This window comes from Magnolia sinica, chromosome 5, assembly GCF_029962835.1.
Source record: "Magnolia sinica isolate HGM2019 chromosome 5, MsV1, whole genome shotgun sequence".
Classification (NCBI taxonomy): Eukaryota; Viridiplantae; Streptophyta; class Magnoliopsida; order Magnoliales; family Magnoliaceae; genus Magnolia; species Magnolia sinica.
In genome coordinates, this window is record NC_080577.1 from 95,787,216 (window position 1) to 95,931,394 (window position 144,179).

The 144,179-nt window shown below is 41.0% G+C and overlaps 6 protein-coding genes and 1 long non-coding RNA gene across 23 annotated transcripts; 1 reads left to right on the top strand and 6 right to left on the bottom strand.

The window, feature by feature from the left end:
• Positions 1 to 235: 235 nt before the first annotated feature.
• Positions 236 to 21,730, bottom strand: LOC131246347 (uncharacterized). 13 transcript variants are annotated; one of them, XM_058246384.1, is made up of 7 exons: positions 21,063 to 21,730; positions 7,588 to 8,018; positions 6,986 to 7,105; positions 2,057 to 4,760; positions 1,374 to 1,478; positions 1,182 to 1,273; positions 236 to 562 (listed from the first exon to the last, which is right to left on the bottom strand). In XM_058246384.1, exons 1-2 carry the CDS (start codon positions 21,683 to 21,685, stop codon positions 7,754 to 7,756), a joined length of 888 nt encoding a protein of 295 aa, XP_058102367.1. In that variant the 5' UTR covers positions 21,686 to 21,730; the 3' UTR covers positions 236 to 562; positions 1,182 to 1,273; positions 1,374 to 1,478; positions 2,057 to 4,760; positions 6,986 to 7,105; positions 7,588 to 7,753. The 13 variants fall into 13 exon arrangements, with proteins under 13 accessions (XP_058102367.1, XP_058102363.1, XP_058102366.1 ...); XM_058246380.1 differs by having other exon boundaries at positions 1,374 to 1,722; XM_058246383.1 differs by having other exon boundaries at positions 1,182 to 1,722; positions 2,057 to 2,173.
• A 33,663-nt stretch (positions 21,731 to 55,393) lies between these two features.
• LOC131246348 (biotin synthase, mitochondrial) lies at positions 55,394 to 69,744 on the top strand. The gene is made up of 6 exons (XM_058246390.1): positions 55,394 to 55,739; positions 57,291 to 57,470; positions 59,817 to 59,923; positions 64,346 to 64,551; positions 64,837 to 64,976; positions 69,102 to 69,744. The coding sequence occupies exons 1-6, from the start codon at positions 55,551 to 55,553 to the stop codon at positions 69,402 to 69,404; spliced, it is 1,125 nt and encodes a 374-aa protein (XP_058102373.1). The 5' UTR covers positions 55,394 to 55,550; the 3' UTR covers positions 69,405 to 69,744.
• A 1,981-nt stretch (positions 69,745 to 71,725) lies between these two features.
• LOC131246349 (putative B3 domain-containing protein At3g49610) lies at positions 71,726 to 89,665 on the bottom strand. 2 transcript variants are annotated; one of them, XR_009171329.1, is made up of 2 exons: positions 89,452 to 89,665; positions 71,726 to 72,395 (listed from the first exon to the last, which is right to left on the bottom strand). XR_009171329.1 is itself a non-coding variant. In XM_058246391.1 (2 exons), exon 2 carries the CDS (start codon positions 80,528 to 80,530, stop codon positions 79,757 to 79,759), a length of 774 nt encoding a protein of 257 aa, XP_058102374.1. In that variant the 5' UTR covers positions 80,531 to 80,545; positions 89,452 to 89,665; the 3' UTR covers positions 78,681 to 79,756. The 2 variants fall into 2 exon arrangements, 1 of the variants encoding a protein (XP_058102374.1); XM_058246391.1 differs by lacking the exon at positions 71,726 to 72,395 and adding an exon at positions 78,681 to 80,545.
• Positions 89,666 to 95,492: 5,827 nt separating this feature from the next.
• LOC131246351 (serine/threonine-protein kinase Nek5-like) lies at positions 95,493 to 116,516 on the bottom strand. Of its 4 annotated transcripts, XM_058246394.1 has the most exons (15): positions 115,952 to 116,516; positions 115,478 to 115,784; positions 109,031 to 109,159; positions 108,818 to 108,884; positions 107,896 to 107,961; positions 107,623 to 107,669; positions 107,470 to 107,515; positions 106,441 to 106,521; positions 106,218 to 106,260; positions 100,305 to 100,354; positions 98,020 to 98,101; positions 97,704 to 97,753; positions 97,094 to 97,167; positions 96,539 to 96,590; positions 95,493 to 96,456 (listed from the first exon to the last, which is right to left on the bottom strand). In XM_058246394.1, exons 3-15 carry the CDS (start codon positions 109,105 to 109,107, stop codon positions 95,713 to 95,715), a joined length of 1,479 nt encoding a protein of 492 aa, XP_058102377.1. In that variant the 5' UTR covers positions 109,108 to 109,159; positions 115,478 to 115,784; positions 115,952 to 116,516; the 3' UTR covers positions 95,493 to 95,712. The 4 variants fall into 4 exon arrangements, with proteins under 4 accessions (XP_058102377.1, XP_058102378.1, XP_058102376.1 ...); XM_058246395.1 differs by lacking the exons at positions 115,478 to 115,784; positions 115,952 to 116,516 and adding an exon at positions 109,503 to 110,205; XM_058246393.1 differs by lacking the exons at positions 115,478 to 115,784; positions 115,952 to 116,516 and adding an exon at positions 109,474 to 110,205.
• Positions 98,588 to 100,298, bottom strand: LOC131246353 (uncharacterized). The gene is made up of 2 exons (XR_009171330.1): positions 99,739 to 100,298; positions 98,588 to 99,535 (listed from the first exon to the last, which is right to left on the bottom strand). It is a non-coding gene; the product is annotated as an uncharacterized LOC131246353 (long non-coding RNA).
• A 2,328-nt stretch (positions 116,517 to 118,844) lies between the features above and the next one.
• LOC131246350 (pentatricopeptide repeat-containing protein At5g65560-like) lies at positions 118,845 to 120,666 on the bottom strand. Its single transcript, XM_058246392.1, has one exon. The coding sequence runs from the start codon at positions 120,607 to 120,609 to the stop codon at positions 118,912 to 118,914; it is 1,698 nt and encodes a 565-aa protein (XP_058102375.1). The 5' UTR covers positions 120,610 to 120,666; the 3' UTR covers positions 118,845 to 118,911.
• A 17,572-nt stretch (positions 120,667 to 138,238) lies between these two features.
• On the bottom strand, positions 138,239 to 141,003 carry LOC131246354 (uncharacterized). Its single transcript, XM_058246397.1, has 2 exons — positions 140,444 to 141,003; positions 138,239 to 138,750 (listed from the first exon to the last, which is right to left on the bottom strand). Exons 1-2 carry the CDS (start codon positions 140,949 to 140,951, stop codon positions 138,671 to 138,673), a joined length of 588 nt encoding a protein of 195 aa, XP_058102380.1. The 5' UTR covers positions 140,952 to 141,003; the 3' UTR covers positions 138,239 to 138,670.
• Between the last annotated feature and the right edge of the window lie 3,176 nt (positions 141,004 to 144,179).

A 144,179-nucleotide genomic window follows, 5' to 3' on the forward strand; every position in this document is an offset into this window, starting at 1 on the left:
CCCCAAGCTTAATATGCTCATAAAAATAAAAAAAAATAAAAAAAAAATCATAGGCCTTCTGTATAACTCAAGATGTTTAAATGGCCATTGAGCTAGTTGAAACTGAATGGCCAGCCAGAACCATCAGGTTCCAGTTTTAGTATGTTAAACCTCACATTTTCAAGGAGGCTGAGGTAACTTTCTACACCCCAAGGCATCCGTAATGCACATCATCATGCATGTGCATCATCCCAACTGTCCAAATCATGGGCCCAATTGCATGAGCAGAGGAAGAGGTTACTTACATGGTAGGTTGGTGCCTGTGCTGTTTGGGGCTAGCAAGCCTCTGACTAATAAAACAATATGTAATCCTAGTACAGTGACTGATTCTATCATCATATACATGGTACCACTTAGTTTCTTGCAAAACAAGGACATGAAACCTAACACTAGACAATTCCGCTGAAGGGATTGTTCCATCATCATACCTCTGAAAGAGCATTCTATCACTGTCTGCCTATTGCTCTTATACATTTTGACTTAGATGCTCCCCACTGTGGAAGCTTGCTGATATTTGTACAATCTGTCCACAGAAAATCAAGCAAATACACAGATAAATATTTTTTTTAAGAGACAGACTTCATCAAAACACCTGAAATCACATTGAATGGAATAATCCCTGGTACAAAGAACTGTGAATCAGACCTACAAGACAAATAAAGCATCTCACTATACACTGGCCATAGAAAATGACCCATGTTTCTTTCTTTCTTTCTTTCTTTTTAAAGGAAGCTAATGTGAGGAAGTGCATTGAATTTCTCCGGGTAAAAACTAGCTTGATCTTCCATCCCTCTTCTAATATAATAAAGTTGCTATTTTCTTTTAAAAGGGGGAAAAAAGGATACTTGTATTCCATCCTCGAGTCATTTCCTCACCCAAAACTGTCCACGATGAATTGCCATCGCAGGCCGTACAATGTTCTCTTCATAACATGGACACCATAGTTCAAAAAAATTATGGTATCAGATACACGAGGAGAACAGCATCAACACTTCCATTCGGAAAGAACTATAGTTTATCTTTTTTATTTCATATAACTTGCGTACTAGAGTACTAAAGAATACCTTTGACATGTTTCTATTGATCTAGATATGTTTATGAACATCTTGTTCCCATATAACATACAGCAAATCATCACATACCTTTCACATGTTACCATATAAATTAAGCCAGCACATGATTTTTCCAGGGCTTGCTGTGTCTGACACAGCTTCCTTCACCCCAACCAACTCTCCTTATAAAGACATTAAAAAAATGTCAGAACTTATAAAGCTCAACCCAACCGAAGAGAGGCAGAAACCCTACTTTGTAATCCTGTTAAAATGGCCACGTACCAGAGAAGAGGCACATCGCGGTCTTTCAAATCCAGTGAGCATAGGACCACTTCAACGGGGGATCGCGCATGACAAAATTTCCAGACCTTAGCAGTCCTTGGTCAACTGAAAACAGTTGGAGGCCCATTCACTATGAGCACGGGTCATCAGCCGGCATTGACACCCACTTCTCCAAACCCCTTTGGTTCGACGCAACCCTTTGTGCAATCAGAAGGGCTTCACACTGCCTGACAAATAGCTATGTGCCATGTGTCCCATAACTGTTTTTGGCGGGAAATCATCCGCTTCATGACTACAACCCCCTAGGGTCCTTTCAGAGACACGTTGTTTTGTGTAAATATGATGTTTGCTATAAACAAAAGAAATAAACAAAACCTAACCAAAAAAATAAAATAAAATTGTTTAGAAACAAATCCACAATCATTTTTGCTTGCAAAGCACCACAAATGATCTTCTGAAACAATCAGTGCACACTGCCATATTTCTGGCATCAACAGTGAATCATGACATACGGAGTATCACAGTAACGACAAATAGGACACTAAATGGGATGGTGATATTTGGGTGGGCATGGGAAAGTCAAAATCACTAACATTTGTAATATTTGAAAAATTAAATTATTGATAGTAGGATATGCTGGTATTTATGCAGGTCAAGTGATACAAAGACCACCATATACTTACAAGGAGGTGATGAAGGAACCCTGCGGCCAGCTCACGTTGCTGGTGAGTCTCACCAAATCATCACAGCCACCATCATGATCGCCTCTCCGCGTTCCATGTTCATCAACGTTGGCCTCTCTGTGAGCATGAAAGTTGAAACAATCTGTAACATGAGTAAGAAAGCATCTTTAAAAGCCATGATTCTCCAAAAGAGGGAATTCTTCCTTGCATCCAACAAATGGGCATTGAGTTAGTCAGAATCAATCACTATATGACGTGGTTTTAAAAATCATCCAATATGACTTGGTATTGATTTTGGTATGGAGCTAAGTCAACACATCGTGGCCAAGTTGAGGTTAATCATACCAGTTTCAATCCCCAGGTGCGTCGCACTCCTAAACCACTACATAAATCTGTGTATACTAAGAGAAGGGTAAAGAACTAGAGTGCTGTTTCTGAGGCTAAAAAGGATCTCCACCTTAGTTACATCTCATCTAAAGACAGTTAGGAACCAGCATACAGAGGGAGTGCAGACATATTCGTGAAAACTCCAACACCAACATGGCATTGACTTTTTTTCTTTCCTTTATTCTTTTTTGGGGATAGATACGTATGGGATCAAGGCTCAAGGCTCAAGACCCCAAGGATGAAATGCATTCTCTCTACGACTGAGGCATGGCCTTGAGCCACGATGGCCTGGACTTGTTTACCGTTTGTTACCATCAACAACTAAGAGCAAAACAACCTCTGCCTAGAGGCAACAGGAAAGGAGGTGCAGCAAGCAGGCTGTAAAGTTGAGTAAATGCGATGTAGGACAAAATGAATTGAGGAAACACAATCTAATCTCAAACACCTAATTCGAAGATTCAGGTTTGAAGTAAAATCGAAACAGGAATTCCTAGTTGACACTTGACTCACACCATGGATCGGGTCATCCAACTCGAAAATTAATCCAAAAGTAGGATTAACAAGAAACCTTTTTACTGAATATTAATTACTAAGCCATAGGAGATCTACAAATCAGTCTATATAAATGCTCAAACCCCTAATTTGAAAGCTAACTCAATGAGCCATCAGATGTGACTGATTTCATATCATTCCACCTTCTTTGACATCCAAAAGGTGGACCACAAAATATGGAATGAAAATACTAACAGAAGCTTGCCTAACAAGTTGTTGAACAACCCTAACAATTAATTAAATAATAAACTTGCTAAAATGAGGACTCAAAAGGCAAACCCTATGGATTTGTGGACCCAGACTTTGACCACTCTGCGTGTGAGGTCCACCGACTATCATATAGACTACTGAAACACTTCACTGATTTGATAGATACTATAGCCCATCCCAATAATCCCTCCCGACAGGGAAGAACTGACCCCCTAATTTGAATCTTTGTACAGGTCCATCACCATGGCCTGCTTTTGTATCCTGTCATTGTTGGCTTTGGGAGCACTGGAAAATAAAGGCCCACCCGTCGATTCAACCCGACTGTAACTGGATGCCACAACATGGCATGCTATCACTTCTTCCGTCTAATCACCAACTGATGTGTGATGGTTTCATTCTCACGCTTCGATCTTGAACCATCCATTAAGATCTCATTTGTGTATGATACATGCCTTCTAGCCAGACAATTGATCTACCTGCCATTTCTGTTGCCAATCTAGTCGCCAATTCATTCATTAATCTTTCTCCTCATCCATCCATAGATCCCTCCATTGATCCTAATTTTATCCACCCCAAATGTTACCTAAATATACAACCCCCTCAATTTTTCTGTACCAATCTTTTATGATCCTGAATTCCTGATCACTATTTTTACCAACGTAAAATTCTGGTTTACACTCTGCTTTTTTAATTAAATTATAATTTATATTTATATTTAGAATGCAGAGATTTATACTTTTATATATGTAATATCAGGCATATACAATATAATACTACAAGACCAGATTTATAAGAATAACATTCATCAATTTATATATAAATTACAAAACCAGTGTTGGATAATAACAAATATTTTGCACACTTAAGTAGTACATATTGGAGTAATCCGCATGATCCTACCCCTAGCATACCATGTAAACGAGGAAGTAGCGTACCACATAACCCTTCCCATAACACAAACCAAAGAGACCTCAAATCCAGGTAACCTTAATCCATTCATCAACAGGATCCATTCAACAACTATCCAGTCAATCCAGCCATTGATCCAACTACGGATTCATATGTATCCTTCAGAACAAAAAAAACTACATATCAATCTGTTGCCACTTCAGTTTGCCAATCGATTTCCCTTGTACTTCTAGTAAATAGTTTCAAGATGAACTTCTTCATATCCATCTTGAACAATTCTTCTCTGCACTTGCGAAGGCATTGTGGTCCATAAGATTACAATGCATCACAGATCTTACAGATCTTAGGAATAGTTTTCTGAAAGAATATTGTGCAAGGTATCATTGACTTGGATGTTCTTTGCACTTTGGGAAAAATCACAAGTCCAACAATTTCATTAACATCTCGAAGAAGAAGCTTTCACAACTGTTTCCATTCATCACCATCTCAACAACCTTCCCATGCACCAGACATGCAGTTCTAAATAGATCACGCCAAGAATCCATGTTGTAAAAATCCACATCAAATCTATCCCATTGAATTGTATTTGCTCTGTTTTACCGAAATTAATGCAAAATAGATGAATTGAAGCAACACACTCCTACACCTGATTCAAAGTTTAGGGTTAGTCAAATCAAACTTTGAACTCCTAATTGCATAACATCACTTATGAGAGAATTACAAGACAAACGTAATCTATACACAAGGTTAACAATTAATTACTCTATACACGAGGTTAACGAATAAAACGCACGCACGCTCATGACTTGGAAAATACCATATTGCATGTTGCAGTTATTTTAATTATTTGACTATTGCTCTCGTCTCATCTTCTCTGTCACGTGTACAATGGGACCCAACATGTATTGGTCATATGTACATGGGCCTTCTTGCAGTGTGCCCCACATGAATAGTGGGTCATACATGCACGATCAACCCATGTATACAGTCAACCAGATCAGGACCGTTAATTCTCTAACCATAGATGGATAGAGGGTTACAGTGTGCCCCACATATACTAGCCACATATACAGTGGGCCATTCATGCAAGATCACCTTACTTGTACAGTGGGCCAGATCGAGAGAGTTAATTCCCTGAACATATATGGATGATGCACAAGGGTTATAGTGCACCTTGCATGTACAGTGGGTGCAGCAGTACAGTGGACTATAAATGCACAATGGTCTAGATCACTTAACCATGGGTCCAAACAAATTGACAGAAGATGCCCGATTTATGATCCACGCCATTAATTTCATCGGTCCCAACAACGGCTGGATGAAAAATCCAATTTTCTGCCCAATTTAAGCCATCCATTGCATTAATTTGATGGGCCTTGACAGTATATGGAAGATGCCCCAACAAATTCACCCGACTTTAGATCCAGATTGTTAATTTCATTCGTCCAAAGACTTGAGAGTTTGTCATTAAAATAAATGCAACATGCAATATGGTATTTTCCAAGTCCTGCGAAATAACTCATGTCTCCTTGATATTTATTACCATTAATTAATCAACAATATCTAAGCTGGGTGGGCTTGAGAGTTTCCCACACATACATACATATATACATGTAAAGACTCAATTATCTAATCCAAAACTAGCCATTTTCATTAAATTTTATCCTAACATCTATTTTAATAACATTAATAATTACTAAAATATCCTGTCATAACCATACGGCCCTTTCCATAGATAGCCATAATGCACTCAACTCATGTCAAAATCACATGATGTTGGACTCATCTGAAAGCCAACTTCACAGCTTTCAAATTAGCAATTTTGTGTCCTCACAACATTTGTCGACGCCCAAAAAGTGGCTTGAAACTAATCAACAGGAATACTGAAGGGAAATCCATCCAGCAAGTCACTAATAACAATTCATTAAATAATAACATTGCTAAAATAAGACTCGAAGGGTTTTGGACTTGTGGACCGGCGGTTTGACTGCACCACACATGTGGGGTCCACTAACTGATCAGATAGACTGTGAAGCATACTTCAGTGATTGGACGGAACGTGGGATCCACTCCCAGACTGCATCAAAATGGTGTGCCGATGTGAAAGGAAGTGAAGAAAGCATGATCCCCTCAAATCATTATAGTCTACCCTTTCTGAAACATCGAACTAAATATATTTAATAATCATTTTAGCATCTCCAAAAAGCTGTATCATATCCATAAAATTAGAGAAAAGTGAATTAGCTGTGGAACCTTAGAACAGTTTGTGAGATGAAGTTGGCACTAGAGAAGGCTGTAACTGTCCAGGCCAAGCTTCAACAAAAGGCTATTACTTTTCTATATCTTCTATGTTAAAATTTAAATTTTAAATAAATAAATTTATTTTTATTTTTTTTTAAATAAATAAATTTATTTTTATTTTTTTAAAAAAAAAAAAAAGAAGAAGAAGAAGAAAAAAAAAAACAGTGACACAGTATTACATTTTCCCTGTAGATGAGTCATAATCCATGTCAAACACTCAAAATAGAGAAGAAAGCTTAAAAACACAATCATGGAGAACTGCAATTTAACAAAAGACTGATGAATACAATAATATGGCCATGGAAATTATCCAGCACAAGGTAAATCCTTTTATCATGCAATTCATACAGAACTTCTACAGTTTCCAAAATCATTTTATATGCTCCCTTGGAATATTTCACAGCAATCAACCTAATGACGAATCTACTACAGAGTGAAATTCCCATCTCCACAATCACAATAGGCCTGTACACCAGTGTCTTTAAGTCTTATCCTGTATTTCTTGCTTGCATCAGCATTGGTCAGCTTAAGATTTATCATTGCTGCGTATCGAATGGCAATTGAACGTACCAAACTGAGCCTGAATGAAATATCACCATTCACACCAACCACCCAGCAACATATATTAATACACCAGTAACAAGTCATGCAGATATTCCTGCCATTGAGCCTGCCCTTATACACAGCCACCTGCAGCAATGAAACTGAAAATCAAACAAATTGGGAAATAACTAGCAGATGATCCAAAACATTTGGATAGCATAACACAAATGTTCCATTTTTATTTTTTGATCAGCAACAAATGTTCCATTTTGGCAGGTCAAAACATAGAATGGATGTTGGAAAAAGAAAATAGAGATAAGAATGCTGGTAAACAAACATCCTGAAGACAAACATATAGAGGAGGAAGGGAGGGAGGAAAGGATGTTCCATTTTGGAAGGTCAAAAACATAGAATGAATGTTGGAAAAGGAAAATGGAGATAAGAATGCTGGTAAACAAACATTCTGAAGACAAACATATAGAGGAAGGAGTGAAGGAGGGAGGGAGGGAGGGTAGCATCCCTAAATTGTGGAATAAGAGTAACTTTTAATCAGACATGTAGAATTGAACATCACAAAATTTAAGAACATTGAACTCATGACAGGAGATTGATGGAAAACATTGAGGTACCTTGGATAGGTGCAAAATCTTCTCCCAGGGAATGAGACCTCCGTCCCGTTCAAGTTTCTTTGAACTTCGTTTGATTAGAAAGAGATATCATCCGAGTATTTGGACATGAAATTCCCAATTGATCACATCGGATGCATTTTAAATGTGTCAGCATACCAGAAATAGCTCAAGCAACTTTTTCTTCCTTAACTACTACATTGTCAATAATATGTCTCCGTTCTTCCCTTCTTTTTGCTTGGATTTGGCGCACGTATTCCGCAATTATAACATGAAACTTCGGAGCAAGCTTGCTAGATGAGGAGGTATTGAGACCAGCCTTCTTCAGAGCCCGTGATACATGCTTCTGAGCCATTTGGAAGTGAACAGTACAAAGAGAAGGCACGGCAGCTCTCAGCACTGGCTTCCCGCAGATAATTGGTCCAGTTGGTGCACTGAAAAACATACACGAAACCATTTAACTGATAGATAATATGCCGTCATTTTTTTCCTGATCAGTTAGATGGTATACTGTAATTTTGAAGCAAACAACTTCTACACGTCAAAACATGAACAATTTTGACTAAAGGATCTCTGACAATTTCTTCCAACCTGGCTGAAAGAAACGTGTGAAGAGTACAATGACATCAAAGTAGTAATCAAGCAATGCAACTCCACTTGAGTGGAAATCAGATGTGATCTGTTGCTCGTATTCTCAAAGAAAAAGAGAGAGAGAGAGAGATAATTTTCTTTTAAGCAGTCAAGTTTGAAGCATCCTGCTTAGAATGCACTCATGTCACGTAATGGAAAACAAATGCAATTTCTTATTTGTAATCCCCATGAACACCCAAAAAGTCCCATTATCTCAGTTCTCAAAATGGCCAGAGCCTGTGCAATGACCCATATATAATACAAGTTTACAATGAAATTGAAATTTTGATGCAATTTATGTTTGTAATTCTCATTCATTACAAAAAGAAACCATCAGAATGCAAACACTTTTTTCGTAAATAGAATGCAACCACATAAATGGAAATTAGATAAAATTATCTTTTTGTGTTTTCTCACGAAAAAGAAACCATCATTCTCTTGAAGTGGTGATTTTCAAAACTTCCCAAGGAATATAGATTCTACCTACAAGCAACCGTACTGTCTGTAGACATGCAGGATTTTGAACAAGTGGGTGCATGTTTCAATAAGCAATAGTTCCAAACTGTTTACATCATGTGCCCCACTCTAGATGGGGGGCTCCCAAAAAAGTTTCCACATTGGCATATTTCAACCCTTTGATCGTAGAAATATGTTCTTTGAAAATGGACCATCTCCTTAATCGTCTTTTTGTAGACCATTAGTCAAAAGGTTTTTTTTTTTTTGAAAGATAACCGAAATTTCATTGAACAGAGAGAAAACAAAGGGAACAAACAGAAAGGAGGAAAACGAAAACAACTAAGGGAAAGAAAAGGAAGAAAAAGGACAGACGGAAAAAAAAGGCAGTCCGCTGAGAAGGCAGACCTCACAAGGACCTAGAACAAAAAATATTTGAGTCCTTCATCTTCGAATCTACCGCAGCCCATTCAATTAGCAACCGCTTCCCGCTAGAGATGGTATTGCTCGCAGAATTGGAGACGTTGTGGAAACATCTATTGTTTCTCTCAGTCCAAACGGCCCACCATATAGCTAAGATCGGCATTCTCCACAACCTCTTCTGAGATTTGTCCAACGAGACCCCGAACCACGCTGACAGCAAACTATTCACCGACTCAGGACTGCACCATCTTAACTTGAAACAAAGCAGGAATTCCGACCAGATGGAGGAGATGAAAGGACAGTGAAGAAGAAGATGATCAATCAATTCCTCCATATTCATGCAGCAACAGCAGACATTAACCAGCGGCATTCCCCTTTTCTTAAGGTTATCGATCGTGAGAATTTTCTTCAGCCCCACAAGCCAGCCGAACACCCGGACTTTGGGATGGGCCCCACATTTCCAAATGAGAGGCGACACCGAAGCAGAATTAGCAGAATAGGCAGCCAGATTTGATAAAATGATCTAACCGAGAACACACCTGATTTGTCCCATTTCCATGAAATACGGTCGGCAGCAAAGGGGTCTAGCTTGAGCGTGTGGAGGGAGGAGAGAAGATTAACGAACTCAGCCGCCTCCCAGTCCTGAAGGTGACGTCTGCAGACCACGTTCCAAACTGCCTCCCCGCCAGAAACTGAGACGCACCTGTTTATCAGAATTTCTTTGCACTGAGCCAACCGGAATATGCTACGGAAAGCTTCTTTGAGGGGCAGATCACCTAGCCACGTATCTAACCAGAAACGAATTCGATTACCCTAGGCTGGGACAAACACTACCCCTTATAACACCTGCTTTTGCATAGCAAGAACACCTCTCCACAAGGCAGAAGCCTTATAGGAGGAGGATGGTTTAGACCACCAACCCCCTCTGGATGGTACCATATTTGTTCTTGATCGCCTAATTCCATAGGCTCCCATCTTCACACCCGAGCCTCCAAATCCATTTCCCCAAGAGAGTTGAGTTCATGATCTTGAGGTCCTTTATGCCAAACCCCCCCCCCCCCAAAAAGCGGCGACACACTTGCTTCCACTTGACTAGGTGAAACTTTGCTGTCTTTGACTTACCATTCCACAGAAACTCACATCTCAATTTATCGACCGCCTTCAATATACTGACTAGGCATCTAAAGATGGACATTAGGTGCACTGACAGATTTGAGAGGGTAGCCTTAATGAGAGTGAGCCGACCACCACAGGAAAAGAACCGACATTTCCATTTGGCAAGATAAGATTCAAAATTGCCAATCACTTTATCCCAAGAAGCTTTTGGGGGCACCCCGATACATAAAAGCAACCCCACAAAAGAAGAAGGGAGATTCGCCATCGCATAGCCCAGTTTGAAGGCATACTCTGCCAGTTCCTTAGCCTCCAAATTGACCCTGAACAACTTAGACTAGGCCATGTTCACTTTCAAACCCGAAACCACTTCAAAACACTGAATAGCCACATGCAAGTTATCCACAAAAGCCGGAACAGCCTCACAAAACACCAGCGTGTCATCCGCATATTGGATGTGTGATATTGATGCTTCCATACCTTTCATTGTAACTCCTTGAAAGAGACCTTCCGCTTCACCTTTAGACAATAATCTAGAAAGAGCCTCTCCAACAATAAGAAACAGAGTAGGCGATAGCGGATCCCCCTGGCGCAGCCCCCTAAAGCTCTTGAAGAAGCCTTTAGGAGATCCACTCAGGAAGATGGAGAAGTGAGCTGAACTAATACACTCTCCCATCCACTGGATCCATTTGTTGCCAAAGCCCATCCTCTTCAACATATAGAGCAGAAATTCCCAATCAACGTGATCATAGGCCTTTTCAATATCTAACTTCCAAATAAGAAACTTAGAGCCAGATTTGAGAGCTGAGTCAAGACACTCATTTGCGATGAGGGCTCCATCCACGATCTACCTGCTCGGAACAAAAGCACATTGATTGCCAGAGATAAGGTTCCCAATAATCGAATTCAATCTGGAGGCTAACACCTTAGCCAGGATTTTGTACGGGCCACCTAGGAGGCTGATGGGTCTGAAATCCTTCAGCGCGGCTGCGCCAGGAGCTTTAGGAATAAGAGTAATGAAAGAGGCCCCCAGACCCTTAGATAATTTGCCCCTACGATGGAATTCGTTAAAAAAAATCCCACAGATCTCCTTTGATCGAATTCCAGAAATTGTGGAAGAAGGAAATGGGGAAACCATCAGGGCCCGGGGCCCTATCCCCACCAAGAGAGACCACAGCCCGCCGGATTTCCTCCATAGTGAATGGATATTCTAGAGAACTGGACTCGGCGACAGAAATGGAGGGCAATTGGAGATTGTCCAATCTAGGCCTGTTGCATCCCTCTCCACGGAACTGAGATTTAAAGAAACTGACCGCCTCTTCTGCAATTTTGTCCCTATCCTCTATCTGATTCCCATCTACCACAATGCTATTGATTTTGTTCCTCCTAGCGTTCATACTTGCGACGGCATGAAAGAATTTTGAGTTATAGTCCCCTTCCTTTATCCATCTAACCCTGGATCTCTGTCTCCATTGCATTTCTTTTTCCAGAACTCTAGCAGAAATCGCTTGAATTAAATGAATACGTCTGTACAGGAAGTCTAAAGGCATAGAACCCGATTCAGCTTCAGCGTCAAGAGCTAGTAAATCTTTCAGAAGGGCATCCGACTCCAAATCCCTATTGCGAAGCTCAAACTGCTTCCATAGCTTGAGCTTCTCTTTCAGCATCTTCAGCTTGTAGTTTAACCTGTAACCAGCAAATCCTTCCACCTTAAAACCTTCCCACTAGTCAGACACCATCTGCGAGAAGCCATTAATTTTATACCAGGAATTTTCAAATCTAAACGGTTTCGGACCCCAATTTTGATCGTCCACCATGAGGAGCAACGGGCAGTGATTAGACGTGGTTCTAGGAAGAGCAACTTGACACACCGAAGGGAAAGAATCTAGCCAATTTGGGGATATCAGGATTCTATCCAATCTACAGAAGATATGATCAGCTCTACCATTAGTCCACGTATATCTAGCACCAATTAGAGGAAGATCCATCAGCTCAAGATTGTTAATCCATGCCGAAAAGGCCCGCATCAGGGGGGATATCTTGCGGCCATGGGATTTCTCCTCCACTGATCTGACAACATTGAAGTCACCAACAAAGCAGCACGGGCCCGAATACCTCTGCCTGGACCTACTGAGCTCTTCCCAAAATTCCTGTGTATGGGCGTCCATCGACGGGCCGTAAACCGAACAGACAAGGCAGCGGAACTGCGAAGATTTGTCTTGGAGGATAACCGAAACAGAATATTTTCCAGACCAACTATCCACTTGTTGCCATTGAGCGGATCTCCACGCCACCAAAATTCCCCCCGTTGCACCCACTGCATCTAGCAACACCCAACTAGCATCAGCAGCTTTCCACAACGATCGCATGAGCCGGCTATTGAATTGTTGAATCTTCGTTTCCTGGAAACAAATGACATCCGAATTTCTCCTCCCGCACACCTCCTTAATGAGTCTTCTCTTCTACTTAGACCCCACACCCCTCACATTCCACGAGAAGATCTTCATTGAGTCACTTCATTGCCCTGAGGAACCTGAAGAGCGACATCCAGCTCTCTGCTAACTTGGAAAGAAGGTCTATTGGCGAGGCAACGCAATTCCCTATTATTGCACGACTTATAAAGACGTCTTCTGGGGGACCTCTGAGCTATGACCGGTCTCCCGCGAGATTCCACACATTGAAACAAGGCGATGAAGTCTTCCGGACAGTCGCCGAAAGATAGACCCAGCACCCTTCCCACACGATTGATTGCATATCTCACCCATTTTTTCTTCTGGATAGAGTCTACGAGCTTCGCCCTTGCCCCCTCCTCGTTTAGCCTCTGATCCACGATACCCACTTTCACAGGCGACCAACCCGTACGAATCTATAAGGGTTCAGCTTCCAAAATATCATCCCTGATCCCTTCTTGAAACAGAGCAAGCAAATCTTGGTCGGATAGAGCATCCCTCTCTGAAAGCGACGAGGGAGGGATGGATGGAGGAGAATCGGGGCCATCCGAAGCCCACGAAGCATGATCAAACTCTCCAGCCAAGATCCGATCCCAATGTAACTTGTCCCGTAACATGTTTCAACGAGCTGGAGACTTCGAACTGATCACACATGGAAGCATCAAGGGAGACGACGTAACAGGGAAGGGAATAAGGCTCCGATCAACTATTACATCAGGTTGGGGGGAACGGTTAGATTGAGGGATATCTACCGAGAATATCCCGACGAACTGGATCCTTCCACTTGCCAGATGCTTCAGCACCCATCCGCTGGCAGTTAACAATTTTTTGAGGCAGCTTCCTTCCCACTTCCATATCTGGCCCCTGCCCATTAGAGATTGCAATGTACATCGCAGATTTAGCTACTAGCTGACAGATCAGCCCATCCAACGTCCACTTGGACGTCCCAGATGGTCTTGGGGCTCGGACGTATTCACGCGTCGCAATCGCAGAAGACGCACTGTCTCTCTCCGCACAAGGCGACAGAAGCTGTAATGAGAAATGCGATCACGTGCCTCGCACGCCGAAGAAAAACGTGGTTGGACGGGCGACGATACACGCATAGGCTCCACACGTGAGAGAAAACCATTCTCCAGGCCACTTGTCACTCGCTCCGGCTACACATGCTCCCACTGCACGACATGTGTCTCAGAAGAGAGGTTGACAGCTCGAGACTGACAATCCTGTACCATGCAGGGCGCGTGTCGCACGCAAAGCTGAGGCACGCGTACAGAGGAGCTCTGGATGTGCGCCAGCTGTAAGATCGCGATCTCGTGCTCCAGCGGAGTAGCAGGGCCTCCGCTGCACCTCCACGCCTCCTGCCATCGCCTACGGTGAAGGAGACGATCGCTCCTTCAACTTCCAAACGTCACCCCATCTCGGGTGAAGTTCCTCCCTCGTCTCCCTAAGCACCGGGAGTTCCACCACTCTCCCCTCCACAAGGACCTGTAAATGAACCGACAGCAACTCCCCCTTTCTCCTACTGATTCTGGCGTGAATGACTCCCAATTCCTCCCCCGTCTTCGTCTTCTAGTCCAGTTCTATCAGGATTCCGATCTTTGAGATGGCTTCAGTAAAAAATTCTTCATACCATAATTCAAGCAGGACCCCCCAAATAAGTACCCAGAACTCTTCCAAACCAAATGAGGAAAATGCATCCCACATTTGAACTTTAACAATCAATTCCTCTGGATGCAAAACATCGGCCATGGTGAGGAGCTCCAGATTAACACATGGGCTGACCTTAATCCATAAATCATTATAACCGATTGGCTTTATGGAGTATGTGTTCGGACTAAGGCCGCAACATTCCGCAATCCACATTTTAACCTGCGTTAATGAAGCTCCCTCTCTGGTGGTCACAACAATCGTATTCTGCAATGTCATTTTAGACTGAGCAAACCTGTCCTTGCTTATGCTTATCAACATCGGGTCGGATGACTCTGTGATAATAGGGGCTTCTGGTTTTGATTGTGAGCACCGGACTGGAGTTGGTTCATATGCACTGGATGAATGGTTGCTGGAGAATCCGTTGCCGCCAATTGCAGCAATGCCTCCTTGAAAGATTGGCCTGAGGGAGACGATAGAGTGAGGCCATTTTTCCGATGATTTGTGGACCTAGTCCCATCAGAGCCAATCTTCGATACCAAATGCAAACCCACTGGTTTCTTCTGTGTTTGCCTCTCCGGACCGAAACGAGCTCTTTGAACTAACATCGGTTTTCCGGCAAATTTTACACCGTGGAGTATCTGAACTGCTCTTCCCAGTTCCTCTTCGAAACTCATCCGAACGAGGGCAAAACCTCTATATGACCCGGATACCTTGCATCTAAGTAGGACGATATCCATCACCGGTCCCGCTCGACCGAATATTCTTTCGAAGTTGAGCAGCACCCACCCCCGTGGATATCCCTTGACGAAAAGCATTGGATATAACAAATATTCGTTGCTTTTACCGGCCAGTTCCTTCCCTTTCCTATTTTTCCGACTGATAGTCTGCCATTGCTTGTGGTGATCTTCGTTCTGTACTATCTCCCCTTCCTCTATATCGTGGTCTGATACATCTGCTTCCATAGTTTGCTTTCCTTTAGCTACCGCTGTCGCCACCGCCACCACCATCACCGACAGAGCATTCTGGTACTTTCAGTGCTTTTCAAGTTGTGGACTTACGAATTCTCTGGATAACGAAAATCCCAGATAAATATATACAATTGACGAGAAAGGGAACCTAAATCAGATGAAGAAAACCCACCAGAAAAGGAAGAAGATTGAAAATAGCTCGGAAATTTCACAACTTGGAGCTATAGAAATAAAAAATAAAACAAAAAGGAAAGAATGGAAAGGAGAGGAGAGGAAGGTTATGATCTTTTAATCTAGATATTACCAAGACAGCCCGATCAACTCTGTATCTCACCAAATCAATGGTTTGAATCACCAAACCATGGCCTTGCATGTGCAGAATCATGTGTCAGCAAACTATACGTTTGCTGAGGAGCAGGTCCCTATGATTCCTCCTCAACAACCAATCAAAAAGTTCCTCCTCACCTTCCTATTTACAGTTAGACCATATTACCCAAAAAAGGAAATTGAATATGGTTCATTCTTTGCATTCCTCAAGAATTAAAAATGGAAAAAACCACCATGTTTTTCTTGAAATGATCCAAGTCCATAGAATCACATTTAGCATACACACATATGAACAAGATAAAGTTGGCAGGCATATTCATTTTCCTGACACTTAAGCGCATTGATGGGAAAGATTGTCAATGTCCTACAACCTTGCTTCAACAAGGATTTTAATTTTCTTCTAAACATGATCATCCAACAAACTTTGAATAGGTCTCCCGGTGGTTAGATGAGTTGGTAGAGGCAATGTAGTGTGAGTGAGTGATCCAGGGTTCAATCCCTAGTAGTGTTACCTTCATAATATATATATAGGAAAATGGTACTATGAGGTCGACCTCATGGGAACTTCCAATGAGGTCGAGCTGTGTGGGCCCCACCGTGATGTATGTTGAACATCTAACCCATCAGTCAGATGCACCATTCCATGGTGGGCCACGGGATTAAAAATCAAGTCAATCCATGACTTGGGCGGGCCACACCATATACAACAGTCGAGAGGGATGACTCTCCCATTAAAACATTCATAATCATTTATTGGGCATAATGAGCTATGGTTCACAAATCCAGCCTATCCATTGTGTGTGTCCCACTTGGATGAGGGGTCAGACCAAGTTTCAGCTACATCCAAAACTAAGGTGGCCCCAACCAAATGCTTTTATATGTTTTAAGCATATCATGACATGGTTTTAGATGGTATGGCCCACCTGAGTTCTCTATATGGCTGATTTTTGGGATATCCCGTAACCTAAAGGGGACCCATCAAAAGCACGGTGATGATGTTCAACATACATCACTGTGGTGCCCACACAACTCTACCTCATGGGAAGTTCCCATGAGGTCGACCTCATAGTACCATTTCCCATATATATATAGTGTTCGAATTATCTCCGATATTATTGAAATATCTACGATATTATCTTTATCTCCAGCTCAGCGATATCGACAACACTGGTAGCGATACCGATAACGCTAGTAGTATCAGAAATTCTAGGTATTAGCAATGTCTTGCTAAGTATCGCCAACGTATCAATATCGCTAATGTAATCATCACTATTTTCAACTATGTAAATACTAGGTGTCACTTGTATTGCCAATGCATCAATATCACCAATGTATCGCTGATATTTTCGACTATGTAAATTTTAGGTAATGCTTGTATCATAAGTGTATCAACGATATTTCAATAACATCGCCAACGTATTGATATCATCAAAATTTTGTTTATAAAGAAATTTTTTATTTCAATTTTTTTTCATGGGCACATGATTGTATGTAGTGTTTAATCTGTCATTGATAATATTGATAGTATCTCGATATTATCAATATCGTAAGTTAACATGCGAGATATTGAGACTATAATCTTTCATTTTCTTTCCAATTATTGATGATTTCTTGATGAAATATCATGAGTTGTTGATATTTTGCAATATCGATGGATGCTTGGATAGAAGGTTGGATGGTTAAATAGGCCAGAGGGGATGGTTGGACTGATTTCTTATAATAGCACATGCTTTTAAGGACCCATTAAATGGGAACTTACTATCTATTCATTCTTTTTGTAATTTTTTATTTTTAAATATGCAAATATGTACATTTTAGCATCTCATGAAGTTTCATTGAAAATTCCACCATTTTTCCTATGTTTGCTTGTATTTCCAATTATCAGCGATATTATCAGTGATATCAATATTGTTTCCGTAAACCTAGCCAGCGAAACTTGTAGCGATACCGATACTTCGAACATATATATATATATATATAGAGAGAGAGAGAGAGAGAGAGAATAGCGTCCCTATAAGAAAAAAAAAATGAATAGTAACAAATATAGTATATGTGTGTTTTAAGTAGAGATAGTGTGTTGCATAGCGCTCAACCTCCTGTAGCGTAAGTAGCATAAGCTATACGATACTTCTATTTTTAATTTAAAAATAGAAAAATATGATAACTAGTAGGAATACACACACACACACACATGTGCCTAAAAGTTCATTTCTTCGAGTATAAGCACGTTCAAACAAGTTATTAATTATCATTTATCAAAAGCCAATCCACATATATAAACCAAATCAACTCATTATCACATAAACAAGTTTCTAAGCAAGCCACTTTAATTAATGATGTTTAATTGAAACCACAATTCACAAGTAGGAAAAGAAATTAAAATCCCACAGGTTAAGAGTATTAAAAAGAAATTAAAATCCCACTGGTTAAGAGTATTAAGTACAAAATACAATTATCATTTATAAAAATAAAAAATAAAAAATGTGCGTACATTACGACACTACATACGCTACAACCTCTATAAATTTACACTATTTGGTAACACTATTTAGCTTTGTAGCTATGCTATGGACGTTATTCAAAACACTGCATTATATACAATAAAATGACAAAATTATACAGCAAATTCATTTTTTGAGAGATTTATATGGCAAATTCATGTTTAGTGCACTGCTTAAAGGTGTTGGTGTTCAAAAAAATGTTGAGGGTTCAATTCTCAACCCCAGCCTTACAATTTCCTTTTGAAAGAAAGTTTGATGGCATGAGTGACTCGGCTTGAGCCGATCGAGTTAGTGAGTGGACTGAAGAGTCTTCCTAGAACTCAAGCCGAGTCACACTTACAAGTGAGTTTCTCACTAACTCAGCTTGAAATCTCGCCAGATCGAGTTGGCTTGGATCACAATCTTGCCAAGTCGAGTTGATTCAAGTGAGTTCCGAGTCAAGTCAGGGAGTTTTGGAACTATAATAGAAACATCTTTTTGGCTAAGTGCTATATAAGTGCATAATAATTGCTGCTAAACAAAGAACAGGACAACAGACTACCACACAGACAGCCGGAGGTAGGTAGATTTATTAGATGAAATCCTCATCTACCCATCAAAAACAAATTAAACAGAACTAACCAAATTAAAAAAATAAAGGCAACCATCAGAATAAAACCCATGGACACAGATTGCCCCCGGGCACAGGAAGTTCCTCTAGTCAGAAGCTGTGTGGGGCCCACAGAGATGCCCACAACAAATCCACTTCATCCATTAGTTTTGCAAGTCCACAATACAACAGGAATCTAAAAATCAGGCAGATCCAAAACTCATGTGGGCCACACTCCAGAAACAGTGGGAACGGAAACGTCCACCGTTGAAACCTTCTGGAGATGACCATGATGTTTATATGCTATCCATACCATTCATAGGATAAACAGTAGGCACAAGTATTATCCTGATACAAAACTTCTGTGAACCCCACAAAGTTTCCAATGGTCGGCATTCAATCACCACTTTTGTGTGGCGTGGCACACACGAATTTTGGATCTGCCTGATTTTTAGATTCCTGTCCTATTGTGGCCTTGCAAAACTGATGGACCAAGTGGATTTGTCCTGGCCATCTCTGTGGGCCCCACAAAGCTTCCAACTACAGGAACTTCCTATGCATCCGGACATAGGCAATCTGCATCCAAAACCATACCTCCCAGCTAGACAAGAATTAAATAAATAATAACCAGAAACCTCTAGAATACACAACCAGCCAACCGTACTCGTCAACAAGAAGAAAAAAAAAAGAAAAAAAGCATAAAGATCATTGAAAGAAAGAAAGAATTAGATAAAGACTAGAAATTCAACCCTCCCAACAAACACCACACATAGGTCCCACCTTTTAGGTCATCCGCATTACTTCTATAGGGGACAATGTCATGGATGAGATATACCCCAAATACCTCCTCCACCAGATGATCTGAACAGCATGATTTCGCTCCCACTAAATGTGGACCATTGGCTGTAAGTAACTATCCATTTGTAAATGACCAATCTGATGGTTAGGATTTAGAACCATCAGAAAGAGATGATACTAGGGCACATCATGGATGAAAGACACCCCTGATATCTCCCCCATCAGATGATCTCCACAATCTGATCAGGACCCCACAAAATGTAGATCATTTGCCGTAAACATCCATTTGCAAGGCAGCAATCAGATGGCTGGGTCTGACTTAATAGCAGAGACACAATGAGATGGCCCATCCGAAGAAGGAACCCCCACATAAACAGTTCAGAATACACCATACAGTGGGGCTCACGCCAATTTTGGGTTGAAACAAAAGACACCATTTGTTTAATGCCCATACAAGAATATTTAAGACCCATAAAAAAAATACTGAACATTTAGGAAAGCCACCATCCTATTCGGAATACAAACAAAAACAAAAACAAAACAAGAAATACCTCATTAGCCTCTACAAAACTAAAAATAAAATTTTGAAAAAAAGGAGACCCACATCTTTGTAAAGTCCCATGGTTTGGTAACCCGGTCTACTGGTCTATGTGTCTCACCATTGGTCGACTATGCCTAAAAAATTTCCTAGATAGGAGAATATAAACCATTTAATCTGTATCCTTAAGATAATTGTTTAAGAAAGAGCAAAACAACAATGGTCCACATCCAACGAAAAGTAATCCTAGATCCGGTCAATCTAGAGATTCTTGCGGCATGCACAATCCACAGTAGGACTCAATCAATCAAAAGACCAACAGTCTGGACTACCAAGACATGGGCCCCACATGTAATAAGAAATGAAAACATGTCTAAAAATGCAGCCCGCATATCATTTAATTCCTCAGACTGCAGTAGGCACTTGGAGCACCTATGTTGCACCAATTAAGCACTACATGGTACAAACATGCATCAGATCCACCCTGTCCATAAGGTGCACCGTCACACTTTCACCACGGACACGAAAAATAGTCCAATCCAAGACTTAGGTGGGCCCCACCATAGGGAACAGTGTAAAATCATGCTAAACTCATGTAAGGTGGCCCACATGACTCTTGGAATCTCCTTATTATCAAGGAATCAGTTCATCCCAGTGGGGGGCACCGGATGAGTAGATTGGATGGTAGATATAAACCACGGTGGACCACACAATTTGGATGATATCAATAGTGGGACTTCCCATCTACACTGTTTCCCATGGTGTAACCCACATGAGCGTGGAATCAGCCTCATTTTGAGGCCCCTTTCCAAAAACAGAGTGGCGCATCTGATGGACGGCTTGGATCTCATCACATGAAGTTGTTTCGTTCACGTCAGCGAAAGCCACACCACTTAATAAACAAATTCCTCCATACTAAATTCCTTCACCATCAACAAACAATAACCAAATACAAGAACATTACAACACAACAACGACAGACAACAGCAACAGCAGCAACAATAACAACAAGACTTGTAGAGGAATGGAGAATCAAACCTCTTGATAACATAGCTGCAAGCCTTGTACAATTTCTGCTTGCTGTCCGAGAGTATATGTTGATGGCAATAGCTCGTCAGTGCCATCGCCCTCGACTTACAGCCCGCAAAGGTGCAACGCCTCTCATTCTCCCCATTTCCCATTTTGCCCCAAAACCCTAACCCTAACCTGTGGCTGTTCTCTCCGCTCCCTTCGGCCCCGACCGTGCTCTCGCCTCGTCCCTCCCTCTCTCCCTCTCCTCCTCCTTCCTCCTCGTCAGCAAAGGGGCTTTTCCCGTACTGCCAGTAGTATTCCCTGTATCTGAACTTGATTTCCTCCATCAGAGCCCAGTACTGAGCTTTGTAGTACCTGGCGAGTTGCTTGACTCGGCGCGACCGGCGCCGGAGCAGCTCTGGCCGATTCAGCGACTTGGATCGGCGTTGGGCAGCGTCGTCTCCGGAGCCGTCGATGGAGAGAGGTGGTACGAACGGCTGGGATTGCTTGGGAGTGGGAGGAGGAGGGGTTTTGTCTTCGGTGTCGCTGCTTCTGGAGGGCATTTTGGGGATTTCGTGTTGAGGAGGAGGAGAGAGAAAGGGGGTTTTGGAGGGTTTTGAAGAGGGGAGGTGCTTGTTAGCAGAGCCCATGGCAAGACAGAGAGAGAGAGACAAGGGGCGCGGGTTAAGGGGGTTTATTTTATAGAAGTGGGGTATGGGGCCCACGGAGTCTAATGTGCGCTTGCATCAGCTAACATATACACATTTCCGGTTGTAGACGCGGAGGTATGTGAGCGGATCCAGTACGTTCGCCCAACCGTCTAGTACATGACACCTACGGATAAGATCAAAACCGTTCATTCGATATTTAAACTAGTGAATAATGGATTTATAAAGAATAACGCTCTTTTGAAGGTGTTACAACCATCATCCAGTATTTGTAATAAAAAAAATCAAGTATTCGACGGTTAAGATTTCTCCAATGTATGTATTTTCGGTTATTATTCGATCCATCACAGATCCTGTAAGATGCACGGTTACGATTGTAGCACACGTATGCCAAATCTACGATCCACATAACGAAAATTCCGTGCCTCCAGAGGCGTTGGATTCCTTACCATTGGAGATATATTATTCAAACGTGGGATATGACGGAGCCGGAAGAGCCCAGACACGGTTGAGCCGTCCACAGCAGGGCCATTAGATGAACCGTCACCATTGATGCATCGCACTGCCACGTGTACCGTGTGAGATGACTATCGTGCTCAGGTTCTACGGTTTCTACCTTATTTTTTCTTCCCGGAATCTACTGAGTGATTCTCGGGCTGAAATTTTCTAGTGTGTTTTTACGTGATCAAAGCCGTTCACGTCATGGGACCCACTGCTGATAGGCCACTCCCCAAGGTTTCTTTGATTTATCTTAACCCTCTAATAAATAAAGCTTTTATCACCGAATGAGAGTCTGCTTATTCTTGTATGCGACCAATTTAATCGGATACGATGTAAACATTGCAGTTTTTGGACCATGGCCCAGTCAAATAAACGGTTTGGATTTATTCCAGGTTTGCAGAAGTGACATGAACGTCGCTCCCTCTCAAAATCCTGCGGTTGATCAGCGACAGCTGGTACGGGCGCGGCTTGGGTGGATCCTGACTATGGCTCGTACCGTGATGTATGTGCTTCCTTAAATCCATACCATCCATCTGTTTTGACAGCTTGCGTGGTCTAAAAAATAAACAGCTAGGTCTTTGTGACCTTATTAATGAGCTGAATGGGAAATAAACATCCATTGGGCTGGGAGGAAGTATTCAATGGTGAGTGTTCAATCATTACCATCTCCTGTGGCGTGTGGTATACTTAAGATTTGGATATACTTTAATTTAGAATTATTATTTGAGAAATTTACTACTGTACAACCCATTGATGCCCCCATTTACCTCCTTAGGCCCACTTCTTTTTACCTCATGGTTAATTCTTGCGAATCTCCTTCACTTTACAATTAATTCAATGCATTCACGGTCAATTCCCTTCACTTTACAGTCAATTCTGTGCATTTCATGGTCAATTCCCTTCACTTTACGGTCAATTCCATGCATTTCACGGTCAATTCCATGCATTTCATGGTCAATCCCAACGATTCCCCTTCTCTTCACGGCCAATTCCATGCATTTCACGGTCAATTCCCTTCATTTCACAGTCAATTCCGTGCATTTCACGGTTAATCCCGACGATTCCTCTTCTCTTCACGGTCAATTCCATGCATTTCACGGTCAATTTCCTTCACTTCACGGTCAATTCCGTGCATTTCATGGTCAATTCCCTGCATTTCACGGTCAATTCCATGCATTTCACTATCAATCTCGATGATTCCCCTTCTCTTCACGGTCAATTCCATGCACTTCACGGTCAATTCCATGCATTTCACGGTCAATCCCAGTGATTCCCCTTCACTTCACAGTCAATTCAATGCATTTCACGATCAATTCCCTTCACTTCATGGTCAATTCCGTACATTTCATGGTCAATTCCCTTCATTTCATGGTCAATTTCATGTGTTTCACGGTCAATTCCAGCGATTCCCCTTTACTTCACAGTCAACTCAATGCATTTCATGGTCAATTCCCTTCACCTCACGATCATTACCATTCATTTCACAGTCAACTCCCTTCACTTCGCGGTCAATTGAATGCATTTCACAGTCAATTCCAGCGATTCCCTTTCACTTCACTGTCAATTCCATGCATTTCACGGTAAATTCCCTTCACTTCACGGTCAATTCCATCCATTTCACGGTCAATTCCGGCGATTCCCCTTCACTTCACGGTCAATTCCATGCATTTCACGGTCAATTTCGGCGATTCCCCTTCACTTCACGGTCAATTCAATTCATTTCACAGTCAATCCCCTTCACTTCATGGTCAATTCCATGCATTTCACGGTTAATTCCCTTCATTTCATGGTCATTTCCACTCATTTCACTGTCAATCCCCTTCACTTGTAGCAATACCGATACTTCCAGTTATCAGCGATATTATCAACAATATCGATATTGTTTCCGTATCCCTGGCCAGGGAAACTTGTAGCGATACCGATATTTCCGGTTATCAGCGATATTATCGACAATATCGATATTATTTCCATATCCTTGGCCAGCAAAACTTATAGCGATACCGATATTTCTGGTTATCAGCGATATTATCGATGATATCGATATTGTTTCCGTATCCCTGACCAATGAAACTTGTAGCAATACTGATATTTCTGGTTGTCAGTAGTATTATCGACGATATCGATATTATTTCCGTATGGAATTGACTGTGAAGTGAAGCGGAATCGTCGGAATTTGACCGTGAAATGCATGGAGATGACTGTGACGTGAAGGGAATTGACCGTGAAATGTATGGAATTGACCATGAAGTGAAGGGAATTGATCGTGAAATGTATTGAATTGACTGTGAAGTGAAAGGGAATCGCTGGAATTGACCGTGAAATGCATGGAATTGACCGTGAAGTGAAGGGGAATCGCCAGAATCTACCGTGAAATGCATGGAATTAACCGTGAAATGAATGGAATTGACCGTGAAATACATGGAATTGACCGTGAAGTGAAGCGGAATCGTCGTACTTGACCGTGAAATACATAGAATTGACCGTGAAATACATAAATTGACCGTGTGTAACATCTTGGATTTTCACTGTTTTGAAAAAATCCTTAATTTTTTTTAATGTAATTAAATTATACTATCACTTATTGACCATTGACACTCAATGATAGTTTTTACACCGGTGGAATCAGTAAAGAACCGTACAAGTCCGATTAATCAACCGTAGGAAGCCAACAAATCTGCCCGATCACTTGAACATCAACTTTAGCCCTATGATTTACTCACATATGGCCCAAATCTAACTAACTCATCGTTAACTAATGAAGACAATCATAACTAAATTAAAGATTTAACCGAAGCCGAGTTAGATAAGGCCCGGATCTTGACTAATAAATCAAATCAATCCCGTTACTCTCGTAGCCTAAAACCGACGGTTTAGAGTAATCATGACTAAACCTTCACTTTCACTAGTTATAAATAGGTCACACTATGAACACAGTTAGTCCAAACCCTAATCACTGCCCCGAGAAATCTTAATACTTAATTCATTACAGAAATGCTTCGATTTTCCGAACAAGCTTTAGACCGATTGTTGGTGGGCCACTAGTTCTAAAACTATAGAATAATGTCCGTCTTACTGGGCTCTACGTCTATCGCGGGAGCCGGACCTGAGTACTGTCCAGAACCGCTCAACTTGAGCCAAATGACAAGTGCATGAGAAGTGCAAATACTCTAAAGGAAGAAGCTGAAACTTAAGTGATTTGAGTCGTCCACTCTTATGCAAAGTTAAGAATTTCGAACTGTCGGTTTATGACCAAACTTCTCACGTAGAGTAAGGATATTTCTCTACTCATATCCCTATAGTCACGGCCCCAATCGACTATCGGTGACCGTTGAACAGACTTATAATCATATTTATCGATCGGCGCATCCAAATGGCGGGCCGATCATATCCATACGTAGATCATCATTATGGCCAACTATTCAATGGCGGGTGTCAACTCTTAGTCCCGTAGTGGCCCCCAAATGGTAGAAAAACACTCCCCTAGGGCTAGTATAGTAAAAACCCAACCCTTTGGGTTATTTACACCAAATCCAACACTATATAAAGGCCTTATTTGGGCACCCCCTCCTCCCATATGAATTTCATGCCCTGGAACAAGAGAAAAAAAATGAAAAAAGGGAGAAGAAAAAGAGGAGAAAGGAAAAGAGAGAGAGAAAGAGAAAGTGAAGAAGAGTGAAGGTGGACCATAGCTCAAATAGGGCCCAAAGGAGTCCGATTCTTGCAACTCCTCACCTCTTCCTCAACAAATCCTTCACCCACGACCGGAAGGACCCCATCTCCACCGATTGGGTAGGTAAATCCCTCATCTCTTATAAACCTATTGTGTTGAGAGGAGATTTGCATGGAATTCTAACATGCAAATGCTTTGTCTCAGTGATTTTGACCGATCGACACCGAGTTCAGTGCTTTTAGGTCGTTTCCCAATATCTCAATGAACCATAGGTGCAGATTATTATTCTTAGGTGGCCTAACACCAATTTTAATATGAATCTAATGATTTTGCTTGTTGGGTGATGTATTTGGGTAATCTAGAGAAACCTAGACAAGACATTATACTTTAGATCCTCCCTAAATCAATAAGGAATGATTATGGAATGTTTGATGTTTCTCAAAATGATTGGGTATGAATTTGATGATTGCTTGTACATTCCTTACTCAATTCTTGTATGATGTTTCCTCATAACATGTTTGATGCACTAACCCTTGTGTATTCTTTGTACTATGAGATATATAAAATACTTGGCTTTTTCTTTAACCCACACTACACACATACACATTTATTTCTTAATATTGTTAGTAGTTGTGATTATAGAGAAATCTGAAATTGTGTTAGAAGTGTGAATGCATGATGTCGCTTGTGTTAGTAGATTCACGCTAATTGTCGAAGCGTTATTCAATACCATCAAACCCCAGGGTTGGTTAGGAAACTGAGGTGAGAGACGGTGGTCCCGTTGGTAGGACTATCCTAAAGCTAGACCGACGGATTTGGGTGGGTGCGTATGGGCGACAGTAGTTGGACTACATGAGTCCCTTGTACCAGATGTCATCTGTTACGTACTCGCTTGAACTCGTGAAGTCTAGTCCACGTACTAACCAATCGTGTTTGTTAATCATGTTTGCCCACACCTGTATAGAACCTGGAACACCCTTCAACCATTGGAGCCTATTGACAACCATTTGAAATCGATCCACTGACTCGAGAGCCGAGCATGGTGGAATGAGACACTGTGTCTGAGCCGCCAGCCTACGTTGGGGTGAAGAGCCTCCCCGTAGTGACTGCGAGCAATCCCTCCGCTCAACATTCCCCATGTGCTTGAAGTCGGGGATGGGGAACCCGACGGGATCAATGATCGCGGGGTCTTGGCCTCACACGTTGGGGGCCTTGGCCCCTCAATCAGTTTAGGGCATTAACATCGCGGGGTGTACTAGTTTCTTGAATCTGCTGTTTGAATAAACCTAATTAAAAACCCGGCTAACACGATCATGACCGCATCGCAGTAGTTAGGTCGGCAACTCGGCAGTTGAGGTCGTAATGAGGGTGGTTGGTCATACGCGATCGTTAGATGGAGTCGCTCGAGGGAGTGTTGTTGTGAGGGCATGCATCATATCATAATACACGCACATGCATTAACAAGATTAGTTAAGATTTTATGAATGTATTGTCTTTCATTAAATTCATAATATAATTGATGTTTGTGTAACTTAAAACTAATAGCGCCCACTGAGTTGATCACTCACTCCCATTCTGGGACGGTGTTTTAAAACACCAACCAGACTTTTCAGTAGTTGCAGGTGATGCGGAGTACGAGGATCTTGGCGGTGCGAGCCTTAATGAGGAGGACGAGCTATCCTACTTCCAACTGATGGGCGATTCTCCATTAGCCTAGTAGATGGATTTGGATCGCTAAGTAGGGGACTTGGCAAAACATCCTTTTGGACATATTTTTTTGCACTTTTGTTAGGTAATGCTTTGTGCGACCCATTCATATATTTTTGGACATGTACATACATATATATATATATATATATATATATATATATATATATGTATGTATATAGCTCATTTTATTTCAGTAGACTAGTTGTGTTGTAATTCATGTTTCAAGTAATTCCATGCTGCTCATTAAACTAGATTAAACGCAAAACAGTAAAATTAATTATAAGTGATACCCGGGAACTTGGGAGTCGAGCGTATGTAGGACCCCCAATTTTCAGGGTGTTACACCGTGAAGTGAAGAGAAATCGTCGGAATCAACCATGAAATGTATGGAAATGACTGTGAAGTGAAGGGAATTGACCGTAAAATACATGGAATTGACCGTGAAGTTAAGCGGAATTGCCGAGATTGACCGTGAAATGCATGGAATTGATCGTGAAGTAAATGAAATGAATGAAATTGAAATGAACTAATTGAAATTGACCGCTAAGCGAATGAAATGAATTTTCGACCATCGACCCGATGGAATCTTGGAAAATAAACAGGTTGGTTGGCTAAAGTAGCTTCTCCTACCCCAAAATCATATCGGGTACATCAAGTAACTAATTTTGGTTTATAAGATATTCTTGTTAAATGAATAAAGAAAGAATTTTTTTTTTTATGCTTATATATGCATATTTATATAAATATGTATTAGAGAAAAATGCAGGTAGAATAAAAAAAAACGCACATGTGGATGTAAGGTCCACCAAAATCATGAACATTGAGTGTGGGCCCCATTCAAAATTATGTGGGGCCCATGATGGGACCCACCCAATAAAAAAAAAACCGCGTGGCACTATCGCCCGGACGTTTAGAGGTCAGCGGTATTACCATTGGATCGGCAGTACTACCGCCCGGATTAAACTTTTTTTCAATGGCTACGGCTATGGTTACAGTTATAATCCGTAGCCATAGGGAACCCAACCTTCAAGCACCAGCCGATCCGTTTGAAGGAAAAAGCAGGGCCATTTTCGACGTTTGGCCAGTCGTCTGTACCGCTGGGGCTTATTCTAGTGAGGTAGAAGGAAGTGGGTTTAAGGAGGTAAATGGGCCATAAATGGGTCATACAATGGTAAATGTCTCTTATTTCTTCAAATGAGGAGTGTAATGGGTGAGGATCGAGCCTGTATAATAGGCATGGGTCAACTGCTTAGTCTAAATCAACTTAAAATTTGAGGCGAGATTGAGACTGATGTGGGGCCTACCTGTTAGCAACCTTAAAAATGAGATGTCAAAATAGATGAACGACATGATATAAGGCAAACACATTAGGGTGGGCCCCATAGGTAGGGATTCATTCGCTTGGGGGATGCGGATTTCTATTGGCCCATCTATCTTTTGAGCTTATTTTAGGACATGATAAAAAAAATGAATTAAATTCAAAATTCAAGTGGACAATACAAGATGAAATGGTAGAGAACAGAATGACTACTGTTGAAACCTTCTTACACTCCACATTGATGTTTATATGCCATCCAAACCTTTTATAATATTATTTTTATTAGGATGACATCAAAACACTAAAAACTTAGAAGGATACAAAACTTCAGTGGCCATATCAATGTTTTATTGGTGATTATTAAATCCCCACTGTTTCCTCATTGTGTGCCCAATCAAATCTTAGATCCACCTTATTTTTTTATTGTATGTCTTAAAATGAGCAAAAAAAAAAAAAAGAACATGAAAAAGGATGAATTTCTCTTTCTCACAAACATTGCAATGGGCCTCACCCAAATTTGATGTATATTCAATCCCCACCATTGAAGACTTCATGGATTCACATGAACGTTATTTGCCATCCAACCCATTGATATGGTCAAAAATACCTAGACGAAGATACCTAACAAATATCATCTTGATCCAAAGTTCATGTGACCCACAAAAAGTTTTTAATGGTTAATGACCACCATTTCCCGTACCATGGTCCATTAGGATTCGGAATAGCCTCATTTTTTCAATCATGCCCTCAAATGAGCTTTCAATGCCGATGGACAACGAGGTTGATGTAGTCACATGCATCACAGCGGGTCTCACCCACCTTGGTGGATCCTGGGTCTCAGCTAATAGGCTCGAGCTAAGCATAGTGGAGGAGAATGACGGTGATTACCTCAGGAGAGTAGTTGAGAAACAGATATTTCATCAAACGAGCCATGTTGGTGGACTTTAAATGCAGGCTTTTTATTTCAACCCGTTATTCACGCTGAGTAAGGAGCAGTACGGTGTTCGGGTCAACTACTTTTTATGTACAAGCAATTCAACGACCCATAAATTTTGATAATTTTCTCAGAAATTCTAGCTTAAAAAAATATTTACAAATATTTATTATATATTAGTACATAAATTTAAATTATACATGTATTGATTTAACAATTTCTTTAAATTTTAAAAAATCATTTCCAGTTAATCAGGGTAATATATCGATAAAAACTGCTAAAGTATCCGTTGGCATCAAAGGTATTTATCACACTGTTCGGTACTCACTGCTCTACCGTTGCAGACGACATAAAGTGCATAAAATCCACTCCGTACATCTGGTACGCCCTCCCTTATTTTGAGGGGGATAGTGTCAAAAGGGCTCTGTGGGGCCCACTGTGATGTATTGTTTTATCCACGCCATTCATCGTTTTTCTCAGATCATTTTAATATATGAGGTAAAAAATGAGCCAGGTACAGGGCTTAAGTGGACCACAAAGTGGGGATTGAACTTCCACCATTAAAAACTTCTTAGAACTGTAGAAGTTTCGGATCAAGCTGATATTTGTTTTTTCACTTCATCCACGTCTACATGACCTTGTGAATAGGTTGGATGGTAAAAAAAACATCAAGTTGGCCCTTAGAAAGGTTTCAACTGTGGGTGTCATTATCACTGCAGCATCCCTTGATGTGGTCCACTGTAGTTGTGGACCTGCTTCATTTTTAGGACCAGACCTTAAAATGACATGAGAAAAGCGATGAACAGCATGGATAAAATACTTACATCACGATGGGCCCCACAGCCCTGCCCGGACTGATTACCTTCCCGCGAGGGAAGGACATAATCCGGGTCCCTCTTATTTTATCTTGATTATGAAAGCAAGCAAGTGGGCGACCCATACAACCATAATCCAAATGAAAGAATGTCGATTTCCTGGCCGGCTTCGATAGATCCCCATCGGAGGTGGGGTGGATTGTGAGGCTACCTTGATTTATATTTCTAGCATCAACATTGTCCATCCGTTTTGAAAGCTTATTTCAGGGTATGAACCCAAAAATAGAGTATATCCCAATCTCAAGTAGACCATATCATAGGCCACTCCCCAAGGTTTCTTTGATTTATCTTAACCTTGTAATAAATAAAACTTTTATCACCAATGAGAGACTGCTTATTCTTGTATGCCACCAATTTAATAGGATAGGATGTAAACAATGCAGTTTTTGGACCATGGCCCAGTCAAATAAACGGTTTGGATTTATTCCAAGTATGCCCTGTGCGCAGAAATGACATAGACGTAGCTCCTTCTCAAAATCCTGCCGTTGATCAGCTAGCATGGGCGTGGCTTGGGTGGATCCTCGGATCCAGTGGATCTGTGACTGTGGCTCCTACCATGATGTATGTGCTGCCTTAAATCCATGCCATCCATCCGTCTTCACAGCTTGCATGGTTTACAAAATGAAGTATATCTAAATCTCATGTAGATCACATGAAAGAAGAAAGTGGTAATTGTCCATTAAAAACTTTCTTGTGGGTCAATTTTAAGTTTTGGATTAAGATGATATTTACATGGTACCTTCAGCTAAGTCTTCGTGACTTTATTAATGAGCTGAAAGGAAAATAAACATTCATGTGGCTGGTAAGAAGTATTTAATGGTGAGTGTTCAATCATTACTATTTCTTGTGGTGTAGTACACCCAAGATGTAGATATGCTTCAATTTAGAATTATATTCCTAAAATGAGTAGGAGGGTCAGTGGGTGGGGATCGAGCTTGTATAGTAATGCTGGCTCAATTGCCCAGCTTAAAACAGTTTAAAATCTGAGCCAAGATTGATGTCAGGCCAGCCCTTTAGTAGCCTTAAAAACGAGCTGTTAAAATAGATGATCAACATGGTATTCTGCTCGGGGGATCCAGATTTCCTGCTAAAGCCTTTTAGTAGTAAGTTCCTATTCTAGGATGCAAGGTAAGGTCCACTGATGTTTATAAAAATTCAATCCTTTCATTCAATTTTTGAATTCATTTTAGAACACGTGATTAAAAAAAATAATAACAATAATAAGTTGAATCTAAAACTCAAGTGGTATATAGAAGATGTAACAGTAGGGGAAAGAATGTCTATTGTTAGAACCTTCTTAGACTCTACCTTGATGTTTAAATGCCACCCAAACTATTTATAAAGTTATTTTCATTAGAATGAAATGAAAACACTAAAAACTTAGATAGACACAAAACTTTCATGGCCATATAAATGTTTTAATGGTGATTACTAAATTCTCATTGTTTCCTCTCATGTATGGTCCATTTGAGTCTTGGATCCACCCTATTTTTTATTGTATGCCTTAAAATGAGTTTTTAAAAAAACAGATGAACAAGGATTTCTCTTTATAACAAACATTGCAATGGGACTCACCCAGGATACCTACACATGAACTTCATGGAAAGGCTTTCACAAGGAATCCGCGTCCTAAGTGGATCAATGAACCCAACTAGCATAAGCGGATAGGTGAGAACCCTGACCGTGGCGCTCGTGGTGATGTGTATTCCTTAAATCCATACCGTCCAATCATATTTAAAAATCGTTTTAATGCATAATCCAAATAATGAAGTTGACTCAAATCTTAGGTGTCACACCACAGGAAATAGACAAGATTTAATCCCCACCATTAAAAACTTCATGGATTCCACATGAATGTTTATTTGCCATCCAACCTATTGAAAAGGTGAAAAATACCTAGATGGAGATACCTCACAAATATCATCTTCATCCAAAGTTTATGTGACCCATGGAAAGTTTAATCACCACTGTTTCCTGTACCGTGGTCTATCTTGGATTCGGAATTGCCTCATTTTTTAAAGTATGTCCTAAAATGAGCTTTCAATGCCGAGTATGTAGTCACATACATCACAACGGTCCCCATAGTCCTCTCGAGCTAGCAAAGGGGAGGAGAAGGACGCTGATTACGTTAGGAGACCAGTTGAGAGGACGCGGATTGCGTCGCACCCTCGCTCGGACGATATTCCGTCCGGGCAGGGCTATGTGGGGCCCATTGTGATGTAAATGTTTTATCTACGCCATTAATCAATTTTATCAGATCGTTTTAAGTGTTAGTGAAAATATGAAGCAGGTGCACAGATCCGGTGGACCGCACCAAAGTAAGATGCAGTGATAATGACACCCACCGTTGAAACCTTTCTAAGGGTCACCGTGATGTTTTTCTTACCATCAAAACCATTCATAAGGTCATGCAGACGTGGATGAAGTGAAAACAAAAATATCATCGTGATCCAAAACTTCTCTAGCTCCCAAGAAGTTTTTAATGGTGGACGTTCAATATCGAACTTGTGGTCCACTTAATCCCTAGACCTGCCTCATTTTGTGTCTAATAGCTTAAAATGATCTGAGAAAAGCGATGAATGGCGTGGATAAAACACTTACATCACAGTGGGCCCCACAAAGCCCTATCCGGATGGGGGTAGTACGCAATCCGCGTCCCAGTTGAGAAATAGATATTTCATCACACGAGCCCCGTTAGTGGACTTTAAATGGACAGTTGAGCAGGCTTTTTACTTCAATTTACGCTGAGTAAGGAGCAGTACGGTGTGTGGGTCAACTACTTTTTTTGTACAAGCAATTCATCGGCCTAGAAATTTTGATAATTTTCTCAGAAATTCTCGCTTAAAGTAAATTATTTACAAATATTTATTATATATTAATAAATAAATTTAAATTATATATGTATTTATGTAACAATTTTTTTAATTAAAAAAAAATCTTTTCCAGTTAATATTAGTATAATGTAATGATAAAAACTGCTAAGATATTTGTTTGGTATCAAAGGTATTTATCATACTGTTTGGTACTCACGGCTCTACCGTTGCAAACGACATAAAGTGCATCAAATCCACCCCGTACATCTGGTATGCCATCTCTTACTTGGACGCAGATTGCGTCGGAAGGGCTCTTTGGGGCCCACCATGATGTTAGTGTTTTATCCAGGTGTTCATTGTTTTTCTCATATCATTTTAGTATGTGAACTAAAAAATGAGACAAGTATAGGGCTTAATGGACCACAAAGTGGGGATTAAACATCCACCGTTAAAAACCTCTTAGGACCTGGAGAAGTTTCGGATTAAGCTGATATTTGTTTTTTTTCTTCATCCACGTCTACATGACCTTAGGAATAGGTTGGATGGTAAAAAAAATCAGTGGCCCTTAGAAAAGTTTCAAGGATGAGCGTCGTTACCACTACAGCTTCCCTCGGTGTGGTCCAATGGAGCTATGGACCTGTTTATTTTTAGGATCATATCTTAAAATGATATGAGAAAAGTGATGAACAACATGGATAAAACACTTACATCATGGTGGGCGCCACAGAGCCCTGCCCCGGCGGATTACCATTCGGGCGGGGTAGGACACAATCCGTGTCCCCATTATTTTATCTTGATTACGAAATCAAGCAAGTGGGCCACCCCTACAACTATACTCCAACTTGAAGAATGCCAATTTCCTGGCCACGGCTTCAGTAGATCCCCATCGAAGGTGGGATGGATTGTGGGGCCCACCTTGATTTATGTTCCTAGCATCAACATTGTTCATCTATTTTGAAAGTTTATTTCAGGCTATGAACCCAAAAATGAAGTAGATCCCACTTTCAAGTGGACCATATCATAGAAAACAATGGTGATTGGCCATTAAAAAGCTATCGAGGGAAGTAAAAGTTTTGGATCCAATTGATACTTATGTGGTTCTTTCATATAGGTTTATGTGACGTCATTTATAGGTTGGATGGAAGCAAACAACCTGGTAGCCCTAGGTTGTTTTAAAAGTGGGTATTCAATCGCTCTCTACCCTGTGTTGAGGTCCACCTAAGATTTGGATTTGCTTCATTTTTTAGATCATGCCATGAAATGAGCTATTAAAATGAATGCAAGGCACATAAATCATGGTAAGCCACACGGTCAGGGATCGGTGGACCCAATAATCCACCAAAGTTATGCCCTGATTGTCTAAAGAACCGCAATAACTCAACATATTGGAGCCCATTGTGATGTATGAGATTTATGGACAATGTCTATTCAGTATGTTATTCAAAGCCATTTTAGGGCATCATCTCAAATCTGAGGCGGATCCAAAGTTGAAGTAGACTATACCAAAGAAAATAGTGGGTATTGACCACCTACCACTAGTTTACACCTCCATAACATGGGCCAATCAAAGGTTGCCACATGTTGATACCACATAACTGCAATCGACATAAAGCATACTCTCATCATTACTTATGTTTCCTTTGGTGATATGCATTCTGCCATAAATATAGAGGTATGAGCCCTTAGGCTTGCTTTTAAGGGAACAAATCATCACACATGCCCATTAATGAGGCAACGTGACCACCATGTTTATAAGAGACTCACTGAAAGAATAAATTTTATCACAAATTTGGCCATGATTCTTTGACAAGACAACTTCTCATAGTCTTTCCAAAATGGGAGATCTTTATGTTGATGTGGAAATCTGGTCATCCCGGTTAGATCTTCTTATACCTGCAAAATCAAACCGCAATGGAGTCAGCTGCTTCAGGGGACCCTCCGATGCCAAAGTTAGAATAGGCACTCTAGGTCTAGTAGAATTAGGATTTTTATGCATACTTTTTACTGAGTATACGGTTCGTATATATAGTCTCTTGATGCTTCGTACATGGTAATGAGTCCAACATTTGGTCGTGTATCATGCATGTGATCTTTCCCCGGGTATAAGGTGTTATCCTTGGCGTGATTCTCAGCGAAGATCTCGGGGAGGTAATCCTCTCCATATACGAGGGAGTTATCTCTCGGTGGTCTGCATTCGATGAGGTCATGGTCGATAGCCGATGCCAACCTCTAAGTCGTATTAGTCAAGGTCTTGTAGACTGAACTTAATTTTGATCGTGGTCAGGGCGTATCGTTAAGGTCGGGTCGGTACCTAAAGTCATCATCGGTCGCGATAACAAGACGTCGAGGCCGAGATCACTACTGGTGATCTTTGCTTAAGCTGTTCATGGAGGTTGTGTTAAGCAATCAGGGCGAGCTCATTTCCTTTTATTTGCTTTGTGTTCTCTTTCAATCGGGTTACTTAATTAGTCCGATTTCACCCATAATAGTAGCCCTTTGCTTCCGAGCACCTTTCAGAAGCTCGGGAAGTAAATAAATTTAGATTGATTCCTGAGTGCGAGGGTGAGGATTCATGTGTGGGAGGTTGGTAGGTCGGGAGCACTTGTCATTATGGTGGAAGAGTGAAAAGCGGCAAGTGTGGGAATTGAGGCGGATCCACTAATGATCATGATGAGTCGCACGAGGAGACGTACTCTGAAACGACACATCTTTGTCTTAATGATCGTGATGAGTCGCACGAGGAGACGTATGCTGAAATGACACCTCTTCGTCTTTCGGCATATGAGGCGAGGACACATGATCCTTCCTTGGCAATCGGGTCGATAAACAAACTAGCAGTAACCATGTGGAGGGAAGCGTGAGTTGTAGTGTCTCTTTAAGCTACGTCAATGAATGAGGACAATCAATGCCGCAGCCGGTGTGGTTATAAATAGGGGGATGCCCCCGAATCCATTTTATTTACTTTTTCTGCTTCTGTTACTTTTCTAGACCAACAAACTAGGCGTTTTTCGGTAAGTCGAAAATCTTTCCTCCGGTGAACTTCTTTCTTCCTCAATCTCCTATATTATGGCCCCTTTCTCTTCTATTCACTTTTTCCTTCTATATGACTTTCATTTTTCAGCTAGAATGTCGGATATCTCTAATCGAGGGTCAATGTCTAGGGCATTCCACGGGGAATCCATCCCGGAAAGTGTGGATTCTTAGCTGGGCTCCCCCTCTGGGCCACCATCTCCAGTGCCATTAGGCCAGGAAGAAGTACTGATGCCTGCCCCAGTAGTAAGGGCGGTAGCTCAACTTGTTGCGAAGCGGCCTTTGGACGTCGACCCTTTTGGGTTGAGGGTGCAGAACACTGACTTGGTTTGGATTAGGGTGGAGTACCATATTCAATAGTCGGTGTTACTCCAAGCTCCTAAAGTCAGTGAAGTCCCAAGCCACCCTCACGCGGGCGAGGTGGCTATATATCTGCTCACTCTTCAGTGTGGTGTCCGACTTCTCGTTCACCCTATTGTATGGGAGGTCGCTTACTACATGAGGTTGGCCATATGCCAGATCATCTTGAATGCCGAGAGGGCCTTGCTCAGGACATACATCTTGTGGCACCAGCTTTGGTTCATCGAGTTGTCTGCCGATGAGTTTTTGAATATGTATAGAGGCGAAGACCAGCCCTAGCCATTAAGGTTGGTATTATTTTTCTGCATGGGTGAACAGGGGCCAAGCTCTTATCACTGACAACCTGTCCTCCAACAAGGGTTGGAAGGACAAGTGGTTCTAGGCATCGGGAGAGTGGGAAGCCCTAACGATTGAGGTGGCCAGGTTGTTTTCTTGGGTCCCCACCAATTTTGCCAACCCAAGTTGGAAGTAGCCGAGCTGTAAACTTGTTATTTTTCTTGGCTTTGTAGCCTTTTTTGCTTATCACAGTTGTATTCTTTGCAATTCTTCCTCGGAGACAGTCTCAACATTCCGGCCTACAGCTTCACTAAGTTAATCACGCAAAGTTGTGGGACGTTGCTGAGAGGAATTGGAGAAAGTTGATCACTCCCCAGTCACTTTATCAGTCCATCTTGTCTCTAATAGAGCCGAGAGGTAAGTGGCAGTCGGTAAAAAAATTTCTGTTAAACTTTTATGCTTGGACCTTATCTATTCATGTCTGACCTGGATACTTTGTTGTGTAGATATGGCCGATCTCCCTTGTCATGAGAAGAGGATCAAGCTTCCCTTTATGACTGACTTGGGCCAACTGTAAAGGATGGTCAAGAGAGTCGATGTCCCTCTTGCAGTGTGTCGAGGAGGGTCCTCCGTTGCCGCCGTAACAAAGGATAGATTGGAACTTGTCGATAAAGGGCCAGTCGCTGAGTAGCCGGCTTTGGTCGCTACAAGTGGGGAGGCTCATGAGGCTTCCCGATGTAAGATTCCTCCTCCCTAGTTAACAACTCAGGATGTTGTAGATTTAGAGCATTCCCTAGCTCGGGAGGAGGCTCCTCTCATCAAAGGGCCCTTCATCGCCCAAGTCCAGCAGGTGGAGGAGAGTGGTACCTCGAGGCCTCAGGCTTCTGAGGTCAGCGGGCTGGCTCCCTTAACCCCGGGCTACCATATAGGTCTCCTCTCCCAGTGGGTGGCTCAGCATGCATAAGAGGAGGAGATTGTTGCCCTACTAGACATCCATCCAATGTCTTTTTTGGGTGACTTGGTGGCCATCTGTTATAAGGTAAACCTCTCCTCCTCTGCTTGTCGCTTTCAGATTGTCGCTTTCTTCGATTTTCTAACTAGTTGTCCTCTGTTTTTATTTTTTCTGTCAGGCCGTTCCTGCCCTTTTAGCTACTCGTCAATCGTACCGATGGGTGGAAGAGAACTTCAAGAAGATGGATGCGGACCTTCAAGTCATGGTCGTCGAGCTTAAAGTCATCACAGCTGCAAGGGATGTGGTTATGGCCCAAACAGAGACTCTCCAAGGGACTCTGCGGACGTCTGGATAGGAGTGATCAGCTCTGGTTATCCAGCTAGACGAAGCGTAGCAGAAGGAGGCTGCTTCATGGGTTAAGTCGGATGAGCTAAGGACATGTTTTTCTATCTCTGAGGGGGAACGGGCCGAGGCAAAAGCCAAGGCCATGATGTTGGATGCCAAATTGGTCGAGGCCATTGCCAAGCTGGCTGATGTTGGGGCCTCTATCCCACCAGTTCAGGTGGCTGCTGTGGAGGAGTACAGGACCTCTGTTGAATGGGCCAAGGAGGAAGAAGTATACTTTAGCTTCGGCTACGAGCGGTGTTAGGAGGACGCTAAACGAAAGTATCCAGAGCTCGATCTGACTGGCTTGGGTGAGGAATCTCCTAAAGATCTGGCCCCCGCTGAGGTCGAAGATGAACAACCCCCTCCCAAGTAGATTGTGCCTCGCTGACCCCTGTCATACTTGTAAAAATACTTTTAATTTCTTGCTGTAATGACTCTTCTTATCAATGAAAAGATAACTTTTTTCCATGAGTATTGTGTGTGATATTCTTAAGTAGTTTTAGTAGATCAGATGAAGTGGAACGAGTAAACCAAGCAATGTATGATCGGTAAGTTGATTGTATAATGGTAGATTGTGTATAGTAGATTTAATATGCCGACTACTTGGTTAGTGGATCGAGCATTCAATAGGAGGACTTTCTTCCCTTAAGATTAAATGAAGTCTCCGTAGTCAACCATGTAGCTCGAATAGTCAAGAATAATATTTAAAAGAAATTTCCTTCCCCTAACCTGAGAAAATTCTTTTATTGTAGAATTCACAATAGTAAAAAAAAAGTAGCAATGCAATGTCCCAAGCACTGTTTTCCTTTTAAAAATGAAGGTCGCTCTTGTCGAGCAGATCAATTAGTCGATGCGCTCTTGGTTGGCGGACTCTTCGAGTCCTCAGGGATACTAGATCTTCAGAAGCTTGGCATTCCATGGGCAAGGCAGGGGCTGTTCATTCATGTCTTTGAGTCGATACACTCTTCGTCGCGTCGTGCCCGTGATCTTGTAAGGTCCTTTCTAGCTTGGCCTCAATGTCCCCGAGTCGGACTCCTTGGTGTTTTGGAAGGTTTTGCGAATGACCAGATCTTATACTTGAAATCTTTGCACATTGACTTGGGAATTGTAGCACTGGGTGACCCTGTAATGCCCCAGTTTTTGGGACCCGAGTATAAAATTCATTTCTTGAAAACTCGGATGTTGGCAGGTAATCAAATGATAATCAAACGAGATCAAAGTGCGATTAATGGAAATCAAGCATAGATAAATGTAACCCAAATTATAATAAAATCCTGGGCCATTCAGATGTTGCTCAAATACAAAATTGAAGTTCTCAAATGTACTGAAATAGATATAAGCAAATAGACTATTAATTTAATCCAAAATAAGCAGCCACATCCTGGTATGGCTCATCTCGAATGACTCCTCCTCTGCTGCGATGGTAGCAGCCTCATGGTCGCTGCATAATCATCCACCCCTACTCTTGTGTTCTCTGTACGGTTGAACATTGATGAATGATTGGCTAGCTCAGTGTGATTTTCCTTCAAGATTTCACACCACCGCCCTAGACAAGAAATAACATAAAACATCTAGGCAACCAAAACATAGTAAATGCAGTCTTATTATATGCATGGATGCGTGAATACAATTATCGCCCCGGGGATGCCCATCCGTGCGGACATTGGACTCGTCACCCATGCAAAAGAGGCTGGCCATTAGTGAAGCACATCACGTGCGTACATCACGTATCACATAACAACTACTTTTCGTACATCACGTACATTAGTGATGGACGCTGGTCTGTGCCATGTATGCATGATTAGCCAAACCATTATTAGTCCAGTTACAATTAGCCAATTTGAATAAGCTCAAGGTCACTACGGGGGCTCATCACTAGCGTAGGCCGACGGCTCGGGCATAGTGTCTCATAACCACCATTCCCGGCCCATGAGTCTACCGCCTTAGGGTGTGCATAGAACCCATCAACAAGTAGCCAATTAATTTTCAATACAAGGGAACTACCACCTTATGCTGACTAGGGATGAAGTATAAAAATTATTAAATATAACGACTAAAGTGAGACGGTATATATGGTTCAAATACGAGTAAATAGCGGTGATAATAAATGTTGCACGATTCATTCAATAGCCAGGTAAGTGGAATCACTCCATAGATGGTAAGCCCCATAGGTTTATTTTCATCACAATTCGTCTCGTTACACCCTAAGCTTGGACTCTCTTTAAATAGGAGTTTCCATAGAGATGTTTCAAACAATATGTAACTTGCAACCAGCGCAATCATACGAGGGTGAGACATGAAGATACAAGCATGATTCAATTCTTAAAGTAAAACTTACGTATGCATATAATTCAAGAGTCATGTGCCAATAGCTTATCAGTTCTAAATATGTAGCTATATCAAACCGATCAAGTGTTTCTAAGACATGCTTTTAGATAGAACTAATCAAGTAATTTAACGAATGTCTAAAACATGTGATAAAGTAATCTAATCAAGTGGTCGATCTTATGACATATGATCAAGTAGATTAAAGATTCAATCACTTCTAAGATACATATACAATAGCTAACCAATGATTAAATAAGGTTATAAGGCATGTATTCAAGCAAGCAAGTCGAATGATCATCCACTCCTAAGATATCATTTGCAACTATTATAAAAGACTATCCCTAATCCAATTTAGAGATGGAAAGCTCAAGGGGAAGAAAATCATCACCTATGGGGGATTGTATTACCGCCCTGATCCTCGTTCCCGTGTGTACTTTGCGGCACCAAATTATGCAAGCAACCCCCTAAGGTTATAGTCTGTATGAGTCAAATACTTTCAGGGTCAATACATTAAAGTTACGTGGGTTGGAAGGTCCCATGAATAAGGCTATTTAGGCCTGCATTAGAGTGACCAGGCCTACCAGATCCTGGTTCAACAAGTGGCCCAAACTGGGCCTGGAATCCACCCACGATTAAGGCTTAAACTGGGCCTGACTGGGCCAACTGCCAAACCCGATAAATGTCCAGAATCTTATGCTAGGCTGGGTTGTCCTTGGCCCAATGACCAAATGCACCAGCCCATGAATTGGGATGTCTCGGCCCATCATCACCCTAAGGCAATGCATGCTGATAGCCAAAGCGGGCCAGACTGGGTCGTCCTGGCCCAGCTAACTGCCAGGAAAACTGGGTCGTTACTGGCCCAACTAATCTGTACGTGTGGCCTACTGAGATTCAATCTCATGTGCGGCCCACCCTATCTTTATGTAGTGCAGCCCACTTAGATTTCTGGTGAGGCCCACTATGTCTTTTGGTGAGGCCCACAAAGTCATAAACTAATGTGCGGCCCACCCTTTTAAGTGTGGTGTGGCCCACCTATTTTATAAGGTGCGGCCCACCAGATTTCGTTGCAAAGTGCAACCTAGATACAGCGTGCAGGGTCCGAACTTGGGCCGATTTCAGCCCATCCCTGGGATTGATTTTGGCCCCGTTTCAGGGTTGATTTCAGCCTAGCACATAGCTCATCTCCACGGCCCACTTGAGGGACATTTTCGGTGCACTGCATGGCCCAGATGGAGGCCCATATTCAGCTCTTTGCACGGCCTGTCTTCACCTCTTTCCTGGCCCACCAAAGGATTAGTTTTAGTCCAATTTTCACAGCCTGACAGAGGCTTTCTTCAGCCTAGATACATGACCTAATGGAGGCTAGATCTCAGTCTATTTTTTACGGTCTGATGAACACTCGTACCTCAGTCCTATGCTCAGCCCAGAATGTGGGCTGGCTTTGGGCCTACAACTTGCAGCAATTGAGGTTGTTTTCATGACCCACCTAAGTTTTGAAATCCCAACTCGAATCAAGGCCTGTTGAGGCCTGATTCCAGCTCCAACCGTGGCCCACCTTCAGGCCGTTTTCGGTTCTTCTCAGAGCCCAGCTAAGGGTCTGATTCCTGCCACAATTTCGGCCCAGAACTCAGCCATTATTTGGCTTGGTCTCGGCCCAAAACTTAGCTACTACTTGGCCTGGTTTGGGCCCTCAGCCATTATTTGGCCGGTTCTGGCCTGTTATAAGCAGCAGCTAAAACTCGTATTCATGGCCCATTTAAAGGCCACTTTCAGCTTAGATTGATGGTTTTATGAAGACGGAAAGGTAAGGAGTTACCTGATTGGGTTTGGGCGTGGCTTGACCCGGTCGAGTTTGACTTGGAATGGAGCAACACACACGCACCCAACCTCCTCTCTTTCTTTCTCTGATCGTGGTGCTACAGGCCCACATGATCTAACTCGGTCCGATTTTTGCATAGGCTAAGTCGGTGCAGTGCGTACTGAGTTCACCCGGCCAAACTCACTCCCTATCTTTCACTCCTCTCTCTCTCTCTCTCTCTCTCTCTTCTCCTTTCTTCTCTCTCAGGTGCAAATCTCGAGAGCAGCAGTGCCCATTTATAGGCTAGGAGGGAAACTACACTTCTGCAGGCCATTCTTGAAAAACGGCAATACATGGGGTCCATCTGATCCTAGGGATGGATTTTCACTACAATGGTCTACCAGGAAAGTATAATTGTAGCTCTGGTGGAGCCCATCTTGTGATCATGGGTCAAGTGGTTTAATGGGAAAGATGGAGTGGGCGTTAATGGCAAAACACTCCCTGGGGTACTTTGACATGATCTGATCCGTTTGAGCGGACTAGATGGAGCCTCTAATCGGCGTGGGGCCTACCTTTTGGACCGCAACCGCGAGTTTCAATCCCCGTTATGAGATTTTTTTATTTCTCACGAGATGGAGCACTTCTCTCCCTTAACTCGTACCGACTTAAAGCAAGGGCTTGGATGGCTCCACGTGGCCTAGGGGATGGCTAGGGGCGTGCCAGCGCCTATTTTTCGAAATGAAAATTCTAATTTTGCCTTTCCTTGCAATAGTTGGTTGCCCGGCCATTTTTGGCAGTGAGAGAGAGCTCTCTCGCAAGGGCAAGTGGACGGCTGCGATCTTCTATCCAAACCGACGTTGTCTTGCATGTCAAACCCCCTGATGACCCATTATCCACTGATCCTAGCCGCACGTGAACTATTGAACGGCTTTATCCCAAAATCGTCGTTCCTTTGCATGGGCCCGAAACCTTATACGATTTTGGTCGGAAGGGCCCCACGAGTATGATGGATGGTTTGGATCATTCAGATAGTGGTCAGGGTGGGCCAATTTAAGGGCCATCGTCCGTCAGATTTCAAACAGGCCATTGGTAGGAAAAATTCTCTTTTTGTGGTTTGGCTCGGTCAAAGTTGATTTGACCGACTTGGTTAGTCTAATGCACATCATGCATGGTGGTACAAGGTGCATACACAATTTGCGTGGGGTCCACCGCGGTGTTTGTGATGAATCCACTCTATCCATTCTTCTTAGGAATCCCACTTAAGGGCTCTAGCCTAGCTTGGGGTGGAACTGACGCCCAAGTGGGCCGCATTGTACATTTCAGGCCATATTTAGCCAGTGTACACTGATCCAATGGCTAGATTGGTTTAATAGTTGGTTTTGACGGTTGAAAGGGGGTCTAGGATATAAGGGTTGCTTGGTTGGCTACTTGTTATCCTTTAAAGGTCGATTACTGGGGCATTGTTTTGTTTCCCTATTATTAGTTGACTTAAAAAACAGTTTTAACTTGATGTGATTAATCAAGGTTACCTTCTTGACTGATGTGGGGTGCAATTCAGCTCCTAGGGCCTCTGATGAATGGCTTTAACGATGCCTGGGAGCCCCGTCTTGCATACGTTAAATTCAAATTATTTGGTTAATTGATCCGAGTTTCCATTGACGTAGGTTTAAGTGGTAACACACGTGTACTAGAGGTATGGGGTGTTACAGACCCACTGTTGGTAGGCGATAATCTTTAATCGTGCTCTTCTCCTTTTTTCCTCGAGTAGGTCTAGATTTAGGGCTATCTACTCGGCATTTTGGCTTTCGTTGAACAATTTGATACGCGCAGTCAGGAGTCTCACCTCGACTGGTACCATGACCTCTACGTCGAAGGCCAAGGAGAAGGGAATCTCCCCAATCGATGCCCGAGAAGTCGTTGATATGCCTAGAGGACATGTGGTAGCTCCTCAACCCAGGCCCCTTTGGACTTCTCAAGCTTGATCTTAAGGTGATTTTTGATGATCTTGTTAACTGCCTTTACCTGTCCGTTGGCCTAGGGATGTGATGTGACAAGTAGGCGTTTTGAATTCTGAATCCTCTACACATACTTTAGAATCTTGTGTTTTCGAACTGCATGTTGTTGTTTGAGACAATAGTGTGTGGGATCCCATACTTACATATGACGTTCTTCCAGACAAAGTCAATAATCTTCTGCTCGGTGATTTTGGCCAATAGTTTGGCCTCGGCCCATTTGGTGAAGTAATTGATTGCTACAATAGTAAACTTGCTCTGACCTTTACCCATTGGCAGTGGTCCTATGATGTCTCCTCATTGGGCAAATGGCCAATGGCTAGTTATAGGGGTCATCTGCTTAAGCGGCTGTTGGGGTATCGTAGCAAACTATTGGCATTTGTCACACTTCCTCGCATACTGCTTGGCGTCCTCATGGATAGTCGGATTACTTTTTGGGTGAGTGCTTTCCCACTTGAGTGATTACTGTAAACCCCTTCGTGAATTTCTCTCAGAACATACGCGACTTTGTCGGGTCAGAGACATCTTAGGTATGGTAAGGAGAATCCTCTTTTGTAAAGGACATCTCCTATCATAGTGTACTGAGTTGGTCTCCTTCAAACTCTTCATGCCTTGAGCTTATTGTCGGGTAGCTTATTCTGCTAGAGGTACTCTATGACTGGGTCCATTCAGCTCGGTGTCAAGTTAACAGGGAGTGCTTCCTCTAGTTTAGATCGTACGACGCTGGGCTTGGGTAGGAACTCAATTGGAATCAATTTGGTGATGTCATCGTCGACTGCCGGAGCTAGTCTCACTAGAGCATTTGCTTGTGAATTTTCTGCTTGGGGTACCAAGGTGACTTCACATTCGCTGAATCCGTTGGTAAGTTCCTTCACCTTCTGGAGGTAGGAGATCATTTACTCTCCCTTCGCCTGATACTCATTAACGACCTGATTGACGATAACCTATGAGTCACTGTGAATTACCAGGGCACGAGCTCTCGTAGCTTTCGTCAGCTTGAGCCTAATGAGGAGGGCTTCATACTTTGCCTCGTTATTGGATGCTGAGAACCCAAATCTCAAGGCATATTTATGTGGGTCTGGTTGGGTGCCACGAGGATTACTCCCGCCCCACTGCCTTTTGAACCCGTCGACATGAAGGGTCCACGCTTGTGGGTTTTTTTTTAAAAAAATCTCCAGTTGACTCATCTTTGGTTTCTTCAGGGAGCCCAATATTGGTGAACTCAGTAATGAAGTCGACCACTGCTCGACCATTGATAGTAGTTCAGGGTCGGTACTCAATGTCGAATTCGTCAAGCTCGATCACCCACTTTGTCAGTCTCCTTGATACTTCAAGTTTTTTGAGTACTTGACGGACAAGTTGATCGGTCGGGACCACAATGGTGTGGGCCTGGAAGTACGGGTGGAGTCACCGTGATGACATGATTAAGGCCAGCGTGAGCTTCTTAATATCGGGGTAGCTAGTCTCAGCTTTGACCAATGCCTTACTGACGCAGTAGACAAGTAGTTGTTTGCCTCCGACCTCTCGTATCAAGGCTGAGCTAACTGTTGTCGCTGAGACTGCTAAGTAGAGAAGTAGCTACTCTCCCTACTCGGGCTTGGAAAGTAGTGGAGGTGACACTAGATACTTATTGAGTTGCTGAAAAAACTTACTTGCAGTCGATGGTCCACGTCGGCTTCGCCTTGCCCTTCAGCTATTAAAAGAACGGGAGACACTTGTCATTTCCCACATACGACGACAAACTATTGATACAGAAATCCAGTCGTCCTAGTTAGATCTTTGTATACCTGCAAAACCAAACCACAATGGAGATGCTTGCTGCGGCATATGACCCTCCAATGCCAAAGTTAAGCACTCTAGGTCTAGTAGAACTAGGGTTTTTGTGCATACCTTTTACATGTATAGGGTTTGTATTTATAGTTTCTTGATGCTCCGTATATGGCAATGAGTCTGTCATTCGGTCGCATATCATGCATGGGATCTTTTGAAAGATATAAGGCATTTGGCGTGATTCTCGACGAAGATCTCAGGGAGGTAATCATATATGTATATGAGAGAGTTATCTCCCGGTGGTCGGCATCCGATGAAGTTATGGTCTATAGTTGATGTCGACCTCTAAGTCGTATTAGCCGAGGTCTTACAAACCGAGCTTAATGGTCGATCGTGGTCGGGGTGTATCATTGAGGTCGGGTTAGTACTTAAAGTCGTTCGTTGGTTGCGATAACAAGACGTCGAGGCCAAGATCACTGCTAGTGATCTGTGCTCGAGCTGGTCATGGAGGTCATGCTAGGTAATCGGGGTGAGCTCATCTCCTTTTCTCTGCTTTGCTTCTCTCTCAGTTGGGTTACTTGATCGGTCCGATTTTACCCATAACACTTCCTAAAGACGTTCGAAGAGGTTGTAACATTTTAAATGTTTTTAAAAATTTGAAAATCAGGCCGACGTCCAAGTGAACTCAACTATAGCTTGGACCCAAATTGGGAAAGAAAAACTTATTGATCTAATCAAATCATTCTCCTCATACCCCAATCAGAATTAAGAGAATGAGAGAACTAGAACCAATATCTAGTTCGACCAATCCATGATCAAAGGTATGTAGGAGATTTTGATGTGATGGATCATGCCTATCTATTCCCTCCAACACTCCAAACCATCAAGACGGTGGAATCCTACGAGAAAGCGACCTTGATTTCTTAGAGGAATCCCTTCTAAAACAGGTCGTGTGGTTCTTATAACCTAATCTGGTGACACAGATCCATAGGAACTTTGGTGATCCCGGGTTTAATCTTTAGTTGCCCACGAAGCTCTTTACGATGGATCAGCTACAAGAAGAAGATATGGGAAGCCAACATGTCTAGGTTCAGTTGAGACTTTTTCTTTCAAACACAGGCTAGTAGTTTTAAATTAATCAAGGATTTTCATATCCGAGATAGCGACGTGAACATGAAGAATAAACAAACAACATGGAAACCTTAACGAAGGTTTCACCACCTCGATGATATATAAAAAGAGCAACCAAAGAAGATCTTAAGGCCCAATGCTAAACACATCAGTCTATCTTTTATTAATCTTCCTTTTCTATTTCTTAACATAACTTAGCTTAGTTTAACTATTGCGTAGCATCTCCCACCACAATACCTTAAGAGTAGAGATAGTTTTTCAACAACCTTAAGTTAAAACAACCCTATACAGACATATAGAGTTGTACATGAACCGAGTTAGCTCAATTAGCTTGCTCGACTTGACTAAACAAAGCTCGATTCGACTCAGTTTGAAACCGAGTTCGAGTCGAGTCGAGCTGATTTTTTTAGCTTAAAAAAGTTTCAAGCTGAGTTCGAGCTTGCCCAAGCTTGAATCGACTTGGTATTGGCTCGAACCTGACTCGGTTCGGCTTGGATAAAAAACTGGGTATATTATATATAATATAATACATACACACACACACATATAAATACTCGGGTTGGGCGGGCATGCTTTAGTCATTTTTGAAAAACCCCAAATCCCTAAATCTCTAAATCTGTCCAGTCGTCCAACGTCCAAGTCTGACCCTCTCTTCTCCCCTCTCCCTCTCTCTCTAGTGTCCAGCGTCCAGCATCCGTCGGACCCCACCTGATCGACCATTGCCCTCTCAGCCACTCTCCTCTCTCTCTCTCTCTCTCTCTCTCTCTCTCTCCATTCTCCAGCGTTCGACCAGCCCCCCCCGACCAGGCGACTACCCTCTTTCCAGCCTATAAAGGCCGACCGCGTGGCCGACCACTTTCAGGTACTCTCCTCCACATCTCTCTCTCTCTCTCTCCCTTCTATTTCTTCTATTTATTTATTCATTTCCCTCCCCTTGCCCTGCTGGAGTTCGGACGACCGACCACTATGGCGAGCATGAGTAGCGTCTGTTCAAGTTTGTGGGCCAGTGGTCGCCTGGTCGGCTGGGGTCGATCGTCTAATGGCTGTCAATCCAGGCTTGAAAACTCGAACTCGAACTCGGCTTAAACTGGACCGAGTTCCCGATCGAGCTGCATGACTGTACTATTGCAGAATGATGCACCAACAGCCTTTGAACTACAGGTGGATGGACATTGACAAAGTTTCTTTGCTTGCAAATGTAGTGAGTAAATTACCACTGGTTGAAGTTCTTCAAGAGCTTTAGGAACAATTGATGAACCATCGTAGCCCTTTAACACTTCTACATATCAAAGAACCATCTAATACTCCTCTGATGGGGTTCAAATCCTCTAAGCAATAAAAAAGGGTTCAAGAACTACAACAGATGATCTAATTAATACTACCCCTCCCCAATGATGACATAAGGAACCGACAAAATCATCAATCCTTGAAGACTCCTTCAGAGGAAGAGGTTCTACAACAAAATGGCTCTAGAGGGAAAGTCAGCGCCATCGTGTTTTCTTTCCTAGTCATTATGTGAAGTGCCCTCTGGAGCATTAACTGCTCACAACGATCCAATAGAAGGAGGAGCATTCAGCTCAATCTATTGTCCCTTTAGTTAGAATTGAGGGATATCCCATTCCTTATTCGCCGTAGAAAACAACATTACTACAAGAAGCGGTATGACAAAAGTAGATATAAAAAGAACATCGGGGGTTAGCAATATCCTCTAGGAGAAGCATTGCTTATGAGACTTCCCGACTGGAATGCGTCCAAATCACTTTGATGAGCCATGGAAGCCCATCTAATTGAAACCCCAAGTGAAGGGCAGATGGTCGTTCTTGATTCCTTTCTCTTAAGGGATGATCCCAACGGCCACTTCCCTTTCGTATCGACATTTTTCACGCAAAGACTTTCCTCGCTTAATTAATTCAGTCATTATCTGTACGAACGGCACACATGGTCTGTCTACGCAAAGTTTGAGGAGCAGAAGCACAATAATTGAAGACAAGCGCATGATTAAAGATGCCTGACTTGTAGTAGCATCATGTGGAGTAGACTAAACTTTAATCACATGGCACGCGATCCTGTAACATTTGCAAGGCGATCTTGTAACATTTGTAAGGCCGGTCAAACCAATCGGCCCCACGGCCCAAGAAATTTCACCCTTGGTCAGAGAAAGATATGCTAGGTTAGTGACCTTGAGATACGAATACTTAAAGGCCCATCGATCATTTCTCGAATTCATCCCAAATTGAGATGAATTCATCTTAAGACTGAAAGTGTTTCCTTGAAAGTGGGCGAGCATTTCTTAAAGTGTAACGGGGAGGAAGTGGGATGCATTGAGCTAAGCCAAATTGACAAGCACATAAAGTAGACAAATAAAACTCAAAACCATTTTTGGGATTGAGATTATGAACGGGGAACACCCCACAATATGGGAGATCTCGCGAAATCAGAAAACTGGCCCAAGGTGGTGCACCATTTCCAAAGTTTCAGAGTTGAAAGGGACATGCTGAAAACATATGAACCAGTTTGGGCCATGACATCTTGGAGAAGGGGAAAGAAGTACTCGTATGGGAAGTTTGTTAGATCAATAAAAAAGAAATGTAAATAATCTTCAAACGATTGCTCTTTAACTCAGTAATATGTCAGTCAGTGAAAATATGTATAGGGTGCGGAGTATGAGCATTATTCAAAATAAGAAAGTTGAGCAAGGGAAAGTACTTGCAAAGCCATAATTGAAAAAGCCACAAGGGCCCTCCACCATGGTATGAAGAGAACAATAGAGGTGAGAAATGACAAAAGGAGAGAGGGCTAGATGTCGGCCATTGGCTAGAGACTCAGCTAGCTCACTTATTCTTTAGTCATCTGACCGGCCGAGACATAGAAAATGAATGACACAACCAAATCAATAAGAAAGCACAATGCTCTTGATGTGATACAAGACCTTTTTTTTTGTTAGCTTGTTAATACACCCACTGTCAATTCACACTTCACTGCTAGCCACCCCCACTAAGGAATCAATACCAAGACTTTCATTTCCTCCAGTATATAAGAGGAGTCTACAACATTCGCTTGTCGATTATCAAAAGTAAGAAATGATTACACTGTGGATGGTTCGATGTATTCACCCAGGGCAGGGAGACTAGTCGATGCACAAAGGTTAATGATTGTTGGGCTCATGAATTCTCGAGGGAAGTAAAAAAAAAAAGAAGAAGGTAAAATAACTTCAGAAACAGACAACCGCTGCCAACAATTGAGCATGCGTGGATATCTCAATTCGAGAAAAGTGGATGCAACTGAATATTCCAATGGCCCTCCATTGGTCACCTTATGCAGACTAGACATGATCCAATCGGGCAATCCAATTTAAAGTAAGGCACGACCATGATTGTCATGCCCCCAAATCCGAGTACAGATTGTGTACCCTCGTACCTGATTTTGATTCGTAACTTATACACAAAGTATACTAACTTCACTTGTTGATCGGTTTAATCAGATGTGGGAATTAAATTTATTTTAAGTTTCACCCAAGTCCGTCGAATTCCAATCACACATAATAACACTTAGCACAATCTACCAAGAAAATATAAATCTAAAATATCATTCATTTGTTATAACATCTTATCATAAATATTCTTATTCCATACTCATAATACCTCAATCAAATAAATCTAAACAATTACTTAAAATTCCATAATTAATGCCAATATGCAATGTACACCAATCAAACTATCTTAGTTAATAAATTAGATATTCATGAATGATCTAATCTTGTTAATTCATCTTCAGATAAGTATGGCCACATTTCATATGGGTCGTGTTCAAGTTTGATCACCACTTCTAGTTCCTGCACCATATAATCTGTTAATGACTTATCTGTATGGTTTTTCCATAGATAAAAAAGTAAGCTGAACAAGTTTAGTAAAATAACCCAATAAAGTTCATATACATAACAATTTAAAATAGTACAAAACACTGAATATAAAAATGTATGTACATGGTGTATGAATGCGCCAAATGAGAAGATCGTTCATCTGCTTGGGTTGGGAATTGTCAACCTGCATCCACCCCTTGGGTAGGCATAGTCTGCATCTGCTAACAATCTATCAAGATTAATGTTTCTTCCGGGGAGAGTCCCTAGGATCGACCATACGATATGCTGATGTAATTCATCATTTCAAAGTTGTATGAATTCATCATTTCAAAGTTGTTCATATACATTTGTTTAAATCCGAATGTAAGCATATTCTATCATATTTTTAGAAATTACATGTAAAAACATAATTTATTATGCGACATAGTCTTATATCATCATCAGTTAGATTATAACAATACTTTAGCCAACCTACATTACACGCTCACACACCCTCACACATGCCCATATACACACCACAATGGGCGTCGGATCATAGTGGTGATTGACTATTAATGGGTCGAAAGAATATTATAATAGTGGAGCATTCAATAGCCGAGATCTTCTTCAATTTTTGGTCCATGCCCTAAAAACAGTCTTAGAAAAACAGATGGACAACATTGATATAAAATACATAGATCAAAGTGGGCCCCCATGTAAGGGCTGCATTGTGTTGAGCGAGGCCTGGGCTGCACCTAATCCGCATGGTAAGCACTCTTGCAAAATTCTTTCCAGTAAACCACTCAGGTGAGCCATGGATGTGCATTGTAGATGGCCCCAAAGAATGAACAACGTGATTATTTGTGGCAATGCACTTTCATTACATGTCCCACTGGATTAAGAATATAGATACTCAGACTGTCACAAATACAAATATTTTATATCCTGATTGATCCATGTTGTCATTTATACAGTCAGCACCACCGCATTAATTGTTGTGTGATGATGTGGCGTAAGGGCCTGTTTGGGCAAAAACGAGGCCTAGCCAACAATCCCCGATGATGATATTGAGTATTGACTGTGGACCGTTGATGAAGCTCATTTTAGTTTTTACCATATATTGTATTCCATGGGCAATCCAAACAGTCCCATCGTGATATCTTATGGGATGAAAGGAATCTCATGAATTCCAAACATAATGTTAGATTCATATTGGGATAGAGGTGCATACTTATATCCCCGGACAATTCACTATCTATCATAAATGCTATTGTCAGTGCAATTCCATCCCATTTAATCCACTCTAACGCAAATGCCCAAACAACCCTAATTAAATTACAACAAGGAAGATTTCTCTACTAGGAAAGCATTGTATCGCGTCACATATGATGACACAAAGATCCATTGCTCAAGTGGTAGATTGAGTGAAAGACACCTCGTTTTAACACTGAGGTCTTGTTATCGATTCCTAGTGGCGGTGGCTAACACTTGAAGTGTGAATTGACAGTCGGCGTACTAACAACCTTTAAAAAAAAAACATGTCACGTACGACGAACCTATTCTTTTTATACTTATGTTAATCTATCTTTGTTCGTGCAGTCTTATAATAACTAGTGAATCTAGAGCTCTCGATTGAAACTGATTCTTTCAATCATTTTTTCTTATCCTGTATCTTGCAAAAATTGAAACTTTGATAAACAGATGAAATCATGCACACGTGTGCCGCTCTTGAACGGGAGGTGCGCTTTCTGATACTGACGTCTGCGACTTTTTTCTTTAAGTACATTTCACACATACGCGACTGACTGTCAACGCCCATATTGGCGCCCACTTCCTGAGATGATCTGATGATCAGAACCGTCCATATTTTGGAATCTCTACTTCTCAAGAAACCATCATAAACTTACTCTTAATGAACGACTCTGTCCATCACCATGAGTAGACGAAGTTTAAAAATGGAAAAGGAAAGTAGGAAATTCAATGGCTTATATTAAGGTTCAAAATCAAAGGTCAGGATCAACTTTGAAGTGTGATTATTACATCATAACTCATCTATTGTAATTTCTACAATATGTACGTTTCCAATCACCGGATCATGTCTTCATGTGGGACCCACCGGGCGACACATGCTAGCCATCCTTAGTCGCCTCACAGATAAAACAAGCCTTCTGCCATCGGGAGGGCTTAGTCGGGTTCTTGTTTCTATCGATGACGACGAATGCCAATTTCATATCCGTAATTTACAAGCGCCGAATATAAACGCATCACACGTTATAACTAAAGTAAACGTGTTTGTAATCTGGAACGTCCATCAAAGGTTCCTCTCAGTTCACTTTGTTTTATTCTCAAACGAGAGCCAAATTCAGTTCAAATTTTAACCATCAGCTATCGTTTTTATAACCGTTCATTTTTGTCTAAAGCGAGCGGCCCATTAGATGAATGTAGGAAATTAAAATTTTCTATTAAGGAAAAAATTTAATGTAGAAAAAATACTAATGAACGTCTGGGATCCAACAATGTTCCACGTCCATGATGGATTCGTTTTCGGCGCTTGAATATGGGACGTCTGGAATTAGCATTCCTGTCCGCTTGCATAACATAAGCAGGCCGCACTCGATGCAAGATGTTACGAGGGTTGGACGCGGATTTCCAGCCATAGCCTTTTGCATGAAGTTATTGCGCTGTAAGCATAGGTGGGGCCCACCGTGATGTTTTTAAGAAATCCACTCCGTCCATCCGTTTTTTGACATTATTTTAGTGCTTGAAACCAAAATTGAGGAGTATCAAAGACTCAAGTGGGCCTCACTAAAGGAAAAGGTGGGTAGGGAAATTCCTACCGTTGAAACTTCACTGGAGTGAACAGTGATGTTTACATGCCATCCATACAATTTGTAACGTCATCCCCACTGGAATTAACTGAAACAAAGATATTAGCAATAGCATGACTCAAAAGTTCTGTGGCCTCACGAATATTTCAACCGTGGATGTTCAATCCTCACGTTTTTGGCCAACCTGAGTATTAGATCCTGCTTATTTTTGGTATGATGTCATAAAATGAGCTCAAAAAATGAATGGACGGAACAGATTTTTCACAAATATCAATGTGGGTCGACTAGCTTCCTGCTAATGGCTTTCACGGGAAATCCGCGTCGGTGGATGAAGCACACCTAATAAAAAGATCGCACCAATATACGAAAATATTCTGATTTCATCTGAATTTGGACCACACGATATTTTACTTTCAGCCGTCCATTTAGTATCATTAATCGGGCGGCTAGGATTTTTGATCATAGGTTTTTTACACGTGGGCTACATCAATGTTGAGATCCAAAATTGGACGGTGTGGATAGTTGTAAATCAGCTCCATATGCGAGAAGGACGCGGATTTACTAAAGAACGCCTTTGGCAAGAAGTTCCTTTGCTGAGAACCAGGTGGGGTCCACCGTCATATTTTTAGAAATCCACCCCGTCCATCTGTTTTCTGAGCTAGTTTTAGGACTTTAGAATAAAAATGAGTGAGATCCAAGACTCGATTGGGCCGCACTAAAGGAAAAGTTGGGTAGGGAAATTCCTACCGTTGAAAACTCCCTGGGGTTGACAGTGCTGTTTTCAGGCCATCCATACCGTTCATAACGTCATTCCTATTGGGATGAACTGAGAACACAAATATTAGACTGATTCATAACTTCTGTGGCCCACGAATATTCCAACTATGGAATTTCAATCCTCACGTTTTCGGCCCACTTGAATATTGGATCCAGATAATTTTTGGGCTCATGTCCTAAAATGATCTAAAAAAAATATGGACAGAGTGGATTTCTCAGAAACATGACTGTGGGTCCCACCTAGGTTCCTAGCGCAGCCTTTGGCAGGAAATCCGCGTCCGAACGTGAGAAGGATGAATCCTATTCCCCACCCTCTTTTAAGTTGTGCAAAACTAACACCGGAGTCATACAGCATGTAAGTGGTTGGGTAAGTAGTTGGGAGTAGGAGCAGCTGAATATCCCCCTCGCTCAGTCGGCCATTCTTCCCTCGCTTCGTTTCCGTTTTCGATTCTCATTCGCGATTTCAGAGTTTTCTAGGGTTTCTTATTTTCTGAGATTTTCTGAAGATTCTGCAGAGAATTCTCGGTGAGAAAGAGACAATGCTTGTGATTCGATCTCTTCGTTCTCGGCCACGGCTGCTGTGGATCTTGCATTCGTCTTCGTTTTCTTCTTCAGCTGCTGCCGTTGAAGCGGAGCGGACGATTCTGGAAGGTCCGAGGCACGATTGGAGCAGAAATGAGATTAAATCGATCTACGAATCTCCCGTTCTCGATCTCCTCTTTCATGGAGTGAGTTCTACTTCTCACATATATATATAATCTCTCCTTTTTTATTTGCTAATATTAGTTTTTTTAATAGGGCTAAATTGCAGTGTAGTTGACATATGGAAATCTGAGGTGTCTAAATCGTGGCCGCATTTTGGATGGAGCATAGCCTAAAATTCACACTTGTTGGACGATCCTAGGCAGCTTTTCCGCTGTTGAATTTGTGCTGCTGACCACTTCATTGCTACTCTCCATTTGATGATTGCCAATTTAGTAGTTAGGATTCTTGGATTAGTGTGACTTTGGGTCTATGCTCCATCTGCAGTGGGCCTCATGATTTGGACGGTTCGGATTGATGTAGGTGCATGCCACATGTATGGCGGATGAGGGACTCGGATCCGGTAGTGACCCTTCCAGTACCGAGCTTGGTACTGGAAAAGCTCTGTGGGCCCCACCATGATGTATGTGTTTTATCCACACAGTCCATTCAGTTTTCCAGATCATTTTAGGACAAGTCCAAAAATGAGGCGGATCCAAAGCTCAAGTGGACCACACTGCAGGAACTAGTGGGGATATTGACACCCACCGTTGAAAACTTCCTAGGGCTCACCACTATGTTTATTTTCCATCTAACCTGTTCATAAAGTCACATGAACCTGGATGAAGGGAAAACACGCTTTGACCAGCACCAAGCTCGGCATTGGAGGGGTCACTACTCACTACTGAATTCGAGTCCGTGGATGAGTTACTGCCATTCCGAGTCGGGTCGAGTTTGGGTCAGGTCTTTCAAAACCAGGTCGAGTCGGGTCTTACAAGGTTGGGCTCGGGTGATGTAGGAAAATTAACCACCTGCTATAAAAGCTCAAACTGATAGAGTATGGTGAATCAATCCCTTCATCTCATAGCCCAGGCCCCACATCCCATGGGTTAGGTCCTCGGCCGAACCCTCCCGTGGTCCCCACATCACATAGGTTCCACCTCACACAAGCCACCCGCCTCACATAGGTGGGGCCCACTTCACACGGGCCGCCCACCCCAAGCGTGCCCTTGCATCTCATAGGCCACTCCACTCGAGCCTGTTGTGAAAATGCCCCTGCATTATCGGGTTTGTTCATTTTTTGGTCAGTCATGGTCCCGGGCCATGCTTGGGCTTGGGCTTAACTCCTACTATATGGGCCAGGCTTGGACTGACCTTGGCATGGTCCGAACCAGGACAGTTGATGCTGTAGACCTATGTGGTAGTGTTAAACCCGATCTTAATGTAATAGAAGATGAACCTTACATGATACTTGCCTTTCCTATGTTGGTGCAATTTCCAACAAACTAAAGATCAGATGGGAAGTGTAGGTAAACATTTCAATGCAGTCTAGGTTCAACTATAGAGATTATTATTATTTTCCTGGATCAGGTTTCCTTTTTCTGAACAAAAGGTGCCCGTCTCATGATCTTGTTCCTTTCGATTAATGTCCATATAATCATCTGTCAACAGACTTTGCCATTTTTAGTTTGAAATGTTTCGCTTAAATGATTTTTATGGAGTGAGCTTACTTAAATTTTTCTTTGGCTTATTTGTAGGCTCAAGTCCATCGGCATGTTCATAAATTTAGGGAAGTACAGCAGTGTACACTTCTATCCATTAAGACAGGTGGATGTAGTGAAGATTGTTCATACTGCCCACAGTCCTCCAGGCATAACACTGGATTGAAAGCCCAAAAGCTCATGAACAAGGATGATGTTCTGCAGGCAGCATCGAAGGTAGAGATCTTTTTTTCTTACAATACTCTGCAAAGGCATTTCAATCTATTGCTGTTACTTTTGATTGTTTAGATTATAAATTAATTTCCTTTATTTTCTGTACATGAATTGATGGACATCTATTTTTCACAGTTCGGATGCTTGGCATCTTGAATCTTCATATGATCCATCAGCTACCTACATTTTTAAGAGCCAACCATATGGAGCTTTGGAAATTACTTTGCAGATATTTGATGAAACTCATCGTAGGGAAGTGAATAACAGTGAGAGTGGTGACATTCATTCTTCACATGGTGTAGATGTGGTTTAGCTCTAGAGTTTGATACATCATTGTTGCGGCCTCTTGTTTTTGTTTTTTTTTTTTTTTTAAAGTTTTTGAGAGATAACTGAAATTTATTAGAATGCCCGCCGAAAGGCAGGAAAAAAAAATACAAAAGAGCACTAAGATCCCAAGAAAGAGGAAGCATTAGCAGCTTTAGCTGCATTGAGCCTAACCCTTAACCTTTAACTGTACATATCACTCTGTCAACCGAGGGCGTTCCATTTCTAAAGCAACACTCGTTCCTCTCCCTCCAAATAGCCCAAAAAATAGCCAAAAAAATGAGAAGTCTCCAAATAGTTTTCCCATCTTTCCCAACTCTGCCCCCATGCTACACCCAGAAGAGGTCTTCCATAGATTTTGGCATGACCCAAACCACTTGAAACACAACCAGAAAATAATCCCACACTCCTCAAGCAAAAGGACAGTGAATGAATATATTTTACAATAATGACTTCAGTGAAAAGAGCTCAACTTTATTCAGGCAATCGAAGTTCTGAATATCATAGACTTTATAGACCGTATATTTCCCTTTTCAATGTTAGGCAGTTTCTAGAAGTCTGTGTCCCATTGTATTAGACTGCCCTTGAAAAAAAGTTATATATAGATTGTAAACTAGATGGTGGTTTTTCTTTTCATCTCATGATGCACTTCCAGGAAATTAGAGAAGTGGGAGGAGGGCAGTACATTTAGGTGTGCGTCAATGCACTTATGTTGCCTTAGTAAACACATCAATGCATGCTGACATGCTTCATGGAAGCCAGGTGCTTCCAGGATTGAGGTGTGATCAGGAATGGCGAGGGTGAAATCAGGATGGTCTTCTTGGGACCAACATGATAGAGGGATCCTGAAAGAAGCAGATGAGCCATAAGAGGACTAAGGCTTCTGAAAGTTTCTTTCTCTGAACTGGTCATAATGGAAAGAGACCCCCCAAAATGCAGTCAAGTGGAGCACCATGCAAAGTTCTCTCTTATGGAGATTAGCTTCATTGTAGTGAAATTAGAGACATGGCATCAAATTTGAATGTTTCCCTTCATATATTGAGAGCAAAGAATTAGTCATTTCCCACGGAGTGACAAGATCCCCTTTTGGTGTTGGTTCATCTCTCCCTCCCTCCCCCGCTTTCCTGCTCTCACAGAACTACTGGATTTTAAATCTTTCTTAACATGGATGGATGAGTCCATGTTCCCAGGGAATTATATTCTTTATCCCTCTGAACCACTTCCATTTTTTTAAAATTTTCCACTATTCCCTCATGGAGAATATGAAGGAGACTAAAAGACTTAAAAAAATAATAATTCTACTATCATATATTTTTTATTTCCTCGACACACACTCTTGCTTGCTTAGACTTTTGACTGTTTTGTCTTTGAAAATGATGATAATTGAAATTGTGTTTGTTCATACAATCAATCATTATTTGCAGTGCCATTTATTTTATGCATCTTTGGAGCCTTCTCTCCAAAGTATTTACTTGTTGTATTTATACATATGCATTCTGTATTTATGCATATTTAAATATGAGAAGGTTTCAAGTCCAACCGGTTGGACAATAACTTATGCTCCACCCAGCAAATTACTTCCAACCTTTCATTTTTTTGCGACATCCAACCTGTCCAATAGGTTGGGCCAATCATTGGGATTGCCTTGTGCAAAAGTCAGCTGCATCCACACACCAAGTGGACCACACTTATATTTTTGTTATTTATAAATGGCTAAGCATTGTTTTCTGTTGTGTAGCCCACCTAATGGGTGGATGGGGCTGATTGTTGCCCAATGTAATCCTCATGGTCGTGACAAGCTATTGGAAGGGTTGGATGTCGCACAAACATGATAGATTGGTAGTTATTCGCTAGGTGAACCTTAAATTTTAGTCCAACTGGTTGGACTTGAAACCTTCTCTTTAACCATACATATATGTGGACGTGTATGCATGAGTACACAACATGCATACATGTTTATATTATATATTGCCGGATCTTCTTCCATTCTGCTGTCATTTGGACTTATTTGTGTATGCTTGACAGGCAAAAGAGGCTGGTAGTACACGTTTTTGCATGGGTGCTGCATGGAGAGATACAGTGGGCAGGAAGACCAACTTCAACCAGATCCTTGAATATGTTAAGGAAATAAGGTATAGGAAACTCTGATACATTAGCTTACTTTTAAGTACTTAACCAGAAGAGTATAAGCAATTAAGGGCAAGTTTTGAAGCTCCGCTTTTGGCAGCAGATGGGATGAGCTCCACCCAAGTCATGATTGCGATAAGAATAGGAAGGTCGTATTTGTTCTTTTCCCACTGTGTTTTGGGGGGAAATAAGGAAGCCAAAATTCCACTTATTGTGGTTTCCATTTTCTGCTCCATTCCAAATGCAAGGGTGATAGATTTGGATCCAATCCCTTTTTCATGGTACTTGCAAACAGGCCCTTGGGCATAAGTTTTAGACTTATCAGCATCTAGGAGCTGGTTTTATGTTTTTCTTTTGTTAAAGAATTACAAATAAAAACTAGTGTTGATAACAAAGCACCTGTAATCCTAAGCTAATTATATATGTCAACGTGGGCCATGTGTCTGGTAGCCTATATATAGACTCTTCTGTTAATCACACGACCCACAGCTGGAGAACTAGACTATGCAGCAACAAAATTTATCCTGATTGGGTGTTTGATAGATTTGCAAAATTTCCACAAAAGATTCCAACCCCTAATATGGTCTCTATCATCAGGGATCAGGATACTCCAGTTGAATATATATATATATATATATATATATAAAAACCAAATAGGGTACAGCTGGATATGCATACTTGCATTAGACAAGAACTATTACCAGCATGATTATGCAACTGCCGAATGTATACTACTGCATCTTCTCATGGATGTTTAATCTGCTCATTGGTAAGTATTTTGGGGAAGGGACCCTCAGTTTGGTCGTTAGTTGGCTTTCTGGGGTGCTGCCTTCTTTTTTTTTTCCCTTCGTAACAATTGCATGCATGTACTACTGTAATAAAAGACACTGATCTTTATTGCACTCTTATGTAGAGTCATATCCCTGCAATCTTAGTATTGAGTTTTGTGAAGCCATATTCAAAGCAGACTCTACTCAATCGTTGTATAATGGTGGTATGATATGGCTGGTGCTTAGTGTGGAGCCAGAGACTCTTAGGGAGGACCTCATATTCGTTTCTAGCAGATCCTCTCACCCTTCCCTAACATAGTCAAATGGGCCAATGAAGTATGTTGCTTCTTTGCATGCTTGTTGTTTCCTTTATGGAAAAAGGACCTTTCAGTTGCATTTGAAGTCTTTCAAATTTCTACTAATACTCTCCCTTCCTTTTTGGGATCTTTGCACTTCGTGTCCACTCCTTGCACCTTCTCTTCAATAAGAATTTGTAATTAGTGAAAAAATATATTTTCTTGGTCTTGTATGATTTTCATGCTTTCTCTGTCATCAATGTAAGCAAGAAGTCTTGAGAAGCCTATTTTGGCAGAAGAGTTTATGGCGGCTATGATTCTTTAGGAGGGGATAAGGCTCCAGGTTGGGATGGTTTTCCAATGGCCTTCTTACAAAACTTTTGGGATTTAGTTAAGGAAGATCTCTTAGATTTTTTACAAAATTTTGGGGGAGGGGCCAGCTCACAAGGGAGCTTGGGGCTTAATTCATTGCGTTTATTCCTGAAAATAGAAAGAGAATGTCTATGCAACTTTCGCCCTATCAGCTTGATTGACAAGCTATATAAATTCTCGTAAAATTTCTAGCAACAAGGTCTCGAGCAGCCCTAGACAATGTTATTTCGGAGAACCAAGGAGCATTTGTGGTAGGAAGGCAAATGTTAGATAGTGCTTAGTGTTTGGATGTGAGGCATAAGGAGGGAAAGAAAAAGATGTGCAAGCCGAACATCCAAAAGGCATATGATCATGTCGATTGGGGCTTTCTTGATTATATGTTGGGGAGATTGGGTTCCTGTCAAAGATGAAGTTGGATGAAAGAGTGTGTTATGTTAGTAAGATTCTTGGTATTGGTGAATGGCTCTCCCAAAGGATATTTGCGAGTTTCAAGAGGTCTAAGGCAAAGGGACCCGCTCTCTCCCTTCCTATTTGTGGTGGTGGTTGAAGCTCTAAGCAAGATACTCGCCAAAGGGCAAACAAAGGGTTTGATTAGAGGTTTTGAGGTGGGAGGAGTTGTCCCCCGATTTCCCACCTTCAGTTTGCCGACGACACTACTCGTATGTGACGCAAAAGTTGAGATGAAAAACTTGAGAAATTTGGTGAGATGTTTTGAGGTGGTGTTGGGTTGAAGAGTCAACATTTCCAAGAATGATTGGGTATGCTCAACTAATGAAGAGGTGGCTACATTTGTGAAGGTTTTTTGGGTGCAAGGTTCTTAACATTACACCACTGAATCCCCAATCCTTTGCTTGTCATGCAGTGATAGTACTGATATCCACTAATCATTGTTTCCAGATATGGTTGCTAGTTGACATATCTTCAGTGTTGAAGACCAACGTCGGTAGAAACCAATATATAAATTCAAAGGTATTGATTTATAGTGAGGAACATACCATTCCCTCTGTAGCTGTCTTTTATCGATCATAAGGGCCCCTTCTAGCAATGTATTTAGGACTTCCTTTATGCATGGGAAAGTTGGCCAAATACTTGTGGGATAAAGTCATCGAGAGGATTGAAAGGAAGCTGCCCATGTGGAAAAGCAGACATCTATCATTTGGGGGTAGGTTGACATTGATCAAAGTGGCTATGTTTAATCTACCGATATACTTTATGTTTTTAAGAGTCCAACATTGAAAATGGATAGATTAGAGTGGTTGAGAAGGAATTTCGTTTTGCAAAGAGGGGAGGTGAAACACAAATTCGAGCTATTAAAGTGGGAGGAAATGGGGATGGTCTCGGGACAAAGGAATCAAGCTCTACTCAGCAAATGGTTATGGAGACTCAGGACGGAGGAAGGAAGATTATGGAGAGAAGTAATAGCAAACGTGGATGGTCTCTAGGAAGGGGGATGGTGTGTGAAGAACTTCGTCTTTTTGTAGGGCGTCGGGGTTGTGGAAGGGTATCACATCCATGATGAACAAGTTCAAGGAGGTGATTCACTTTTCTTAGGGTGATAGGAAGAGAATTCAGTTTTGGAAGGACTTGTGGATAGGTGAATGCATGCTTTTATACACATTTCTGAACCTAGCCGGAGGCCTAGACTAGTTGGATTTGGAGGTGATTGTAGATCGTTGTTTCTCGCTCATTGGCAATTTTGTGTTGTGGCCTCCTCCATGTAGTAAAAGTGTATTGGATGAAGAGGCGGAGGAGTTTGCTCGACTTTTTGAGTGGCTTCATCAACTCAAGTTCCATTTGGGTGAGGACTCTTTGGTGTGGCCATGGGAGAAATCGGTGAGATTTTCGGTTCGATCATTATATGGATGTTGGGGCAGCCTACCTTGGGTGAGGAATTTGGTGCATTGGCTTTCATTTGGTCTTGTGGGGTTTTCCCTAAAGTGGTGGCATTTACATGGTTGGTGGGTAGGAACAAGACCCTTCCTATTGATAATCTTTAGAAGAGGTTGCTAGCTATTCCTAATTGCCATGTTAGTGCATGAGGGGGATAAAAACAATATATTATTTATTTACTTGTTGCCCTTTTCTCCGGAGGGCGTGAGAAAGATTAATTGTCTGTTTTTTCTTTTTTTTTGAATGATGCCAGGATCAATTGTGGCCTTCTTATTATCTTGGCCTGGTGGGGGTACAAAGAAGAAAAAGGTCATGGTGTGGAAGTTAGTTATGATGGCTCTATTATGGGCTTTTTGGGGAGAGAGGAATGATCGGTGCTTTCAAGACAAGCGTGGGTCGGAGGTGGATGTATATAAAAGGGCTAAAATGAATGTAATAGGATGGGTTTCTTGTGTTAAGGAGCTTGACCAAAATGATTGGCTGTTCTTAGCTGGGATGTAATTTCTTATGTAAATTTGAGCTGTCATGTTATTTTAATGGAAATGTTGTTACCTTTCAAAAAAGATAATTTTCCTGCTTTCATTTTATCTTTTCTTTCTTTCTTCTTTCTTCATTCATTTTTTTTCTTCCTGTTTTTTTGCTATACCTACTATTAGTTATAATGAAGGCAGTCAGAACCAGCTGCCACTGGCTTCTACATGGCCAAAGCTTGGCCTATTAGTCATATGAGCGGTAATACTTTATTGAGTGGCTCTTGTCATTGTGGAGAGGGGATAAAGGTCCAAAAATGTTGTAATTACCATTTCAAAACTTTTGTTTTGTTATTTCTTCTTCTACTCTAAATAGTTGGGACAAAGTGGGTGGTGGTGAAGGTGACAATGATGGCAAGAATGACGATGATATGCGTATATATATATATATATTCTATTTTCTTTTATTCAGAATAGTACCTATCTTGTTTGAGTTGAAACCTGCTCAAGTTGTTTGTATTTTGTTGTTGTTGTTGTTGTTCATTTTGGTGATGACATACGCATACTTCAAATAACTGTAAAAGAAGTTTTCTGTTGCTGACATTACCTTCTCTGAATAATGCATACAGGGCTATGGGCATGGAGGTGTGCTGCACATTGGGTATGCTAGAGAAGCAACAAGCTGTGGAACTTAAAAAGGCGGGGCTGACAGCATACAATCATAATCTTGATACCTCAAGAGAATATTATCCAAATATCATAACCACGAGATCTTATGATGAACGGCTGGAAACTCTTCAATTTGTTCGTGAAGCAGGAATTAGCGTGTGCTCAGGTAAATCGGTACAGAATCAGCATCCTTTTACTGCATGGATTTACTGTACTTCAGAGATTTAAACCTGGTTTGGGCTTGGTTATCAGCCTTGGTTCAGAACCTAAGGAAAGAAAAAAGTACAATGGGGCTCTTATTTTACCATGAATCTCCTGGACACCTTTGATATCTTTCTACAAGTCTCATGGAATGTTTACAGCTTTCAGCTCCATGGAAGTTCCATTAGGTAAAATAAGGAGGAATAGTAGGGGCGGAGAATATGAATAACTCCTTGCTTTCTGTTGATAGGAGGAATTATTGGGCTTGGAGAAGCAGAAGAGGACCGCATCGGGTTGTTGCATACGTTGGCGACACTTCCAACACACCCAGAGAGTGTTCCTATCAATGCATTGGTTGCCGTCAAAGGGACGCCTCTTCAAGATCAAAAGGTGGTACTCTCATGTCTGTCTTCTTGATATTGTTTTTTGGTGTGGTTATGAGCACATTCACATCTTCTCACAGAACACGACTGGAAGTACTGCTGAATTTCCAGGGACTTAATTTTTCCAATAATTGTCCAAACATTGAGTGACCTGATATCCCAAAAATTTCCTATACAATCCCAGCTCGGGAGTCGAGTTGGGATGCATGCCCTCTCTCCGGGTATGAACCCGAACAAAGAAATTGCTTATACACGTATATGATTTAGCAACAACCTTTTGGATTTGCTAGTAGTACTGTTTCTCAAGAAATGCCAAAATGAGGAAAAAAGACTGAAAAATATTGAGGTCCTTGTAATGATCTGTGATGCGCTAGTTGGTCCCAAGCCTGTTTGAAGGATGGGGTTGATGTCAGGAAAGCAGCTGGTTATTGAACTTTTGCCAGCCAATCATGATGAAGCTGACCTCAAGTAGCTGGACAAGGCTATGATGATGGTGATGAAGAGGAGAATTGGGTGCAAATATGATTTACCTTGCTTCTCAAGGTTTCAGCTGGCCTTTTAGAAATATGACATTATGGAAATAGCTTTGTGATCAATCTGTAATTTTGTGAAAAGAACCATAGTGAAGAAACTGACTATTAAATTTGAATTTCTGGAGGTCCGCACCTCAATTTGTCACAGGATTTGCTGATGACACGACCTCTCCGTTGTTTGATCTCATACCTATGAAATGAGATCTACAGTTTCCTTCATCTCATGAAAGATGCCCACAACACTCCACAGAATAGCATTACAATTATTAGCTCCTTGCATGGCCCCAAGGTTGTGGCCCCTGAAACATAGAGCCTAGATGACCAATGACCTTACTCCACCCCTGATTTCTATTGAATTTTTCTGGAAAACTGGCTGGATATTGGATAAAAAAGACTTCACTGAAAAACCTTGGGAGATTTGCTTATCCAAATTGCTTCATCAACCACATTGCTTGCTGTAATCTAAGGGCCACACAAATACTATAAATTGGTGATTTGGGGAAGAGAAGTTTTAAGGAGAATGTCTGCGTGATTTATTGTGGCTGTATATTCTGAAGAGAATTATCACTTTGATTCCGAAAGTTGAAGCCGTGGCGGATATAAAGGATTTTCATCCAATTAGCCTGGTGGGGGGAAGTATATATGATTCTAGCAAAGGCCTTGTTGAACCGTCTAAGGGAGGTGCTTAGCTTGGTCGTATCTCCCTTTCAAGGAGCTTTCATTAAAGGAAGACAATTTCTTGATGGCATCCTCATCACTGATGAAGCTATTGACTTGAGGAAAACAAGTGGGGAGGAAAGTCTTCTCTGTGAGATTGATATGGACAAAGTGTACGATCATTTTGATCAGGATTCTCTTATATTCTGTCCAAAAAAATGGGGTTCGGTAGAAGATGGATAGAAGAATCATGTGTCTTCACCCTTTCCCATTTTGTTTAACGGATCCCCTTGGGTTTCTTCCCGAGCTCGAGAAGGCTGTGGCAAGGGGACCCGTATCTCCTCTTTTATTTACGATTGTGGCTGAAAGCCTAAGCTGGTTGATGTCCAAAGCTACAGAGCTGGGAATCCTTAGGGGATTAAGGTGGGAAGCTTGGAAATGCCGATTTCACACCTCTAGTTTGCAGATTACACGTTAATCTTGTGTGAAGCTTCTGATCATCAACTTTTAATTGATAAGAGTGTCCTAAGATGCTCCCATTTGAGTGTTAACTAGCGGACGAGTGCTATTGCCGGAGTTGGGATGAATGAGGAGGAAGTGAATGTTACTGGCTTCGGTGTTGTGGTGTAAATTGATGTTAGTTCCTATGAAGTATCTCGGGCCTTTGATAGGGGGAAATGTGAGTGTTAGGGGAAATGCGAATGTTAAATCTTTTTGGGACCAAGTTATAGAAAGACTTGAGAAAAGATAGCTAGTTAGAGAAAGTGTTACCTATCAATGGGTGGGAGACTCACTCTAACCATGCCCACCCTTATGAGCCTTATGCTTTATTACCAATCCCTGTTTAAAATGCCGGTGAACATAGCTAATAGAGTTGAGAAAATTCAGAGAGACTTTTTGTTAGAAGGAACAGAAGAGGGGCATAAATTCTACCTTGTAAGTTGGGAAAAGTCCACAAGCCGAAGAAGGAAGGTGGGTTGTGGTTAAGTAGAATGAGAGGAAATAAAAAAAATGCCATCTTCTAGGAAATGGTGGTGGAGGTTTGGGGAGGAGACAGAGGCCTTATGGTGTGAGGTGATTAGCTGCAAAAGAAGGGAGATGGTTTCCAGTGCATATAAGTAGAAACGAAGGCTCTATTGCGTGGAAAGCCATCAATTTGTTTGGAAGGGGATATAGGGAGAAAGGGCATTATATCCCTAGCAAAGGGGTCATTTTCTTGAGGAAGGTACAAGGTTTCTAGTGGGTAGGAGGTAATCGCACTAGGTTTTAGAAAGATGCATGGATTAGGGAGCGAAGTTTCGAGACAGCATTTCCCACCGTGTTTTCTCTAGCTGTGAACAAAGAGGCCTATATCAGCGAGATGTGTGAATTGGTTGGGGGGTTGGTGGTTTGGAATGTTAGTTTACGACGGAACTAGAGGGATGATGAGATAGGGGATTACAATACCCCTTTGGAGGTCCTATAAGAAGCTAAAATCGATCCTTCGAGCGAGGACCGGGAGGTTTGGAAATGGACTTCAGGGGGAATGTTCTCCTCCAAATCAGTTATGACCAAGCTTTGCGTATCTGGCGGAGGTGTTCATCCCTGTGCCTATATTTGGAAAGTCCCCATTCCTCCTAGAGTGCAGGCATTTTTGTGGAGAGCTTCATTGAGTAAAATCCTCACTGTTAACCATCTAAAAAGCAGCGCATTGCGATCCTGAATGTGTTTGATGTCTAGAAATTATGAGTTGGGTAATTGTCTGTTCTTGCATTGTGCGGTAGCACGTGCAATCTGGGAGTCCACTTGGCAACTCTTTGCTATGCAATGGGTGGTGAACAGATCGGTTTTTGAGATTTTTGCTGGATGGCCCGCTGGCCTTTTTTTAGATCATGGCAAAATCATTTGGAAGATGCTAACCTTAACAATGTTATGGGCTATTCGGAGAGAGAAACACTAGAATCTTTGAAAGAAAATCGATGCTGGTGGAATGCATCAAGCGGGCTGTTATGCCTTTGATTGTAGAGTGGCCGTTAGTTCTGCTGGTGTTCACTGGCTTATTGGCTGCTGCACGGATAAAAAGAGTTTGGGAATCAATTATCTTTTGATGATTCCTTGGGCTCATTCTGGGGAGCCAGGTTTTCTTTCTTCTGTTTATTGCCATATCCTTTTGCAGTTCTTTTGCTGTTTTTCTGAGTTGTATCTTGATCTTCATGAGGTGAGGCGAGGGTCACCCTTTGCTGTTAATCTTGTTTGGGCTTTGTTCTCTTCTTGAGGCTGAATGAAATCATCAAATTTAAAATAAAAAAATTTCTGCAGAGAAATGCTCCAGTGCTTTTAGAGCACTATAAGTTACAGTGCTTCTAGTTGCATTCGGACCCTTTGAACCATGAATCAATTGACCTAGACTGTTCATTAGGTCTACGCACAGTTCGTGGGTTACCGTGCAAATGTCACACCTATCTGACAACAGTAATCACCTGATCAATAGCCATTAATATGGACGGTCTAGATTGTTTACAAAAAAAGGTCCCATGGAAAATTTGATCTATTTATTTGTTAGGGTCCATCTCGGATTGCTTATGATCCTAAACAATAACTTCTGTTAGGCAATCCTAACCGTCCTATTTGTGTTTTGAAAGAGGATGGCTATAAAAAAAGGCCAAATCAAGATGGATTGGATCATCCAATCAGAGTGATTTTTTGCATGCTAGCACATGCAAAGTGTTGTAGATTTAATAGACGGTTTGGATTGATTGATTGGACTGTCCAAGTGACCCAATGCAATTAGGAGCACTGCGACCTATAGTGCTCACAACCTTTCTTGAGTCAATCAGGAAATTAAAAGAAGAAGAAGAAAAAATAAATATAAAAAACCAATCTGTGTTTTAGCAAAACTAGAAGGTTTTGAATGCTCTGGTATAGTAAGGCTAACATCTATCTACTGCTTCCTCTTTCTTCAGCCGGTTGAGATATGGGAAATGATTAGGATGATTGCAACTGCCCGTATTGTGATGCCGAAAGCGATGGTCAGGCTGTCTGCTGGGAGGGTTCGGTTTTCCATGCCTGAGCAGGCGATGTGCTTTTTGGCCGGCGCCAACTCCATCTTTACAGGAGAGAAGCTGTTGACGACCCCCAATAATGATTTCGATGTTGATCAACAGATGTTTAAGGTGCTTGGTCTGACTCCAAAAGCTCCAAGTTTTTCCTCTGAAGCAGTAGATTTGGAGATGGAAAGATGCGAAGCAGCCTCTAGTTCGGGTTGATTGATTCAACCAGTGTGTGTTTTAAGTAGGATGGCCCTTTTATTGTTGTTTTGGATGGTAAGTTATTTTTAGCTTATATTCTTTGGAGGATCCATGCATGTTAGTGTCCCACTTTTATTGCGGCCGAAAGTCTTAAGAAGAGAGATGGTCTTGACTGACGCTATCTTTGGCTCTTCGCTGCAACACCCATGGATATCTGTGCTGTCATCCATTGATTTGCATAGTTTGGTCCGCATGATGAGCGCAACGATTTGATTTTTGGCTAGGTCACTTTCTACTGTGGGTCCCACAAATTGGATGGATTAATTTCACTTGTATACCAAGTTTACAATTTGAAGCACATGCATATGAATCATCGTACTCTACCAAGACAATTAAGTCACTCAATCTTTATGCCTTGAGAGAATTTTGGTTTCCAAATGAAAATACCATATGTCAGTGATAGATGGGGAATGGCACATTCACCTGAGCTATTGATTAGGCCGTGGATAGAAGACATTGTTTCGATCACGTCCGTCCATTGAAGGCACTTCTCTGCTCGCAAGTGAGCGATATGAGCTATCAAAGTTGGCACGCCCAAGCTGCTTGCATTTACCACACGCACACGTGTATTTGTATTCATGTCCATTTGATGGGCAGCACTGCACATAATCGACCAGTTTTGCAAATGAGGATGCCTCAGGAGCTTTGGGCCAAAGGTCAGATGGCTATTTTTAATTGAGTGTTAGGTGCTTTAGTGAAATGTGAAATGGCCTACTGTTGGTTTTTGATGATTGATCTGGGTCTTTTTTTAGCATTATAAAAAAAATGGGTCGACTCGTGCAGTGCAAACCATGTCTTGCCTGGGGACATGCAAGGTGTTCATCACATGGATTTAAGACGGCAACTCCGACCAACTGGGGTTCACTAGTCCGGCTAACTCTTTCCGTTGAACTGGACCAATGGTCCAACCTCAGTCTGAGTCGACTCATGGGAATCGTCCTTTGAAAACATATTCATCGTTACACAGCCCCACCGTGATGTGTGTCGACCATCAACACCGTGCATTTGATGGGTCCCCTCTAAATTATGGGATATCCCAAAAATCAGCCGTATACGGAACTCAGGTGGGCCATACCATCTAAAATCATGTGAAGACATGCCAAAAACATATAAAAGCACTTGGTGGGGCCCACCTGAGTTTTGAATGCTGCTGAAACTTGGTCTGAACCCTCATCCAAGTGGGACACACATAATGGATGGGCTGGATTTGCAAACCACATCTCGGTGGACCCAAAAAATAATTATGAATGTTTTAATGCTGCACGGCCCCTCCCCACTTCTGTATGTGGTGTGGGCCACACAAGTCACGGATTGACTTGATTTTTGAGACCTAGGCCCACGATGGAATGGTGCATCTGACTGATGGGGTAGATGTTCGAAACTCATCACGGTGGGGCCTACACAACTTGACCTCATGGGACGGTCTTGTGAGGTCGAGCGCATAGTGTGTGTGTGTGTGTATATAGATATTGAAAAATGTGGATGGGAAGGACGGGGCGAGAAAAGCAGTGACAAAAGGGCTTAGAAGTCAGACTTGGACCAGAGGCAAGGATGGCTGGATGAGTGGATGAGAGAGAGAGGATTTGGGGGTGCTTGTTTGGATTGAGAGATGAAAATTATTCAAGGAGTATGGTTTTTTTTTTTTTTTTTTTTTTAAAGTTGATATCAAGTGATTGAGTGAGTTAAGTCGGATGTTTTTGAGCTAAAAAATTCGGCTCCAGTTTCGAGCTGAGTAAGCTTATTTGAGTTGATTCCAGTGAATGAACCGAGCAAACTCGGTTCGTGCACAGCTCAATTTCATATTGGTCCAAACGTATGCATCGGTCAAATTTTTTTTTTTGAAGACACAGGGTGTCCCCACCTCTTTTTTGAAGTGAGACTAATACACACAGATACATGCAATCACCCACGACCACGTGTATCAGGTAAAGCCAACCACGTGAATCGAACCCTCACCTATAGGGAGCAAACCTATGGTGAAGACCATTCAGCTCATGTGACTGCCACACATGTAAGAGAAAAAAAGGTTTAACAAAAAGTCTTTAAAAAGTCCACTTTCGGCAGTAGCATTAGACAGCAGGGCCCACATGATCCGGTGTTCCACACGTGTCCCATGTTCTACGTCATTAGCATACCTCACACATATATATAAATTATTCAGAACACACGGGAATAATTAAAAAAAAGAGGAAAAGAACTCAGCTTTTGAAAAAGGAGGTGCGCTCGTGTGGTACCGGGCTAGCTATTGTGCGCCCTACAATCAGCCCTGAACAGAAACTCAGGTGTACCACACAACAAAGAAGAGTTTGGAAGGCATGCACGACCAATAAAACACAATGAACGGTGTGGATCGATACGACAGTTTGCGTGAGCCCCACAGCAGCACGGTACCACCGCATATTGTGGTGGTTATACCATTACCAGAAGAGCATACCTTGTAAAGATGGTGTCCTTATAAAAGAAACATAAACAGAATTTCCTGTTTTGGTATTCATCATCAACCATGTCTATATGCAATATGATAATAATAATAATAAAAATAAATAAATAAATTTCTAAAAACCATCATTTATTAATTAATTAAAAAAATCCTATAAAAAATGAAAGATAAAAAAGAAATAATTATCTAGATCTTAAATCAAACTCCTTGTTCTTTCTCCTTGATGGAGGAAGAAGATGTTTTTGCCTCTAAAGTAATATGTGGACAAAAAATGATGAAACCCAACTCATTATTATTTCCATAGCAGAAGAACCATATCCTTACATTACTACCCACATTCAGTCCATTTTTCATCACTAACTTCTTCCAATCTTTGATGAATACATATTGGTTGACACTGGGCCAATAAGTGAATATTAGATTATACCATCGGCCCATTTGATCGATGCCTATGACTTTGATCCCGTAATTGCTATTCATCATCAATTCCTCTTCCTTTTTCGTCATTGCTGGGATAACAACAACAATATTATGAAATCCACATTGAGAGCTTGAATTATATCTAAAATCCTTCCAAGAGTTGTATGTGTAATATATGTATATCACCGGACTATTATTCTATTAGGCACGTGACCCACTAATGATGTCCCAAAACAATTAGATTATCAATTGCATCACAATAATTACTTTAATATGATGATCAACACCCTTCAATCATTTTCCATGTATATAAATGGTTAAAAATCATTGGTTAGTCACTCGGACATGATTTTGTACTTGTGGCCCATTCGAGACTTGAAATTTTATCATTTTCAGGCAAATCATATATTTCAGCAGGCTTATTACAACCATTGTGTCAAACATTACATCCGTTCAGTAATTAAATATATTAAAGTTGATACAGTAATTAAATTCAAGCCCATGTAAATATACCATGCATGGCTACTTTTGTATTTAAGTTGATTTCCAATCAAGGCTGCCAAACACAATAAGAGTATTTCAAATCTAGGGGTTTCAAAACCAAGCTCCTAAACAGGCTAATAATAACCAAAAAAAAAAACCATTCTCCATTCATTGATTAAAAGAATAAAAAATAAAATATCAAAGAATGTTGTAATAGAAAAAAAAAAAAGGAATAAAAAAGACTCGACTCTTTCAATGTGCTTCTTCCACCGTACTTGTAGAAACCGTTGATGTATGATAAGATGGTTGGAGTTGTTGAATAGAGTGCGAGGGAGTGACGATGAAACCCAATTCCTTAAGGCCCGTTTGGCCGGGCGGATTGGAAGGGATTGGAAGTTAAATCCCGGGATTGGCCGGATGTGCCAAACAGACGGGGTGATCTGATCCCCGGATATAGCAATCCCATGGATCTTAAGACAATCCATTGACAACACCATCATTGCCTTTAAATCCCATCCAATCCACCCTAATCCGTTCAAATATGCCTGGAACGTGTTTGGTTCGAGAGATTGGAAGGGATGGAAAGGTTTAATCCCGGGATTGGCCGGGCGTGCCAAACAGACTCCATATAGCAATCCCATGGGATCTAAAGACAATCCCCTGACAACACCATCATTACCTTGAAATCCATGCCATCCACCCTAATTCCATTCAATCCCTTCCAATCCACCCGGCCAAACGGGCCCTTATTCTTTCCATAGCGGAAGAACCAAATTCTTATATTAGTATCCGCCACAAATCCATTTACTATCACCAGCTTTTTCCATCCTTTTTGGAATACATATTGGTGGAGGCTAGACCAATGCTGGAGCTTTATATTATGCTGTCGGCCCATCTGATCAACGGCAATAACTCTAAACTTTTCTTTCGGATCCATCAGACGTTCTTCTTCAATTTTTGTCATTGCTGGGATGAGCACCTTCAATGACTCCTTTTTTAGGAACAAAGGGCAAAGGTTCGACATCACATCGCTGGTGGTGAGAGTCTTATTACATAGGTAGATAAGATCCCCACCGCCCATCTTGAGGTAGACCTGAATCCAAGACCCCTATTCTGGGAGTGGCAGACATGGCCTCTTCTCACAAGAGATTTGCATCTCTCTATTATTTGTCTTTTTGTTGAGGAGGATTTTGAGGGATTGGTGCTTTGCATTTTCCAGCGAAGCGATTCTGGTTAAAGCATCAAAATCCGGCTTTGGAGCTTTTGAGTTGCTGCCGCTGCAGCTTCCGCCTCTCAATTCTTCTTGAATCTCAGCTTTGCTCTTTTTCCTACATGGAATAAACATTTTCTCTTCTTTTTCTCCTTTTTCATTCTCTTTCCTTTTCATCGACGTTTGGCAAGAGAGAGATTTCATGGCCATTCTTGAAAACGGTTGGAAAGAAATGTAGAGAGAGAGAGAGAGGAAGCAATGTAAAGAAATAAATGGAGAGGCAGAGAGAAGAACGTTTGTGAAAACCGTTCCGCAGAGTTTCCTAATAGAAATAAGGGGAGAGAAGAAAATTAGAAATAAGGAGATACGGAGGGAGGGTGGATCTCTCTGCGTGGGAAGCCAAAGTTCTGTTCAAAACTGACAATACATAGGCATTTATCAGTGTAAAATTACGATTCACTACTATATTTCTCTGTGACTAAAAAGGATGGCCTAAGCTCTCAGACATGCATTGATGGTTAGGGCCTGTCATGGATTGTTTATGATTCTATAGAATCTTAGTTAAATTTTTTGTAAGATAGACTATAAAATGTTTTCTTGTTACAGTAAAATTTGGAATGCTTTTATGGATGGTTACGATCATATTGATTTATATGTATTGTAGAATGATGCTTAGAAATCAAATATCTTTTTTTGATGGTCTACATTATCAAATGCTGTTTTGGGAAGGTTATGTGTTGACTGGTAAATATAGACAATCATATATGTCATTGGGTTGTAAATATTCATATTTGATCATTGAACTTGCGTATGTGGGGGTGTCAATGGGCCACGCTCTATTAATGTTTTTGTCTTAAATTATTATTGTGATTAGTTAGTTTATGGTTGTGACTTATAATTGTGATTTGTAAGTTAGATAATTAGTTGCCCGTTTGAAGATTTCAATGGGGCCATACATAGATATGGTGTGTTTTTGGTGGCATAGAAATCACTCAAATTGTCTCATTTTGGACAGTTCAAGGTTAGATGGATAGTATGCTTTCATATAACTTATTTAAATGTTCATGCCTGATCTACGGTCCATCTCCTCGTTTCTCTCTAGATATGTTTTTTCCGTTCTGTATCCAATGCCAAATATCTTTACATTGTTTTAGATATTTGGCATCGGAATGTAACGTAAGATCAACTTATCTAGAGAGGCATGGGGAGATGCTGCCGGATTTTCGGCGTGGACGTTTAAATGAGAATATGAAAGTATTACAATCTATCCAACCTTGGATGGGTAACTAATTTAAGATTTAATTGTATTAGCTTAGAATTGATGGAGTAGACGCGGATGTGCGTTGGAGCTATTCGGATGTTGAGCGGGGGTCCCTGTAAGGTGAGAACTACTGTTATGACCATGATGAAGCTGTTCATTTCCTATGGACAACATTGGAGTGGACTAGCCATTTGGACGGGCCCGTGTTTATGTATTAGCTCATAATTGATGGAGTAGACCTGAATGTACGTCGGAGCTATTCGGATGTTGAGCGGGGGTCCCTGAAAGGTGCGAACTGCTGTTATGACCATGATGAAGTTGTTCATTTCTTATGGAAAGCATTGAAGTGGCCTGGCCATTTGGACAGACCCGTGTCTATGTATTAGCTCATAATTGATAGAGCAGACCCGGATGTACGTCGGAGCTATCCGGATGTTGAGCGGGGGTCCCTGGAAGTTGGGAACCGCTGTTATGACCATAATGAAGCTGTTCATTTCCTATGGACAGCATTGAAGTGGCCTGACCATTTGAACATGCCCGTGTTTATGTAGCTCGATTGAAAACCTTTGTGGCCCCAATTAGTTTTGAGGTCCACTTGAGCTTTGGATCTACCTCATTCTTTAGCTTATGTCCTAAACCTTAACCTAAACCTAAACCTATAACCTTAACCTAAACCTATAACCTATAGCATTAATCTTAACCTAAACCTAAACTTATAACCTATAACTTAAAACTATAACCTTAACCTAAACTTAAACCTATAACCTATAGCATTAACCTTAACTTAAACTTATAACCTATAACCTTAACCTAAACCTAAACCTATAAACTTATAACCTATAACCTAAACCTATAACCTATAACCTAAACCTAAACCTATGACCTATGACCTAAACTCAATTCTCTAAACCTTAACCTATAACCTAACCTAAACCTAAACCTATAACCTAAACCTAAACCTACACTTATAACCTAAACCTATAACCTTAACCTAAACCTAAACCTAAACCTATAAACTTATAACCTTAACCTCTAACCTATAACCTAAACTCAATTCCCTAAACCTAAACCTATAACCTACACTTATAACCTAAGCCTAAACCTAAACCTAAAACCTAAACCTAAACCTACACTTATAACCTAAACCTATAACCTAAACCTAAACCTAAACCCGATCCCGAACCCGATTTCCTAAACCTAAACTTATAGCCTTAACCTAAAACCTATTCTCAAATCCCAAAACCTATAACCTAAACTCAATTCTCTAAACCTTAACCTATAACCTAAACCTAAACCTATAACTTTAACCTAAACATAAAATCTAAACCTAAACCTATACTTATAACCTAAACCTATTCTTATAACCTAAACCTATACTTATAACCTAAACAGTGGTAGTAAAATAGCTACCGTTGAAACCTCCTTGGTCCACTGCGACAAAGCAAAATTTATGTGTTCCTATGAATGTTTCAATGGTGGATATCCAATCGTCCCTGTTTCCCTTGAGTTTTGGATTTGTTTCATTTTTGGTCTAACGTTCTAAAATAATCCGAAAAAAAAGGGCAGACGTGGTGGATTTCGCATCAACACCAAGTGGACCCCACCAAACGTCCGGTCGCACGAACTCACTGCTAAAGAAATCCGCGTCCAGCACGACTTGGCTGCCGCAGATTTTCTGCTAAAGCCTCTCGCAGTAATTCCCACGATGGTATGCTAGGTGGGCCCACCGTGATGTTTGTGAGAAATCCACACCGTTCATCCGTTTTGATAGCTCATTTTAGGACATGCTCTAAAAATGAGGTGGATCCAAAACTCAAGTATGCCACATGACAGGAAATGGTTGGGATTCATTGACCACCGTTTGAAACATTTATTTGGCCACCAAGTTTCAATAACTCTTTCTTAGTTTTTCCTCTCATAGGGCTTACACGAGTTTAATCCACCTCATTTTTAGTCTCATGTCCTAAAATGAGCTCTCCAAACAAAAGAACAGTATAGATTTCCCATGATGTGGGCAGGGCACTTATCTCAGGCCCACCTCTACTATGTATGCATTTTATATCCAGGTCGTCCATTCTTAATTTAAGCGCATGATTCAAAACTGAAGTAGATAAAAATTTCAGGTGGACCACACTACAAGAATAAGTGATAGTCGAACGCCACTATTAAAAAATAACTTAATTCAACAACAATTTTTATCGACTATCCAATCTGTTAATAAGGTCACATGGACATGAATGAAGATTGACCGAAAGCTTTTATAAGCTACAAAAGTTTTTAATTGTTAATAATAACTATTTTTTATGGCGTAGTCCACCTGAAATTTATTTTTATATGCTTTATTATGCACCCAATGCACTAAAATAAACTGAAAAAACAGAATGACAGTGTAACTATGGATACATTGAGAAGCATTAGGTAGACGGATTTCCAGCTAAAGCCTTTTACCGGAGGTTCCTAACATGGGATGCTAGGTGGAGCCAACATTTGTGTTTGTGAGAAATCCACTCTGTCCGTCCATCTTTCCAGATCATTTTAGAACATGAGACTAAAAGTAAGGTGGATCCAAAATTCAAGGGGCCATATGAGAGGAAAAACTCAAAAAAAGTTACCAACCGTTGAAACATTTTTGAGTTCTGACTTGACATTTATATACCATCCAAACCATTTATAAGGTCATTCCCACTGGGATGAATTGAAAACACAAAAACTTAAGACTCACATGGAACTTTTGTTGCCAACTGTTTCCTCTCTTATAGTCGCCTTGAGTTTCGAATCCATCTGATATTTAGTCTCTTGACCTAAAATGATCCAGAAAAATGGATGAATGGAGTGGATTTCTCACAAACATCACGGTTGGTCCCACATAACATCCTGGCACACGAACTTCACTTGAAGGGCTTTTACCGTAGCTTTTTCTATAATTGGCATATGCAAGCAAAGGCTCGGGTGGGCCCACGATAATTCTAAATTTCTAATTTGAATCCAATCCCTGTTAGTTAAAAGTACAAAAAAAATCCCTCCATCCATTATTCAGGTGGACCAGAAGATTGTAATTAAACAATATGAAGGGCAATGATGCTCCTATGAGAATTAAGGGGTGATGTCTCTCCCAACTATTTTCTTTAGTGCTGGCCACCTTAATCATAAATTACCATGATTATTTATACGTGGACCAAACATGAAATTTAATATATAACGGTTGGGATGGATTTCACATAAACATAACAATTAGCAATTATAAGGTGGGCCAATCTATAAAAATTAATGTACAACATTCAAAATATTCCAATTCATTTGTTGTTTATCTAATGCTGTAATTAACCTATTTATTTATTTATTTTTTTCATATTATTTCCATGATGTGATTCATACCTTTGACAGGTTGGATGTTATACACACACCATTTAGACCCCACAAATCTTGAAATTCACTACTTTCTAAAGAAAACAATTAAAGGAGAGCATGTTTGTAATTCCATCCCTCAAAATGCCCCCCTTCACATAAAATTTGTTTCAAGTAAAAGTACAGATTATTCACAAATTTCCAGGAAACGCCCACCCTTCAGTTTTGATGGGACCCACTGTTATGTGTATGCGAGATCATCTCTAATGATTAGATGTGTCATCTTAGGATAAGCAAAGAGACAAAAAATAGTCTGACCTCTACCTAAGGTGGGCCCTACCAAAAGAAACACTTTGTAGGATGTCCACCACTGGTTTTTACTGGGCCTACCGTGATGATTATAAGAAATCCACTCCAACCATTAGATGATACACCAAAATTTAGGTTCGGATCCAGAAATACAGGCCCATCTATGATTTATGCATGCCACAATAAGGGAAACAATTTGGAGGGTAAGCCTTTCCCTGATCACCATTCCTAGTGGATAGTAAACCTGAATCATGTATAGAGTTGAGTTTTGGGCCTTTACCATAATAAGTGGTGAAGCACTTGGTGGGCAGGGTAGATTTCATATAAACATCATAGTGGGGCTTACAATAGTCATGAAATCATGTAGATACAAGTTGTGGGAGTCACCACCAATATGCGTATCAAAGTAAGATAAGAACCGTTAATGTTCTGTGGCCCACGATTGATTTCAATCCTAATTCAACTCAAGACTGGAAGATTAAGGGAATTTCAGTTTATAAGTTGAGTATATTAGGACGGTTATGAGAATATAACATTGTATCTAAATTCAGTATGTACATGTGTGTCATTGATAAGTTGGCTCTTTTGTGAGTTGGGCACATCAAAGTGGCCCATCACTAATGAATGGATCATATTTATCATATTGAGTGTACTTGCATTCATTGATTAACAACAACAATTAAGTAAAACAATTAAGTTTCCTATTCTTAGAATAACAACAACAATAATACTAATAATAACTAAAAAAAATAAAAATCCTCTATTCATTGATTAAAAGAATAAAAAAAAATCAAAGAATGTTATAATAGAAAAAAATAAAATAAAAAAGACTTAAGAGTCTTTCAATGTGCTTCTTCCACTGTACTTGTAGAATCCGTTGATGTACGAGAAGATGGTTGGAGTTGTTGAATAGAGTATGAGGGAATGACGATGAAACCCAATTCCTTATTTTTTCCATAGCGGAAGAACCAAATTCTTATATTAGTATCGTTTCCAAATCCATTTTCCATCACTAGCTTTTTCCATCCTTTTTGGAATACATATTGGTGGACGCTAGACCAATACTGGAGCTCTATATTATACTGTCGGCCCATCTGATCAACGGCTATAACTATAAACTTTTCTTTCGGATCCATCAGACGTTTTTCTTCACATTTTGTCATTGCTGGGATGAGCACCTTCAACGCCTCCTTCGTTTTCAGGAACAAACGGCAAAGGTTCGGCATCACATCGCTGGCTGTGAGAGTCTTATTACATAGGTAGACAAGATCCCCACCGCCCATCTTGAGGTAGACCTGAATCCAAGACCCCCATTCTGGAAGTGGTAGGCATGGCTTCTTCCCACAAGAGATTTGTATCTCTCTATTATTTGTCTTGTTTTTGAGGAAGATTTTGAGGGATTGGTGCTTTGCATTTTCCAACGAAGCGATTCTGGTCAATGTATCAAAATCCAGCTTTGGATCTTTTGAGCTGCTGTCGCTGCAGCTTCCGCCTCTTAATTCTTCTTGAATCTCAGCTTTGCTCTTTTTCCAACATGGAATAAACATTTTCTCTTCTTCCTCTCCTTTTTCATTCTCTTTCCTTTTCATCGACCTATGGCAAGAGAGAGATTTCATGGCCAATCTTGAAAACTGTTGAAAAGAAATATAGAGAGAGAGGAATCAAAGTAAAGAAATAAAAGGAGAGAAGAAGAAGAACGTTTGTGGAAACCGTTCTACAGAGTTTCCTAATAGAAATAAGGAGATGGAATAAAATTAGAAATTAGGAGATGCGGAGGGTGTGTGTATCTCCCTGCGCGGGAAGCCGAGAACGCGGTTTTACTGCCAAAGCCTTACGCAGCAAGTAATTGCCAAGGGAAGATAAGTGGGGCCCACCGTGATGTTGGTTAGAAATCTACTCCGTTCATCCGTTTTTTCATATTATTTTAGAACTTTGGACAAAAAATAAGGCAGATACAAAACTCAAGTAGCCGCACGACAGGAAATAGTGATAGTAAAATGGCTATCGCTGAAACCTCCTTGGTCCATTGCGACAAAGCAAAACTTCTGTGGTACTAAGAATGTTTCAACGGTGGATATACAATCGTCACTGTTTCATGCGGTACAGCCCACTTGAGTTTTGGATCTATTTCATTTTTAGTCCAACGTTCTAAAATGATCTGGAAAAAATGAATGGACGTACGTGGATTTCTCGTAAACACTACGGTGGACCCCACCAAGCTTCCGTTCGCACAAATTACTTTGAAGGAAATCCACGTAAAGCCTTTCGCAAGAAGTTACTGCACTGGTATGGTGGGTGGGGCCACCGTGATGTTTGTGAGAAATCCATACTGTTCATCCGTTTTGAGAGCTCATTTTATGATATTATACAAAAAATGAGCTGGATTCAAAATTCAAGTAGTACACAAGAGATGAAACAGTTAGGGTCCAATGACCACCGTTTGAAACATTTGTATGGCTACAAAGTTACGCACCAGCCACATTTCATGTAAACATCCCGGTGGGCCCACAGAGTCCTGAAACCATGTGGCTACAAGTTGTTGGGGTCACCACCAATCTGCATCTTACTATGAAAAGTAAGATGAGAGCCGTTGATGATTTGTAGCCCATGATTTGGACGATTCAATCCTAGTTAAATTCACGACTAAAAGAAAAATAGAGTTTTACTTTATATATAAGTAGATTATATTAGTATGCTTATGAGAATATAACTCTGCAGTATCCAAATTCAGTATGTACACGTGTGGCATTGATAAGTTGGCTCTTTTCTTTTGTGACTCGGGCACATTACAGTGGCCCATCACTAATGAACAGTTCATATTTATCACGTGTGCTACTTCGATTCTGAGTTCTCGATTGGGCAACTGAAAGTATCTGATTTTCTAGTCTTTGTCCTATTTTACTTCAACATTGAATCGGAAATATCGGAAATACCATCTAGACAGCCTTTCGCAGCAATTTTCTACGATGGGATGTTAGTTGGGACCCACCGTGATGTTTGTGAGAACCCATCCCGTCCATCCTTTTTTATAGCTCTTATTTGTACGTAAGCCCAAAGATGAGGCAGATCCAATAGGCCTCACGGTGGGAAAAGTTGGGTAGGAAATCCCCATCGTTAAAACCTCGTGGGGTCCACCGTGATGGTTATATGCTATCCATACCCTTCATAAGGTCATTCTTTCTGGGATGAACTGAAAACATAAAAAATATTAGCTTGATTTAAAACTGATGTAGCCTCATTTATATTTTAACGGTGGATGTTGAATCCTCACGGTTTCCTGTCGTGCTACCCACTTAAGTTTTGGATCTTTCTCATTTTTGGGCCTATGTTTTAACATAATCTAGAAAAAGGGATGGACGGGGTCGATTTCTCACAAAGTGGGCCACTCCTAGCTTGCTGTCGCAGGAAGTTCACCATAGGCTTTCAGAGGCAATCTGCGTCCATCCAATCTTCATGCATTGGCTCCCTGCTGCCTGCAGATTTTTGATCGGTTTTGTGAAACATTTTGGTAGCCGTCCATTTTTGTTCCACTGATCGAGTGACTACTATATCGGATCACCTTGAATTTTGTTCAATCACCCATCAATGTGACGGCCCACCAATAAGTACCAGTGACACATACTGTCCCATGCAAAAGGCGGGCCCCACTGTGAAGATTGCTTCTTTTTTTTTCCTCTTCTCAAAATGATGGCTTTTTCTGACCGTTGATCATCTATGTTTGTTTTGACCCATGTGAGTGCATGAATGTGTGGGGTGTAAGTGCATGTGTAGTAAAAATTAAAAAAAAAACCATCTACCTAATTTTTATTTTTATTTTATTTTATTTTTTATTATTTTTTTGGGTTAGCTTGTTAGTACACACACCCATGTCAGGACACACACTCCATGTTAGCCACCCCTGCTAGGGATCAATACCAAGACCTCAAGTGTTGAAACGAGACCATCTACCTAAATTGACTTCACTTTTCTTATATTTTTCCCTTTCCTCTCTGTCTTGGGGTGAATGGGTCCCTACTTGTTTAGCCTCTCCTCCCTTTAATGGGACTCATTATAAGAATTCAAGGTATTCACATAAAAGTATTAGTATAGTGCTCCACACCTCTACAAATTTCAAGTGTACCTTACATCATCAAAAGTTTACAATCTTACCTATCTTGCACTTTGACCCAAATCTTTCTGCTAACCATAGTCTTTGCCCATGGACCAAAATCTCATTCGAGCACATGAGGTGGACTACTAAAAAGATTTTAATGTTGGGTGCATATTAAGCTCGATTAAACCATTTTAACAATGTGGCTGGAACATTTTGGCTGTTAGTTCAATGTCATCGAAGTGAATTTGATGTCATCGACGGTTTGTTGATGCCATTGAAGTCCCATCGAAGCTGTCATCAAATTATCAAGTAGAGTTACGCAGAGTTATGTATCTATGGTAAAGAGATGTTATAAATATGGGTGTAATTGGGATTAGGAGATATCTAAGAGCTTTCTAATTCATTCATAGGATTTTCAAAGGCTTGTAAGAGAAGATTCAAGGCTTGTTCGAATTGGTTAATCTCTTTATCTCTTGTAATTTCTACTTTCATAGTGATATTTGTCGCTTTGTGCGGTGGTCTTTTTCCACAAGGATTTTTCCATGTTAAATTTGGTTTGTTTGAGATTGGACTTGGTTGTTGTGATTAGAGTACTTTGCTTGATTCGTCTATGTATGCTTTCGTGTTCCCCCAACACCAGATAGAAAGAAGCTTCAACCAAAATGGAAGTTTCTTATAAATGTGATCATGTAGTGTAACTTCTAGAAATGATCAAGAACGTGCGGAAGCATTGGAGGTAATTGGTACTAGTGAAAATCATGGATGGTCTGATCTACTATCCATGATCTACTAGAGGAGTGATTGAATCTAGTGGTAATGTGTGATCAATTATGAGGAGTCATTATATGGACGATCATCTCTCAGATCTAACAATAGTGTAAGATCAACGGTTCGATCTAAAAATGACAAGTAATCAACAGTCCTATGTAGTGATAATGGATGATCAACAGTTGGGTCAATACAAACATAGATGATCAACAGTCAGAAAAAGCTATCATTTTGAGGAGAAGAAAAAAAAAACAATCTTCACAGTGGGGCCCGCCTTTTGCATGGGACAGTATGTGTCACTGGCACTTATTGGTGGGCCGTCACATTGATGGGTGACTGAACAAAATTCAAGGTGATCCGATATAGTAACCACTCAATCAGTGGAACAAAAATGGACGGCTACCAAAATGTTTCACAAAACCGATCAAAAATTTGCAGGTAGCAGGGAGCCAATGCATGAAGATTGGATGGACGCAGATTACCTCTGAAAGCCTATGGCAGGAACTTCCTGCGACAGCAAGCTAGGTGTGGCCTATTGTGATGTTTGTGAGAAATCCACCCCGTCCATCCCTTTTTCTAGATTATGTTAAACATAGGCCCAAAAATGAGAAAGATCCAAAACTTTAGTGGGTAGCACGACAGGAAACCATGAGGATTGAACGTCCACCGTTAAAATATAAATGAGGCTACATCAGTTTTAAATCAAGCTAATATTTTTTATGTTTTCAGTTCATCTCACAAAGAATGACCTTATGAAGGGTATGGATAGCATATAACCATCACGGTGGACCCAAGAGGCTTTAACGGTGGGGATTTCCTACCCAACTTTTCCCACCGTGAGGCCCATTGGATCTACCTCATCTTTGGGCTTACGTACAAATAAGAACTGTAAAAAAGGAAGGACGGGATGGATTTCTCACAAACATCACAGCGGGCCCCAACTAACATCCCATCGTAGAAAATTGCTGCGAAAGGCTTCACAGGCAATTCTAGTCTAGATGGTATTTCTGGTATTTCTGATTCAATGTCGAAGTAAAATAGGACAAAGACTAGAAAAATCAGATATTTTCAGTTGCCCAATCGAGAACTCAGAATCGAAGTAGCACACGTGATAAATATGAACTGTTCATTAGTGATGGGCCACTGTAATGTGCCCAAGTCACAAAGTCACAAAAGATAAGAACCAACTTATCAATGCCACACGTGTACATACTGAATTTGGATACTGCAGGGTTATATTCTCATAAGCATACTAATATAATCTACTTATATATAAAGTAAAACTCCTTTTTTCTGTTAGTCGTGAATTTAACTAGGATTGAATTGTCCAAATCGTGGGCTACAAATCATCCACGGCTCTCATCTTACTTTTCATAGTAAGAAGCAGATCGGGGGTGACCCCAACAACTTATAGCCACATGGTTTCAGGACTCTGTGAGCCCACCGGGATGTTGACATGAAATATGGCTGGTGCGTAACTTTGTAGCCATACAAATGTTTCAAATGGTGGTCACTAGACCCTAACTGTTTCATCTCTTGTGTACCACTTGAATTTTGAATCCAGCTCATTTTTTGTATAATATCATAAAATGAGCTCTCAAAACGAATGAACGGTGTGGATTTCTCACAAACATCACGGTGGCCCCACCTACCATACCAGCGTAGTAACTTCTTGCGAAAGGCTTTACGCGGATTTCCTTCGAAGGAATTTGTGCAAACGGAAGCTTGGTGGGTTCCACCGTAGTGTTTATGAGAAATCTACATACATCCATTCGTTTTTTCCAGATCATTTTAGAACGTTGGACTAAAAATGAAATAGATCCAAAACTCAAGCGGGCTGTACCGCATGAAACAGTGACGATTGTATATCCACCGTTGAAACATTCTTAGTACCACAGAAGTTTTGCTTTGTCACAATGGACCAAGGAGGTTTCAACGGTAGCCATTTTACTATCACTGTTTCCTGTCATGCGGCTACTTGGGTTTTGGATCTGCCTTATTTTTTGTCCAAAGTTCTAAAATAATATGAAAAAACGGATGAACGGAGTAGATTTCTAACCAACATCACGGTGGGCCTCACTTATCTTCCCTTGGCAATTACTTGCTGCGTAAGGCTTTGGCAGTAAAACCGCGTTCCTGGCTTCCCGCGCAGAGAGATACACCCACCCTCTGTATCTCCTAATTTCTAATTTTATTCCATCTCCTTATTTCTATTAGGAAACTCTGCGTAACGGTTTCCACAAACATTCTTCTTCTTCTTCTCTCCTTTTATTTCTTTACTTTGATTCCTCTCTCTCCATATTTCTTTTCAACAGTTTGCAAGAATGACTATGAAATCTCTCTCTTGCCATACGTCGATGAAAAGGAAAGAGAATGAAAAAAGAGAAGAAGAAGAGAAAATGTTTATTCCATGTTGGAAAAAGAGCAAAGCTGAGATTCAAAAAGAATTAAGAGGCGGAAGCTGCAGCGACAGCAGCTCAAAAGATCCAAAGCTGGATTTTGATACATTGACCAGAATCGCTTCGCTGGAAAATGCAAAGCACCAATCCCTCAAAATCTTCCTAAAAAACAAGACAAGTAATAGAGAGATACAAATCTCTTATGGGAAGAAGCCATGCCTACCACTTCCAGAATGGGGTCTTGGATTCAGGTCTACCTCAAGATGGGCGGTGGGGATCTTGTCTACCTATGTAATAAGACTCTCACAGCCAGCGATGTGATGCTGAACCTTTGCCATTTGTTCCTAAAAACGGAGGAGGCATTGAAGGTGCTCATCCCAGCAATGATAAAATGTAAAGAAAAACGTCTGATGGATCTAAAAGAAAAGTTTATAGTTATAGCCGTTGATCAGATGGGCCGACAGTATAATATAGAGCTCCAGCATTGGTCTAGCGTCCACCAATATGTATTGCAAAAAGGATGGAAAAAGCTAGTGATGGAAAATGGATTTGGGAACGATACTAATATAAGAATTTGGTTCTTCCGCTATGGAAAGAATAAGGAATTGGGTTTCATCGTTATTCCCTCATACTCTATTCAACAACTCCAACCATCTTCTCGTACATCAATGGATTCTACAAGTACAGTGGAAGAAGCACATTGAAAGACTCTTAAGTCCTTTTTATTCTTTTTTTTTTTTTCCTATTATAACATTCTTTGATTTTTTTATTTATTTATTTATTCTTTTAATCAATGAATAGAGGATTTCTTTTTTTTAGTTATTATTAGTATTATTGTTGTTGTTATTCTAAGAATAGGAAACTTAATTGTTTTACTTAATTGTTGTTGTTAATCAATGAATGCAAGTACACTCAATATGATAAATATGATCCATTCATTAGTGATGGGCCACTTTGATGTGCCCAACTCATAAAAGAGCCAACTTATCAATGACACACGTGGACATACTGAATTTAGATACAATGTTATATTCTCATAACCGTCCTAATATACTCAACTTATAAATTGAAAGTCCTTTAATCTTCCAGTCTTGAGTTGAATTAGGATTGAAATCGATCGTGGGCCACAGAACATCAACGGTTCCTATCTTACTTTGATACGCATATTGGTGGTGACTCCCACAACTTGTATCTACATGATTTCATGACTCTTGTAGGCCCCACTATGATGTTTATATGAAATCTACCCTGCCCACCAAGTGTTTCACCACATACTATGGTAAAGGCCTAAAACTCAACTCTATACATGATTCAGGTTTACCATACACTAGGAACGGTGATCAGGGAAAGGCTTACCCTTCAAATTGTTTCTCTTATTGTGGCATGCATAAATCATAGATGGGCCTGTATTTCTGAATCCGAACCTAAGTTTTGGTATATCATCTAATGGTTGGAATGGATTTCTTATAATCATCATGGTAGGCCCTGTAAAAACCAATGGTGGACATCCTACAAAGTGTTTCTTTTGGTAGGGCCCACCTTAGGTAGAGGTCAGACTATTTTTTGTCTCTTTGCTTATCCTAAGATAATACATCTAATCATTAGAGATGATCTCGCAAACACATAACGGTGGGTCCCATCAAAATTGAAGGGTGGGTGTTTCCTGGAAATTTATGGATAATCTGTATTTTTAATTGAAACAAATTTTATGTGAAGGGGGGCATTTTGAGGGATGGAATTACAAACATGCTCTCCTTTAATTGTTTTCTTTAGAAAGTAGTGAATTTCAAGATTTGTGGGGTCTAAATGGTGTGTGTATAACATCCAACCTGTCAAAGGTATGAATCACATCATGGAAATAACATGAAAAAAAAAAAAAAACATAGGTTAATTATAGCATCAGATAAACAACAAATGAATTGGAATATTTTGAATGTTGTACATTAATTTTTATAGATTGGCCCACCTTATAATTGGGTCCATCAGATTTTTAGTTTGTCTAATGATAATGTAGGTGTTAATATGATGGACGGTTTGGATATAAGACACATACAAAAAGTTAAGGGGTAGCAATGTAATTTTGAACCACCTAAAATTTTAGGGGCTAATTGTTATGTTTATGTGAAATCCATCCCAACCGTTATATATTAAATTTCATGTTTGGTCCACGGATAAATAATCATGGTAATTTATGATTAAGGTGGACAACAAAAAAGAAAATAGTTGGGAGAGACGTCACCCCTTAATTTTCACAGGAGCATCATTGCTCTTTATATTGTTTAATTACAATCTTCTGGTCCACCTAAATAATGGATGGAGGGGAATTTTTTTTGTACTTTTAACTAACATGGATTGGATTCAAATTAGAATTATAGTGGGCCCACCCGAGCCTTTGCTTGCATATGCCAATTATAGGCCCTTCAAGTGAAGTTCCTGTGCCAGGATGTTATGTGGGGCCAACTGTGATGTTTGTGAGAAATCCACTCCGTTCATCCATTTTTCTGGATCATTTTGGTGAATTTCGCAATGTAAGAGAAATGGAGACCTAGTTCATGCACATGTTGACACAGTAGAACATATGGCCCACTGCCAAACATGGAGTGGAAGGAAGCGGATTGCGTACTGAGTAACTCAGTACGATTAGCATACTGAGTAAACTTTGTGAGGTTCATCATGATTTATGTATTTTATCCACTCAGTTCATCCATTTTATGAGATAATTTTAGAGCTCTAGCCCAAAATTAAAGTATATCCAACACTCAAATGGGCCACACCACAGGAAACAGTGTGAATTGAAGATCTACCGTTGAAAAATTCTTGGGGGCCACAGAAGTTTGGATCAAGCTTATTTTTATGTTTTCCCTTCATCCATGTCTGTAAGAGTTTTTGAACAGTTTGGATGACAAACAAACATCACTGTGGGGCCTAACAAGGTTTCAACGGTGGATCATTATTCCCACTGTTTCCTGTAGTATGATATGCTTGATCTTTGGATATTCTTCAATTTTGGGATCAACGCCTTAAATTATATGGAAAAACGGATGGACGGCGTGGATAGACGACATACGTTCACGGTGGGGCCAACTGAGTTTACTCAGTACGATAAGAGCGTACTGAGTAACTCAGTACGCAATCCGATTTCGGAGTGGAATTGGCACAGGACCAGATGCAATTCCATCCCACCTAAGCCCTTCTAATCCCACTGCCCAAACACGCCCTAAATCCCCAAATCCCTAAATCGATATTGAGATTGAGAGAGATTGAGAGAGAGAGATACCTCACTGTCGTGAATGACCTTCAACCGAGCTTCAGAGAGAGAGAGAGGGCGTGCGTGGGTACGGCGTTCGGCAACGGACCGCAAGAGAGATCAGAGAGAGAGGAAGAGAGAGACAGAGAGAGAGAGGAGGGAGAGGATGCGAGAGAGACAGAGAGAGGACAGGGTGGAGAGATCAGAGAGAGAGGAAGAGAGAAAGAGAGCGAGAGGAGGGAGAGGGTGCGAACAGGGAAAAGGAGAGAGAGAGAGGGGGGGACGTGGATTTCGTGCGAAAGACTTTAGCAGGAAGTTCCTGCGCAAGATTCTGTGTGGTCCTACTTGGTTGTTTGTGTGAAATCTAACCCCTCTATCCGTTTTTTAAGCTAATTTTATGACGTGGGACCAAAATCGAGGAGAATCATAAACTCAAATGGGCCACACGAGAGGAAACAGTGGAGATTTAGTGACCACCGTTGAAATATTTATATGTCCATAAAAGTTTTTGACGATATAATTTTTTTGGTTTTTTCACTTTATCTAAGTGAAAATGACCTTAGAAACGGTTCAGATGCAATATAAACAGCAAGGTAGAGCCTTGGAAGGTTTCAACGGTAGGCATTCCTTTCCCCACTGTTTCATCTCCTATGTTCCACTTGAGTTTTGGATCCTGTTCATTTTTGGTAAAATGTCTTAAAATGAGGTAGAAAAACGGATGGACGGCTTTGATTTCTCACAAACATAGCAACGGTCCCGCCTAGAATCCTTGCGCAGGAACTTCCCGCGAAAGGCTTTCGCAGGAAATCCGCGTCCCACTCTCCCGGGGCGGCTTACATACGGGCTGAGTAGCGTGTTGGCTACTGAAGTGACGTCACCAAATTATGTGGGCTCCATATGATGTATGTGATGTATCCACACCGTCCATCCATTTTGAGATATTATTTTAGGGCATGAGCCAAAGAATGAGGCGGATACAAAGACGTAGTGGACCTCATCACAGAAAACAGTGGGGAGAGTGATTCCAACCATTGAAACTATCCTAAGGCCCACCATAATTTTTATTTGAAATCCAAACCTATTCAAAAGTTAAAAAAGACATGAAATAAGGTAAAACACAAATATCAACTTGATCTAAAACTTTCGTGGCCTTTAGAAATTTTTAATAGTGGGTGTCACTATCCCCATTGTTTTCTATGCCGGGTCTATTGGAGTTTTGGATTTATCTTTGGGTATTGCCTTAAAATGATCTCTCCAAATGGATGGAAGGTGTGGATATAAAACATACATCATGGTGGGGCCCAAAAATGAAAGGTATATAAATATAAGGTGGACCACACTACATAAAAACAACAGTGATTGGATATCCATCATTAAAATCCTTGTAAGGCCCACCGTACTTTATTTGGCATCCAATCTATTTATTAGGTCATACTGGCCTAGATGAATGGGAACAATAAAAAAATCATCTGGATCCAAACTTTTATGGCCCCCATAATGTTTTAAATGGTTAACGCTCATCCAACACTATTTCTTGTAATGTGGTCCGTTTCAAATTGGAATATGCCTCATTTTTGGTCTCATGCCATAAGATGATCTTTAAAAACAGATGGACAACATGGATTAAACACATACATCATGGTGGGGCCCACACAGCACCAACCACCAACCATTGGATGGTGTATGGGGAGGAGCTGTGGTCCATTTAATCTTTGAGTATGATTCATTTTTTTAATAATTCTATAAAATGATCTCGAAAAATGTATGAATGGTGTGGGTTGATCCCAAAATTTCGATAAATCTAAAATTCAAGTGGACCATGCCACACAAAACAGTGTAGAATAATGATTTCCACCATTGATACCTTCATTGGGCCCACAGTAATGTTTATTTGTCATCCAACATGTTCATAATATAAAAAAGATATGAATGAAGAGAAAACACAAACATTAGCCTAAATGTGGGCCACACCACATAATATAATGGAGAGGGGTTTCCTTCAAACATTCATAGTCATATATTGGGCCTGCCTAAATGTGATTCACATATCCAACCCACTCATTATGTGTGTCCCACTTGGATGAGGGGCCAGACCAAGTTTCAACTGCATCCAAAACTCATGTGGGCCCCACGAAGTGCTTTTATATTTTTTAGGATGTCTTCACATAATTTTAGGTGGTATGGCCCACTTGAGTTTCGTATGCAGATGATTTTTGACATATCTCATAACCTAAAGGGGACACATCAAATCCACGGTGTTGATGTTCGACACACATCATGATGGGGTTCACAAAACTTACTAACATCAATACTTAGGTTCTCACGAGGTCAGTAAGTTGGGTCACAATTTTGACCAGAATATTTGACCCATTTTACATGTCTAGTCCATTCACTCTATTTTACTAATCATTACCCTTAATTTGACTAGTTACTCACCCCGATCATGCTACATATGAGAAAGATATTGAGCAAACAAGATTGATCAACAATTTGAGTGAATTTTGATTTAAACATCTGAAGTTATTTACTCTTCAATCTAGATTGATGAGATTGTCCAAAAACGGTTAAAGGTTGTTCATAATATCAAAAATATATGAATGAATAGAAAACACAAACATCAGCTTGATCCAAAACTTTTATGGCCTCCAAGAAATTTTAAATGGTGGAGGTTCAATCACACTATTTCCTGTGGCGTGGTCCACTTGACCTTTGGATATACTTCCTTTTTGTTCTTTAGACCTCAAATTATCTGTTAACATGGATGAATGGAGTGGATAAAATAAATAAATAACGGTTGACCCCACAGAGTTTACTCTGGGAAGGGTAACGAGTAACTCACCTAACTGTAGTGGAGAAGGGTTTTCTTAAAACATTCATAATCATATATTGGGCCTGCCTAAATGTGATTCACATATCCAACCCACTCATCATGTGTATCCCACTTGAATGAGGGGCTAGACCAAGTTTCAACTGCATCCAAAACTCATGTCGGCCCCACCAAGTGCTTTTACATTTTTTAGGATGTCTTTACATAGTTTTAGATGGTATGGCCTACTTGAGTTTCGTATACAAATGATTTTTAAGATATCTCATAACCTAAAGGGGACACATCAAATCCACGGTGTTGATGTTCGACACACATCATGATGGGGCCCACAAAACTTACTAACATCAATTCTTAGGTTCTCACGAGGTCAGTAAGTTAGGTCATAATTTTGACCAGAATATTTAGCCCATTTTACATGTCTGGTCCACTCACTCTATTTTACTGATCAATACTCTCAATTTGACTAGTTACTTGCCTCAATCAGGCTATCTATGAGAAAGATATTGGGCATACAAGATTGATCAACAATTTCAGTGAAATTTGATTTAAATATCTGAAGTTATTTACTCTTCAATCTGAACTGAATAGATTGTCCAAAAACGATTAAAGGTTCAATTAGTGGATGTGCCTAATAATTTAGTAACTTTATTTTTCACAGATAAATTTCAATTTCCATTTAAAAATAACATATTCTTTTCAAAATGTATATTTTAAAAACATTTGAATGTCTTGTGTTTTCTATTGAAACGTGTATTGAATTAGGGTGTAGATACTTTAGGAGTAGATCAAGCCTCTGTCATAGTTTCGGATTCTCAGCTTGTTATGTGGGATTAGCTTGTATTGTCCAAGTTAAGCAAATCAATGAGTTCAATATATTAGTTTTATGAGTAGCTGTACATCAATGAGTTTAGTATATTAATTTTATGAGTAGCCTTATAAATTTAATTTATGTTAACATTTTTTAAATTATTTTCCATTTACTTACTAGGTTAGAATCTTCATATGCTCTTAGATATTATTAGGAAAACATTAGAAGCAGACTTTTAGACCAAGAGAGCATTTGTTAGATAAAGGAGCAACATTGTTTTAATCTAAATTAGCACTTATATTTTTTTTGGCAAAGATATGTGATAGCATTTATTTTATACAGATCTCTTTTTATGAATTCATGGATTTTTGAATTAATGAGCTTATTTTCCACATGGAGACCCCTTGATGCAAATTGATGGATTGTTGAATTAATTAGTTTGTTCTTATATAGACTACTTCTCTTTTCATATAGCCCCTATGTTTTTTATAGAGTTTTACCGGCGAAAATTTTCATCAGTAAAAGTGATTTTTTGCTTTTTACCAACAAAATTTTTCGTCGGTAAAAAAATTTTCGTCGGTAAAACTCTGCGCCAAAATTTTCTACCTTAAAAATATAACACTTTTACCGATGAACATATTCGTCGGCAAAAGTGGTTTTTTTGCAGGAAAAATGTTTTTACCGATGAAAATTTTCGTTGGTAAAACTTTTACCACGAAAGTTTTCAAAATAGCGCGCAAATTTTCTACCTTAAAAATATAACAATTTTACCGACGAAAATTTTCGTCGGTAAAAACATTATTCCTGATGGTTTTAGTTCGTCAGTAAATCTTAGCGCGAAAGAAAAATATAACAGTTTTACTAATGAAGAGTTTCGTCGGTAAAGTGGTTTTTTGCTTTTTACCGACAAAAATTTTTGTCGGTAAAACTCCGCACCAAAATTTTCTACCTTAAAATAATAACACTTTTACCGATGAAAATTTTTGTCGATAAAAACATTATTCCTGACGGTTTTAGTTCGCCGGTAAAATTCGGCGCGAAAGTTTTCTACGTTAAAAATATAATAGTTTTACCGATGAAAATTTGCGTTGGTAAAAGCGGTTTTTTGCTTTTTACCGACGAAAATGTTCGTCGGTAAAACTCCGCGCCAAAATTTTCTACCTTAATATAACACTTTTACCGATGAAAATTTTTGTCAGTAAAAACATTATTCCCGACGCTTTCGATTCGTTGGTAAAACTCAACGTGGAATATAACAGTTTTACCGACGAAAATTTTCGTCGGTAAAAGTGGTTTTTCGTGGGAAAAATGTTTTTACCGATGAAAAGTTTCATCGGTAAAACTCTTACCGCAAAAGTTTCAAGAGTAGCACGAAAATTTTCTATCTTAAAAATTATAATAGTTTTACTGACGAAAAAAAAATTCGTGCTATTTTACGGACGAAAAAAATTTTAGTTGGTAAAACACTACTTTTAGCGACGAATTTTTTTTCATCGGCAAAAATTTCGTCGGTAAAAGCGCTATTTCTTGTAGCGACCACAATAAGTACTCGAACCCATGACCTCATGTTAAAACTCTGGTGACTCCACCACCAAGGCATGAGTAAGGACACAGTAGCCATGATTGTAGACTTCAAATATAGTGCGGCATTGTAAAATCTGTAAGAGGCTCTCTATAAAACCTTAATTCCTCCTTACAAATCAAATCCTCCTCTAGAGGAAGAGCATAAGAGAGAGAGAGCCTTAGACGTCCATATGTCCACATGTGTACACATTTGCGGTCCACTGTGTATGCGTCTCTTGTGCACTAGCTTCCATATGTTATCCATCTTATGGATTGGGCCAAGTTGCTACTCATACCCATAGCCCTGTATGGTTGCTATATATGGAAAAGATTTCAAGGCATTCATTAACTGGAGATGGATTAGGTAGAGACTTTGAAGGATTGATAGAGGAACTAAGAATCCAATTGAAAGGTATGATGTTTATCCTTGGTTTGTACCTTTTGGAAATTTGATATGATCTATATAGGAAGTAGATCATAATCACATGATTAAAGTTACTTCTGGAAAAAAAAAAGTTTTATGCTTTCATCTTTCAAAAACTCCAACACCTTCCACTTTTTAAAAATTTTTTTTTTTTACACACGCACACACACACACCACCACACACACTCACGCCGTAGTGGGATTTCAGCACCTATGGGTACTCGAACCCTCAACCAGGTGTTGAAACTCCTGAGAGTCTACCACCGGAGTAAGAGCAAGGACCCCAACACCTTCCACTTGAATAGCTGTGTTAGGTAACGTATTGCAGTTAATCATAGATAATATGAATGATTTCTCAATCAATGATTCCGCTCGAAAATAGAGGATCATTTTACAAACTGCTTTGTTTTTTTTTATTTTTGTTTTTTATTTTTATTTTTTATATAATAACTTAAGGCTGCGTTTGGCTGCACCAAATATCATAGACATTTGATGATCTATGAAATTTCATGATATTTGGTGCAACCAGAGCCAAATACACCCCAATCACATGCTTTCTTAAACCACTTTTGAGTAAGAAAAACCACAACAACCATACAATGTGACAATTTCATATTTCAAATCTTTGAACTTTTGAGGGGTCAGTCTAGCCCGTATTTCCATCCAACTCTATTGCTTCAACAATCCATCTCTGTTACTGCATTGTTCTTCGCCAACCACTTTCATACTCTTTGTCAACCAGATAGCAGTCTCCCTCGGGGAAGCTCCGTCCTTCCCGAATGGCTTCAACACACCTGCTAGTTCATTGAGCTTCCGCTGCTGAAGCAGCAGCGCACACAGCTCCAAGAGAGACTCCAATGCTTCTGCACGTTCTTGATAATTTGTAGAAGTTGATACTACATGATCGCATTTATAAGAAACTTCCATATTAGTTGAAGCATCTCTGCATCTAGTGAGTTTTGATTCATCGGATACTGAAGGTGGGAGCTGAGGAAATTGGTAAGTATTATTGGATCTGGGTAAAGATTCTAACAAGGTGCCTTTTGCAGAATTGGTAGAGGCTGAACTAATTGGTGTGTTGTTTTCTTGGTCTTTCCAAGTATCAGATTCAACATGATTTGGAGCAGTGGGAATGTTTTTGTCGCCTGAACTATTGATTGGTTGTGGGTGGAGGGCATGGTTGGCGCATTCAATCACGTCCGTCGAATGCAGTTCCCTGCTCAGAACTGAGCAGAGTGAGCTCTCCCTGTCTGAGCTCAAGCTATTACTGTAGGGGTTGATTGTCAGAGTGTCTCTTTGCCGATGTGCACTGATAGTTTTTCTCATTGGAGAAGGACATGAGATGAAGGATGGTGGTGAGATACATTCGGCAATGTACTTCTGCAAATGAGGATGCTTCAAGAGCTCTGCAGCCTGAGAGATTGATAAAAAAAGATCGGTTGGGTTCTTTCAAATGATTGTTATAGATTCTTCAGTGAAACATGAAATGGCTTACTGTTGGTCTTTGATCTGGGTTTTTCCTTAGCATGCTCTTTATCAGACTCTTCCTGCAACCAAGGTGTGGAAATGAGCTGATGTGGACTATCAGGGAAAATGACCAAAAATAAGGTCCTGCCATGTAATCCATGGCACATGTGGGACATACAAGCCATTCATCAGATGGTTCCCAGCATGTAGATTGGTCAATTCATCAAGTGAGCCACACATGTACAGAAAAAAAAGAAAAAGAAAAAGAGGATGCATGTTTAGAAAGAGTGTCCAAAGAGGTGCATCTACAAAGCAGGATCCACCTGAAATGCAGCTTGGATGCTCCACACATGTCAAAGTTGATATGTGAGGCCCTTTGTTGAATTAGCATTGCTCGCAAATAATGTGCGTGTGCGTGTGTGTGTGTGTGTGTGTGTGTGTGTGTATAAAACAGGAAAATTTGGGGAAGAAAAACTCAGATTTTGAAAATGGTAGTCATTATTTGGAACAAGACACATAAATGAATGAATGCTCAAGCAATACTAAAGGAATGAAACACTTAAAGAGTGAATTAGAAACTCACATAGATGGAGAATATACACTGGGAAGTGCACTAATGGATGAACGACGTATCTTACTTATAAGGCCAGGCATGTCCTGTTCCATTTTTGTTAGTGGTCAGTAAAATGGGTTGAAGATGGGTTTTAAAATAGCAACATGGTGATTGTAGCCACACATGGAAATCTGCCAATTTACAATGCTTGTGAAGCTATATCATATGAACAATGACCAAGAAGATTGATTCTAAGATAATAAAGGATTTTTATGGCACACATATGAGGTCCAGGATATTTATCAAATGGGTCCCACTGTGAACATGCCCTGGCCTGAGAATGATCAGGATGGTCCACTTTTCAGGTGCGCCACACGTGTATGCTGAACATGAACTGTTGGTCACTTTCTCTAACTGTCCATCTTTCTAATACATATGTAGCTGATCCAATGCATGGACTGGTCTGATGTTTGGTCCAAGGGTGTCTACAGTAGGGTTCACCTGATAACTGGACCAGGTCTTGTACATGTGCCACAAAGGAAACCCTCAACTGTCTTCATACCAATCTCAGCATTTCTCATTTGCGTATTGCTTGCTTCTCCTGTCAGTAAAACAGCAGAAAGATGAACCTGTAACTTACAGATGACCTGAAAGCAGGTTGATGTGCTGTAATTTCAAACATACAGCATCCTGAAAGCACCCAAAAGGACAAAGTTGAAAAAACCGTTAAATGGATTGAAAATGCAAAAGAATCAGTCCATATGTTCTCTGTATGGTATCATTCCTTGCATACATCTAGGAGAGAATGCAGTGGTGAGAGAGGTGATGCAGGCAAACAAGTGCATGGTGACTGAATGCATGTGTAGGTGTCTAGATACATCGTGCACATGCATGGATGAAATGCGAGCACATTGAAACATACATGACAAGAAATCAAAGGTTAACAAGCGACTCACCTAGAGACCAGATATCAGACTTGAAGCTGTATGGAATATCCGCAAGGAGTTCAGGGCACATGGAGTTGGGAGTTCCTAACACCTGCACCCCTATCAATGCTGGATTTGGATCCAATTTATGCAATAACCATACTCAAAGAGTGTGTTTGGATGCACTATCAAATTGAATTGTAACTCTTAGTCTAATAAAGTGGAAACTTGTCTAATAAAGTGGAAATAACCAAATTGCAATTACCTTCCCTAGCATTAATATAGAGAAATCAGGCTCCAAAATGTTATTGACTTACTTCCAATTTGGACTTGCAAGAAATGCAACTGCAATTTGAGGGCCACCTTGTCATTGTTAATACTATGTGGTATCATTACAATTTGGTCCTTCCCTCTTCTTTTAAACTGACCATTCACAATTCAGTTAACTTGTACATCCAAACGCAGCTCAAGTGTTGTCACCCACATCTTTGCTACCGGTATGTTATAACATTTATATGTACAACATTAAAATTCCAAGCAAGCAAGGTCATAAACACAGGAAACAAGATTTTTTTAAAAAGAAAAGAAAAGAAGAAGATAAAATCCCAGAATTTTATGGGTTTATTTGCATCTCGCTTGGCATATTGAAGGAAGTTATATTGACATATGCACAATGCTGATGTGAAGCTGAACAATGGCCCACTCTCACTGAGAGATACCACTAGCATTTTTATAAATAGGGGAATGCTAGGCCTAGTTTCACAAATAGGAGTATATGACATTGCGGAATGGTGATTGGCAAAAGTGACCTCAGTAGGCCTCTCTCAGGGGAGGATATGGGAATGTTAGGAGAGGTGCTCTTGACCAATCATCACGCTACTAGGTCTTTTTTTAACTTGTCTCATGATCGGACATGGGATTTCTCTTATAAATAATATAGCAAGAAGATTATGTAGTAAAGAAAGAAACAAAAACGGAAGTTCGAGGATCAGTCTTCCACAAGGATGCACCCAAATCTCTAAGTCAACCAATCACTTGATTTGCATTGAGTGTGCATAGGACTTGAACAATTCTCTGATCAAGAAGAAAACACAAGATTTCATTGAAGATATAACTTCTATGGAGCCTACATCTGCTGCTTGGTAGGTTGGAGAAAGATAAGCCAAAGCATTCCTCAATGCCATTGCTCCTACACTCATTGAATCTAGGAACTAACCATTGTCCAGTCAAACATCATATAGTTGTGTTTGACATAGGAAGAGATAGACACATCTAAGGTTATGTTTGGTTGCGGAAAATTTCATCAAATATCATGAAATTTCAAACAAACACAGCCTAAGTTATATAGAGGAAAATTGGTAAATGTCAAGTCTGCTGCATGGCTTTGCAATACGCTAGTACCCAAAAACACAAGATTCCTTTCACATAGTTGCTCATTACGTGAAAATCCTATCATGAGAAGTCTACCTTACAAATAAACAATGGCATCGGCATTCACGCACTCTCCACAGTCTTATAAATGTTTCTAAATGCTTCACCAATAACCCTAGATCCATAGCTCAAGTGGTAGACTGAGTGAAAGATACCTTGTTTCAACATTGAGGTCTTGGTATCGATTCCCTGGAGGGGGTGGCTAACAGTGAAGTGTGAACTGACAGTGGGTGTACTAACAAGCTAACAATATATATATATATATATATATATATATATATATATATATATATATATATATATATATATATATAAAACCCAAGTTAAAAATAGAGTTGAGAACCAATCAGAGCTTTTGGGTCCAAAGTGGCAGAGGCCTTCACCACTTGTTTCTAAATATATATCTACTCCATAGTTCTCCAAAACTGAGGGAGTAAACAAATAAATCCTCAAGAGTTCTTAGTCTTCTCCGCCACCTGCATGTTAGGGATAGTTCTATCTTATTGTTTTGGAGAGAAGGCCTTGAAAGTCCTTGAAAACACCTAGGTGTCCTTCAAAAGCACAGAGCATGGTTTTGTAAGTGTTCCATACGTTTTTGGTTGAAACGGTTTCAAAGCCACTTCTAAAACAGTTATTGACCAAAATACATTGGCCTGCAGGATATATGATTTTTTATTTTTATTTTTATAGAATGAACTGGAAGTTCTACTATATCCTGCTATCAAAAGCAAGGAAAGATCCTAGTGAGAATGCCAAATGTAGGATTCAAATAGTGAAAAACACCTAAGCCATTGCTAAAACATGACGATCTGCGTCAAACTACTACCAAGTCTGTTGTATTACAAATAGAAACAGGAGCCAGAAGAAAAGAGTATAGCACTTACATTAGAAGAGGAATCAGCATCATTCAGTAACTTTGCAAATCCATAATCACCTACACACATACAGAGTTGTCAATTCAAGTCCCATTAGTATCAAAGAAGTGGAAAGGCCACAAACAGGAAAACAACTTGAAAGAGTGGCCTAGACATTGATGTGCTTTTGTTGCACCTTATCAAATTGCATCAACCCATCCAACATTTACATGGCATGCATATATGTCACTCCAGGCCATCCAAGTTGTCAGCTCTATTTGTGGGCAGAGCATGGCCTGAAAAACAGATTGATTGGATGATCTTGGCCATATAACTTTTCCCGTTGAGTTTGGAGCGTTGACCATTTTAGTTTTAATGTCCGTTTGAGGGCCACCAATTGGGATTACAATCACTTGATCAATGTAGTTTCTGGGCTGTGCTCCATTGGCAATGGCCAGATATTCTTATATACCACATGTGCAGTCAATGAATCTCCATCATTGGGTTCTTACTCATGCCCCGGTGGTAGACTCACGAGAGTTTCAACATGAGGTCATGGATTTGAGTACCCATTGTGGTGACATCCCACCATGGTGTGTGCGTGAGTGTGTGTGGTGTGTGAGTGCGTGTTAAAAAAATGAATCTCCATCATTTAATAGAGTGGCAAATGCACACCAGAAGAGAAGAAGAGGAGGTAATTACAGTGGCATAGAAAGTACCATCCAATGGTTGAGGTTCATTGACACAATCTAGTTTTAGCTCCATTAACAAATAGAGGTCACAATGGGTTGGCTCAGGTCTGGTTAGGTTCGGTACATAACGAGTATGGATCCAACCCAAACCTAACACATTTTTTAAACTGGTTGATATTCCCCAACCCAACCCATATATAAATGGGTCAACCCAAACCCAACCCGCTTAGCCCATTTAATTAAAACTATAGAAAATAAATTAAAAATAAAAGCTATTGTCATTTTGTAGGAAAAATCTATAAATATCAACCACATATTTAGAACTCTTAATTAATATAAGAGCCAGTACGTTTCACCAATTACCACAGTAATGCAAAGGAATGTGCAATGACTACAAATTAGTTTACCGGTTGATGGGGACATCACGCGCACACGCGCACTCACGCCGCCCCCCCTACGCACGTACGTACGTAGGAGGACCCCACCATCGATCTGGCTCGATGACGACGTCCAGAGAGGGCCTCCTAGCTAGAAGACAAGTTTTGGTTCAGAAAAGTGGCCCGATAGTCAAGAAAAGCCCACCATGGGATCTCATGATAGTGGCCCACTCATCGGATTAGTTTTATATTTTAGGTTTTGCTTATTGTTATTATTTAGAACATCGTGAACGCTTTAGATTTCCTTATTTGGTTTTTATTTTAGTTTACTTCATCGCCAAGTAATAGGTGTCGCACATGGTGCGAGTTTTGGGTATAGGGTTCTCCCTATAAATAGGCACCCCTTGTAGTTCTTTTCATTGATTGAAGTTAATAAAAAAATTCCTGCTTTATTTTTCTGCTCTCTTCGTGAGTTGTGGAAGAATTCAAAAGTGGGTGTGAAGCCCTCCCTTTTCGAAGGGCTAACTACCGTGGTGCGAAGCCACATCGATCCCAATTCACCCCCATCTTCCATCATTTTTTTTTTTCATCTTCCCCCATCATCCATACTTCGAATTTGTCCTTTTGTTGCATCAGATTTCTTCATTGAAGCAGGTTTCCAGATTTCGGCCCGCAGGCGAGCTGAAACTTCGGCGGAGCACCACGCACAAACCGTACATCGGATCGAGCTGAAATTTGGAGGTTTTGGAGTCCATCCCTGGCCGACCAGGGCCAAGGTAGCATTTTTCTGAATAGTGGGCCCCACACACGTGCGGCCGGGATCACACGCACGTCCATCTGGACCATTGTTGCTGTCCACACGCGGGATCATCTTTTGGTTCAGGTTTTTATCTTCTTTTATCCTCTCATAGCCATTTTTTTCATGAATCCTAACCCTATATTACATGATCCCTAATTGATTTGCCCATTTTTATCACCTTAGGGTTCCTTGAATTGAAATTAGAGAATCCCTTGAATTAGGGACTGATTTTTATGCATGAGTAGTTGATTTTATTTCCCTTTGACATTGTTTGGTTTATAATTTTATTGGTCCAGTCCTAGCCTGTGTCGGCTTGGACCCGCATATATTCCCCTTTAATTGAATGTTTGGATTTTCATGTGGGATGTGGAATTTGTGTGATTGTTTCTGAATTGGTGTGATCTAAGCCTGCAATCTTGCATATCATATTTAATTTTCCATGTCCTGCATCAAATTTGGTATCAAAGCCTAGGGTTCTTATAGGGGAATTCACCACATATTTAGGGTTTAGTTTGTTTGAGTCCTTCATGCATTCAGTCCATCATATATAGCTGAATTTTAGTAACAGTGTGTAGTCTCCTTCATATAGAGTCTCGTAGGGTCATTTAGTTTTTAGACGCATATAGTTGTCATAACAAGTCCTTAGGTTGAGCAAGTCAGTGTATGCCCACACGTACGGGTTGCGGTTTCGGTTTGCACCCTACACTAAACATGGAACAATTGCAAGAGTCACTAAACAAGATATCTCAGACGTTGGAGTCTATGATTAAGCGCTTGGAAATGGACCAATGCTGTGAACAGCTTGATGTACGCATTACCCGACTAAAGACCGTCGCTAGGACAAACCCCACCATTGGGGTAGATGTCCAATCTCAAGCAGGTGGCCTGGAGGATACACCAATGAATGGAGTTGGTCAAGGAATCAATTATGGGTGTGCACCCAGACACCCAACCCATGAGAGATATAAAGACCACTATTTTGAGGGGTACAACATGTGTGGCCTTGTGGCTGGAGAGAGTGCACCAGCGGCTAGTGTAGAGTTACCCACTGAGGCCATTCCGGTAATGGATGAGTTACGTGATATCTTTCCTGATGATCTACCGGATGAGTCCCCTAGGAAGGATATAGAGCACACCAAAATATGGGACATCATAATACCTACAACCGAGTTCACGTTGAATAAGTTTGTCGATAGGTCCACAGGTCTAAGTCCTTGTGAAGTCGTTACTGATTATAAACCTAGGAAACTTATTGATCTTGTCCCTATGTCACTGTCCCATAGGCCGTCAGAGTCTGCAGAGTCTTTTGCGCATCACATTCATTCATGGCATCAAGAAATCAGGCAGAAGATCATGACTAATAATGAACATTGCACATTTTATACAGACCAGTATAAATGTTTCAAAGGATTCAATATTAGGGACTCTGTGATGGTCTGCATCAGGCCCGAGCGGTATCCTTCGAGGGCCGTTCGTAAGTTACACGCGTGTAGCGCTGGACCCGTCAAAATTATAAAACGAAACGGTCTCAATGTGTATGAGATAGATCTTCCACCTTCCATGGGAATTAGTTTCACATCCGATGTGGAGGATTTAGTTACTTTTCAGAGAACCACTGATACTTTGTCCGGCCCTTCGCCCACCCATCCTGATTCCTCATATTTATCCCTTAAACCATGGCCCATTCCCAACCCATTTTCCCAACCTCTACCTCCCATATCTACTTTTCCTAACCTTTCTTCCCAGCCTCTACCTCCCATACCTACCATTCTCGACCCATTTTTTCAGCCTCTACGTCCCATACCTACCCGTCCCAACCCATTTTCTCAGCCTCTACCTCCCATATCTATCCTTCCCAACCCATTTTTCCAGCCTCTACGTCCCATACCTACCCGTCCCAACCTATGTTCCCAGCCTCTACCTCCCATACTTACCCATCCCGACCCATCTTCTCAGCCTCTACCTCTCATACCTATCATTCTCGACTCATTTTCCCAGCCTCTATCTCTCATACCTAACCTTCACACACCCAAAAAGAAAATAGAGGATATCCAGGACCATCAGATAGTTTCAACGTCGGACGGCGGATTTCAGAAGTACGTGGTTAAATGGAAGTCACGCCTAGCTTCAGGCAGCATGTGGCTCACTGAGGAGGAGCTTCAGAGACTTGATCCTGACATCCTGAAGCGGTTCAGGAGTTTTATTTCTCCAGTGGCGAAATCTTTGCAGCCGGGGAGAATTGATGGGGACATCACGCGCACACGCGCACTCACGCCGCCCCCCCTACGCACGTACGTACGTAGGAGGACCCCACCATCGATCTGGCTCGATGACGACGTCCAGAGAGGGCCTCCTAGCTAGAAGACAAGTTTTGGTTCAGAAAAGTGGCCCGATAGTCAAGAAAAGCCCACCATGGGATCTCATGATAGTGGCCCACTCATCGGATTAGTTTTATATTTTAGGTTTTGCTTATTGTTATTATTTAGAACATCGTGAACGCTTTAGATTTCCTTATTTGGTTTTTATTTTAGTTTACTTCATCGCCAAGTAATAGGTGTCGCACATGGTGCGAGTTTTGGGTATAGAGTTCTCCCTATAAATAGGCACCCCTTGTAGTTCTTTTCATTGATTGAAGTTAATAAAAAAATTCCTGCTTTATTTTTCTGCTCTCTTCGTGAGTTGTGGAAGAATTCAAAAGTGGGTGTGAAGCCCTCCCTTTTCGAAGGGCTAACTACCGTGGTGCGAAGCCACATCGATCCCAATTCACCCCCATCTTCCATCATTTTTTTTTTTCATCTTCCCCCACCATCCATACTTCGAATTTGTCCTTTTGTTGCATCAGATTTCTTCATTGAAGCAGGTTTCCAGATTTCGGCCCGCAGGCGAGCTGAAACTTCGGCGGAGCACCACGCACAAACCGTACATCGGATCGAGCTGAAATTTGGAGGTTTTGGAGTCCATCCCTGGCCGACCAGGGCCAAGGTAGCCTTTTTCTGAATAGTGGGCCCCACACACGTGCGGCCGGGATCACACGCACGTCCATCTGGACCATTGTTGCTGTCCACACGCGGGATCATCTTTTGGTTCAGGTTTTTATCTTCTTTTATCCTCTCATAGCCATTTTTTTCATGAATCCTAACCCTATATTACATGATCCCTAATTGATTTGCCCATTTTTATCACCTTAGGGTTCCTTGAATTGAAATTAGAGAATCCCTTGGATGAGGGACTGATTTTTATGCATGAGTAGTTGATTTTATTTCCCTTTGACATTGTTTGGTTTATAATTTTATTGGTCCAGTCCTAGCCTGTGTCGGCTTGGACCCGCATATATTCCCCTTTAATTGAATGTTTGGATTTTCATGTGGGATGTGGAATTTGTGTGATTGTTTCTGAATTGGTGTGATCTAAGCCTGCAATCTTGCATATCATATTTAATTTTCCATGTCCTGCATCACCGGTCTCCTGACAACATCTCCATTTGACCACGGATTCCCATGTTTGGTTTATCAGCGGTAAAATCATAATGATGGCATTTTTACATTGATGTCAAATCATCACTAAAATACACTGATGTCGTTGTTTGCATTTGAGATTTTCATGATAATGCAATGAAAAAGTGCAATGATTACAAATTCCTTTACATGTTCCATGAATGAATCAACATTTGACTGACAATTCAGGTGTTTGGTTTGACAATGATAAAATTATAATGATTACACACTTCCTTTATATTATTGTGGAAATTGGCAAAACAAACATGCCCTAAAATCGAATCCATGCTATAACCAAATTACAAGCATCACAATTGAGTTTAGATTTTTTAAACTAATATCACATTATCACACACACACATATGTATGTATGTATGTGTGTGTAGTTAGAATTTAGCGAGGAGGCAAAGGGTGGACCATATTTCATGACCAGCCAAGTTTGACCTAGTAAAGCCAAACAACCCATTTAATTTTAGGTTGACAAAACACAACATGAACAAACTCAAACCCCAACCCGAGAGAGAGAGAGAGAGAGAGAGAGAGAGAGACCCACGAAAGATGATATGTAGAAAACAACTTACCAAGCCGAACTTCCAGATCCTTTGTTAGGACTATGTTGGAGCACTGCAATGATCAAGATGAAATGTTATTCAGAAATAGGACACAAGAATAAAGTTCAAAGCATATGAATTGAAGATTCCTCTTGGATTTATTATTTTTATTATTATTTTATTATCATTATTATTATTATTAATTTTTTAAAGCAGGAATAATTCATTGAGTGTAGGCAGAACTGAGATTTACCTTCAAATTTCCGTGAAGGACATGGTTTGAGTGCAGGCAATCCACAGCCAGAAGCAACTGCACAAACCATTTACAGAGCTTCTGGAAAGCAAAAACAGTGCAACGTTGGCAACAAGACCAAAAGGATATGGAAGAGGAAGAAGAAAACCATGAGAAATTCTAATGTCAGGTATGCTTCATAAAAGTTCTATGAACTAATATGCATTTGTGATCAAGGCTGTTCATCCGCTGGGTGACCATGTGATGGGCCATAGGCCAATAGTTACTTAATGATTCTGATCATCCAATTGTTGAATGTCGACCATTGAATACAAACTCTTGCTCAATTCATGAGTTAACCACCCCCTTTTCAGGCCCATCTGCATGGTGGCCAACCAAATCAACTGTCCCAATTAGAGCTGTACACGAGTTGAACCGAGTTGAAATTGGCCCAGCTCAGCTCGATCCTCGAGCCTGACTTGGCAGCTCGGGCCAGCTCGAGCCAAGTTCGAGCCGAGCGTGAGCTCGATATTTCGAGTCGAGTTTGAGGTCGAGCCTACGAGCTGAGTTCGAGTTTAGGTTTTATAGTTTTTAATATATATAATATATATTATAATATAAATAATATATAATATATATAAATATATACAAAATATTTATACTAAGTGAACCCGATCTGAGTCGAATCGATTTGAACTGAGACAAGTTCCGAGCCGAGCCGAGTTGAGTTGAGTTCAGCCTAGCTCGGACTCGGCTCGAAATTTTTTCGAGCTAAAAAAATCAGCTCGAACCCAGTTTCGAGCCGAGTCAAGTCAAACGAGTTAATCGAGCTAACTCGGTTCGTGTACAGCTCTAGTCCCGATCACCATATGCAAGTGACATGTGTACCGTCAAGTGATGCACACTTCACGAAACTCTATAAAGTCCGTTCATCAAAGTAACATCATGGTACTGACAAAAAAAAGTTCATTGCCACCTTTCACCATGAAATGGACTTTGCTTCTTGATTCTATTCCCATACAAGAGAAATAACACTGTATAAAGCAATACCGATTCAGGAAACAACGATCCTTTGGCCTTCTTAATGATGTCAGCCCTAATCATCCAAACAGATAAAGAACACCCTCATTTCTTCAAAGTACTCAAATGGAAACTTTCTTTCAAATTCAAACAGAATATCTGTCAAACACTACTAAATCTTACATGTCACCACCTTCACAGTAGTCCATTACAATGCATAGATAGCAACCCTGTAATTATAGAACAACACACATACAAGAAAAGACTTTATAATTCTCATCAAGAATATTATAATAGGGAAACTATTTTCGAAAGTAGACAGTTTTGGACAAAAAGAGTTAGGTTTTGATATTCAACAGGCCTGGATTTTCCTGAAGTGAACAAATAAGAAGTTGAAGGATGAGAATAAGGTATGAATACAAAAATTCTCCCTACCGATTTTGAAATCCAGATTACCTTTCCTATCCATACTTCCTTGTACTCCACAAGAAATGGGTTTTGAATCCTTGCAATTAAAGCCATCTGCATTGCAAATATTCAACTTCCATGTCAATCTGTGATTTGGAATCTTGATTGAGAACTTGAAAAACTTGCTGATTTAGTCTTAAGTCAGTAATCTAGTCTTCGTAAAACATTAAAAAGAAAAAAAGACCCAGTATTTGGAAAAGAAAATCAATTTAGTAGTTTTGAAGCTCGAAAAACTCAATAAAAACTTAAGGTATGTGGATGCACTATTGAATTAAATTGCAATCCAATAAAGTGGAAATGACCAACTTGCAAATTACAATTATACTACTTAAAATGTGGACTTGAAAGGAATGTAAACGCAATTCAAATGTAAATGTAATGCAATTTGACACAATTACATTACTTGAAACATCATTAATTTTTATCATTCCCCTCTTCATTACTCTGCTCACTTGCAATTCAATGAACTTTCTATTATATCAGAGTAATGCAATCTCTTTACACCTGATTGGGTACTCAACCATCTTTCAAATTGAAATTTCCGTCTTTTGCTCTTGATGTGAATGCATATACCAAATACAAAGCACCAAATTGCAGTTCCTTTGTTTATATTCAGGCTGTGTTTGGATGCACCGGTGAATTGAAGTGCAAAAAATCAGTTTAAAGAAAAACCAAATAACCAAATTGTAATGACACCACGTACTACTCATCATCTGGAAGTAGCCCTCGAATTGCAGTGAAATTCCATTCAAGCGTAACTTAGAAATAAGATAGTTGCAATTTGGAGCACAATCCCTTCATATCAATTCTAGTGAAGGTAATAACAATTTGACCATTTCCATCTTATCAGACTAATAATAGCAATTCAATTTGATATTGCATCCAAAGGAAAAAGAACACAAAGAAAAACCTCTCTGTAAGCAGATAATTTGCATTTTTCCGTCCGCCCACCTAGCCGAATCCTCTTCAAAACATACCTTCACAAAAAAAAAAATAATAATAATAAAAATAAAATAAAAATCAAATCCCAACTCAATGAGTCCCACTCCAACAAGAAACAACCACAAACGAATCCCAACCCTCCAAACAAACAAAACAAAAAAAAAATAAAAATCTATCTTACTTCTTTTTATCTGTTTCATGACGCACCAACATCAATCTGCTCTCTCCAATTTCTTCAACCACTTCATACTTATCCATCCTCGAAAACAGAAACGAAGGATTCGACTCTTACTACCGACCCAAGAAATTTCTAATGAAATCAAAGCATGGAAAATCTATGAAACGGGTTCGAGCGAATCGATGGATTCATAAAACTCTCATTCTTAATAGAATTTCAACTAAAAATGAAAGAAAAGAGAGACCCATGATGATGATGATGATGATTATACACACATGAACATGAATTTAAAAAACAGAAGAAATAGAGACATATTGAAGGCGTCATGTGCTTTGATTCTTTAAAAAGAGTGTGAGAGATATCAGTCATGATTAGTGGAGTAAATTATGGAAAAGCTAATTAGATTTTCTGATTATCTCACATCAATGTCAAACTTTAACACTTACTCTCTTTCCACCGTCCATTTCTGGGTCACCATTCTCAATGAAACTTTAACCATCGACCATAATACATGGTGGGCCCCACCAGGCGTGCCGTCCTGATCCACCGTTCACCGTGCCACGTAGACGTTGGAAGGAGACAGAGAGAGAGAGAGAGAGAGAGAGAGAGAGAGAGAGAGTAGTTCAGGTTGGTAATCCACCGCGCCCAGGACGGCGGCTTCCCATTGGTGGAAAATGAGTGGGCCCCACAGTATTCAGTTGGGAATACGGCAGGAGGCAAAAATGGAAAGGGATCAAGCCAAGGCGCGAGAAGAGACTGAAAGGGTGAGTCGCGGCACACGTGCCACGTGATACACGTCCACAACATCTGGGCCAAACGCCGGGGTATACACGTGTGCAATGTAAGCGATCATGCCGTATCGATAAGTCAGGCTGAAACTGTTTCAACTGGCGATCCATACGTTCGCATTCAAAATTAATCGTTGGATGTTTTTCCAAACCGTCCATTTTCTTTATATAAAATCTGGCACACGTGATAATTGGGTTGGTCTGATCTTTAGGGAAATGAATGATCATGCTCAATCATACATAATAAGGGGCCCAGATCTTCTACACGTGTGCCAAGTAGAGGCTCTGCTGAGATTCGCTTCTTCAATGTCTTCTCCTGCTCGCATCTACAGAGTCCTCGGGTGTTCAGTTTTGTTAAGTGGGGCCCACTTTTAGGTAATCCATACCGTTGGTCTGTTTCTTCCAACTCTGGATTGAACATGGTGTAAAAAAAATATTTCTATTAGAATATTCCAGGTACAAAAATCTTGAGAATCTTTTTAGTTGAATATGGACCATTGTATTTTTATTGATCGTTTATTTGTACGTTGAAAATTAAAAAGCCAAGATCGTCCACTCAAAATAAATCCTTTTTTAGGAAATAGTCCATCCATGGTGGATGCAACATATTAATGGTCTGGATTAGCGAACCGTGGGTCCCACTTGTGGGAACTGAAAACGCATGTTTGCTGTGCAAAGCCTCCGACCGAGAGCTTATGTGGAGAGACTGCTGTGATAGTTCACCACCATTTAAGAAGGAGATGTCTCATCCACCATGTATTAAGGAAAATCTGAACCGTCCAAATCTGGACCCCAATTTTTGTTGTATCATAACTAGAACCTAACACTTTAAAATATCCTAAAATATAATTTAGCTATAACTGAATTTGGGGCTCTCCTCCATTTCACGGTAGCCGTCCTTTTGATACACTGATTAGATGGTGATGATTGATTGAACGGCGATTTTAGAGCTATTTTTGTCCATCAATAAATGGCCATGTTATCTGGATGGCCTGGATTAGATATACATCTATCTCGATGTATGTTGCTAATGAGACGTTGCTATTAAAAAATAGTGGTGAATAATCATTCGAGACATAGCCATATTTTAGTGGGTGGGTTTGTGTAGGAATGGACCTCGATCTAGAATCTGTGGCACGTGATGCAGATCCAACCGTTCATTAAGAGGGCCCATTGATTACGCACCTATGACCCAGAAAATAGGCTGGTCTATTCATTAGGTGGGCCACATGAAGATTTGTAACTGGTAAAGGAAGGCCTAGTCCCCTTAGGTTTCTGAGTTGGCCCGAGCCCACTAATAGATTAGGCTAGTCACGGAAGCCGTATGGCGTCCGCTAATCCAAGAACTCAATTCGGGATTCTACCTAAAGGCCCATATTGTCATTTGGGTCATGACCAGCGTATCTACTGATTCAGACGGAGCATTTATCAAGTAGGCCCACCTAAGTCAATATTGAAAATAGACCCAACTTGTCCAACTCAGCTGAGTCACCACCTGACTCGGCCCAGTTGCAACTCAGTTAAGGACTGAACAAGTCAGTCTGTGTCAATGAGTCTTAATTATGGGGGCGTGCCATAATCGATTCAACAGCTCAATGCAAATTGATCAAGTTTGACCCCAAGTGTCAAAATACACACACACACACACACACACACACACACACACACACATATGACCAAATTCTGAGAAGAGTGGTCACTGACTCAACCACTTTTAAAAGTTTATAAAGATCAGGTGATAATCAAAGGGTAGGGTTCTTCTTTCTACGATAGATTAACTTTCAGAATACTAATGCAAATTAAATAAAAGAAAAAACTTACAATAAGTTATTAGGATCAACTGCAAGAATATATCTCTTGAAAGAACTGCTTAATGTTAGATAAAGAATAAATCCAGTGTATGCGCGTAGACTTAGAATTACAACTAAAAATTATGACTAAGAATTACCGCTAATGAATTATTGCTACTCCTAAGATAAGCCAAGATAAAGTAAGTTGATAAGATAAATTTATTTATTTTTTAATTTGTTGTGATTGGATTAGAATATCTTGATATGTTGATTATATCATTGCTATTGTATCTTATTTTTTTTAAATCAACCATAACATTCTATCTATCAACCATCCATCGACATGTTATCCGCAGATAGCACTTCAAAATCTTTGAAGATAATATTTTTTTTTAATCTCCATAGTATTTTTCATACAATGTCACATGTCACTCTCCTATTGATTTTCTCAAAATAGTTAGAATTAAGTACAACAGTGGGACCGAACTCGAGCTACTTCCAGTCTGTCACATGGGTTGGTAAGGTTGAGTTTCGCCGGCCTAAGCCAATTTGATCCAAGTCCCATCCTAACCATTGATATTTGGTGGGCGAAGGTTATTGGGGGTGGCCTAACCACCAAATGAATTATTGGTCCCATGGACTCCAGTTGGTGGCTTTGAGTGGGCCACCAATCCAGTAAATGGATGGTAATAAACACCGTCATCCCCAATGTCCCAACTGGTATAATATGATGTCGCTTTCCCACTAAACATGGCAGATCGCATGTGTAGATATGGAAGCCATTCAAGAGATGGTCCACCTGAGATATGGATCTGCCTCATTTTTGGGCTCATGCCATAAAATGGGCTGCCAAAATGGATGGCCAGCATGGATAAAACACATACAGGGTCACCAGCCAAACAGCATCCTTCAAGAAATCATGAGAATTCCTTTTTTAATGGGATTGGTGAAATCCATCCTAGAATTTGGGACAAGGTTTTAATCCGTGTTTGGATGTATTGAGTTCCCACTCATTTTTGAGGAACTGCTTGGGTGCCATTTCCCCCTGCTTTTGCAAGTGGTGACACGTGTGCAGTATCCAAACCGTCTAGTAGTCACCAATGACTGAAATTACCATGCCCGCCCCAAATATCTGGCCATCATGAATTTAGGTGATCTGCACTAGCTACGGATTAGCGCGATCGAACTGATGGGCACCGACATCTTCAATAGCATCTGTCAACCAAAAATGAGTTAGATTCATTTTCTAATGACACCCAAACAAGCTAAGATTTCTAATGAACAATGCAATAACAACTGTGACAACTATCATTAGCAAACAGGAAGAAAAGGGGACTTTCACTTCTCTCTTCTTACCAGCATGGAAGCCAAGCTATGCTGCAGAAAGCATGTTGGACTGTCCAAATCTCATAACCCAAAAATTGCCAAAAATTATGTTTGGGTGGGCCATTCCTATGACATTCTTCGGCATTCTTAATCTTTTTCTTGCCATCCAAACAAACCCGAACATGATGACGACAACGTAGACGAGACAGAGAGGTCATATGCTTGATGAAGTCTCCTAAGTTCACACGCATGTAACGTCTTGCACATGTGCATAAAAGGACACGTGCGAGACAAACAGATTGCTAAGACAGTTTCTATCACGCTTCCATTTGTTTTGTACATTGTCACATTCAGGAATGATAGGAACTGATTTTTAGGACCAAAAAAATCAAAATCAAAACAGTATGGCACTGATGATGGAAGGAAATTGATACCATAGAGCTGGAATAACCGGAATATAGTAGAGCCATATTGCTACATTACACATGGCAGGGTTATCTTTCAATCAGGCTTTCCATCTAGTGGGACCCACAATGGATGGAAATTGATGTAAGATACACACAGAACCGATGATACTAGCCACATCTAAACAGTGGCCTTCAAACAGACAGGACTCCGGGGAAAGAAAAACAGTTAATGATCAACAGTAAGTGCTAGAAAGTAAAGATAACTGATGGGCTTCTGATAAGCATGATTTTCAAAACATCGTTCATCAATAATGGGGCCCAACAGTTGGAGGGTTAGATTGACTGATAACCTGGCCATATATAATGTTGAGAAATGGCTCTACCATAATCCAGTTCTTCGTTCTCTACTGGATCATCTTCCTCTGATGGAGGGCTCAGTCATTGCAAACTCGTGTTTGTGTGTGGAATTGGCAAGACTGACGCAGATTACCAATGGCTAGATATTAAGACCCATGCAACTTGACTATTGCTTTGCAGTGACAACCATTGATCAAATGTGTAGGATAGGTGGGAAGTGGAGACACACAACTAACAATCCTGAAAGACCATTATTTCGTCTAGGGATACCTGACTGCCGCACAGATCATACAGACTTGTGGACTTTGCATAACCCGTATCACTGAACAGAGAAACTCTACAGTCCTGATGGGCCAATTCCTGCATGTGAGGCCTTTTGATTGTGACTGTCTATTGTTCTATTGGTTGCAGTGGATGGGGGATGAGTAGAAACTATCCTAATCTAAAAATCTTAATCACTCTATCAGTGGCCTACAAATAGACAGTTTACAATAAAATACAGAGAGGGTCTAGAAATAAGGCAATGTATCGGATAGCCAAGATTTTACAATCTGGAAGCTTTAATGGGAGTCCACTCATCAATTCAATAGTCCAGATCACCCAACTTGTACCAAAGAGATGCCCAAGGACTATTCATGCCGAGAATGTCTGTTTGACATACCAGAATATGGTAGAGCCATCTCTCCACAGCTGTCCACAGCATGCGTGGCAGGTTTACTAATCATTTGGGAACGTCCATTTAGTACTACCAATAAGGGATGGAAAATGATACAAAATATACATAGATAAGATATTCTTAGCCACCTGACCAGTGGAATGAAAAAATAACGGTAAAATGCCAAAATGCTTAAGGTCCACAGCAAGTAGAGGAAAGTGAAGAAAAATGACTAGGATGTAAGTCATCCTGACAAGGCCTGTTGGCTATTTAGATGGAAAGCTCTGATCCATGTATACCCTGCCATCTAGATGGCTCTACCATCTTTGGTTCCACTGCAACTACAGTACCATCTCCTTAATTAGAGCAGTTATATGATGGGACCCACCTGATAGGCAGCTTAGATCACATGCACGTGTATGACGTGAGAGAACTCATGCAAATCCCATTACGACGGCTCATTCCACTGTGTATCTTAATGGTAGCAGGAGAAGTATATGTAAAGGGCAAATGTAAAGGGCAGCTGAATAAAATTAAATACAGAATTGGGAGGAATTAGAGGTCCTCATCATCCCAATGTATAGTTCTCTGATCAGTTGGATTTAATGTATGTGGGGCCCATGGTTCCATGATCCAAACCACTGAAATGATGGGCGCCTCAAATTGGATGGGGGATGCCTGAGAAATCTCACATATTAAAGCATCTCCATTGATGTGGACCTTGTCTAACAATCATATATTTTTATATTGAAGGCTAGGGATCTAATCAGTGAGATACCCATGGCATCCGAATCCATGATGACTCTATCATATCGACAGCTTGGATAATGGAGTTGTGGCATTTGAAAGATGCATGTTCGTGTACTTGTATAAAGATTTTCTCAACTTTCGGTGGAGCATGAATTGTGGTTGGTGGGGCTCCCCAAGCTCATTGAGAAAGAAGCATCAATGACAATCGCTTAGCATTGGCTTCAACGAAGGAGGGAGTCATCCGTCCAGACAGTGAATTTGACAACCCATGTAATAGAAAGACTTGTGCTGAGCTTGATCGTCTATTTCACTTGAACAGAATAAATCAATTTTCATTTGAAGTGGAAAAGTAACATAAATATCAGGTGCAATCATACCAGCACTAGTGCTTCCAATCTCATCACAGTCGAGCAGGATTGGGCAGTAGTAGTACTTGGCTGATTTCTTGGGCAGTTCCATATGCCTTCCTCTTCACTTTATCTTTTGATTCGGGGTTTGCAGACCACAAAGCTCGTAGGTTACTTGGCCCTTCTTTATCTTTTCAAAGGGTGGGTGCACACCAACAAATTATAATAAACTTGGCCTATTTGAAGAGAAGAAACTATAATAAATGCATCTTTCTTTTTCCAGTTTCACCAGATTGAAATGATCTCCATGGGCTGTTCAAGCAGGCTATTTTCCTTCCTGAAAGTATCATTAGATAAATGGTCAGGGACTGGCGTCCTTGCACTTGAGATGCTTGAAAGTCAAACAGTCAGCAAGAAAAATGCAAGGAATATTATCAAGGTTTAACATCAATGCAATATTACAAGAGCATATGTTATAACAAAATATTCAAGTTAAATCTGTACCCACTTAGCGATGTGGTCAGCAGAGTGGCTTAAAGATAAGTCAGGTCGGTTCTTGGTGCGCTCTTTCTATGAGATGCTTCGGAAGTCATTGATGGAAGAAAAGCGGGTTCATACTTCCTACATTTGGTTCCATCGCACCCCTCCTAAGGTGGCAGCTTTTGTGTGGTTTGTGGGTAGGATGAGATTGCTCACAATTGACAACCTTCAAAGAAGGTTTTTGTGCTCTCCACCATCTTAGTGACGTGTATGAATAGCCAGGAGTCGATCAATCACCTCTTCAGCCATTGCCCATTTGTTCAGAGGGTGCAAGTGAGTCTTCTTGCTATTTTCAATGTCTTGGGTGATGCCAGGCTCTATTGAAGAACTTCTCTTGACCTGGCAAGGTAAAGGGTTGGGAAAGAAAGAAGGGTTGTTTGGTGGCTAGTCTTATTGGCAGCATTATGGGCTTTATGGGTGTAAAGGAACAAACCATTGTTTTCGGAATATGAGCGGGTCAGTGTTAGAGGTGGTAAGAAGATCAAGATCGATGTGGTGGAATGGGCATCCAGTTCAAAGACCATTGATGTTTGTAATCTTTTCTCTTTGTTTGGGTCGTATTTTTTGTTTTTTAACTTCTGCCTTGGCAGGCCTTCTTAATAAAGTATCATTATCTTTTCTTTGAAAAAAAAGAAGGGAAGAAGAAGAGTAAGAACTGGTCTGGGAACAGTGCTAGCGTGGAACCTCCCAGGATGTTTCCCAGATTTGCTCATTGCAATTCTCCTGATCACAGGATATAAAAATTCAGAAAACTAAGACAACAGACACTCACGTGAAACGATGGAACCACTGATCGTATTCCACTAAGGGTGCAACTCAGAAGGGTTGTCGGCTTGAGGGTTAACGCAAGAACCCAAGCTGAAGTCAAGAGCACCCAACCAGCAACTATACTCAATCCAAGGTGCCAACCCAAATGCCTCTATACTCAATCCTAACACAATCTGACCCAACTGGGTGCAATCTGAGCCAAATACAAGTGATTATTCCCAATCTGATTTAACCTTACCAGAATTTACTAAACCCGAACCCAGCCCAATTTGAGATCGGGTTTGCATTTTCCAACCCTAGCCTGACTTGAGGGCCTTGACAACCCGACCGGAACTAGGGTTGGGTTAATCGGGTTTGGGTTGCCACCCCAAAAGTATAAGCATAAATTGTCTCTCTCAATCAATAAGGAGATGTGCTTGGCTCACAAGATCACAGAAAGTATCAACATCAGGATAAAGAAACCCATTTTTGGTAAATGAGGAGCAACTGCCAACTTGCTGGGTGGATGGGCAACCTTAAGAACTCTTTGTTTACTAAACCTGAACCCAACACCATCAATGGGAGTCCTGAACTATTGAAGCGGTAAATCCTTACGAACTCCAAGACCCATTACTGAGTTACTGACCTCCCTCAACTAAACATAATCCTTCCTGATGTCCCTTGAAGTAACAAGAAGTCCCAAAGCACCCTTCCCATACAATACCCTGGGTGGCATTTCAACATCAACAAACATCCCCATGCGACTCTCTCAAGGCAATCCTGAAACTTAGCATCTCTGTCATCCACTTGGCTAAAAGGACAGGTAATCATCGTAAGAAGCCAGTCATGAAACATCAGTCATGCAAAACAGTGTGAGACTGCCATTGCCAGCCTGACCTAATCTACTGAGGAAAATAGTCAAACACCCTTCCTTTACAATACCCTGGCTGGCATTTCAACATCAACAAACTTCCCCATGCAACTCTCTCAAGGCAATCCTGGAACTTCAGGGGACATCAGTTGAGGGAGGTCAGTAACTCAGTAATGGGTCTTGGAGTTCGTAAAGATTTACTGCTTCAATAGTTAGTTCAGGACTCCCATTGATCGTGTTGCGTTCGGGTTTAGTAAAGGAAGAGTTCTTAAGGTTGCCCAAAGCACCTTTCCTGTAAAATACCCTTGTTTGCATTTCAACATCAACAAACTTCCCCATGCAACTCTCTCAAGGCAATCTTGAAACTTAGCATCTCCATCATCCACTTGGCTGAAAAGACATAGGTGATCATGATCAAGAAGCCAGTCACAAAACATCAGTCGTGCAAAACAGCGTGAGACTGCCATTGTCAGCCTGACCTAATCTACTGCGGAAAATAGTTGAAAACACGCTTCCTCCCAACTTCTTCATAGGCTTGAAATCTCCCTTGTCCGACCCACAAGCATAAAAATGCCTCCAAAATCCGGTATTTGCCTTTGAGATGAGCACCAAGAGCTCCTGAGACTGGCCAATCATATGCCACTACCATTGTCCTAGCAATGCTAGGTTGAGGATTCTGGCAGACATCATATCCCTTGCGACTGTGGTTGAGGGTCTAATATATGAGCCTCAAACCATGCGACCACTAATTCCTCCAACCTCGGAGCCGGGGAGACCACCTACCCCATTTCTTCTTTGAAGTCTACCATAACTCTGAACTGTAGGCCCTTCATAACAGTTAAGGTCTGAGGTTGAACTCTTTGGACATAGAGCCCCAGTTAAAGAGGGAAGCCTTTATCATCTCCACAATTTTAAGGGCCACAACACATCATTGAAAATTCTTGTGTTTCTTTCTATCCAAGTACCCTGAACAAGGGCAAGAGGAAGCAATCCTCTGAGGTATTTCGTCAATCGGCTTGAAAGGGGTAAAGGCCCAGCTCATCACGAGGGAGCTAATGGAATCTCACATTGGTGTCAACAACCCAAAAAGGTTGGGGAAAAACAACCAAATCTTCCTCACCAATTGGCTATGTACGAAAAGAGGATTCATCACATCCTCCAAAGGAAACACATTAAGGATTGATCATCCCGATACTGGTGCAATTGTCAAATTCCACATTCCAAGCTACCAATGCAAAATCATCAATCGAAACCGATTTCTAGGATGTACTTCATAGAAATCATAGCATGCATATCTTAACTCTGTTTAGGTCTGGGGGTTACTTCCAATAACAACTTTGTCCATTTTCTCTAACAATTCCCGAGCCATCTTCTTCTTGCTAGATCTCTCAAATGCCCGTTCAAAAACCTCTCTTGTGTAGATTGGTGGGTAAAATCCCCTTTCAAGCATCAAGTTCAGCTTATTATATGCTTCTTGAAGCTTACCCATTTTGCAATATTTGTGTAACATCTGAGTTTCCAGCTTCCCCTCCAACTTCAGCATCAAATCATCCCGCCCTTGTTGTTTCAGAAGGCTGTCCACCAGACTATGAGTGTGGTGATGCGGACACCATCCCAAACCCAACATCTCCATCAACAGCCCATATGCTGCCTCCCAATTTTGAATACCACAGTATGCATGAATTAACACAGTAAACATCACACTATCAGGTGTGCACCTTTTCCTGTTCATAATCTCAAAGTACTTCTCTGCTTCACTCACATTCCCCATTTTACACAGAGTGCAAATGATTGAACGATAGATCTCAAGCTTAGGATTCAATCCACAGGAAACCATCCTTTCATACAAATCACAAGCTTCTTTGATCCTACGAGCTTTACATAAAACCTGTATGACAAGCACATAACAATCTTCAACACAACTCATCTTCCTGTCCCCAACAACCTTCAAAACCTCTACAGCTTCTTCCATATTCCTTAATCGACAAAGCTCTGAAACAAGCCGACTGACAACAAATGCACTAGGAAAGATACCCATGTCACAACCAGCCAAAAAAACCTCAAGAGCAGGCCGCAAGCTATCCCTTGCACCGATATTCGGCACTAGAATATCAAATGGCCTACGACAATCCCTCACCCTAACCTTCTCAATACGCTCCTCTTTCATACTCAATGTACACAATTCTCCCACAAGATGGTTAATGGCGGTCCTCGTTGGGACCAAACCGTTCTTACCCATTTCGGAAAAAACACTGATGGCTCTCTCCAATTTCCCACATCTACAAAGGCCCACGAGAATATTGCTGTAAGAAAACACGTCTGGATGCTCGATTCTCTTAAATATTGCAAACGCAATGTCGATCAAGTCACCCGGACTCTCCTTCTTACACAACACATACAACATGTTGTTAAAAACCATATTATCCGGAACGCAATTGAATTCGAATTCGATCGTTTTGAACAAGGAGAGGGCTTCTCGGGTCCGCCCATGCCGACCCAAGAACCGGATACAGATTGAGACTGTTCGGCACGAGACCCGGCCCTTTGCCGATAAGACGGCCCACAGCAAGCACCTGAGATCATCGAAGAGCTTCCGACGGCCCAGGAAATCAGCCACGTACTCGATCACGGAATCGTCGAGGTCAAAGCTCAATTCAGATGCGGCCCATGAGAAGAAATCAAGAGTAGCGGATCTGCCCAGGTGTTTGTAATTCATCAGGATTTTCAGGACTAGGGTTGAGTTGAGATGGGGCTTGAAGTCATGGAGCAAGGCATCGAGGTTTCGAGACCGTTGAGACGTGTCTATGAGTAGGGAAGAGATGGATCGGATGGTGATGGGTGGGGTTTCCGAATCGGAGATGGGATCGGGGTCGTTGAATCTAGGGTTTTGGGGGAGGGGTTGTGGGGATTGGAGATTAGGGTTTGAGGAGAATGGGGATGAAAGGAAGCAGGAGACAAGGAATCCATGGAAAGGTTTTTGAGGTCTTTTCTGTAGGAGGAGCATTTGAAAAGGATTTTCGAAGAGAGAATGAGGGTTTTTAAAAATCAATTCGCGGCTAGCGTAGCACACGGCATCATCTCGATACTGTGTGCTCCTGGCAAAGCTATGTACCCCACCATGTTGTGTGTGGACGCGGTTTGGCTAGTGAGCCCAAACAACCAGCTAGCTGGTGGTGTTAAAGTTCTGTGGGGCCCACCATGATGTATCTGTTTTATCTACTGCCATCCGTCCATTTTGTAAGCTCATTTTAGGGCATTAGCCCGAAAATAGGAAAGATTTAAATCTCAGGTGGACCACAACACAGGAAAATATTAATGACTAAATGTCTACTATTAAAAACTTTCCGGGGGTTACCAGACCATTAAAAATCTGAATTTTTATTTTCTAATTGAGTTTTCATCAAAACTATATTTATCAGACTAAGATAGGATTTGGCTTTTGAAATATCTCAGCCGTAGTTACATAATTTTTTATTTTTATTTTTTCAAAACACACGCACACACACCCGCATACACTCACGCTAGTGGAATTTCACCACCTATGGGCACTCGAACCTTGACCAGGAGTTCAAACTACTGGGAGTCTACCACCCAGGCAAGAGTAAGGATCCCTCTAGTTACACAATTATGGTTTTATGAAAGCAAGTGTTTTCGATTGTTATTGTCATCCAATAAAGCGTGGTAAGTGAAAAATAAAAATAAAAAATTTTAAAATTTATTTAGGGTCTAAAATTAAGTTTCCAAACTGATATAAGACTTAAATAGGGTGAGATTCAATGTCAACATATATATACAGGGATTCTAAGTTTGAGTTTCTAATTTTACTAAACATAAGTCAAAGAAGCTTAAGTTTGAGTTTCTAATTTTAAAACTATCATAGGTCCCCAATTGATTCTAAACTTAGGCTCTGAGATAAATATGTCACACCTGGAATTTGGATACTTCGGTTGATCATGTCCGAATCTTAATTCCAAAACTAGGAGGAAAATTTAAATTCTACTATTTTGCGATTTACTTAAATTCCATTCAATACCATAGGTGATTAGAGACAAACTAAAGGAAAATAATTGGTATATCATTCTCATTAGTTGAATTGTTTACTATTCCAACTATCCAACTTTAAGTTAACTTTATTACATTAAAAATTCAAACTCAACTAACTTTACAACAAATGAGTTGAAATTTAACCCAACCCTTAAATAATATAAAGTAGAAGTATTTACCATTGTCCACCTGTACTTCATTTTCAAATTTTGCAAAACAATCTAAAGAGGTGTGAGCGCGATGACGTGTATGATCATGACATTCCCAAATTGAAAATTATGCATCAACATCAAGTATAACTGAATAAAATGAAAAAAGTCAGCATGATATCATAAGTAGTTGTATTATAAAGGAATATATAACAAGTGACCGAGTTATAGTGTGTAGTATCGCGAACTGATAGGAGCCTCATACCAAAGGCCACAGCCCACGTTAGTCCCATTTTATTGGACAACCTAAACTACCAACTACTAACATCAGTCAATCCAAATTGTTCATCTAGTGTAGCTGACATCTCATGCAAATCAAATATGCTAGCATGCATTTGATTGGGAAGACCCATTTCTTTGTTCCCTCTTCAAGCTAGACTTCTTCGATAGTCAAACTCTCTTCATCTTTCCTTCTCTTTTCCAGCCTTTCATCACAATGAGACACACTAATGATCAAATCATCTGCTAGCCCAAGAACGGTCACTATTCAATCCTTATTGTCCTTATACTGCACCCACATGAATTTCAAATATCTACCTCATATTTTGGCTCATACCTTATTTTGATCTCACAAAGCCATTGGATGGAGTGGATTTCTCTGAAACACTACCAGTGGGCCCCACTACATCTTACAAAAAATAATTTTATATAACAAAGTGGCCAGCATGGTCAGCCCGCGACTAAGGTCCCTCTTTCCTCTCCTTCTTCTTCGCTCACGGAAACCGCACCCAATCGAACCCATCTCGATCCTAAGCGCTCATCATATTTGGCCTCTCAGTCTGATATGAATCGTTTACCATCTTTAGACCTTTGAGAAACCCAATACATTGAAGTCCTGTCACGCCCCAAACTCGGAAACCGGGCTCACAAAATTCCCGATCGCCGAATCTGGCGCCGACAGCCTCCATAGAACCCCATTCTCGGCTCCCAGCGCCCATTCGCCAGGTTCCGATCCTGGGATGCCACAAGGAGGATTTTGTACATCAGTTTGATTCGTAATAAGCATAACCAAAGGCATAACCCACAAACAACAACCAAAAACTCCATCACATTTCCACTATAATAAAAAACTTTACAAGTACAATGAGCATAAGGGAAATACAATGATGATAGACCAAAAGCTCCAAAAGATCAGCTACGCGCCCAAGCCTCAGCGCTGCTGCGATCCAACGTCACCTGCACGCAACGGTCGTGCATAAGCTTATAGAAAGCTTAGAGGGTGGTGAAAGTGTATGCTCAAGGTGATAATGTAGTTATGCAATATCAGAGTCATGCGGAACATGCTGATGAATGCTAAGAATCCCATTAGCCGTACCAAGGCCATGCGGTGCAAGAATGATGTCGGCCATACCAAGACCATGCAATGCGAAATGCAACTCAAGCATACAAATCCTCATCTAAGTCCACATATCAATATAGCTAAAAATCTGGAATATCACCGGGGTCTAGTACACTCCAAGCCAGATTGCCGCCCCATCGCGCGCAATAAGGTGAGTGGAAAAGACCTCACTATCCGCCTGCCAATATCGGGCTCGGCTCGTCAATAGCGGACCCATTCCTCGAGCTGGTCAAACTCAGCCTAGCATTGCCCCCTACTCTCGGGCGGGTAAGGCCGCACCCCCTTCCAACCGACCACGACACAGTGGAAAGCGCAACCGTCTGGTAATCGGCACTCAGCGCTCATGCATCCACTCGGTCTAGACGTTGGAGCAACCTCCTGGTACCATAAGGGTTTAGGGACTTTCACCCAGGGATATCTATCGCACCCCATGTAGAACAGCATTTTCGGTATCCAATCCTGCCAACCACGATACATCTGTGGAGGCTACGACCCTGATGTCGCTAGGGCGTATAGTAACCATATCACACAATGCGAATGCATGAATCACACTATCCAGTCATACAGCAATCCTGCGCGTATCATGCGCTCATGTAGGGCAACACCCCCTGTACGGGAGCTCCTAAACAATCTGCCCAAGGGCATATGCTATGATCAGTCATCTCTCATATCAAGCATACATATGATGCATATGATCATGAATCATGGAATTAAACATGTTATATGGGGTGGATGACGTGCATACCGAAAGTGGGCCTAGACGGCCTACACATACCACGCATGAGCCTAACAATGGGCCCTAGGGAAAGTCATAATGTGGACATTTAACCACATTATACTTGCAATGTGGACGTCAAACCACCATTGCTCCCAAGGCATAGCTCTGTCATAAACATCATTACATAAATTATGTTAGGATCGTACATTGCAATGGACCTCAGGCACGTCTCATTGGGCCTTAAATACGTCAAATGGGCCATATCATAGGGGTCTTGTATTCATCAAGTGGGCCACATCACTGGGCCGCACCAATGGGCCTTATGTACATTGCAATGGACTATCAACCGTGGGCTTTAGAACGTATCAAATGGGCCTAATCTTATGGGCCTTACATGTGTCAAATGGGCCTCGACAGTTGGGCCCCATATATGCATCAATGGGCCTACTCACATGGGCCTTATATGTATCAAATGGGCCTCGACAGTTGGGCCCCATACGTGCATCAAATGGGCCTCAACCCATTAGCCCCATTACATCTTAATGGGCCTCGACCCCTGGGCCCCTAATACATTAAATGGGCCTCGACCCATTGACCTTACATGCATATCAAAGTGGGCCTCAATCATGGACCAACAATTACTGAGATGGGCCTCCCACCACCATTGCATTTTATATGATATAATATATAATATATATTCAGTACATATAATATTACATATAATATAATATTATATATATGTATATATATATATATATATATATATATATATATATATATAAAATATACACACACCACGCACACGCTCACCACACACGCACCACACACGCACGCATATACACACCAGCACGCACCCACACACACGCACATACACACCAGCACACACACGCACCCGCACACGCGCACACACACACAGGGCTCCACCGTCCAGGCGGACGGTGGAGATAAAATACATACATCTGGGTGGGCTCCATGTGGGGCCCACCGCAATGCTTCTATGTCATCCAACCCGTTGATAAGGTCACATGGGCCAAGATGAACGGTGAAAACAAATTTCACCCCGATCCAAAACTGGGCCCCAAAAGGATCTCAAAGGTAGAAGTCCATCCCACTGTTTCTTATGGTGTGGGCCATCCGAGTTTTGGATCGAGCTGATTTGAGATGGGCCCACTTCAGAGAGTGGCCCATCCGATGAATGGATTAGATGACATATAAACATCAACGTGGGGCCCACTACCGCAGTGGTGGTCAGACGGCGATCACTTCGCCCGTCATTGTGGCGCAGGCGGGCTCCTTGCCGACAGCAGTAGCAGCTTGTTAAATATTTTTTTGATTTCTTTGATTTTCCTTGGATTTTGCAGTGGGGTCCACCTCTTGCAGATCTGCTCCGTCCAATAGTTCTCCTTGCCTCACGAGACCAAAACAAGCCCAATATTGGACTTGTTTAGTGTATAGAAGTGATAGAGGGAGTTTCAATGGTATACCCACTGTTGCCGTGTCATGGCCCGCCTGGGAGTCTGATTGGTCTCATCTTCTGGCTCAACGCCTAAAACCATCTTGGGAAAAGGATGAACGGCATGGATTTAATACATACATCAAGGTGGGGCCTACACAAGTGGACCACCCCAAGGCTTGGGACAAAAGATGGTATTTGTGTCTTCCCTTTTAGAAGTCCAGCGTCCAGGGACGCTGGACGGTCTGGACATTTGAGGTGGGCCTGTTCAGGTGGGCCACCACTGATGAGTGGCGTGGGTACTATACTTATAAGGTGGGCCCCACTCAAATAAAATACTTACTACATGGTGGGGTCCATTCAAGCGGGCCATACAACCTTATAAAAATAAAATAAAATAAAAATAAAACAAAAAGGGAGAGATATAGAGAGTGAGACCGTGTGATGGAGGGACCCCGGCACTATGGGCCCTCCCTTGCACTAAATCATACATCAAGTGGGTCCCATTACATGTGGGGTCCATGGAATTGAAATCCAACGGTGGAGATCCTTTCTCCACTAAAATGGATGGTCTAGATGACCCTAAGCATACAAGAAAATAAACATCATGATGGGGTCCATGGAGAATGGCCCCATCATGGAATGATCATGATGATCCAAGTGGGCCATCGGCCACATCTTAGGGTCCAAAGTGAGATCCAAACCATTGATCGGTTGGCCTCACTTGGCCCATCTTTAAAATATGAAAATCTACCCTATCAAGGCACCCACCACTTGATCTTCTTGCTCCCTTGGCTTCCTTAGCTCCTTGTGCTATTCTTTGATGGAGGAAGATGGGAAATGGATGGTTGAGATGAGAGATGAAGGGGTGGGAAAGGTGGGCCACACAAGTAGCTTGGGGGAAATGGGAGAGGGTCTCATACGTATGGATTTGTTGCTTGAAAAAAAAAAATGAAGGAATAAAGGAGAGAGGGAGAGATAAGAGAGAGGGAGAGTAGCTTAGGTAGGTAATAATGAGTTGTAAGAGAGGGTGGCTAGCATTAAATGCTTGTAAGAAGGGATAGGGGTAGGTAGGGTGGCTATAGCTAGGGTAGGGTGGCTATAGCTAGGGTAGGGTGATGTCATCGTTTTCATAATTTCCTAGAGATTAGTGCCACATGGAATAAGTGGGCCCCGCAATACGCGGTCCACGGTCATTATAATGCATAGCCCCCAACTTATGATCTAAGCGTCGGTTTGACGCACAAGACGCGGCGTTGGAACCGCAGCGACGGAGCGGTCGCTATGATACAACTTTCGGATCAAGCCGTCATCGGTGCGCGGAACCTGGCCTAGGATCGTGTGCAAACACCGGATATGGTACGAAGGTTGACGGAATTTGACCGGAAGGACCGCGGAAGCCAACGGAACAGTAAGGATTAGGACACGGGTCTTACAAGTCCCTTGCTAGAAACGTTCGAATGCGGCATTACCATAGAATATCCTTGATGAATGTATCAGGCTCCTAAAACTATCTTGGTTTGTGCACTGCCTTAGATGCCTTAGATCATCCTAAAACTATCCTAGTCGTTGCACTGCATTAGACGATTCCCTATATAGACAAGTGATTATTTATGTTGCAAGTGCTCCGCCTTAAAAGGATCATGAAGAATTTATTTTATTTGATTTTATTTTATTATGATAATTTTCAATTGTTGTTATGTGAATGTTGACGTCAATTTATTGCTCTCCTATATTTGAGAGTGTAGTTGTGTAAATATAGTCTTGGTGTATATGTTTGTGGGCGATGGTCCCTAATAGATATGGGATTATTCAAGATTAAGAGTCTATCATCCTGAAATTACTTTGCACATTAGGTTTGAGACTAACATGGGTTATGACCCTTGGTGCGAGGCCCCTATTGGTTCGCAATACTATATATTATGACTCGATAATTTGTTATGTATTCTTTTGTAACATGCCTACTTATGATATCTTACTAACTTTATTCATTTTATTGAGCTATACTTGATGCCGGCATAGAATTTTTAAATTGAAAATGATGTGACCCTGTGAGTTGTCACGCTCACACCCCCTTAAATTCTTTTACGGGTATAAACATGAAGTACGAGTTGGACAATGCTGAAAATTTCTATTTTATTATTTTAGGATTATATTGAATTTCAATGTATTTGTTATTAGGCTAGTCAAGTTTGAATTTTCAATGTAATATAGATTATTTAAAGTTGGATGATTGAAATAGTAAACAATTCAATTAATGAGAATGATTTACCATTTATTTTTCTTTTAGTTTGATGATGAATGGAATTTATATGAATCATAATATATTTGAAATTAAATTTACCTCACGGTTTTGAAATTCAGATTCGAGCATGATCAACCCAAGTACCAAAATTCGGGCCCTGACAACTTGTTATAGTGAATCATGTAACATGGGCTTATAGGCAAGTGGCATTCACATGTGAGGGTTTTAGTCCAGACACAACCTTCACATTGGGTAAGGTTGGAACGTTGGGTGTGGCCAGTGGAGCCACAACAAAGTGTCATTATTGGCCTCAGGTTAATAATGGCATTTGTTTTGAATGAAAAATGACTGTGGGGAGTTATTTAATACTCCGATTGTGCATGATGCTTGATATGCTAACACTCGAAATCACACATCGCATGAATTAACCCAAAACCAATTCAAGGCCTCAAAATTATTTGGTTGAATAATCCAAACCAGTGACACACGAACACTTCTTCGTTGAAATAAGACAATTAGATATTTTTCATCCTTAATCATCCAACAGTCACATTAGTGATGGGGTTTTTCCTTCTCAGATTAAAGGAGAGATGGAGCAGCGGGTGCAAAATCCGGAGTGGTTCACTGCGCTGCTCGACCGATCGTGGGTGGTGCACGATCGGTCGTGGATAGCGCTCGACCAGTCATGGGTTCGAGTCCTACCACGACTCAAAGTCCAGCGACTTTGAGTATCCACGACCAGTCATAGTGGCTCTCGACCAGTCGTGAACTCGGTACGACTAGTCGAGGTTACGCAGATTCGTTCCGTGATTTTGCACGGATTTCATGTCACAAGTCCTTTCGCAACTAGGATGCGGAAAATGAGTTTCCTAAAAATTTAAATAGGAGGTACTTAGGGCTTTCTAGGTATGACAAGAGGGTTTCCTAAAGCTTTAGAAGGGATTTGCTAAAGGGTTTAGGGCTATCAAAGTTGAGAGAGAGAGAAAGAGAGAGAAGAAGCTTATAAAAGGGAGGTTATGCTCGTGGATGTTATCTACTATGTAATCTATATCTCAACGCTTCTATGTCCTCGTAATCGGTTATATCTCTCCGTTTTCTTTGTTTCTCTTATTGTTTATCCACTCCTGCGTGAGTGAAGAAGGTTGTAACGTTCTACTTCATAGTGGATTGTTGATCTGGACGAGGTCACGTAGTTTTTACCTCTTTGAGGGTTTTTCACGTAAAAATCTCGTGTGGTGTGTGGTTGATGCTTTGATTTATTTCATTGCTTTATTATTCCATAATTCTGGTTTGTTCTGGAGGGCTAGATCCTAAGGTTTTGTACAAGACCCCCAACAAAGTGGTATCAGAGCCAGGTTCATTGAACGGGTAGGATCAGTTTTGAATTATGGAAGGTAGCTGATCAAGAATGATCAGCCTCAATGGTTCTAACTGGACCATATGGAAGGCTAAGATGGAGGACTTGCTTTATTGCAAGGACTTATATTCTTCAATTTTAGGCATATCAGCAAAATCTAAGGATATGTCTGATGACGATTGGAAGAAGATGGACCGAAAGGTGGTAGGGTTTATTAGACAATGGTTGGATGATTCTGTGTTCCACCATGTGTCTACAGAGACCTCAGCCGCTAGCTTATGGCTGAAATTAGAAGGGCTGTATGAGAGGAAGACAGTCAGTAATAAAATTTTTCTAATAACGCGACTTGTGAATCTCAAGTTCAAGGATAGTGGTTCTGTGGCCGAGCACATGAATGAGGTCAGCAATATAGTGAATCAACTCTCCTCTATGAAAATGGTCCTGGATGATGAACTGCAGGCTTTACTTTTGCTTAGTTCATTGCCTGACAGTTAGGAGACATTGGTGGTGTCTCTAAGTAACTCCGCGCCAGACGGAAAGATATCCATAGAACAGGTAACCAGTTGTCTCTTCAATGAGGAGACAAGGAGAAAGTCTCAGGGGTCTACTTAGCAAGAGGCCCTTGTGACACAGGAACGGGGGAGAGGAAAGAACAGGAAGGGCGGCAAGTCGAGTAACAGAAAGGATGTTGATTGCTAGAATTGTGGCAAGAAGGGCTACTACAAGCATGAATGTCGTAGTAAGAAGAACGACAAGAAAGGAAAATGAAATGAGAAGGAAGATGAATCAGATTCCACTGCAGTTACTTCAGATGGTGACGTTCTAGTTATTCTTTTAGCAAATCACGATATATGTCTCACGGCTACGAGTTAGGACACCGACTGGGTGATTAACTCGGGAGCCTCTTTTCATGCAACTCCACGCAGAGACTTCTTCACAAGCTACAAGTCAGGTGACTATGAGACCGTGAAGATGAAAAATTCTGGCGTATCAAAGATCGTAGGGGTCAGTGATATTTGCGTGAAGACCAATGTCGGTTGCACATTGGTTCTCAGGGATGTGAGGCATATCCCAGATCTTCGCCTCAACTTGATGTCGACGGGAAGGCTGGATGATGATGGCTATGAAAGCCGGTTTGCTGGTGGGTGCTGGAAGCTCATCAAGGGTTCGTTGATCGTGGCTAGAGGAAAGAAGTGTTGCACCCTTTACAAGGCAAGTGTCAGTATGTGCAAAGGTGAGTTGAACGCAGCGGAAGATTCAGCTATTGACATGTGGTATAGGCGTCTAGGCTATATGAGTGAAAAAGGGCTTCGGGTACTAGCAAAGAAGCAGCTTCTTCTAAACGTGAGAGGTATACCTCTCAAAACCTGTCTTGATTGTTTATCAGGGAAACAACATAGAGTATCATTTATTAAAACTGCTTCTCATGTTAATAAAGTGCATGCATTAGATTTGGTTTATTCTGATGTTTGTGGTCTTATGAGGACAAAAACCTTGGGTGGGGCATTGTATTTTGTTACTTTTATAGATGATGCATCTAAGAGGGTTTGGGTTTATGCTTTAAAATCCAAGGATGAGGTCTTTGATGTATTTAAATTGTTTCATACTATGGTCGAGAGAGAGACATGTAGATTATTGAAGTGCATCCACACTGACAATGATGGTGAATACATTAGCGACTTTCATGAGTATTGTAAGTTCCTAGGTATACGGTATGAACAAACGGTTCCTAGGACCCCCCAGCATAATAGTGTAGCTAAGCAAATGAATCGTACCATTGTAGAGAGAATCAGATGCATGTTATCCCATGCAAAATTGCCCAAGACGTTCTGGGGAGAAGTAATGCACACAGCGGTGTATTTGATAAACAGATCTCCATCAGCCCCGTTGAATGGAGAAGTGCCTGAGAAGGTGTGGACTGAACATGATCTATCATACAGTCATCTTAGGGTGTTTGGATGCAGGGCATCCATTCACGTACCAAAGGACGAGAGGTCCATGCTTGATATGAAGATCAGACAGTGTGTGTTCTTAGGGTACGGTGATGAAAAATTCGGTTATAGATTGTGAGATCCGATCGAGAAGAAGCTCGTCAGGAGCAGAGATGTGATTTTCTTTGAAGATCAGTGTATAAAAGACATTGGTAAGCCAGAGAAGAACCAGCCTAGTTCAGGTGAGCTAGAGGACGTGGATCCAATTATTCCTCCCGTGGTGCCTAATGACGGGGGAGTATAACAAGGTGTAGAGGATGAGGGAGTTCCTTCAGAAGATGGACCAGGGGAGCAGCCCTCACTTGATCCACCTGTTGAGCCACAGGTGAGGAAATCATCTAGGGATAGACAGCCATCCAAGAGGTACTCGCCACATGAGTACATTATACTGACCGATGGGGGAGAGCCAGAAGATTATTCTGAGGCCCTAGCCGACGAGCATAAGGGGGAGTGGTTGAAAGCCATGCAAGATGAGATGTAATCCTTGCATAAGAACCACACTAATGACATGGTGAAACTGCCTAAGGGCAAGAAAGCTCTGAGCAACAAGTTGGTGTTCAGAAAGAAGATTGAGCAGAAGAATCCACAGACGAGGTTCAAGGCCAGACTTGTAGTGAAAGGGTTCGGTCAGAGGAAATGTATAGACTTTGAGGAGATATTCTCACCAATGGTGAAGATGACATTTATACGGGTGTTGCTTGGGTTGACGGCTAGCATGGATTTGGAGATAAAACAGTTAGATGTTAAAACTGCCTTCCTCCATGGTAACCTGTAAGAAGAGATCTACATGCACCAACCAGAGGGCTTCGAAGTCAAGGGCAAAGAGCATATGGTGTGTAGGCTGAGGAAGAGCTTGTATGGGCTGAAACAAGCTCCACGGCAATGGTATAAGAAGTTTGACTCGTTTATGTTGAAACATGAGTATGACAGAACGGAGTCGGACCACTGTGTGTTCATGTGCAAGTTCTTAGATAGTGATTTCTTAGTTTTGCTCTAATACGTTGATGACATGCTCATCATGGAAAAAGACATCAAGAAAATTGACAGGCTGAAACAGGAGTTGGTCAAGTCTTTTGCGATGAAAGACTTGGGCCCAGCTAGACAGATCTTAGGAATGGAGATAACCCGTAACAGAAACAGCAGGAAGCTCTGGCTGTCACAAGATTGATATATTGAGAAAGTCCTAAAGTGGTTCAATATGAATACAGCGAAGCTGGTCAGTACTCCACTGGATGGTCACTTCAGATTGAGCGATAGGCAGTGTCCTAAGACGAAGATAGAAGTGGAAGAGATGCAAAAGATACCCTATGCGTCAGCTGTAGGAAGTTTGATATATGCCATGGTGAGTACACGCCCAAACATAGCATATGCGGTTGGTGTTGTCGGCTGGTATCTTGTCAATCCTGGCAAAGAACATTAGACAGTAGTGAAATGGATACTACGGTATCTAAAAGGCTCATCCAGGTTGAGCCTATGCTATAGTGACGGTAAACCTGTGTTAGAGGGCTACACAGATGTAGATATGACAGGTGATATAGACTCAAGGAAGTCTACATTGGGGTTCATATTCACGTTTGTAGGGAGAGTGGTTTCTTGGCAGAGCAAGCTACAGAAGGTCGTAGCATTATCGACGATAGAGGCCGAATACATTGCAGTCATAAAGGCATGTAAAGAGATGCTTTGGATGAAGAGGTTCCTACAAGAACTTAGCCTGAAGCAGGAGGAGCACGTGGTCTATTGCGATAGTCAAAGTGCTATACACTTGAGCAAGAATCCAAGTCAGCATTCCAAGTCGAAGCACATAAAGATTCGGTATCACTGGATTAGGAATACTTTGGAACAGACTTGAGGAGGTCCACACAAACGATAATGGGTTAGACATGATGACCAAGGCTTTGCTCAAGGGCAAGTTTGATGTTTATAGAAACCTGGCTGACTTGAAGAATGTGAATCCCTCCTAAGTCGGAAAGGGGGAGATTTGATGGGGTTTTTCCTCCTTAGATCAGAGGAGAGATGGAGCAGCGGGTGCAAAATCTGGAGTGGTTCACCGCGTTACTCAACCGGTCGTGGGTGGTGCACGACCGGTCGTGGGTTCGAGTCCTGCCATGACTCAAAGTCCAGCGACTTTGAGTAATTATTCTCCGGGGTGCTCGACCGGTCGTAGGTGGCTCTCGACCGGTCGTGGACTCGGTACGACCAGTCGAGGTTACGCAGATTCGTTCCGCGATTTTGCACGAATTTCCTGTCCCAAGTCTTTTCGCAACTGGGATGCGGAAAATGAGTTTTCTAAAACTTTAAATAGGAGATACCTAGGGTTTTCTAGGTATGACAAGAGGGTTTCCTAAAGCTTTACAAGGTATTTGCTAAAGGGTTTAGGGCTATCAAAGTTGAAGGAGAGAGAGAAAGAAAGAGAGGAAGCTTATGGAAGGGAGGTTATGCTCGTGGATGTTATCTACTGTATAATCTATATCTCAGTGCTTCTATGTCCTCGTAATCGATTAGATCTCTCCGTTTTGTTTGTTTTTCTTATTGTTTATCCACTCCTGCGTGAGTGAAGAAAGTTGTAACATTCTACTTCATAGTGAATTGTTGATCTGGACGAGGTCCCGTGGTTTTTACCTCTTTGAGGGTTCTCCACGTAAAAATCTCTTGTGTGGTGTGTGGTTGATGCTTTGATTTATTTCATTGCTTTATTATTCCATAATTCTGATTTGTTCTAGAGGGCTAGATCCTAAGGTTTTGTACAAGGCCCCCAACAATTAGACCCTTGATATTAGTAGAATGGCAGAACATGATTTTATAGCCAACCACAATTAATATTTGGAGTAAAGCTTATATGGTAATGGCGATAATGCATAGAATTGTCAAGTAACCACCAATCTCATAGTCAGCTAATCTAATAGGTGTAGTTTTTTAAGTCATGAACATAATTTAGACAGTCAAGTTTAAACTTATAACACCCAGATCCATAGCTCAAGTGGTAGACTGAGTGAAAGATACCTTTTGTTTCAACACTAAGGTCTTGGTATCTTATGTGGAGGTCACGACATCCAACCGAACCAAAAGGTGCACCCTGCCATGAAAATTGTGTAAGATTCCTATGAGTTGGGCCCCGACATGATCGATGGTTAGATTAATCAAACTATTTTTGCCATTAGATTATTTAGATTGAGCATACCACTAGCCCTATTATAGTTAAGATCATTTCATATTAGTAAGTGATGATGGACGTTAACTGTATTATGTACATGCCTAGTATTTTAATATGAACTCTTAGAGCTTGTTTGGTTGATGTAATTATATGTATTTTTAATGAAATATCTCTCAAATTAGTATTAAATGCATACATCAAACAAAACCAGATGGGTTTGAAAGTGAAGAGTTGCCCCTGATCAAGATTTCATGATAATTTGAAAACAAAGCTTGGTGGGGCCCACCATGATATATGTTTTATATCTACTCTATCCATTTATTAGTACAGATTATTTTAAGGCATGGGCCAAAAAATGAGGCAATTTCAAAGATCAAGTGGACCACACTACATAAAATACTAGAAATTGAATGCTAACCATTTAAATGTTCTTCCTATAAGGTGGTCCATGTGAGCTTTGGATTTTTCTCCTTTTTAGAGGCATGTATTAAAATGATATTAGCCAAATGAATGGATGGTGTGAATAAAATATATACATTATAATGAGACCCACAGAGTCCATCTCATTTTCCATAGTTAAAAGTTGTTGCTGTCAATGTCCTTTCATTGCAAATTCATTTGACATATAATTAAAAAGGGTAGAATATGCAGAAATTTATCTGAAATACATCCAATCAAACAAGACTCTCTGGTGGAATATAGCTGTGATGCGTTGAAATAAAACTCAATTTTAATAAATAAAATCTTTAGTTTCCTCACCTATATGTACCAAAAATCTATTGAATGGTAGGTGTGCTTGTAGAATAGTTGTATGAGTTGAAATAATCTAACTCAATTTTAATAAATAAAATCTTAGTTTCCTCATCTACATGTACCAAAAATCTATTGTATGATAGGTGTGCAGAAGATTACGTATATCCTCGTCAATTATCAATAACAAATGCTTTCCATACATATGTGATTGACGTCAATCTTCACCCATATGTGATCGAACCATCAAAACTCAGGTGAATCCAATCATATAGTGGGCTGCACCATAATTTTCATAGTGTAGCCCACTTAGTGATTGGATTGTCTCTATTTTTGGATCGTCCATTTTCATGATGGGCAAATCTTTTTAACGGGTTAGATGCGACAAAAACATGATGTGGGGTCCACACTGTAGTTAACTGTTTGGTGCAGCAAAGCAGTGTCGACTGCGTAGGATAATGGAGAATCGGTAAAATGGAAAAGCGAGTTTCTTTCTGGAACTTCTCTGTAAGGGGGCAATCGAGGGTGAGGCCCATCATATCAATGGCTTAGATCATTTAGATATAAGCTCCACTTGTACAAAATGGAAACATGAAGATATAATTCCTCTTGTTAGAAGGAAGCATACAGGGTGTAGCCAGCTGGGAAGCGGATTGCGTAGTGGCCCGAACAGCACCGATATCCCTGGTGCCAGGACTCAGTGGGGGCCAACTGTGATGTATGTGTGGGCCTCCCAAAGAGTTCAGTCCCCTGTGCTGTGTTGGACATAAGGCTAGTGGGGTCCACTTGTATGCAATTACTGGTGGGTGGGTCCTGTGAAATTTAACCTCTTTTAATATATATATATATATATATAGAAAAGGTACTATGCGCTCGACCTCACGGTAAGCTCCCGTGAGGTCGAGCTATGTGGACCCCACTGTGATGCGTGTCGACCATTAACACCGTGCATTTGATGGGTCCCCTCTAAATTATGGGATATCCCAAAAATCAGCCATATACGGAACTCAGGTGAGCCATACCATCTAAAATCATGTAAAGACACCGTTAAAACATATAAAAGCACTTGGTGGGCCCACTTGACTTTTGAATGCTGCTGAAACTTGGTCTTAACCCTCATCCAAGTGGGAAACACATAATGGATGGGCTGGATTTGCAAACCACATCTCGGTGGGCCCCAAAAATGATTATGAATGTTTTAATGGTGCATGGCCCCTCCCCACTTCTGTATGTGGTGTGGCCACAAGTCACGGATTGACTTGATTTTTGAGACCTAAGCCCACGATGGAATGGTGAATCTAACTGATGGGGTAGATGTTTGAAACGCATCACGGTGGTGCCCACATAGCTCAACCTTTAGAACACTCCTCTCTCTTCTAAATCCCGATTAAGCTTTATATATAGATATATATATATATATATATATATATATGGGAAAAGGTACTATGTGCTCGAGCTCATGATAAGGTCCCATGAGGTCGAGCTTTGTGGGCCCCATCGTGATGCGCGTTGAAAATCTACCCCATCAGTCAGATGCACCATTCCATCGCGGGCCTAGGTCTCAAAAATCAAGTCAATTCGTGACTTGTGTGGGCCACACCACATACAGAAGTTGAGAGGGGCCGTGCACCATTAAAACATTCATAATCAATTTTTGGGCCCACCGAGATGTGGTTTGCAAATCCAGCCCATCCATTATGTGTGTCTCCACTTGGATTAGGGTTCAGACTAAGTTTCAGCAGCATTCAAAACTCAGGTGTGCCCCACCAAGTGCTTTTATATGTTTTTGACATGTCTTCACATGATTTTAGATGGTATGGCCCACCTGAGTTCCGTATACGGCTGATTTTTGGAATATCCCTTAATTTAAAGGGGACCCATCAAATGCACGGTGTTGATTTTCGACACGAATCACGTTGGGGTACACGCAGCTTGACCTCATGGGACGTTATCATGAGCTCGAGCGCATAGTACCTTTTCCCTATGTATATACATATAAAATTTTACTTCATTTGAAGTTGAATTACAACTTTGACATCAAGCAAACAACTAAAGAAAAAGGAAAAAAATTGAGAGATTGATATTTGTCCACCTATCTCGATCTCATGCACTTTCAACCAGAAATATTGGAGTCACCACGCAATCTGCTTCCTAGCCAGTAGAACTGAAAGATGATAGAAACATTTCACCCGTTGCATTTCTTATGTAGTGTAACCTAGGGTTGTAAATTTTAGTTTTACATGTAGTCCACCTGCTGAGTAGACCAACCTGATTCTTTGGCTAGGTATGTGGACGGTGGGCCCCACATGATGAACTCATATGATGTCACAGATGTCCTCTAAATTGGCACATGGATCTGTAGAAAAACATCCCAATCGGTCGAGTGAAGCAATGCCCAGTCCCTTGAATTTAGTGGGCTTGAAAGGCAGGCCTCAGCCCGTCTCTTGAAAAACTGCCCTAAAAGCACCAGCTCCCTGGCCTGGCCCACTGATTTATTGGGCCTAAGAAACAAAGCACGTTACCAAATCTGGATACATTCTAGGTGGTTAGTGAATCCGGGCCATCCATCTATTCTAATCAACTCATCTTTTGTTAAGGACTAGTAATTCCTGACCTAGAAGGCACCCATGAAAACATCCAGATTTGTCTTTTCAAGTCCCACGACCTTAAAAAAAACCCTTTGCCGTTTGTTTTATGGTCAATATAATAGGGTGGCTAACCAATTAAACCATTTTTCTTAGAGAGATCTTCCGATGGTCGAGTGGCCAACCATGGTGTGGCCCATGTGATGAACAGTCCAGCATTCAGGAATTTGGTAAAATGACAACAATAGGATTTTGGTTAATTACTGTGTCCGAGAGCCAGCTCCTATTTATGAAAAATGTGGGTGAGAATGAGAGATGCATCATGTGGTTGGTCAACTGTCAAATATGTAGATATGAGCTGTTCCTAACCATTCAATCTACACACTTTTTTAAGGGCGTTGTACAATGGTTGGATGCCACCAACCATGCGTTCAAAAAATCCAAACCTCTTCATCATCAACTCCCAACTCAGAAAAAATAAATAAATAAAATAAAATCCATTCTCTCAAATTTCAGGCCAACGCAATGCACAACATCAGATAGTGACCGTTTTCTGGATCCTAAAGCTATGAAAACTCTCATCCCCTGATTGGAGAATTGCAGAGCATCATATGCATGCAAAGATATCTAGTGCGGAGCCACCGGTATTGCCATACCAGGCATAGACAGATTGCTAATCCCACACGAGTTGCCAACGGATTGCTGGAGGAAAATGAGCAAAATGCATTTCTGCAGCAAGCAGCGACAAGATCATTTCTACCACAGATGAAGATTTTTGTGGAGACTATTGATGCACAAGAACAGAATTCTGAAACCTTTTTATTCAATGCATTGGATTGATCAAGTTCTAATGGCTATAGCAAAAGTACAACCATATGATCAAGAAAAAAAAGAAAGGAAATTAATTTATTTGCAACTAATCATACCATACTAAAGAATACATGTAGAGCAGTCAAATTCAATTCAGTGTTTGGTTAATCTCAGGCCCGAAATCTTCATCTTCTCTCTTCTCTCTTCTCCAAAGCTCTCTCTCTGTCATCGTCATTGCAGCAGCTACCAGATCCCACCTGGGTCATCTCTGGAGAAGGGATTGCAGGATGCAGCATCCCAGTAGCATTGAGCTTAGGAGGCATGGTTGTAGAACTCTGTGCTACAAAAAGACCTCAGGCCATCAAGTATCTCCGCCCATTTCTATGGTCAAGCTCAAGGGTTTTGCCTATGCGTCAGCTGCACAATCTCACGGTGCATGCCACAGCTTGCGCCCAAAACTTCAACCTTAATTTAACATCCTCCGGATGGTCGCCTGAAAGAAATCAAGGGGGGAGAAAATCAGAAACCTAACACACCCAACAAAAGTAATAAACAAAGACTGCCCGAAAAATATAAACATAACAAGGGTTTTAACTCAAGCCTCGTACAAACATAACAGACCATGGCCATTGGTTAAACTTGAAGGAGTCCTGATCGAGTTGAACTGGCTGGGAATGTTAGCTAGCAAGATTCTATCCTCCCAGAGAGGCTTCTTTTTGGCTGTCTCTTGATGATCCAGAACATTCATCTGGAAGCTCCTACAGTAGATGTTGACATGGTCAAAATGGAAAGAACCACATGGGTCAGAGATCATCACCAAGGTGCGTGAAAAAATTTCTTTTCTGGACAATTGTTCCCAGGTCATTTCGTATGGACGATAAGATCTGATAGGTTAGATCATTTCCACATGAACTTGCTATTGTGGGTGCTTCTAGATGAATGGTCAGGTCAGGAAGGGTGCACTCCAGGCTTGAGTATCTCAAAGTACTTAATTGAGGTTTTAAACAGAAACCAATCTCCCGAGGATTAGTAAAATCTGAGATACCGATGTTGAGGATGTAGCCCTATACAAAGTCATGAACACAGAATCTAGAGATCCCATACGTTTCAACTCCAGAACTCATTTGAATTACTCTCATAAGCCCAGAAACATCAACTATATAATCTTTTAATCCCATAAACATCCATGCAATTTCTACATTTTCAGCAGAAATGTAAAGGACACCAACCTAAAACGGAAATGAATATTTTCTGCGAAAGGAATTCTGGGTATTTCCTGAAATCAATAATTGGAAAGAAGGGATTGCTAAATAGCCGCAGGCACACTGAGACCCAGTTGGGTGGAATTTCCATGAGATCCACCATCCATCAGGGAGGTTGCCTCATGTACACCTTGGAAACCAAAAATCAAGACCATCCAGAACTCAGGTCGGCCACACCCTAGGAAAATTTTGGGACGTGGGATGCCCACCATTAATTTTGGGTAGGGCCCACCATCATGTTTATGTGCCATCCAATTCGTTCATCTATGTGCCTCATAGGGATGAATAATTCTCCAAAAATCATTGTGTTCCAAAACTCAGATGGACCATACAGCATGATTTTAGAGGATTTAATTGTGGAGTGGCCCACCTGAGTGTTGAATCAGCCTGATTTTTGGGATCAAGGCCAAACATGGGGTAATGCACCTGAAGAACAGGGTGCATTCAACGCACGCAAGTCTATTTCCTGTGGCTACCTAGAGGAGCTTCAGATCTATATGCTCTCTCAAACACTGCTAATCACACGTACAAATCAAAAATCAATTCAAATATATTTCCAAGGGAGAAAAAATCTTAAGCTTTCAGCTCTGTGCATTTTTCACTCGAATCAGACACCCTAATTCAAAATTTTATGGAAAAAGGTCAAAATTTCACCCCACTTTTCTAAAAATAATCTATCAAAATTCCCCCAAATTAAAATATTTACAATCTATGCCAAATTTTCAGTCATAATCAAAGCCCCACAACAGAGTTCATCACTTCTGCCACCAGCATTTCCAAAGGGGAGTTCATATCAGAGAAAAGGGTGTGTAAATATCAGTTTTATCATATAATCCTTTCAAACAAGCAGAATTTCTTTACATAGAGAAAGTTCAAATCTTTCAACATTCAGCAAATAAAAAACAATAGAGAAGAATCGCATACCAGGACTTGAAATCTTCCAATTCGCGATCGGACTCGCGGCCGCTGATGACACGGAGCATGCGTCCTCTGCATCCCTCCCATCTGCAGACTTCTGCTGCTGCTGCTGCTGATCGTCCAAGAACCTTTGGCTCATCGAGTAGCAGAGCTCGAGCGCCGGCAATGTATTGCAAAGCTCCGGGATCTCTTCATAGTTGAAACCAAAACCTAGATCTAGACACCCCTTCAGTTCGTCAAGATCACCATCAGTCAGGCTCTTCGCCCTCGACATCGTCCCTTGCTGTTGCTGCTGATCTTGAAGAATAGGATCGTTCTTCTCGTCCGTCGCTACGTACCCTTCCAGAAGGACCTGGTTCTTCTTCTTCTTCTTCTTCAACCATGTATCCTTCTTCGTGTAGGATTTGGGGCTGTTTTCAGAGGGAAATTCTAGTGTTTGGTAGGAATCTTCTAGGAAAATAGGGTTAGGTCTTTGAATGGAAAGGGAAGAATCCAGATCTGAAAGGCTCCCCATCTCTCTCTGGTTGGCTTTTGTGCAGAACGTCGTTAGGGCTTTTTAAACGGAGAGGAAGAGAGAGGTGTTTAAGACGTATGCATGTATGCATGTATGTGAGGATGTATGGATGAGTGATGTGTCATGACATGGCATTGCCTGCCGTGTGTGAAAAGTAGGATGATATGAACATGTGCCAGCTGGTACAGGTAGTCAGGTCAGCGTCGAGATGACAAGTGGAGTCCGATCGCAGACCAATCGCGCTCGTGTACTTTTGAGGCTCCCACGTGCCAACATCGCATACGTGTAAGAGAGGCGAGCCGTCCATCATGTCACCCTCGCCATAGCCATACGCATCTTCGAAATAATGCGAGAATTTTATTGCAAAATTACATTCAAATTTGAATTTTACCGCGTAATTCCCGTACAAACGGAAATATCCAGTAACATGCTTTCCATGATTAGTGTTTTACACGAACTGATTTATTAACTCAGTTGGCTTGCTCAACTCGATTCAAAAAAGCTCAATTCTATTCGATTTAAAATTGAGTTCTAATGGCTGAGTTTTGGAGCTTGAAAAACTTTCAAATTGAGTTCAAGTTTTGCTGAGCTCGACTTGAACCAGCTCCAATCAAACTTAGAACAATCTAATTCAATGACTTGTTTACTTTGATGTTGGTGTTGCTCACTGCGTGTTTGACGAAATGATTTAAAGAAGTGTTAGTTGTTGGCAAGAAAGGTATGTATATGAAACAAATATATATTTTTAAAAAAAATTAATATTCCACAAACAAAAATTTGATGAAATACTTATAAAACCATTACTACTTTATTTACATACCGTGAGATTTGTAATTGTGGAAATGCTGCACGGGCGAACTTGGCTCGAACTCGGCTCGAGATGTTGACCAAACTGAACCAAGCCAAGCCGAGTCGAGTTCAAAATGAGGTCAACTAGTGGCCGAGCTGAGTCGAGCTATGCCAAGCTTGACTTGGATCGACTCATGTACACTTCTATCCATGATGGTCTATTGGAAAAGAAGGAAAAGACTAGATTAATCCACGTACAATATCATCCATAGCCAATAATAAAAATTGCAAGATTTTTTAATAAATTTTGAAACCATTGAATTTATGGGCCTGATGTAGAGCGGGCTGCGGACAGTTACATGGCCAAGATGGATCAGAAAAGGCCCGGTCGACAACAGAAGTGATCTAAACCATCGAACTTTAAATCGGGCGTATCTTGCAATCCGAAATGAGTTATCTGATGTAAAATATATGATTTTGGGATAGAACGAGCTACTGAAGCCAACCAACCCTGCTACACCGGGTTACACAGCTTGGAATTGCAAAAAACCCCTGGATCGATGGTCGTTTCCCTGTTTTAATTTCATTTTTATTATAAATAGTAAATTTTAGTTTAATTATAACTCTTCATCCATCAGGCTTTAGAAGTTGTGCCCAACGTAAAAAGAGCTTAGAATAATTAGGAGAACGGTTTGGTGAAGCCAAATAGGACACTTACTATTTTTGGCCAAAAACCTTGCGCACTAGTAGATATCACGACCGTCTATAAATAGTAAGTTTACTATTTATAGTAAGTTGCAGATTCTAAGAGTTTGAGTTGTAGTTTGATTCTAATTTCTTTCACATTGCTTGGTACCCCTATTTAAAGGGTTATGAACTCGTTTTTATTCATTAATTAATCAATTTCGAATTTATTAGAATTTATTTCTATTTTCTGCTTTCTTTCCTCGTGGATTCGAGAAGTCTCTGTGAGGAGTCTAGAGAAGCTCCGTGGATTTGGAGCAGTTATCCTCATCACGTTCATCCCTGCGTTAGGGCCATACGTTGATGTATGTATTCTGTGCCACTTTTCATCCATATATACACTTTACACATGGTATTCAAGTTGTATGCATGTACAACCAACCGAAATCCATTGTAAAATGTGATCCACCAAACCAAACTTTATTTTAGTAAGTGCATTTTCTAAGTGAAGAATTTTATCCCAAATATAAGATCGTACAGTTAAATTTTATAATATTTTTAAACATATAATTATTGTGTAATAATAATGTTAATTTTATCTAATACTATTTCATGCCATTTAATCACATCACCTACACATGCCCTATTGTTTTTGTGTATTTATTTCTCTAGGGTTGATGATTTTGCCATTACCACAATAATATAAAGAAAATAAATAATGATCGTAAGTTACTTTTCAATTGCTTTTAATAACAACGTAGATAATTATAATTTAAAATTATAATAATATTAACTTTATAGTACTTTAATATCAAATTATTGTAAAAATATTTTTAACAGGTAATCATTATACAAAGTATATGTGTGTGTGTGTATGTGTGTGTGTGTGTGTGTGTGGGGCTTAAAATAATACCTGCAAATGGATGGACGTTGTGGATCCAACACATACATCGTTCATATAACTTGGTTATGTCACTTGCGTAGCCAGTTTCGCTACTCAACCGTATATAATCAGCGTCCCTTTGTGCACTCCACCTCCTTATCCTCTTGGGAACTTAGATAAGGACCTAGGGTGGGATCTATAGTGATGCATACGTGAAATCTACTCCGACCATTAGGTAACTATTGGAAATTTAGCCGTAGGGTTATGATAACAGGTAGATATGAGTCATGGTCTACTGCACACTAGTCCGCAAACCTTATCTACGGTCTTAATGTGGGGTTAACTGAAGTGGGGCTGACCGTAATGTTTTGGTGAAATCCACCCCGATCATCATGTGAATCACCCTGTCCTAACCGTAAGGCCCAAAATATGCACAATCTTCAAATCAAGTGAGCCATTCCAAGGAAAATATGTGATCCCGAAAGAGTAGCTCCAGAGGAGGCTAAAGTTGTGTGTTATTAAAAGACTTAACCGAAGAAGTCTCTATCAACATTGTGTCCTAGAAACACCAGGTTTAGTTAGGCTATGATCCGGACCATCTTGATGTATGTGTTATATATCCACACGGTCCATCTATATTGCCCACTCATTTTAGGGCATTGACCCAAAAATGAACCACATCCACATCTCAAGCGGACCACACCATAGGAAACACTGGTTGTTGAACACCCACCATTAAAAACTTCCTAGGGCCCATTGTAATGTCTATTTGTCATCCAACGAAATTATTAGATGACACAAATTTAGGTCAGCGACTTAAAAATCAGGCCCATCCATGATACATGCGGCCCATAACTAGTTAAACAATTTGG

Coding starts and splice junctions, on each gene's coding strand:
- LOC131246350 (XM_058246392.1), bottom strand. CDS start 120,609: ATGCTCCTCCTACAGAAAAGACCTCAAAAACCTTTCCATGGATTCCTT.
- LOC131246348 (XM_058246390.1), top strand. CDS start 55,551: ATGCTTGTGATTCGATCTCTTCGTTCTCGGCCACGGCTGCTGTGGATC. Junction 55,740..57,290: donor TCGATCTCCTCTTTCATGGA/GTGAGTTCTACT, acceptor GCTTATTTGTAG/GCTCAAGTCCATCGGCATGT. Junction 64,977..69,101: donor CGCCTCTTCAAGATCAAAAG/GTGGTACTCTCA, acceptor CTCTTTCTTCAG/CCGGTTGAGATATGGGAAAT.
- LOC131246354 (XM_058246397.1), bottom strand. CDS start 140,951: ATGGGGAGCCTTTCAGATCTGGATTCTTCCCTTTCCATTCAAAGACCT. Junction 138,751..140,443: donor TTGGAAGATTTCAAGTCCTG/GTATGCGATTCT, acceptor GATTTCTTTCAG/GCGACCATCCGGAGGATGTT.
- LOC131246349 (XM_058246391.1), bottom strand. CDS start 80,530: ATGAAATCTCTCTCTTGCCATAGGTCGATGAAAAGGAAAGAGAATGAA.
- LOC131246347 (XM_058246389.1), bottom strand. CDS start 21,685: ATGGGCTCTGCTAACAAGCACCTCCCCTCTTCAAAACCCTCCAAAACC. Junction 8,019..21,062: donor TGCAGCTATGTTATCAAGAG/GTTTGATTCTCC, acceptor TATGTTTTTCAG/TGCACCAACTGGACCAATTA.
- LOC131246351 (XM_058246394.1), bottom strand. CDS start 109,107: ATGGATAAGTATGAAGTGGTTGAAGAAATTGGAGAGAGCAGATTGATG. Junction 108,885..109,030: donor CATGAAACAGATAAAAAGAA/GTAAGATAGATT, acceptor TTTTTTGTGAAG/GTATGTTTTGAAGAGGATTC. Junction 107,516..107,622: donor TACTGTGAAGGTGGTGACAT/GTAAGATTTAGT, acceptor TTGGATGATTAG/GGCTGACATCATTAAGAAGG.